Source organism: Notolepis coatsorum (assembly GCF_963971535.1).
Source record: "Notolepis coatsorum genome assembly, chromosome: 8".
In the NCBI taxonomy this organism is placed as follows: Eukaryota; Metazoa; Chordata; class Actinopteri; order Aulopiformes; family Paralepididae; genus Notolepis; species Notolepis coatsorum.
In genome coordinates this window covers 94,156,660-94,266,707 of record NC_140172.1, presented here as the reverse complement: position 1 = coordinate 94,266,707, position 110,048 = coordinate 94,156,660, and the positions used below count along the sequence as shown (strand labels likewise).

Below are 110,048 nucleotides of genomic sequence, written 5' to 3'. Positions count from 1 at the left end.
TGTACATGTCAAAATACTTCCCAAAGGTCAGTGAATACCACGATCACAATACAGAGGGAGCTCCACAAATCATGTTAAACCCAGATTCGGCTCAAACAAGGGACTAAACACGTTTCGCAATTATGCCACATATCAATGTGGAACGCCCTACCCAAATCTGTAAAGGAATGTGAATCACTACCCACTTTCAAAACCACTCTCAAACCCAACCCCCTCCAATGTACAGTAAATGACGAAGTATGGTTTTGTCAATATTCAAATGTACAGTTTTGCTTGTACAGTTGAACAGTGTCCCCCCCCCCACCCCTCCTACCCAACCCCTCCCCCCACCCCACCCACCCAACCACCTCCAATGTACAGTCCCCCCCCCCCCCCCCCCCCCAACCACCCAACCCCACCCCACCTATACCCAACCTCCTCCAATGTACAGTTTCTACGTCAAATGTATATACTCTCTTTTCTGGAATCTTTTTGTATCACAAACAGTACTGTATTTGCAAATCTGGTATGTCATAAATGTATAGATGTAGCAGTACTGTCTATCTGTATGTCGTGTATGTGTTATGATGAATTGAAAATGGGGGACCCTGATGTAAACAAGACGAAAGTCTTTCTCTGGTCTGCATCCCCTTAACAATTTTATGTATTGAGCTGTACTGTACTTTACCCATTCTGCAATCTGTTAATAAAGTTTTCAATCAATCAATCAATCAATCAATCAATCAATCCATCAATCCATGGTTGTTTCAATAACAGGAGATGCCGTGTGATACTGATAACTCTACTTTATTATTTGGAAGTTCGGATCAATCAATGCACTTAGCGCGTTTCTTCTTCTATTGTGAATTATGTGGCTAGGCGCGTTGAATTTAACGCATTGCTGCCTCTCTCGGGTTGGAATGAACACTACTCATTAAAACAATGTTTAGGACACTCCTGCTAGAAATTTGGCTGATTGATTGATTGATTGATTGATTGATTGATTGATTGATTGATTGATTGATTGATTGATTGATTGATTGATTGAAAACTTTATTAACAGATTGCAGAATGGTACAATACAGTACGGCTCAATACACACAATTGTTAAGGGGATGCAGACCAGAGAAAGACTTTCGTCTTGTTTACATCAGGGTTCCCCATTTTCAATTCATCATAACATTTTAAATATGCTGCTCCTTCATCCTGGAACAAGATACAGGAGGACCTAAAATGACCAGGACTGGTCACCCTCGGAGAATTCAAAGCCATTTTAAAATCCTACGAACTCAGTTCCCTCGGACAGTGCAACTGTGTTTGAACATTTGCCTGTTTGATAACTTGCCTGAAATTGGAGCTTGCTGTGAATGTTTTATCTGTATTTTATTGTGATGTTCTTTTTTATGTTGAAACTTTCTGCTGCCTTGCTTGGCCAGATCGCTCTTGAAAAAGATATTTTAATCTCAATGATCTGGTTAAATAAAGGATTTGATTGATTGATTTATGACATACATGACATACAGATACAGTGGCGGACTCAGGCTGTTTGAAGGGCAGGGGCGAAAAGAAAAAAAGGGACCCCATCAGTGAGCAAAAAGCTATGATGCGTCATTGCGTCATGTATGGTGAAATAGTCTTCATCCTTAATTAAGATTAACATTTTATTTTACCTTTATTTTACCAGGTAGTCACTTGAGATCAAAGATCTCTTTTTCGAGCAAGACCTGGCCAAAATGGCAGCAAAAACAAAAACAAACATACAAAATACACAAAACACAGACAGAGACATAAAAGGCAAAGTGGGGCAAGGGGATACATTTGAGCTGCAGCAAATTAGATTGAATGGGATTGGGGGAGATTGGAGGGTAGGGTAAAAAGGTAGAAAGAGGATGGAAGGTGAGGCTTTGCAGGAGGTTGCTGGGGAGAGAAGGTCAGGTTAAAAATATAAAATATAACACCACATTATGCAGTGAAGCAGCGACATTCTCCCATCTCATTCAGATATGGTAGTGAGGGCCTCCAGTTTCAACGTTTTTTGAATTCCATTCCAGGCAGAGGGAGCAGAGAACATGAAGGCCCTTTTCCCAAACTCTGTGCGGGTTCTGGGTACTGAGGCATATAAATAGTCCTGGGATCGTAAGCTGTAAAATGGGTTTGATGTGATGGTGAGGTATGAACCGAGGTAAAAAGGGAGCTGACCAATAACATAGACAAACCTGATTGATGTCTGACTCCTGCCGCTCTGTCTTTTTGTGTTATCTCATGCTGTCTTCCCTGTTCCCCCCATGGTCATTGAGAAGCACTATATCAATTAAATTAATTATTATTATTATTATTTATCCTAATTTCCTCTTGTGCCAATTCTCCCTCCCCTGTCCTGATCGTTGCTTGCATGTTCCCCCCACTGGCCGGTCGTAGGGAGGATAGAAGCCCATCACATGTCCCCTCCGATACATGTGGAGGCAGCCAGTCACTTTTTTTCACCTGCCAGCGCGGACTCTCATTGGCGAGGAGTAACGTGTAGGAGGCTCACACTGCCCCCACCATTTTCCTGTCTTTGCTGTGCAGGCGCCCTGACCGACCTGTAGGAGTCGCTGTTTTACAACGACCAGACTACCACCCTTCGACTCCCCTCTTGCTAACTCTGCCAATTGAGTCAGTATGACGGCCGGCCCAAGCCGGAGGCAACGCTGACAGCCGGATTCGAGACCGGTGTCTCTTGCGTTGGTGACGAGCGCAATGTCCGCTGCGCCACCCAGCCGCCTATGATTTATCATGGTGTTTGAAAAGTAAATGATCATGGTGTTTGAAAAGTAAATTATCATGGTGTTTGAAAGGTGGATTTATCATGGTGTTTGAAAAGTAAATTATCATGGTGTTTGAAAAGTAAATTATCATGGTGTTTGAAAAGTATAGATTATCATGGTGTTTGAAGGCCTAAACCATTGCTGCAGTGGTACATTTATCAATGCTTAAGATATCAGTGAGGAATATAAATATTTGGGAAACAGCATTTTAATATGGTCTGGGTTGAAAAATAGTGAACCCATTCTAAAAGCTATTTACAACATATATTTTACAGGATATAAAACAGTTTAACAGTTAAAGTTAATTCAAGATTCAAGTGCCGTTGAGCTTCTTCCTTTCTCTCTTCTAACTCTCCTTCTCTCCTCCTGTACTCCCCTTCTCTCCTCCTGTCCTCTCCTTCTCTCCTCTTGTACTCCCCTTCTCTCCTCCTGTCCTCTCCTTCTCTCCTCTATCTCTCCCTCTCTCCCCCTCTCTATCTTCCCTATTCTCTCCATTAAACTTAATATATTGTATCTGGATACTGGCTGGATCAGTGGGATATTTTAATGGCAACAAGAGAGCATTCAAGTTATTTGTTGTTGTGTCTTTGAATAATTTCTCTCCCTATCATCATTTTCATCCTCGCTTTCTTTAGCATCTCCATGACCGTCTTCATCATCATTTCTCTCCATAGCATCATCTGCATTCTCTTTCCTCAACTTCTTCATAATTTCTCTCCATTTTCTCTTTCAAATGGTCAAATTTAGACCATTGGAAGGGCACCAATGGGCACGTCCTCTCTCGTTTTTGCCACTCAAAAGGGCACTTTAGCGCAATATTTTCAACTGTGGGGGCACATGGTCAAGTTTAACCATTGGAAGGGCACCAATGGGCACATCCTCTCATTTTTGCCGCTCAAAAGGGCACTTTTAGGTTTAGCGTGATGTTTTCAACTGTGGGGGCACATGGTCAAGTTTAACCATTGGCCCCCCCCTGAGTCCGCCAGTGTACGGTTCTAGACCCTTTTTAGGGGGAAAGCCCCCCTAAATGTAATATTAGCCCCCCCTAAGATAAAATATATATATATATTTTTTTATTCTTGTTTTATTATTATTACAGACATGGATTGCCGGTAGTAACCTGTTGACTTCATTGGTTAACTATAAAAAATAAAGTAAAAAAAATCAAAGACGTTGGTAACGTCATGTCAAGTCCCAGTCCAACATTCAACACAAGACGTGGAAGCAGATGTAGCTAGCTACCTACTGTAACTAGTTTAGTAATATTGAATTTGCAGTGCTGATGGGCAACAAGACAAGTATGTTGAAACGTTAGTTAGCACTATATAAAATTACTGACTATTCTGACAGAGAACATGTCAAAATGGTCATTAGTTCCATGGTGTTGGTGTAGTAATAGTGTCAAAGAACATTAGCTAATGTTAGCTAGCTGATGCTATTCGCTAGTTAGCTATGAAGCTAATGTCAGTTCAGCTAATGTTAGCTAGCTAGCCCAGCTAATCTGCTTGCTACAAAGGCTTATTGCTGCCACGCAAAATGAAAAAAATATGTCGTGGCCTCAAAATAGTATTTTGTTACCTCAAAATGTATTTAGTTACCTTTGAGGCCTCAAAATAGTATTTTGTTCCGTCATGATTTGAACAAACCTTCACTCATTGGAAATGTCTTTTTCCCATAGATGGATAATATCTCTCTCCCTCTCTATCTCTCTCTCTCCCTCTCTCTCTCTCGAACGCAGTGAGCACTCCGTAATATGATCATGATCATTATGATCGACTGGAATAAAAAAAATTATAATAGGTTTACTACTTACATACTGTAGTTGTTTCCTTAATACTGTAGTTGTTCATTAATGTTACCTAAATGTCATAAGTGAATTGTATAGAAACAACTCACCAAACAACCCCCCTTTCACCCCCCCCCCCCCCCCCCCCACCCCCCACCCCCCCCCCGGCGGGCACCCTCCCTTGCCTGACCATGGCATTTAGTGAAATTATGCTACTGGTCATAGGGGCTGAGCCCCCCTAAAGGTCTGATGCTAGAACCGCCCCTGGTACAGAATGATATAATACAGTACTGTTGTTACATCCAGAAATTTATGACATACAATATACAGTACTGTATGTTTAATCTCCTTGATCAAATTGCTGAACCAGAATTAAAATCGAATTAGCGTGCAAGAGCTCACACAAATTTGTATGGCCTCACAAAGTCGAAGCCACGTTCATTGTCTATGGACAGCTCCAGATTTTACATCCCAGGCAGTTACATCACCGATTTGAGGGTTGCTGATTTATATCTTTAGAGTTGTAACTGAGGGGTACAATTCCCTGACTGTATTAATCAAGTATTAGTATCATTAAACTACTACCGTCTTATGTACATTACTGGCCAATACCGTACACAGGTATATGATGAGAACTTCTCCACAATAACACGGTTTCCACACAAATACTTGTTTAGAATATTTATTACATCAAAAGGTATTATTACATTTATCATTTGAATGCACTTGTAAGGCAAAGAATGTGCGTAGGCAAGTCAATACTGAATATTAGGAATTCTCTATTGTACTCTGGGAAGGGGTGTACTACCGGTTGTAAGCCAGCAGGGGGAGGCAATGCTCTATGAAAGTCAAGGGTCCACGGAGGCGATATCACCCCTGTGTCAGCGGGGAAAGCAGCAGCTGTAATCCTAGGGTGCGCGCCGCAGATGAAGCCGTGGAGTCTCTGCTCCGACAGAGACGGGCTCGAGTGATGTCCTCACGGGCAGGTGTAGATCTCACAGCAGTGGGGTAGACGGTTCTCTGCTCCAGCAGCTTGGTGAAGAATGAAGAATAATAATCCTGCCAGGTGGCTCTGCAATCACCGGTGTAGGTATCCTCCGTGGTGCGCGGTGGTGCGCGGTGGTTCACAATTGAACTTTACGTTACTATCCCATTAGCACGCGGCAATAAGTGCTCTATGTAGACACACAATTACCCACTTCATGTGGTCTTTGACTCGTAATGAAGGCCTTTACTAGCAAGGAGCGAACGATACGTTAAACAAACGTACTAGGATAACACGAGACTCTATCTTGGGGCAATACGAGCCCTACTCTGCCCACGTTGCGTAGTGGGGAGAGACGTCATTTGGATAACTGGAACTGAACGAGACTGAACGGGACAAGGGACTAAGAGGAATTCTACATTTCTTGCGCCCTATTTATATGCACGGTGGACAAATAGTACCATTCGTATTTCGGTAGCCGTATTCCTACGCGGAACCGGGGCTAGTTGGGACATGTTCGTCGGCACTATTGAACTTGACTCAAGGGGCCTGTCTGCTGGCGCCAGGTTCTTGTCCAATGAGAGAATGAACTATTATGGGCTGTAGTAGACTAAAGGGATATTCAGTGTATATGTACAAGGAATATACAAGGGATATCAAACGATATACAAATACTATTAAATATATATCCATAAATAAATATATATATTCGGTTTAATCTGACCCTTTGTAACAAGAGTGGTAAAAAATGAAAAAAAGTAGTAGTGCTGTAACCTCTGATACTATACATATTCATAAAAAATAGGGAAATAAGTCCAGGCATGTCCTGGAGTGCGTGTCTGGACTTGTTTCTGTATTTTTTCCCCCTTTTCTTTAGAGTGGTGCATTTTCACCATTTCTTTTCATTGTACTGTACTTGTGCTGTATAATGACAATACATTTTAATATAATCTAATCTATTTTTTTTACTGTACTATCTTTACTGTTCGTATGCTCGTATTGTTATTTGGATTGGTATTGTTGCTGCAAACTTGAGCCAAACCCCAAGAATGTTACTCTCTTAAGAGTCTTAGTTAACTTATCTGTATAATGAGATGTAACAATAAATCAATCTTGGTGCAGGTCGAAAATCAAATATGTTTACTGCCTCAAATTGAATTACTTCATCAGGAATGTTGTGCTATTATTATTTGAGGGAAATGTCGGTGCATGGTGTGGGGAATCATTTTGGTTTGAATGAATGGTGAAATGTTCAAAACCACAAGTTTCCGTGGTCCTGCAATTGTCACACAAACAGGACTTTTGTTTTGGTAGATGCTAGATCACACTGGTCACAAGCATAGGTCTCGTCACCAGACCTCAAGGGCGTGTAGCTTCGGTCCAGTATTATAGGAATTCTATTAGGTTTCAAACATTCAAATGAACAGAGACGTTTAGATCAGAGCCCTCCTCCTCTGTAACCTCGTGCTGGTTTCGAGGCATTCAATTGGCCGGATTGTGTTTCTCGCGACATTAAATCAGACCAATAGTGACTCGGCGGCGCCAAAGTCAAAACCCGCCGCTGTTGTTTAGATTCCAGCAGTTTCTCTCCCGGAGCTTCTGCATCTGCACGGACATCACTGACCACACAGGTACGGTTTTAAGTGTTTTAAGTTCAAACTTTTAACGTTTAATTTGCTGAACTACTAACTACGAGGACTAAACTACGATTGGACCCAGCAATACAAACAGAAATGTAACTAACATTGTGTTATGTTAGCGTTCGTATATCACGATTCTAACTACGTGTTTTCTCGGCCAGCTCTGTTCAGTGAGCGAGAGTCGTGTCTCCGGCTCTAGCAAAGGTTCTATCTACCATTGATTTAGCAGAAATGCTACAGCTACGGTTACTATACATTTATACTGTGTGATATATGGTGCATAGCGTTAGCTAACTCTTCAGGGGCAGCCACCAAACATGCCACTACTAGTCTCTAACTTACATGATCATAATTAAGTGATCATTCTCATATTAAATATATCTGATATAAATAGATGTTTTACATGTAATGCTAACGTTACCTAACTTGTTTTTCTGAATTAATCATAATGCAAGTGTGTATTGATCCATTGCCTTTCAGAAGAGTCTGCATTCATTTGATACCATAACATAAGGAAGAGACTGCGACAACATGGACGTTACTACGAGACGGAATCCCAGAAAAGTAAGCAAGTCGGCGACTAATCGCCACTAGTCATATTTCAGCACAATAACTGGCTCAACTCGTGTTTTCAGAGTATACTGTGTGCCGACAATCAAACAGTCGTCAGCACTCGCATATAAAGAATGTAATGTTTTTTTTTTAAAATTTAACTCAGCCCTAGGCTTTCCTGAGCGTGAGACATTTGTGGGTGTGACCCTTATTAAATATTAATCAGCCAGGTCCGTGATTAACAAACATCATCAAAATACCACCAAAATGATTATGATATTTGTTTGTGTTGATCATTGTCCAATGATTCATTTTTGTCTAACAGTCAATGGCCCTAATTTGGGTATTGCACAATTTCGTCAGGGTTAGAAATGTAAGAAAAATTTCCAGGGCTTTTTTTGCCCCCCTTAGTTGATTTTCGGGGGATTTTTTTTGTATTTCGGGGCCACAGAATTTTTATGATAAATTAACAAACTTTTTTACAGTCTTCGTCCCCATGTTTGATAACGTAATGTTAATGTCTCCATATATAGGGCTCTACGCTAACCTTTTTCCCAAGGAGCACATGTGCTCCTAAATAACATTTTAATAAATAAAATCTAAATAAAAATTTAGGAGCACACAAAGAAATTGTTCAAGTAACAAGAGTTTATTAACAAACTATTTATTACATGCATATTATACTGTGCCTGTGCATTCTAAGGGATAAACATCTGTGCAAATAGCACATACCACCAAAATCACAAATTGGCCCATGCCTAGATGCAAAGGATATCGGTTGTCAAGCTGCTTTTGTATGTTGTAGTCTTGTCACGATACGAACATTTTGACTTTGATACAGATAGGAAAGGCAATGGAATATATTATTAGATGACAGACCATGGAAAATTCTTTATACAATTCTTTAATTCATTATAATTGAAACTCTATTGATAATAGTTAATTAATAGTTAATACAATTATTCTGTTAACAGCTACAACTGAGCTATAATTTATACGTATAGCTACTGTCCATCAATGTCTTCCTTTTGAATGAAATAGGTTCAGGAGAGAGAGATGTGAGGGAGAGAGAGCGAGACACACACACAGATAGACACTAGGCTTGGGTGGTATAATTGTTTTCATACGTCATACCTTGCTGACATAATACCCCGGTATGGGTATTATGACGGTATGACTTTCATTTTCATCAGCGGGGGGGGGGGGGGGGGGGGGGGGCGGAGCTAACAATATACTTGTTACAATATACTCGTTATAACCCTGCAGTGTGTCATGCAAAGCATTCATAGTGATGCACGACTGTCATCCGTTTTGTCTAATGAGATAATGTTTTCAGTCTCTTCACCTCATTCCAATCGTTTTTATTGCAGTAAAATTGATTGTCAAGCAAAAAAATGTATAGATAAAATGTTTTTTATGGCCTCCTTTAGGTGTTTGTCTAGAATTTGGTGATTGCTTCACAAATTGCTCAAGTCCCCATGTCGCTCTATAAGTGGTATTTAAGTTTGTCTTGCCTCATGATCCTCTCACTTTTTATTTTAGGGAAACAAGGAGAATACTCAACCAGCATTTGGGAGCAAGTCCTTTGTCAAAAGAGAAGTTGCTAAAACTGTGGCTGGTTCAGTTGCCCCCTTCCACCTGAAAAGTAATGAGAAGGAGGGACTCTTGGCAAAAGATGCTTTGCAAAAAGTGAAGCCTGTAATGTCTAGAGAGGCTCTGAAGAAGGCCAAGACTGTGCAGAGGGATGGGAGAGGAGGCGCTGTGGCTGATGCCAAGAGACGGCAAACACTTAGCCAGGCTTTCCTCACTGAACAGGCTGTGAGGCAAAGAAAACTTGTTGCAGAGGCTCCACAGCCACCAGCTGTTGTACCACCATCTAAATCTGCAGCAGGCATGTACAAAGGCAGGGTTATAGAATCTAAAATTGGATCCATATGGAAGTCTAAATCTTCAGCTGAAGGGACGGATCAAAAAGCAATCTCAAAACCGTCTGCACCTGCGGCAGAGAGGCAAAAGGTTGGTAATGTGACAAAGGCCAGGTCTAAATCTGTCGTTGAGTTGCCCAAGCGTGGCATACAAAAGTCTCAGGCCACAAGATCCAAGTCGGTGTGCGATGGGCCCCTGCCGGTCTCCAAGCGCCCCGTCCCCAACCGTCCCATCACCAACCGTCCCACGACTGGCCTTCATGCCGCTGTTCCTCCTGCCAGAGCCATCTCAACACTGGCCCGTCCTAGCAGCTCCAGCACTTCTTCTTCTGTGGTGCCCAAGGGCAAAAGGGCACAGAACAAGCCTGCAATGCCAGTTGTTACAGACAAGATGGTCAACAAGCCTCCCGTTTCTAGCAACCTCAGACAATACCGAGCTTCCACGGAGACTAACGAGGAAAGGAAGTGTGTAACCTTTGATTTTTTTTCTCACACTCACAAGTCACAACACGTTTGTTTGCCTCATTGTTATGAAAGATGGAATTGCTCAAAACTGTATTCTCTCCACAGTACTAGGGATGTGCATCACTGAATTTTCGAATAGTCTACTGTTCTTAAGACTGAAAATTCGAACATTCAGTTATTCTTTCTAATAGAATGGATCATTAATGAAAGGGTATTGCACATAAATAGGCACGTCAGATAATCCTTCAGAACGTTGACCGGCTCAGCTGACAGACAATAAATCAAAATGACACCATTCACCATCGTAGCCTATAATATAACTAGGGATGTCCGATATTATCGGCCGATATTGGCATTAAAATGTGATATCGGAAAATATCGGTATTGTTTTTTGTTTTTTTTATACATTTCTATAACCTTTATTTACACAGGCAAGCAAGTAAGAACAAATTCTGATTTTATTTATTGTCAAAAGTATGCATAATGTTGTGTTAATTCCACAACAAGAGATATGTAATGTTAATTTACCTGAAATTATTTGTTTTTTTGGGGGGGAAACCCTGCATATATCGGTATCGGTTGATATCGGAAATGAAGAGTTAGACAATATCGGTATATCGGGGGGAAAAAGCCAATATCGAGCATCCCTAAATATAACACATAGAATAACACAACGGCCTATCAACCGGTTTTTATAAACAAAACGAACAGTGGCATGTACATCTTTTAGATCAATTAGGCTATGAAAATTAGGCTGTCTCTAAATATAAAAAATTATTAAATAAGAATAGTTTGCTTCACTTAACACATCCAGCGCCAAAAACGTGTTGTTGACCGCCAGGATCGCTGTACAGCGTTTGAGATCAATATACAAAAATTCGCCATGGCATTCATAATTCATATACCCATCCCCGGTCCTGCAGCTGGACCTTAGATGTGACTGCAACGACGGCTCAATACCGCCGCCTGGTGGATGGTCGGGCGAGTTACACTCGCCAACAGGATGTGCCATCAGTGCATCGATGAAAATCTTCCGGCAGTCACATCTCGTTACGGGACTCCCGACAGACACTATGTATATAATGGATCGCTTTCTAAACTTAATAATCGATATGATTTTGGCGTTTATTGCGCCATACAAACCGGAAATGGACCTAGGCGATCGGCGTCGTATAATTGGGATCTTTCACCGCCAGTCTCATTGGCCCACGGTAGGACCGATCATATACATTTGAGTTTTTTGGTGTAGCGTGTATGGGGGGGAAACGGCAATAGATAATCTATATAATGCGTTTGGGCCTATAACTAGCGTTTTTGGAATTACAGCAGAAAAGATTAAAAACATACTTATATTCTAGAAGGTATTAACACAACAATGTATGAATGAAAAAGTATAACGTTCCCACATCCTGAACGATAGATAATCGATGTTGAATGGGCCATAGTAATGTCAATATAGCAATACAATTTAAAAAGTTATAGCCCTGCAAAGAAGGTAGGCTTACAGCGATGGCAGAGAGGGGCATTAGATGGGCATAACCCCCGGCGGGCAATGTGTTCAAATATATATATATATATATATATCTTTATAAAAAAATATATCTTTTTCGACTGAAAAAGGTTGAGACTGGTACGACTTATTAGAACATTTTAAAATTCGAACTCATCCCCAATACATGTTTGTTTGCCTCATTGTTATGAAAGACAGAATCGCTCAAAACCGTTTTGTGTATTCTCTCCAGAGCAAAACTGGCAGAGTGGCTGGCATTGAAAGGGAAGACTCTGAAGAGACCAGCCATGGGAACAGCGCCCCCAAAAACCAAAGCAGTCGTGAAGCCTCACGTTCAGCTTAAACCCCAAACGGTTACTCGGGTTGAGCCTCGGCCTGCTCTCCGGTGTGCGGGTGGATCCAATTTGAATGCTGGTAAAAGGCCCGACCCTGTTGCTCAGCCTGAAGATTACCACCAGAAGCCTGAACCACAAGCAGCATGTGTCCCGACTCCACTGATCATGAACACGACTATCGAGCTGCTGGACAACTCGGACATGGACCTTCCTGAAGACCCAGAGACCAGGATGAACGACGTAAGAAATGGCCAGTATTTCCTCTCCCAGTGCAACTTCCCAGTGTTGTATGAAAACATTCCTTTGCAAGTTACAATGCACCCACTATTTTATTTTATTTTTATGACAGATTGTGGTAAACCTGTGTGATGCATTGGATGCCATGGTGACACCTTCTGCATGTGAGGATGATGGTAAGTTTAGTGCACATTGGATTATTTGAATCCTCCAGGATTTGTATTAGAGGAATGAGTAAAATCTAGTGGAACACAAATTAAATGGACTATTTTGCTTCAACAGAAATCAGTGGCAAAATAGTTGGAAGAGTCGTGTCCTTTATGCTCAGCTGAAATTGGGGAGACTTAACTATTTCTGTGTCAATGAGAAAACGTATTGTCTTAATCAGTAGTAATTTTACAGGTAGACATGCGTTGTCATGTGGGTGTTTTTGCATTCTATTTTAGTATGTTGGTGAATGTTTCATTATATCAACCTTTATTTATACTCAGACAATTGAGGTCACCCTCATTTTCAATGTTGTCGAGACTTTAGACATTTCAATTAACACATTTCTACAATATAACAATAAATATTAACTATCATAGTATAAAATTAACATAAAATAAGCAGATTGACAGAATAAAAAACTATTCATAAATTTCAGACATAATGGGTATAAAAGTAGTGCAATGTCAACGTGCAGACTTAATGGCATAAAATCCGCAACATTGTTCTAATTTCCATCTCGTCGTTTTGCCTAAAGAACCTCAGCAGACGAACGATGAGTCTAACGAGGAGGAGATGAAGGACAGCACACCAGAGGATGAAGGTCCAGATGAGGTGAAGAGTGAATTGCGTGACCCGGCAGATGTGAAAGTGGATGGTAAAGGAGAGGAAAGCTATTTACACAAAGTGGAGGAAGTTGAAAGCGATGACTCTGAAGATGACTGGCAGAAGCAAGACCTGATGCAGACACCAGAGATGCAGGGAGCATCAGTAGTGAAGTACAGTGTGAAGACTACTCCATATTTACAAAGGTGACTTATTTAAAGATTCTTATCTGTAATTATAATGGAATATATTATATCATAGAATGAGCTTCCTCTACACACCTCCCAAATGCCCCCTCTTGTCCCCTCATGTTGACTAAAGTAGAAATTAAATGTCAAGACTTCAGGTATTCTTAATCATGCTGGTCTCGAGAACTGACATCTATTTGTTTATTTTTTTTACAAATAAATTTATTATAAATGGCCTCTCTCCTGTAGTGTTAGGAAGACGATTGAATGTGAGTTGAGCGCTTCTGGATCAAAGAGGAAGAGCGCCATCAAGGATCTCAAGTTCCTGACTCCAGTGCGGCGTTCCTGTCGTATCCAGCGCAGTTCTTCCCAGCTGCCTGCCATGCTGGCTGATCACGACCCGTGTGTGTCTTCACTGGCCGAGCTGGTGCATTTGGACAATGATGCTAATGCCTACATCTACAGAAGAAACCCTGCCCTTCTAGGAGATCATCTCCCAGACGATCCAACCTATTGATTCTGACACATGTCAAATGGACTGATGGGCACTTTATATACTGGTTCTGCAAGATCTAAAAGGGTTATTATTTCAGAATTTTACCCCTAGCCCGACTTGCCAATGATGTTCAGTAGAGTCCTTTCTCAGCACAATCCATGCTGTTCTAACTACAGCCCCGGCTAGTTGGTGACAAACGTGTGTAAATATTTGACCCCACAACGATTCAACGCATCATGAAATCTCTTAATTTGACATTAGATACATTTTCGATCAGTTAATTCCCCCAAAAATGTTGAATACACAAATGTGGCTGGGGGAACTGATTCACTCAGCATGAATAGACTATGGTCAAAAAAGACACACAAATCTAACATTTTCAAATCGATGCAGTTGAATAGTCACCTTAGGATCGATGCATACCCCTATGACAAACTATTCTGGGTATCCAGTATGAAGCGCTGAGAAAGGACTCTTACCAATCAACATCATTGGCATGTAGGAAATGGGGCTAGGAGTCAAATCCTGTACTTGCCAGTTTTTATTTGCTAAATTCATTCAGTGAGGAACTGAAGTTTTTTAATGCACACTAACATTTGACCATCTTTCTGTTTCAAATATTATAGGCCTCAAGTTTACCTTAAATGGTTAAGTGAGTTTATATACGAATTGCTTTCTACTTTAACTCTGAACAGTGCATTTGTGTGAAGCAAAAGTTGCAATACATTCAATAGTTATATTTTATGGTGATAAGACTGTCTGAGGTTCCTTTTTTTTATTCACTTTCTCCCCATTTTCTATTTTTCTCCCATCCCAATTTCATATTATCCAATTCTTCCCTCCCTTGTCTTGAACATTGCTAGACTGCCTCCCACTGGTCGGTTGTAGTGAGGACAGAAGCCTTGCATCACGTGTCACCTCCGGTACACGAGGAGGCAGCCTGTCGCATCTGTTCACTGCAGCAGTTCGAACTCTGGTGAGGAGTAACGCGTGGGAGGCTCACGCTGCGCCCGCTACTTCCTGTCACCAAACCGACCTGTAGGAGTCGCTGTCCACAACGTCCAATCCCCACCCACAGGCTTTCCCACCATTTAACACTTGCCAATTGTTAGTATGAACGACCGGCCAGCCGGTAGCAATGCCGAGAGCTGGGCTCGAACCCAGCGTCTCCTGCGTTAGTGGCGAGCGCCTTGCCCACTGCGCCTCAGCCGCCCCACAGCCTCCATGTATTAAGTGCTTTTTCGGACGATACATACGAATAATGTGGAATAAGCTAAAAGAAAATGTAGGACCATGTAGATGTGCCCAAGTCTGGTTTAGAGGCAAATTTGTCCTTTTGCCAATAAACAGCTGGTACCTATGAATGTTATTTATTTTTAAACCAGCAAATCTATATGTCAATCTGTTCACGAATTTCCCCACCTGCTAGTGCCATGGGTTTCACTTTGAGCATGGAGGTCAAGTGTGTTCATGCAAATTAGCTAAGGAGTTGCTTATTGCAAAAAGGTCACTGCTATTGCAAATTCGTGCCAGTTTTGTTTTTGGCTTCCATGTTATTTGTATGTAGTCGAGTGTAAATGGTTCCAATTCTAAACTATTGAAAATAAGGTCAGCTGAAATGCATTTATACCGTTTCAGTTTGAGTTTACCAATAAATAGTTTGTAAAACATTTCATTTTTATTTTTTTTGAGAGACCCAGTCCTGAGTGAGGCGGTGTCACGCCAAGAGTGATTTAGTGACGTCTGGAAATTATGAAAATCAATATTAATCATGCAAACTATGAGCTGGTGATTTATTTGAATGGCCTTAGATCACACCGCCCCTTAATTTTTTACTGCTATAAAAGATATTTTGGGTATGCTTTAGCCATTTGCACTTTGGTGGAGGCTGAAATAATTAGTGTGGTCCACCGACGTGATCTGCAGGGGAAGCCCTGGACATGGAACCAACACATTAAGGTCACCCCCATTATCACTCCTACAAAGCAATTATATAGGGGGAACACTGCAGCACACATACACAACTGTGACCATGTCCATGCCTGCTGAGATTATAGTCTTACTACCTAAATAAAAAGGAAACATCAACCAAACAATGTTAAAAATATATATATTATATATACAAATCTAATAAGAATGACCGAAGCATTTTCACATTTATACCACCTTTATTGACCACGTATAAATCCAAAGCATTCTAAACAAAATGTGTCTTTTGGCCACTTAAAAATGCAGATATCACCTCTTTAGACATTAGTTTGGACGTTATGACATCAGCTCCCTCTGAACCCAGATGAGACACCTCACCGTAAAAAAAAAAAAAACCCACAAAACAAAATCTCCTTTCCTGCAATCACTTTCCCCCAACTAAAAGTATAAAAAAGTATTCATTTCAAACTCATCTGTTGCTCACAGGGGAAGGCGTTCAGTGCTGTGTGCTAAAAGGGGTGCATAACTGCTGATGATGGAAGGCTTCATGTCCTTGAAAGCCCTCGGTTGTCCAAGTCTTTCACCTGAGAAAATAGGCCATGATTAGAGCAAGGCTTAAAATACAGTTACCGGTATCCAGTTAACACTTTTAGCATTTGATGTGCACAAGGAAAACACATTTTTATCAGGACAGTTACGCTATAGGTTCAATGGGACTAAACACCATGCAGCTTCCAGAGAGCTGCTGAGCTAGAGGGGATTTAGAGCGGTTTCCGCATCGATACCAAGGGAGGGTAAATGGAGGTCACTGCCATCATTTCACATATCCTAACAATCTTATAGTTCAATATGCATGACGAGCAGCTACATGGATTCCAATAGGAGCTTTCTACTATCTTGGTCTAAACCACTACACTGCAGTCAGGGCCGGACTGGGGAAATAATTCATACCGGGAGATATAGCGCGAAATATATCCCCAGTCAGGCCACTTTTTAAGCGGGGGGTCTGGGGGTCCCCCACCTGGAACATTTTAGTTACAAATACTTAATTTCCTGCATTCTGGTGCATTTTAGTGCATGCAAATCACAAACTAATGAGCCAACAATTGCTTAGTACAATGTACTGTTATGAACCTCAAATAAAACCATTAAACCAAAGGTACATATCATTAAGGAGGGAGACGACACAAGGACTATAACGTTGTTGTACCCATGTACATGTCAAAATACTTCCCAACGGTCAGTGAATACCACGATCACAACACCAGAGGGAGCTCCACAAATCATGTTAAACCCAGATTCGGCTCAACCAAGGGACTAAACACGTTTCGCAATTATGCCACATCAATGTGGAACGCCCTACCCAAAGCTGTTTCAAAAACACTCCGAGACAGACTGCAATTCGAAACTGGCCCCTACAAATGTCCTAACCTAGTTGTACAGTAAATTACCAAGTATGGCTTTGTCAGTATTCCAATGTACAGTGTACAATGTGTGTCCCCCCCCCTACCCAACCCCCCCACCTCCAATGTAGAGCCCCCACTCACCCAACCTCCTCCAATGTACAGTTTCTACGTCAAATGTATATACACTCTTTTTCTGGACACTTTTGTATCACAAACAGTACTGTATTTGCAAATCTTGCAAGTCATAAATGTGGGGGACCCTGATGTAAACAAGACGAAAGTCTTTCTCTGGTCTGCATCCCCTTAACAATTGTATGTATTGAACTGTACTGTACCCATTCTGCAATCTGTTAATAAACTTTTCAATCAAGCTAACATCCACATGTTTATTTTTCTCACTGACTAACCTGCTGGTCCCTTGACTTTGGGCAAGAAAACATTTGATAAATGTTCCCGGATTTAGCAGCATCTCCTGATGCAAGGGCCTCTCTTTTGTTTGCTTTCTCCCTCTCTGATCCACCCTCTCTTTCTTCCACTGTCCATCTTGACATCAATGTTACTTTCGCTCTCTCCCGAGTCCCCACTTCACTACCTGGCTCAGTGTAACCTCGTTCCCAGCTTTATCTCGTGAGAGTGCCATCTCTGCCATTCCATTCGCCGTCTCCGCTGTCAATCAGTTGTATGGCCTGGTCCCGCCTCGACCAATCACATGCGGCAGCACGGCTCCATTTGTGTGTGTGTGAGAATGCTCCGCGAGAGGGAGAGAGTCAGACACTTCTCCAACTCTGTCGCAGACAGTGAAATCCTGGTTGTTCCCCACCCACCTATTATCTAACTATCGCACCGCCGCAACTAGAAACAATGGCGTCTAAGTTCAGTGGCCTGACTGTGGGCAAAAAATATTATAATAATAATTAATTTTTTTTCCCCCCGGTGCTCCCGATGGCCAGTCCGGGCCTGACTGCAGTAGTCACTTTAAAGTGAGTGATGTTCCCCTAGATTTATGAATCCCCAAATAAAAAATCCTAATGTAATTTCCATGGCCTAATCAATACTTGGCAAACATGAGCTACTCTCACAAAACCAGAAACGAAAGAAGTAAGGATCAAACTTGTGATGTCATCAAGTATGAAGTCTGGAGCTTCTCCATCTACGATGAATGGGGGACTGATTTTGTGGACCCACAGAACATTAGTTCCCTTTTATATAATCCAAATGACGGTCATTCTATAGTATTGATTGATTGAAAAGTTTATTAACAGATTGCAGAATGGGTACAGTACAGTACAGCTCAATACATACAATTGTTAAGGGGATGCAGACCAGAGAAAGACTTTCGTCTTGTTTACATCAGAACAAGAGAGCTGCTGATGTAGAGTAGTGATCTCGCTTCTGAAATGTACCCATGAACTCGGAACATTCCCCTGGATGCTCTGGAGCTGCTCCGTTGACAATATAAGATGTGTGTTTTATTATATATATATTCTTTTTTAATATCCAAATGAGGTCATGAGCTTCATTCTATATAATAGTGTTCCCAGTTCTGAAAGAGAATATGAACTTAAGACCTTTATACTTGATGACATCACAACACTAGTGTTAAGGCAGAATGACCTATTGCCTAAATCTCAGAGTGAAGGAATGCAGCAGCGCGATGGACACATATCACAGAGCTCGTACTCCACGCTCTGACTCTCTGTCTCAGTACACACATCACAGAGCTCATACTCCACTTCCACACTCTAACTCTCCTTCTCAGTACACATCATCAGTTTCCAAGATGATCCATAGGTGTGCATTTTTGTTTTGTTTGCACCCGTCACTGCAGGTAAAAGTAGAGGGGCTGGGCTTAACAGGAAAAACTTGTCCGGAGCTCGTAAATTCTCATTGAAAGACACAAGCTAGAAGGGGTATTTAGTATTCGTTAACCTGTCCCGTTCGTAGCCATGCAGACATTGTACCATCCTCGCTGTGCACAGTCATGAAGAAAGACTGGTAGCTTGCAACGCTAGTGAGTCAACTGCATCTCACAATTACTCCCGATGCCCATGTGCATCTATGCCAGATGATGTGTGAGATGGAGATACAGAGAAACACATGGACTTGTTTGGTGCGATCTGTTGTTGTGAATGTATAATGAAATTTAAAAAGTATAGACCCCGAAAATAAGACTACTCCTTTTCCGTTTTCTTTCTAGGTATAAACCCCTGTCTTATATTCAGCACCATATGGTATGGTAGTTTGTTTACAGGCAGAATATTTTTTTCCCCCCTTCCTGCAAAACGAGCTTTACCTTGTATATCCTGACCAGCCAGTGCTCTGTTGTATAGGCCTCTTCCAACACATCCAGTTCAAAGTCTTTGTTGCCAATCTCAGCATTTCTCACTCTGTCATAGCCAGGTGGGCGCTCTGGGAGAGAGAAATTACATTAGGATTAAAGCTGGTATGAAGAGTAAAAGAAACATGATTATGGCTGGTATAAAGAGTAGAAAACAGGATTACGGCTGGTATAAAGAGTAGAAAAACAGGATTAAGGCTGGTATAAAGAGTAGAAAACAGGATTACGGCTGGTATAAAGAGTAGAAAAACAGGATTAAGGCTGGTATAAAGAGTAGAAAAACAAGATTAAGGCTGGTATAAAGAGTAAAAGAAACAGGATTGCGGCTGGTATAAAGAGTATAAAACAGGATTACGGATGGTATAAAGAGTATAAAACAGGATTAAGGCTAGTATAAAGAGTATAAAACAGGATTAAGGCTAGTATAAAGAGTATAAAACAGGATTAAGGCTGGTATAAAGAGTAGAAAAACAGGATTAGGCTGGTATAAAGAGTAGAAAACAGGATTAAGGCAGGTATAAAGCGTAGAAAACAGGATTAAGGCTAGTATAAAGAGTATAAAACAGGATTAGGCTGGTATAAAGAGTAGAAAACAGGATTAAGGCAGGTATAAAGCGTAGAAAACAGGATTAAGGCTGGTATAAAGAGTAGAAAACAGGATTAAGGCAGGTATAAAGAGTAGAAAACAGGATTAAGGCTAGTTGGTATAAAGAGTAAAATAAATGGGATTAAGGCTGGTATAAAGAGTAGAAAACAAACAGGATTAAGGCTGGTATAAAGAGTAGAAAACAGGATTAAGGCTGGTATAAAGAGTAGAAAACAAACAAGATTAAGGCTGGTATAAAGAGTAGAAAACAAACAGGATTAAGGCTGGTATAAAGAGTAGAAAACAAACAGGATTAAGGCTGGTATAAAGAGTAGAAAACAAACAGGATTAAGGCTGGTATAAAGAGTAGAAAACAAACAGGATTAAGGCTGGTATAAAGAGTAGAAAACAAACAGGATTAAGGCTGGTATAAAGAGTAGAAAACAAACAGGATTAAGGCTGGTATAAAGAGTAGAAAACAGGATTAAGGCTGGTATAAAGAGTAGAAAACAAACAGGATTAAGGCTGGTATAAAGAGTAGAAAACAAACAGGATTAAGGCTGGTATAAAGAGTAGAAAACAAACAGGATTAAGGCTGGTATAAAGAGTAGAAAACAAACAGGATTAAGGCTGGTATAAAGAGTAGAAAACAGGATTAAGGCTGGTATAAAGAGTAGAAAACAAACAGGATTAAGGCTGGTATAAAGAGTAAGAAAGAGGATTAAGGCTGGTATAAAGAGTAGAAAACAGGATTAAGGCTGGTATAAAGAGTAGAAAACAGGATTAAGGCTAGTATAAAGAGTAAAAGTAACCGATTTAAGGGGCTAGAAAGTGCAGTTTTATAAACCATGAATATGTACAGTATTCTTTTTAATTCATTTCTATGATAAAGTAACTTGCGTCATCTTTGTTGACAATGATGGCCATTGTCATCTTCACAATCCATAGCCAAATAGTGATTATATAGATAAACGTAGAGGGGCTGGGCTTAACAGGAAAAATTCTCATTGAAACACACAAGCTAGAAGGGGTATTTAGTATTTGTTAACCTGTCCCGTTCGTAGCCATGCAGACATATTGTGCCATCCTCGCTGTGCGCAGTCATGAAGAAAGACGGTATCTTCTAGCAACGCTAGTGAGTCAACTGCATCTCGCAAATACTCACGATGCCCATGTGCATATATGCCAGATGATGTGCAGAATCGTGTCATCTTACTGTGGCAGTGTTATGGAGGGTACCGATACATACTTATTACAAGTCTGAGAACGGCTACAATTTCACTCTGTTTAAATATTTAAAAGTTTTTTTTGTTTTTTTTCAAGCACTACCACTTACTATTCTTAGGCCCCAAATTCTGTTTTACATTCAAATAATACTTTTAACCACAATGTTTGAAAAATGCACATTTTAATGTATTCCTACAAAAGGATCACCAAGTTCAAACTCATTAGATAAATAAATTAAAATGTGTTCATTCTGGTAAGTCCAGAACTGAACATGTGCATTTTCAGTTCTGAACTTACCAGAATGAATACATTTTCATTGAAAGTTATTTAAATCCTCCTCGCAAGTGGGATCCACTGGGGGTGGTTGTGGCCACGCTACCGTGTGAGACCTGACAAACAGGTTTGCAACTCAACTCACTGGCTTCCGTGTAGACTTGGCCAAAGCGGTAGTAGCACATCTTGTACATGAGGCAGTTGAGCAGGACGGGGGAGCCGTCGCGGTCCACCCTGAACTCTCCGGTGGGCGTGTAGTAGTCATGCTCCTTGATGTGTTTGCCCGTGTCCGTGCTGCCCCCGATACGCACCATCCAGAGGAACTTGTTGATGTCTAAAAGAAAGAGAAAACAGCATAGAGAAGTAATCAAAATAAAAATAAGAGCAAGAAAATGAGAGCCAGCGATTAAAAGGCATACAACTACTTACAGTACATTTCCTTTGTCAAATATATATATATATTTTTTTTGTATATATTTTTTATATATATATTTTAACATGATTATTTTAACTGATAACTTCTGTGTTGTACTATGGACAGGCTGTCTAGACAAAGGTCATGAGCCAGATTTAAACCCACAGCATCACAAGTTTGAGCTTCTTTTTATGAGGATGATGGAGGTAGGATTAGATGAAGGCTGGTTTGGTTTGTATGCAGCAGGGAAGTTGTTGATTATCTCAAAGTCGTTAATACCGAGGTGGTGCATCATTGATACCACCATTGTGTATGATAAGGGGTGTAAAGTACTTGAGTAATTGTACTTCGTTACAATACTTAAGTACTGTTTTTGGGGATTTGTACTTTACTCTAGTATTATTAGGTTTGTATACATGTACTTTTACTCAATTACATTTCAGAAAAACACACTTTTTACTCATTACAATTTAAAATGCAGACCTACAAAGTACAAATCTCGCAGGTCCAACCATATTAATTAGTATATTTGTTTCTCTGGTCGAACTAACGTTAACGTTATTAATCCTGCGGCCGCACTTTATTTAAAAACAGCCAATCAAACACCATCAATGGAAAATTAACCTGCCCATACCCATGCTGGTTGGTCCTTGTGCAAGACTAGAAAAAGGGGATCTTTGATTAAACACCTGCTATCAGAAGAATAGACAGTCAGAGTGACGAGCTACAGAAGATGGCCACAAATGATAGTACGAGTGATGACAAGGACGAAACGGAACATTTCATTCCCCCGGAATAACAAAACGTTTTTACTTTTACTTTCGTACTTAAGTACATTTAAAAATAGAACGTTTTTTACTTTTACTCAAGTGTGTTTTTAGCCAGATACTGACTTTTACTTGAGTACGATTTTGAGATGGTACCCATACTTTCACTTAAGTATCATTTCTGGGTACTTTTTACACCCCTGTATGTGATACACCCACTGGGTGATACCAGCTTGTGCTTGGTGATTGGCTGTAGTCGTTGCATCCGCATTCTCTGTTAGAGCCACACAGTATTGGAACACTATGCCTACAAATATCCGGACACGCTTGAACAATACAAAATAAAAAAACGGTCTCAAAGAACACCAGAGCTGCACCCACAGCTAAATTCATTAGCTGTGTGTGTATCACTTTAGGTTTGATGCCTTTTTTAAACATCTTGGCCAGGGACAGTCTACAGATGAAATCTAGCCTTCTGGCTAAATCTGGCGTATTTACATTTATTGTTGATTAATATGCACAGTCCCTTTTGCAAATAAACTTAAGCCGATCGGAGGCTCGACTCAGAGTAGGAGTTTAGGTCCACAAGGAGGATGCCAATGGACTGATATTTCTGACATACCGTCTGAGGAGTAGCCCGTCAGTCCCCCAAAGATGACCAAGACGTAGCTGACATCCAGCTCCCTCATGATCTCATAGGCCCTCTCCTCCGTGGACGCCATGGCCTACAGAAGAATGAAAGGACCCATTTTTTGTGAAAAAGGAAGGCGTGCATACTCGTCAACATTAGGTGCCATTAAGATTCTCTTGTTATTTTCTGCTCACCTGCCCCACTCTGGAGATGTGCGTGTTGTTCCACGTGTTGTTGTCCACTAGAATGGTTCGATTGGCCATGGCAGTTATTTGATACCCATAATCCCACCACGACATGACTTTAGCATCCTGGAAAAAACAACAAGTTGAACTCAGCTTATTGAAGCTTTTTCCACAATTCAAAAAGGTATGAACATGCCACCTGTGACAGAATATATATTGTAAAGTAATGACTTGTAATATAAAGTATAGGTCAGGTTTTATAGACAAAGTTACATTATAATATAAAAACATTCTATTTTACTCTTTTATTACAGGTTCTAAACAGTCAGGTATTGAACTGTGTGGTTATCAAGCAGGAAGAAAGACAGGTTTTAAAACCATGTGGGGGACCCAGGCCTAGAACTGCGCACTGAACTGCGCCCTGAGAGAGGGAACTGCGCCCGGAGAGGAAGGGTTTGTCCTGAGAGGGAGGTTTGCCCTGAGAGGGAGGTTTGAAGGGTCAAAGTGAGTATCAAACAGGAAGGAAGACTTCAGGGGTAACCCTGGGTTTTCAGTGTCACCACAGTGGTTCACTTTCACAGATGAAGATCGCCCTGGTAACTTACGCCAAACCTAACCTGCTCCAGATCACGTTATTCTAACAAAGATCAAAACATAGAAAAGAACCACCTATTGACCAATCATCTCTTGGAAATGAGAGAAATGGAATATCATTTAATTCAAAATCACATGGAACTAACTTAAGAGCTCACTTCACAGGGTAAATGTTTCGTGTTGGAATAATTATATGAAGACAGATTCTCATCGATTTGCCTCCGTAGTCTAATAATTCTCCTCCTGTTGCCTGCAAGCAATTTCAGGGATATCATTTCTCAGTATAATCATCCGGAGACTGATGAAAGCAAGCCTTTTGACTTTAGAATATGACATTTCAAGCTTACATCACCTTGAATTATGTCATTTGCACCCAAAAGGATTGCCTGCATCATGCCATCATTTGTCACAGAAGTCAATTATAATAATTTTACTCAACATAAAACATCATATGTAATTATTTTCTCTGTTTTACAGCAAGCCGTTTTGTTTATGTTGCAATCTTTAGCATTATGAATTTCTCCATTCAAGTGCTCCGTGTCCTTGTTATAATATAGGCAGTCTCTGGCTGAAGTGGGGAAACCCGGGTTGATGACCGACGATGTTGTGGAAACAGTTAAGACTGTAAAGACAGGCATGTTTACCTCGTTTCATCCTATAGGCCTCTTTTGGGCTAAAAGTACCATTGCTGTCATTTTCAACCTAGGCCCCATTTTTTTCTGTCAAATTACTTTTTACCGATTTGACATTTGGATGGAGGAGAAGATGGAGTGGACGGGCTGGAAGCTGACTAACACAAAACCTTCTTTACCCCTCATTAACTGGCTGTATCTGTATGTGTGTCTTTCCATATCTCCAATAATCTTCAGCCTGTTAACTCAATGGACGCCATACCCGAATAAAGTCAGGGTTAACTCGCCAACGCTTGTGCGCCAAACCCGAGAAAAGTCGGGTTTTCATCGTTATTTCTTTTATTCAATATTTCCATTCATTATCCATCCAGGGAGCCTGGTGTTATCATAGGGAATGAGTCCGAGATCGCAAAAGTGCAATACCGGCTGTATCCTACCAGGCGGCAGTATCGAGCACCCTTTGAAACATTGTGTCTTGGGCTGTGCGTCGATCTAAAGTCTCCGGTCTGATTTTTCCATGTCGGGCAAGGGGAGCGGTTGTCCCGATCGGCTTGAGGAGCGTCAAATGCTCCAGATGGATGATGTGTGGCGGATTATGTTGGCGACACGATCGACACCAATACTGGGACTCTCGATCAGATAATTGGAATATTCTTTTTGGGGCACATCCTAGTCAAGGTAAGGGCTATATGATATCAATATTGCGTTGATCAAAGCATGCCTTCATTGCGATCCGAGCGTATGTGTGTAACGCTAGTCCATAACGTATTCCGTTGGTGACGATCAAAGCATAAAAAAAAATACCCCCCCCACCCTTTCATGCATTCATGATGGAACATAATACCCATCATATGCATTTGATTTTTTAATTGTAGTCTGTGTAGGGACTGAACGCCAATGCATTTAGTATAATACCAGCCTCCCATGAATTACCCTAGACCGCTCTAAAACCATACTTATATTCACCACGGTATAAAACGGGAATGTATGGATGAAAGAATTATTTATTTTTCACATATTTTTTTTTTAGTCCACTTTTTCTCCCATTTTCTATTTTTCTCCCATCCCAATTTCGTATCATCCAATTCAACCCTCCCCTGTCTCGAACGCCGTTTCTTGCCTCCCACAAGCCGGCTGCAATGTGGCGCAATCTTTCAGCGTCAGGGGCCTGCGCTTTGGAGGGGCGCCGCCCCCATCGCTTCCTGATTCTACTGCGCAGGCGCACCAACCGACCTGTAGGAGTCGCTGTCCACAACGCCCGATCCCCACCCATCAGTTTCCCACCCCCTAATACTGCCAATGTGTATTAGTACGGACGACCAGCTAAACTGAAAGCAATGTGGAGCGCTGGGCTCGAACAGGCGAACCCAGCGTCTCCAGTATTAGTGGTGAGCGCCTTGCCCACTGCACCACGTAGCCACCCGTTATTTTTCACATATTGAATGATAGATACTCGATGTCAAAATGGGCCATAGTATTGTATCCATAGCTATAATATAGAATATAGTTATAGCCCTGCACACACCGCCACGTATTCCTATACTTTAGAACGCTGGCCTTTTAACCACACATTACACATATCCCTCTGGCACTGATTGAGTAAAAGTCACTTTGGCTGGCAAGAAAACCTCTTATCATACAGCAACAGGACCTTTAAATAGAGGTTGCTATTGGACAGAGTCTGACCTCAGGGGTTTAACCATAGACATAAAGGCTAGATGACTCACCCGCGCTGCTGGCCAATGGAGACAGACGTTGTCACATGGTGGCCATCTTGTCACAGGCAATGTCTGCATGTACTATCGAAATAACCATAGCTTGCTAAATTTTCAAACGGTTTGATTTATTATAAACGTCAGAGATGTAGTTATCATACTGCATACTTATAATAGATAGCCACTTATAATAGATAGCCATGTTAATAATGTTTGTAATAAATGAAAGTTTGTAAATCCGTCAAGATTTCAGCGAGTTAAGAGTATTTTGGTTTGTGCAGATCACTGACCGTCACTGACCGTTGACTGTGACAAGATGGCCGCCGGTGAACTACGCTAGAGACTCTGCCTCGCACCATCTAGTTATATAGATCTATGGTTTTTTAAACAGAGGTTGCTATTGGACAGAGTCTGACCTCAGGGGTGTTGTGGCGGAGCCAGTAGTAGGCCTCTCTGAAGTCGTCGAAGATGATGCGGCTGCCGTCACCGCCGCGGGCTGACAGCACGATGGAGGGGGAGGAGTAGGCCTCGCTGGTCACCCAGGTGGAGTGGAAGGTGTAAGTGATGAGGAAGAAGGTCATGACCAGAATCATCCCACTGGCAACCTATAGTTAAACGGACATGATACAGAATGTAATGACACCCAGACGATACACGCTAGATAAAATTCCTCTGGAGCCGCAAAACCAATTTACCCTTAAAATGAAGATAACAGTGTATAACATTTTATATATATAGTAATACTTAGTAATACTTTATATAAAGTAATTTGAGATTTATTATACTTTATACTTATAGCAGACAGTTTGTTGCATTAATGGAATTATAAAACAAAAATATTTTTTTTAAACTTTTTATTGCGGTTTTTACCCGTTATAACAAAGGAAAACCTCAAACTCTTATGAAGGAGAAAAAAGTGGCAGTGTAGACCTACTTTTAAATAAAACACAGAAGAGGAGACAAAACACTGGTGTCTGTAGATCGACTTTGAAATAAAACCCTGAACTATTCAGGTATATTTGAGTCCTTCCCTTATTTGTGGAACATTTATAAAATAAAAAGTAGTCTTACTTTGAAAAAAGACTACCATGTGTAGACCTACTTTGAAATAAAACACAGATGAGGAGAAAAAACACTGGCATCTGTAGACTTACTTTGAAATAAAACCCTGAACTATGCAGCTCTATTCGAGTCCTTCCCTTATTTGTGGAAAATCTATAAAATAAAAAGTGAATTCTTTGTTGTTCGCCAATTTCTCACCACATATCAGGCATACAGGTAAGCCTGCATCGTTAGTCGTGAAAGCAAATTAATCTGTCCACACCAAATTAAACACCATTTTCCTCAGACTTAGTGATGCACGATATATCGGCCGATATGGCAGTTTTTTTTACACATCGGTATCGGTCCGATATAAATATAGGGCCGATATGGGCCGTTATATATATATATAAAAAAAAAAAACCTTTACATGTTTTGGCCTTAAATAGTTTCAAAATATCAGTCATTTCTGAAAATATGTTACAAAAGTAAAAAATAAATGCGTTTTGGAAAATAGCTCTTTATTTGATTATCATAAAAAAGTGTTTTCTATACAGAGATATCGACATCGGTAAATATCGGCATCGGCCGCATGCGGCTCCGGACCTGCAGGTTGCCAATCCCTGCACTAGATAGATGTCACAATGGATCACATGTCAGGACACATGTCCCAACATTGACAGTTCACAAAATTCAAGATCAGGTTACTAATCTCTAAAGAATTTTTTTTTATAAAAAAAAAAGTTAATAAAATATTGGTTGAGTCTAAAATAAAGATATATCCAGCTCAATATTGTTTTACATAAGTGGCATCTTTATTGAATAGTCTAAATCAGGGGTTCTCAAAGTCTTTTTATACCACAACCCCATTTGATTTAGGATTTTATTTGGCGACCCGACACTTAATGTATCGCGTAATTTCAACGAGGACTAGGAATATCAAAATAAAAGCACACATTGAAAGCACACATTGTTGAACTTGATCATGCATATTTATTAGAAAATTTTATTACAGCACTATGTTATCAATACACATTTATAAAACGAGGCATATTTAGGCAAAATATGTTGCCAGAACATAAAAATAATTTAAAGCCAATGCGCGACCCCACATTGGGTCACGACCCGTAATTTTGAGAACCGCTGGTTGATCACCTAAATTCCTCAAAAAAAAGGATAAATGACAGACACTGTACTTCGTTCTTGATGGGGTAGGTAGATAAATGACACTACCTCGTCCTTGATGGGGTAGGTAGATAAATAAATGACACTGTACCTTGTAGGGGTGTAACGGTACGTGTATTCGTCCCGCGAATTTACGGTACGGCCGTCACGGTGCGGTACGCGCAACCATACGAAGAATACGTCTCATAATACCACTAGGTGAAAGTAGGGTTGCACATTTTACAATATGCTCTATGCTCAATATCTTTACTTTACACTGGCTTACATTGATCTTTAACGTTGAATATTAAGCTTGTATTGCCAAATGTAGATGAATAAAGTGTTGAAGCTTGCTTAGGAACGGTGACAAGTGGACAGAATTAACAACGCGCACTGACACTCTGCTCTCCCCTCCTCCTTTCCCGTTTTCTACAGCCTGTGTCCCTAAAACAAAACCATCCATGATGAATTAATTAAATGTTTGTAATACAGCAGGGTCATTACAATTTTGCAGTTTTCTTTAGTTTTCTTGTTCGCCCAATAATGGTAACCAAAGGAAAGACACAGCGCACGCACACGTCACAAGTTGAACACACGTCAACTTTGTCCCGCGGACCGCAAACTCTCACAGCTAAAAAAGCACTACATACTGGGGGTGGGGGGGAAAAAATCGATACGTAGTAGTATCACGATACTTTGTGGCGATACTGTATCGATACAGGGACGCCAAGTATCGATATTTAATTATTCATAAAAAAAAATCTTGGGGCGGCTAGGTGGTGCAGTGGGCAAGGCGCTCACCACCAATGCAGGAGACGCTGGGTTCGAGCCCAGCTCTCCGCATTGCTATCAGCTTGGCTGGTCGTTCATACTAATACAATTGGCAGTATTAGGGGGTGGGAAGCTGATGGGTGTATAAGGAAGTTGCATTGTTCATTTCAATACCTGTAATAGTACAGTAGTCCACACACACACATGTGCATTCAGTTAAGTTGGAATATGACTAATACAAACAGTTCAGTTTGTCAGGTACATGCAACTAAAGTTAGTTTAGGTTCGTGTTAACGTTAGATAATGTACAAAATAAACGTATTTCCGCTGCTATATACATCGCTCTTTTATTTTGGAACCCCCCGCGACCAGAAGTTATTACCCTCATTATCTGCTTGAGTGTCCGGTTGTTGGTTTTCGTTAGCTACAGTAGCAGCATATCAACACCAGCCATGGGAATACTGTTTTCTAAATTGGGGAGGCTTTTAATAGTCAAGGTAAGAGGATTTTAAGTCATGGTATCCATAAACTTCAATCGGTTCGGATCCTTTCGTGACTGTAGGGAACTTGATGGTACAAGTCTGACCCACTTCCAGTGATGAAGCTAAGCTAAGCTAACGGAGCGGGCGTTCCCTAAGCCTAACGCACGCACAGAGACAACAAAGGTATGCATCTTCTTGTCTAACTCCAGGGAAGATGGCAAATAAGCTAATTTCCCAAAATGTTGGCGTTTCCCTTTAAGTTAAATCCTCTCTACAAGTGAAACTGAAACTAAGTTGTTGCATAAATTGTTAAAGGGGCACTCAGGATGCCTAAACACAGAATGACACTAGTATCACTGACTACCACGGCAAGCCTATCGAATATTATTCCATTTAATAATAATAATAAATATATAATAATTATTATAAATATTGTTTTCCTGTTGTACCGAACCGTGACCGCAATACTGAGGTACCGAACCGTGGCTTCTGTGTACCGTTACACCCCTAGTACCTCGTTCTTGATGGGGTAGGTAGATAAATGACAGACACTGTACCTCGTTCTTGATGGGGTAGGTGGCGTCGTGCTGCTTCTTGGCCTTCTTGTCTGGCCGGCTGACATCCAGGTTCTTCATGTAGGTCGTCAGCACCTGGGAGACGCCGATGCCCGACAGGATGCACATGACGGGGGCCAGCACCAGCATCAGACGCACCTGGCGACCGGAACACATCAATGGAGCAGATTATTAATCTGGTCACAAAACCTTTAAGATTTTGATTGATTGATGTTTTCTATTTTTGTGTCTGACATAATGATGTATGCCCAGCCCATATGGGCTTACAAGACACAAACAATAAGTATATAGTATACTTAACAATAAGTATATAGACCAAGATGGACACAAAAAAGAACTAAATTAATACATAACAAGCTGTAAACAATACAGTACTTCAAAGAAACAAGAGGAATTCATATACAATTATATAGGATATAATGTGTTTTGTCTCAAGTGCCTTAATGCCTTCTCCAAAAACCCTGCAAAACTGAAAATCTCCACAAAAAAACTCAACATACAACTAGAGTTGTTCCGATACCAGTATCGGAAATGCCTCCGATACTGCCTAAAATGCTGGTATCGGCGAGTACCCTCTAATTCTGCGCTCCGATACCATATGACGACACTGCGGTCTGCTGAGTGAGCATTATAAAACAAACATGTTTTTAATCGACCGTGAATTAAAGTGTCAATGCCATTTGTCATTTTAACAGCAGATACTTTCTTAAATGCCATCGTCCCGACAGAGCGCTGTTGACTGGGAGCTCTGCATTAGCTGAACAGCTAACCGAAAGCTAGTTTTAACGTTACCTTGGCTAAAGTTGGGGCTATTCATAATCCAGCAATAATGGCTGCAGACCTGCAAGCAAAATACAGCGAGTTGGCACAGGAGTATTCCAAGGTAAATCACTTTTACACCAGTAACGTTAGATTTCCTTGTTTCCATCTAAAGTTAGCTCACGTTAACCTAGTTAACGTGGTCACTGATCTAAGTTACCTCTCGCACACAATTAATGACATGTTGCGGACAGCCATATCGGTGACAAATAATGTTTAGCTTTTAGTGCCAAATGATAAGAGTCTGAGGTAGAGTCTCAAAAGAGAATGTTGAATATTTATTTTGCATTAAAAATCACAACAGAGCCTCTACTAGCTAACTGAAGTTACCGGAGCCTTCTGGAGTGCAACAACTATAACGTCTGTGCGGAATCAATGTCCCAACAACCTTTCCGTGGGTGAACTCATTGAGATTGTATATGATACTAATCTATACAATCACCTGTTGAATGAATACCATTACTTTATAGTTATTACCGGTAGTAGAAAACAGTATATATAAAACCGTAGCTGTAAAAAAAGAAGTTTTATAATTTTATATAATATTGTTTATTATTATTGTTTTTTTTATGTATGCACTGGTATCGGATCAGTATTGGCTGATACCCAAAGCTTAGGTATCGCGGAATCGGATCGGGAAGGAAAAAATTGAATCTGAACATCTCTACATACAACTCTCAGACTGATTTACAAATAGAATTTTCTCAAAATAAAACCCTCCTCAAGTCGGTGTACAAGGGGCAGTGAAAAATTTCATTAAATTAAATTCATCCTCCACCACTCCCAGATCACAGAGAACACACAACCGCTCCTCCTCACACCACTGAGGATAAACGGGGCTACCGTGGACAGGGTGAGCAGCTTCAAGTACCTGGGGGTCCACATCTCAGAGGACCTGACATGGACAACACACATAGACTCAGACGTAAAGAAGGCGAAGCAGCGCCTCTACCACCTGAGACAGTTAAGGAAGTTCAGAGTATCGGGGAAGATACTCCAGTCCTTCTACTCCGGAGCTGTAGAGAGCATCTTGACTGGAAACATCACTTCCTGGTATGGAAACAGCACGGCACAGGACAAGAAGGCCCTACAGAGAGTGGTACGCTCAGCTGAGCGTACTACGGGTATTGCACTACCACCCCTGCAGGTCTTCTATAACAAGAGGTGCAAATCCAGAGCCTGCAGGATAATGAAAGACCCTCACCACCCCAACAACAGCCTGTTCAAGCTGCTGCGGTCAGGCAAACGCCTGCGAACACCAGCAACTAGGACAGAGAGACTTCGGCTCAGCTTCTTCCCCCAGGCCATCAGAGTCTTGAACACTGAACCTACTGCAGATCTACTGAGGACATACCATGAGGGCTGAGAAGTACCTACTGCAGATCTACTGAGGACATACCATGACGGCTGAGAAGTACCTACTGCAGATCTACTGAGGACATACCATGACAGCTGAGAAGTACATACTGCAGATCTACTGAGGACATACCATGACGGCTGAGAAGTACATGCTCGTGACTCCATACATGATGATGAAGATCCTGGCGTCAGACAGGTTGTTGAAGCAGTAGTACAGACCCACTGGCATGGAAGAGAAAACAATCAGTCAAAGAGCAAAGTTTTGGTAAAACTGAGAAACGTAGAATAATAAAGCGCTGACCTTTGTTGAAACATTGTCCTAATTGTCCAAACCATGATTATACAACATTGTAATGGTCATTTTGAGTGTTTTCCCATAAGTTGTTAAATTACATGTTTTCTCTTGTACATGTAAAGTCAAAGTAAAGGCTGCAGCACAAACCAAAAAAAGTAGACTACACAAATATTAAAGTAATGATCTTGAACATTTTTCATATGAATATTTTGCCGCTCTTATGAATATTTTGCCGCTCTTATCATTAACCAATGTAACACAATAGTGACTACAACACTTAGACCTACTCTAAGATGGAAAGAGTCAACGCAGTGCAAAAACACAACAGCAATAATCACTTATCACCAATAGATGCCGCCAGAAACTAAAAAAGGAGGATCTTGTAGATAACTATAATGAAATAATACCCATTACCAAGTGTGTATGTTAGGGGAATTTGTCTTCAATATCGCAAAGGCAAGGACAAATATAAAAAGTTGATGTCTGTTAACCCTATCAAAACAGCAGTCAAATTGTATATTTAAATTTTTACAGATGTTTTATAAGATTTACAGAAAATAAGAATGTATCGGAAAAATGCTAATTATATATCTCTTATATCGTAAAACCGTGAGGAAATGACTAAATCCAAATTTAACACTGCCATTGGAAAGAGGAGCCTTTTCCATATCCATAGGTGTATGATTTGGCCATAATAAGGTCAAGTTCAAATATGAATTTATAATTTATTACTGCATCTACAAATCCTTCTGTTTAATAATCTTCCCTTTATTCATTTGCTTAGATTTGTTTGTACACTTGATCTCATGAAGGTGCTGAATGAGCTCAGTGAGCGAAATCTCTAGCGCCACAATTGTAACATGGTGTTATTCACCGGCACAGATGCAAAATAAAATCATAATTTATATTCTCGTTTTTTTTATCATTTTATTATTATCTTTTTCCCCCTCCTTTTTCCCGTTTTTCTCCCATCCCAATGTTAGTCGTTATGCCAATTCCCAATCCCCTTCCTGGTCGTTGCGCACTCTACCCCCTACCGTCTGTCTGGGAGGGCGGAGACTATCACATGCTTCCTCCGACACATGTGTAGCCAGCCCACCGCTTCTTTTCACCTGGCAGCGCAGACTCTCACTGGGGGAGTGTAACGTGTGGAAGGGCCACACTACCTCCCCCAGAGCCTTCCCTCGCTGTGTGCAGGCGCCCCGACCGAACTGTAGGAGTCTCTGTTTACAACGACCAGGACCCACCCCACCGGCGTTCCCACCCGTTGACACTGCCAATTGTGTCAGTATGGACGGCCGACCAAGCTGGAGGTATTGCAGCTGGATTCGATCCCATTGTCTCTGCGGTGGTAGACAGACGCTTAGTCGGCTGCGCTACCCGGCCGCACCTTTTTTTTTTTTTTTTTTTTTTTACAATTTACTCAAGCCTAGTAACGGACACAATATTTCTGACACTGGGAATACATACCCCCAGGTCCCTAGATACCAAGAACATGCTAATTGACCTTGTAGAAGTGGAGCAATCTTCCATTTACTAAGGCCATGTCCAGACAAAAACTATTTCGTTCTTTTTCGTTTCCATTTCGTTTATTTAAAAAAAGGTTCTATTTTGAAAACCCGCGACGGGAAGTATTATCGTTGTTCTGTGCTGTGCCTTTGAGCTAACGTAATGTTAGTTTCCAGAGGAGTGGAGAGAGTAAGACCGCGGCTCAAACTACCTGTGTTGTATTAAAGTAATTGATTGATGTTTAACTTGTCCCGGTGTCCAGTCCTTTCGACTAGCAAACGTTGTCTGTATTTAACGTTACCTCAGGATACCTCTGTCTATTGTATTTAGTTGGTTAGCTATTTAGCTAATGTTGATATAATTTTGAATAGCATCAACACTAGCTGGCAGGCTACAGCTCAACACCAGCCATGGGAATATTATTTACTAAATTATGGAGGCTTTTTAATCGTCAAGGTAAGAGAGGATTTGTCATGATCAACTGAAGGCGTATGCTATGGAACAATATGTGCTTGGCTACTACTTGGGTTCAGAAAAAGGCCAGCTATGTGACACTAATCTCTAGCTAGTATCGTGTATTGCATCCTCCCCTCTCTCCAGTGTGTGTGTGTGTGTGTTTGTGTCAGTCTCAGAACAGGAGAAGTACAGTCTAGTATTAGTATTGGTGTTGCAGCACGCTGCCACTCAACTTATGCACTCTGTACGATGCCATTGTTGTTGTGATGTGAGAGTTTGCACACGCGGGGTAAGGGAGAGGTGGGCTATCGCGTCAACGGTTGAGGAAAATACTCGTATCGCTTGTAAAGACGGCGATGCAAGGGGAGCGTCTTCAGAATTGCGCATTCTGGGAGCCGGTTTCAGAAAATAGCGTCTTCAGGCTGCCAGAACGCAGTTCCGTGTGGATGAAAGGTGCATACGATAAAATACTTTGACTGATACGACCGAAATCGGTTTCGTCTGGACATGGCCTTAGGCATGTACCTTTAGGCAAAATTTCTGAAAATAGGGCTACAGCTTAACACTTTGAATGCCCATCACAAGATTTCTCGGGTTATCAGCCCGCCCCCTGAATGCCCATCACGAGAATTCTCGTTTTATTTTTTTTATTAGCAATCTGAATTCATATTTCATCAACCGAGTCTACCGTTGGTAAACCTGCCCCGCCAGGCGCCCAGATGTGAAAAAAGCACCCCCTATCGTCTACCAGATGGTAATGCACCCTTTTGGATTGGACTCAATGAAAATGGATGAGAAAAAAAAAACTCCGGAATCCACATTTTACTTCTCACTCATGTAACCGGAGCCGATCAGATTCATTCTGGACCCTCAGCACAGCGTGTAATATGTGTTTTACAGTATACGCGTTGGATCAATAAAAGGATAGATTTTTGGAATGGCGATCAGGAATTGGAATAATCCATTTGGATACCATCTGATCTCAGGTAAGGAATCTATTTTACCAGTCTTAGGATAATCAGACCTGTTTTCACAGAGATATAAGCGTTCCCCTATTATGTGATATGGCTGTTTGACTGCAAGAGCAATCAGGAACTGAGAGAATCGATTTTCAGCTAGCGGCACCAGCGTGCACACGTACACATATACTATCGATAATCTAGCGTTTATTTGAAAACGATTCATAAATAGGCCAAAAAATTACAACGTTCTAGAATATTACAGTACAGGGCGATCATCATGGAATCTTTTTTTCCCCCTTGAAAACGAGGGCTTTTCAAAATGCTATAAAACGGAAATGAACCGATAAAAAAACAATCCGCTTCGACAATGTTGACTGGAAATGAGTCATTGATAAGCGACGGGCAGATTAGATACATAGCCATAATTTAAAACATAGATTAGGCGATATGAATGCTAACATTGAAGTGGATGGTGGGCATTCAAGCACTAAATGTGCACCCCCTGCTGGGCACTGAAATTGTTAATGGGGTAAAACTATGGAATAACTGTGACAAAGAAGTAAAAATGTGTAGTTCGATACATAAATGTAAGAAATTATTCAAATATAAGGCGATACATAAATATAAAACCTTATTATCCTAATAACATAACTATTAAAATCGTGACAAATAAATATATAAAAACATAAATAAATGTGTATATGTTTTGTATATAAAACTATGAACATTTTGTAACCTTTTGTTTTTGCAAAATTATGTAGTGAATTATGTTTTTTTTGTAAATTTAATGTAAAAAGGGTAGGCAATTATAAGCCTCGGCTTCAGCCTACACCTTTTCGGTCATTTTCTTTCTTTTATAAATGTTCTACTACTGTACATTGCTTTGTAAAAGAAGACCTGAAATAAAAATCATTCATAATTGGGTACATCATCTACCTGGGAACATGAAGACCAGCAACTGTAGGTCAAAGTAATAGGATGACCAAGTGGTGGGCTGGTGCTCCGAGACGGAGGCAATGATGGGGATGTTGTTCTTGGCATAGGAGGGGTCCAGCAGGGAGTAGAAACGACCCGTCCATGGAGAGATCTTACCTACGGTAGACATGGAGGTCAGGCTTAGCACAGGGCACTAATGACCCTCAACCAACACCACCACTCCAAAACAGCCCTTGTGGGTATACAGTTATCTTTGAGCATGCAAGAGGCTTCATCAAGTCAAAAGGTTTGATATAGAACAGTGAGGATTATTTAACACAAAACTAGATTTTCTATGGGTGCAGCCTTGGAACCTCATCAGTAAGATTGGGGTTTTAAAGTATTTTATAGAGTCTGAATCCAGTATAGAGTTTGGGGGGGGGGGGGGGGGGGGGACAAAGAAAATGTATTGCTTTTATTGCACTAACAACATATTCATCAGCAATGTAATGCAACAAAATCCTAAATACCTTAAAGAGGAACTAATTTCAGAATGAATGAGTTACTCCTCTGGTCTAACACAGTACAAAGATACTTGTGAAAATGAGAAACTCTCCCAAATCCAAAAACTAGAGTGCTAAAACTCTAAACTTGTGATGTCATCAAGTATAAAGTCTGAAGTTGCTCCATAGACAATGAATTGGGAAAGATTTGATATATGACACAGAGCACCCAGGGGAATGTTCTGAGTTCATGGGTAAATTTTCTGCTTCAGAAGTGAGAACACTACTATAGAATGACATTTAGATATAAAAATTCAAACTTAATGTTCTGTGGGTCCACAAAATCAGTCTCCCATTCATTGTCAATGGAGAGAATCCAGACTTTATACTTGATGACATCACAAGTTTGATTCTTACTTCTCTGGTTTCTGGCTTTGTGAGAGTAGCTCATGTTTACAAATATTGAACAGTCTTAGGTCATGGAAATAGCATATTCAAATGGTGTTCCCCGTTGATAGTAAATGACTGGGGTTGTGGTCGAGGGCAGTTGTAGAACAGGGGGGGGGGGTTAGACTCTTTAGCTGAACAAATCCAGGTATTTTACCAGCTTGGAACCGGTTTGAAAGCGAAACCGGATAACGGGAAGCCAACCCAGCTTACCGGTCACACTGAGAACAGCTCCCACAGAGAGCATGAGGAAACCCACGAGGGAGATGACGCTCTTGAAGAGCACCTCAAACTGCTGGGGGTTGAGCTTGCTGCGCAGGTAGTCCACAAAGGCATGGATCTGGCACAAGCCAAACACGCCGAAGGCAGCCATGTGTTCAGATGACTGCACCGGCTGGTGTGAAGAGAGGAAAGGTAAGCAGCGATTCACACAACAAAGCCCAGTTTAACCACCAGGACTTTGGCGGTTAGCAAGTTTGCACACATTAATTTAGTTAATTACAGCTCCATGAAATGATGTAGATGAAAATATAGCAATACCTTGTCTCATTAGGGGCCGAGACCTTATAATTTAATTTAGCTATAATTAACACAACTCAAGGATGCAATGTATCAATGACATCCCTGGTGGCCATATTAGAATTAATTTACTCTCAAACTAAATTAATACATTTTTGGATGTGTGTGAGATTATGTGCAAAATAAAATCAGCATTGTTTTGTGGTGAAGTGCCCCTTTAACATGCACTTCACCAACCATGGTTTTCTAAAACATGGGTGTAAGACGCCAATGTAAAACACTGGGGTCCTGGAAATATACCATTATACATTTATCAAAGTAAGCTCAAAGGTTAATATATTATAGGTGAAAATATGCTGGGAAAAATGAAGGGCCAATTAAATTTAGTTTAGTGATGCATTGGATCAAATAAAAGTTGATATTTTGCACGTATATAAAGCAAATATAGGCTATACAGCAAGTTCAGAAGTGCCTCACATTTGTGCTAAACAGACGCTTTAGGTGTAGCGGTTATTACTTGATAAGTCTGAGGAACAGTACACTAGACAATCATATTTCATCAGACGTAAAATATAAAATAAGCTTTACCTTAACTTAACTACTAAGCCCTGCGCGGCCTCTAGCACAATGTGCATTATGACGATAGTATACATAGTCCCTCGTCTGTACCTAATACATTCTAGTTTACCTTTATTCATATTCAAATTTATTTTATTACCTATATTTATCGTCTTTCCATTACCCTGCCCCTTTCCATACCTGTACCTCCCCTCCCCATGTGTTGCTATGACAGCTGAACCTCCCCAAGGGGATCAATAAGAGGAATACGTTATGTTACCTGGAAGCCAACAAATGAGATCTGCATGGAGAGGATGGTGCCTAGGCAGTAGACAGTGCAGTAGGCCACATAGATGCGGTGAGAGAAGCGGCCCGTCAGCATCAGGACCAGCACGTGGAGAGGGATGAGGTTGATCAGGAACACATAGCCACCCCAGGAGGACACCTACAGACACCATAGGAAAAAGGCCATTGTAACCTCCGAATAAGTTACTTTTATCGTGTGGGTCATAGGCATAGAACTTTAATATCTAAATCTACATTCATGAAGGTAATTTGAAGAACAAAATTTGAATTGCATTGAAGTTGAAAAATACATAACTTAATGCATCTTAACATGAACATAAACAGGAAACACATATTTCGGCCATCCTATATAACAAAATAACTAAATAAATAGGCCTAACAATGATAGCTAACACAACTAGGCTACACTCATTCACTATCAGAGTTACAGTGATGGCAAATGTAGGGTCTGGGCACTCCAACTAAGCAGAGCTTGGTGAAGAAACGGTCCATGTTGTGCTCATTAAAAGCACAGTCATGTGCTTGACATAGTGATGCACGATATATCGGCCGCCGATATAATATCGGCCGATATGGCCGTTTTTTTACACATCGGTATCGGACCGATATCAAGATAGGGCCGATATTAAAAAAAAAAAAAAAAAAAAAAAAAAAAAAAATGTATTATTATCTTTTTTTTTTTTTTTTTTTTTACATGTTTTGGCCTTAAATAGTTTCAAAATATCAGTCATTTCTGAAAATAAGTTACAAACGTAAAAAAATTATGCGTTTTGGAAAATAGCTCTTTATTTGATTATCATAAAAAAGTGTTTTCTATACAGAGATATCGACATCGGTAAATATCGGTATCGACCAGAACAGCAATATTAATATCGGTTATCGGTATCGGGCCACAATTTTCACATCGGTGCATCACTAGCTTGACACATGCGACAACCAACCCCAAAGAGAATGTGACGACCAACCCCAACTGGAATGTCTTGCTAGTATCAAGACTAACAACCATCTAAAAATGAGTTAGCCAACAACAATCTAAACTATAGCTTTCCCTTCACACTTTTTAAATGGTAAGAATTGTTTCATTAGAAGAAAAATACTGAGGAGCTGAATATTTACAATTTCACGTGAAAAACACAAAAAGTCCTCTCACCTCAAGTTCAGCTGTCTAACTCCAAAGAAGACTATGTAGGTGAGCTCTGATCCCAATTCTGGACATTCCCATACCAAAATATGGGAGACAGCGCCTTTTGGTAGCGAAATATAATGAATGTGACAACCAACCCCGTTCTCCCCTATGCTATTCAAAACAGGAGCTGAGTCCAAGACAAGTGTGCATAAGTGAAAGAAAGGGTTTTGCCATAGAAAATAGTTTTCCTCCAACACTGTAGCATGATACTCAATCCATCACATATTGTGGAGAAGTAAAAACCACCAAGATGGATTCAGAATTTCTGTTTTTAAGGTATAAATTACCCATCTATGACACATCAAAATGCCTGCTGTGAAAAGGGTACTAGTATCCACACATGAAACAACGCTCATTTCAATAACAACAATCAACCATCTTAGGTGTACCAACATATATTAATACGACACCGGAAAGGCCCCTTCTATCCAATTCACGTTATTTGGCCATAGGACTTACTCCCATTCCTATTTGGACAAATTTCTTACCATGTAAAAGTAGGCCAGGGCGCATATGGACGACCAGTAGACTGAGCCCGTCTTGACAGCCTTGATCCACATGTAGTAGGTCAACAGCATGCAGAATATTGCAATACCTGGGTAGAGAGCATGGGAGTAGAACTAGCTCATCCAAGAACAGACATTTTGTATGGAGGATATGGATTTATTCATTAATTCAAACCTTTATTTATTCTCGAAAAGACAATTGAGGTCACCCTCATTTTCAATGTCGTCGAGACTTTACAGACATTTCAATGCACACATTTCTACAGTATAACAATAATAAATATGAACTATCTATAGTACTTTTTTTCAGACATGAACTGCAGTCCAGAGTGCCCCACAGCAATTAGTATAAATGAACATAGGCATAAAATCAGCACACAATTAATAGAATAAAAAACGCTTAAATTGCAGACAAGGTGCAGAATAGGTATAAAAGTAGTGCAATGTAAACGTGCACTTAAGAATAGGCATAAAATAAGTACAATGTCGCTCGAAGGCATGTGCACCCCCCCGGAAAAGTCAGTCCCTCATAGATTATAGATCAGGCCTTTACCTTCATTGTCATACGAGCCAGCGACAGAACGAGAGATGTAACCAGGCACCACTGCAATCATGGCTGCTGCCAAGAGCCCAGCACCTGCATCCTGAAGATAGACACGTTGATGGGTTGCAGGGTTCCCACAGGCATTGCAAAATGAAATTCAAGGACTTTTAAGTACTTTTCCAAGCACCATTTATATTTACTATTTTCAAGGATGTCACTTGAAGGATACAATTCACTTTTAAATGCCGTTTCTTTAAGCATCTTCTTGGCCTGCTTGCCAGCGAGTACAAGCTAGAGCATCACACGCGAAGAAATGAGGAAAAGCAGTTAAGAGCGCGTGAGACAGCGACTCGTCAGATTTGATTAACCCTTTGGGTGCCGTTAACGTAGAACTACGTTTCTGTCGCCCGACGGTTGAATGCCGGAAACGTAGATCTACGTTTTTCTCACTGTATTTCTTTTATTCACTATTGCCATTCATAATTCAGCGGGGCACCTTGTGCATGCTGTACTGAATGTGTCTGAGCTGGCAGACGGTCTTATACCGCCATAGGCCGCTATTGCACTCCATTAGAAACAATGTAGTTTATTTTCTCTACCTAACACGCACTTGTAGGGATGGCTTGGACAACTGACCCCGCCCGCCCGTTCATGCCCAATAACGTCGGAGACAGGATCGCTGTGGATAACTGGAATGGCAATCAGATAATTGGATTATTTTTTTTGCATTACATCAGAGACCAGGTAAGGACTCTATATATCCAATCTTGCGCTGATCGGATATTTCTTTCTCCCGCGATTGAAGCTAACTGTGTGTGGCCGTTTACCGTTGGGTGCAGGAGGGGGGGGGGGGGGGGGGGCGCCGCACTCCAGGGCCCATTTCATGTATGCACGAGGAGATATAATAATGATAATCTAGCATTGATTTCAGGAAGATTCGATAATCAGGCGAAAAATTACAACGTGATAAGTGGATTCCACTAAAACGCTATTTTACTGGCAATACTGGTATCGGAACAACTCTAGCGTTTACATGGGGTTAATGGGCGGCAAGGCCAGATGCACTTCACGGAAGGGGCGTGGCACTCAATGTGTTAAAAACGGAACAAAAAAAATATTTCTTGATTCAGAAAAAATTTATCATGCAAACAATAGATAGCTGGAACCATATTCTCTATCAAGTTTCAAGTTTCAAGTTTCTTTAATAGTTGTCATACAGAAGTACAGAATACTTTCATACAAAATGCTTCTTACTGTTACGCTCCAGAGACTGTGCTAGACAAGATAGTATCAAATAACATAGTATAGCATGTAATTTAGAAGAAGAAAATGAGGTCACAGTGTTCGGTATAGACATATGTACAATGTTCTGAGTTACCATATAATATACAATACTATGCAGTGTACTAATGTACAGTACTATATAGTGCAAAGCAGAAATGGGATGAGGTACAATTTAGGTACAATTTACAGTAAGGTGTACGAGTTGTAGTGCAATCCTTCATCAATAAATATAAAGTGTGGGGAGTGGGTGCTACAGTGTGTTTGTTTAAAGTGGGTGTGTGCTATAAAGTGTGTGGAGTGGGTGCTACAGTGTGTTTGTTTAAAGTGAGTGTGTGCGTGTGGATGTGTGTGCTATGTGCGTTTGGTGGTTGTTGTTGTGTAGTGTTCATTGTTCGTTTAGCAGCCTGATGGCCTGGGGATAGAAGCTTCTTCTGAGTCTTTCTGTGCTCCGGTATCGCTTGCCTGACCGCAGCAGTTCAAAGAGGCAGTTGTTCGGGTGACTGGAGTCTTTAATGATTCTCTTAGCCTTGCCCTTGCAACGCTTGTTGTAAATGTTCTGGAGGGTGGGGAGCCCCCCTCCAATTGTGCGTTCGGCTGAACGTGTCACTCTTTGTAGTCTGCTTCGGTCTTGTGCAGTGCTATTCCCAAACCAGGAGGTGATGTTGCCGGTCAAGATGCTCTCTATTGTACATGAGTAGAAGTTCTTAAGGATCTTCTGACTGACTTGGAACTTCCTTAAGCGCCTGAGGAAGTAGAGGCGTTGTCGTGCCTTCTTCACAACACTGTCAATGTGTGTGGTCCATGTCAAGTCCTCGGATATGTAGGCTCCGAGGTACTTAAAGCTGTTGACTCTCTCAACCGGTGCCCCGTCGATGCTGAGGGGGCTGTAGTCCTTGACCCCCGACCTCCTGAAGTCCACAATCATCTCCTTTGTTTTGCTGACGTTCAGGGAGAGGCTGTTTTCCTGGCACCATCCCGCCAGGACCTTGACCTCTTCCAGGTAGGCCCTCTCGTCGTTGGCAGAGATCAGGCCCACCACCACTGTGTCGTCAGCAAATTTGATGATTGTATTGCTACTCCGCTGAGCCACACAGTCGTGTGTGTACAGGGAGTAGAGGAGGGGACTCAGAACACAGCCCTGGGGGGCCCCTATGTTGAGGGTGATGGATGAGGAGGTGCAGTTGCCTGCTCTCACCACCTGGGGTCTGCCAGTCAGGAAGTCCAAGACCCACTGGCAGAGGTCATAGTTCAAGCCCAGGTCCCTGAGCTTGGCTATGAGTATGGAGGGGACTATGGTATTGAATGCCGAGCTGTAGTCGATGAATAGCATTCTCACATAGTTCCCCTGCCTCTTGTCCAGGTGTGATGCTGCTGTGTGCAGCACATGGGCTATGGCATCCTCCGTGGACCTGTTGGGGCGGTATGCAAATTGCAGGGGGTCCATGTTGATGGGGAGGGAGGAGCAGATGTAGCCCTTTACTAGCTTCTCAAAGCACTTCATGGCTATGGAGGTGAGAGCTACAGGGCGGTAGTCGTTGAGGCAAGCAGGCTTGGATTTTTTGGGTACAGGGATAATAGTGGACTTCTTCAGGCAGGTGGGGATGACAGCCTGTTCTAAGGACAGGTTAAATATGTCAGTGAATACTGGGGCCAGTTGGTCGGCACAGACTTTTAGGACGCGGCCGGGGATGCCGTCCGGACCTGCTGCCTTCCTGATATTCACTTTTTTAAAGGTCCGCCTCACCTCATGCTCTGTTACCCTGAACACTGCGCCTCCATCAGCAGCCGACCCCCCCCCCCCCATTGCCGTGGCTTGTGAGCTGGTGTTATTACCAGCATCAAACCTCGCATAGAAGGTATTGAGGTCATTTGCTAAGGAGATGTCACTGTTCAGTTTGAGGGAGGCGCCTTTGTAGTCTGTCATCGTTTTGAGCCCCTGCCACATAGCTCTAGAGTCAGCTTGTTCAAACTGGAGTTCAATTTTATCCCTGTAGCGCCGTTTGGCCTCTGACACTGTCCTCCTTACGTTGTATCGCGCCACCTTGTGGTCATTCATGTTGCCTGCCACTAGGCCGTCGTTGTATGCTTTGGTGCGCTCTCTCAGAGCTTCACGGACGGATTTGTCTACCCAGGGTTTTTGATTTGGGTAAACTCTCATTTTGGTAGTGGGGATTGTTTCTTCCACCAAAGTACAAACATAGTCCAGCACTGTCTCCGTGTAGACATTAATGTTATCTGTGTCGCGGAACACATTCCAGTCTGTGCAGTCAAACGCAGACTGGAGCGTCTCCTCTGACGTCAAATCCCATTTCTGCACCTCTCGCGAGACTACAGGAGTACTTTTGATTCTCTGTTTGTACATTGGTGAAAGAAAGATGGACGCGTGATCTGATTTACCAAAGCCACTATCAGAATGAGCCTTGTAGCCACCTTTAAATTGCATGTAACAGTGATCTAGGATGTTACATAAGTTAGGACCTTCACTATATAGCTAGCAGAACATAACTAATATCTGTATAATTCCTTTTAATTTTAATTTTCTTGGTCTTTGTTGACATTTTTGTTCAATTAATTTTCTTCTCAGGCCTATGACGGGGTGGGTTGGGGGGGGGGGGTTACTATTATTATTATATTTATTTTTTGTCAACGGTGGTTGGTGCAGGGGTTAGGGGGTAGGAGTTTTTTTATTTTAAATGAGGCAAGGGGCAAGCCAATGCATGTAATTGGCAAATAATTTAAATGTATGTTTTATGTGCATTGTATGTGCATTGTATGTCCTGCCTTTTCTTCCAAAAAATGATAAAAAAAAAAGAAAAAAACATGGATGAACAAAACATTCAATGCGAATGGTTTTGAATTTTAAGGACTTTAACGCAATATTAGCATCTTATAGCTCTGACGCCACCGCTGTAAGCCTATGGAGTCGCTCACCTTCTTTGCAGGGCTATAACTATTTAAATAGTATAGCTATATCTGCATTACTATGGCCCATTCGACATCGGGTATCCATCTTTCAGGATGTGGGAACGTTATATTTTTCCATTCATACATTGTCGTTTAATACCGTCGTGAATATAAGTATGTTTTTAGAGTTCATTCCTAGAACGCGAGTTAGAGGCCCTGATGCATATTATACTTAATAGATGGCATTTCGTCCCTATACAAGCTACAATTCAAATGCATATGATCGGTATATATTATGCTCCATCATGCATGAAGGAAATGGGGGGGGGGGGGGGGGGTTTCGGATTAATTGATTGTCAATAACGGCTTTCTTTAGTACAACATCATACATTGATCAGATGGATTGCAATGAAGGAAATGGACAATGGAGCTGAAATTAACGTTAAATTCCTCTTACCTCTGGCCGATGATACTGGAGGAAAAATATTCCAATTATTTGATTGCCATCTGCTAGAGCGTGTGTCCATTTGGCCGACACCATAAACTCCAAAAGCATAATGATTCTTGCGTCTAGAAGGCGATTCAATGCACTCGACTGTTCATCTGGATTCACGGTACAAGAAAACTGCGCTGGGACGACATTCACCGATGCACAGAATCATACTTCCTGTAGAAAGTAAGTGCAACATCGGCCGAAATCCACCAGGCGGCGGTATCGGGCCATTGCAATCGCAGACAGTTTCCCAGAGCCTTGGTGGATGAATTATGAATGGAAATAGCGAATAAAAGAAATAACGATGGCGTTATTCGATTGGCGGGCAATATCGAGTTAACTCGTTCTTGGCGCAGAATGTGTTAAGCACCTTATTAAAATGGGCTGTTCAAGGAATTCCAGGCCTTTACTTTTTTTTTTTTTTTTATATATCAGCACATTGAGTGCCGACGACGAGATTAGTCATGCTAACTCGCCATGCGTTGAGTGCCAATGACGAGTTCTCGTCTTTTAATCGTTATTTCTTTTATTAGCGATATCCATTCATTCTTCATCCATCCAGCCTGATGTTATCATTGTGAATGGGTCTGAGCTCGAAAAGGGCAAATACCGCCGCCTATCGTCTCCCGGATGGTAATGCACATCATTTGATTGGATTGGGTGGGCATGTGCATCAGAAAAAACGTCCGGTCCGGGGTTTTCCCTTCTCTGGCATGCAGTATCGTATTACCAGATAGACTGAGGACCCTCAGAGCAGCGTCGATTATGTGTTTCGGACTATAACGTTGGATCAATAAACGTGATCAATATTTGGAATGGCGATCAGGAATTGGATTAATCTTTTTGCAGAACATCTGATGTGAGGTAAGGACTCTATTTTACCAGTATTGGGTTAGTTAATCAGATGTTTTTTTCTCAGCCATCGCAGCTTGTCTGTGTGTGTATGACGTTAGCGCTGACCAGGTCATGGATAATAGATTTTTAAGCCCGCTTCTCTAGCGTACATAAGTACACATATACTATCGATAATCTAGCGTTTATTTGAAAACTATTAATAAATCAGCCGGAAAATTACAACGCGTTGTGTATTCCACTAAAGAGCTATTATCATGGAATTTCTCTGGAATTACTAGAACTCTCCAAAACTATACTCTTATTCAAAACGGTATAAAACGGAAATGTACCAATGAAAAAACAATCCATTTTGTACATGTTGACTGCAAGCAAGTCATTGATACGCGAGGGGTGTTTTAGACCCATAGCCATAATTTAAGATATAGTTTAAGCCTTCGCAAATTTCCCCGACCTCCCATTGACTTCAGTGCTGGCACTCTAGCCCATATATGGTCAAAGGGGCGTGGCACTCAATGTGTTAAGGACCTTGTGGGAACCCTGTGGAAATGAGTACTATACCAATGCTAATAAAAAGACAGAGCGGTGTCGTTTATATATCCGGCATACCTTGAGCTCCTTGGTGAAGTGGTAGGTCACTACGGTAGTGAAGGAGGAGAAGAGCGGAGCCAGGAAGACGCACACGTTACGAATGTCGATGGTGATGTGGAAGAAATGCAGCGTGTGGTACAGAGCAGCAGAGGTGACCATCAGTCCTGGAGAGAGAGGAGGAGGACACACAACAACGCTTCATATGAGCTCGCTATAGGGAGGTGTAGTGGTTACGTCATTGCTGTTTCCGCAAAATTGCAACGTATTTCCCCATTGCTTGCTAAATAGTCTCATTTAAAACAAATAAAGCATGAACATTTGCATGGTGTACCTTTCGGTGGGTATTCATCCACAATCTATAGCTCAACATGAAAATATTCGCAATTAAAATCGTATTTCGTATTTTTTGCTTAACACTTTGACTGCCAGAAAACGCTTAAAAGCGGCATTCCCGGCCATGCTCAAGTTGCCGGAGGACGCTTTACAGCGTCCTTATATCAATATTTCAAAAATCTGCGATCGGATTCATATTTCCCCTCCGCTGGCCTGAGATCCACCAGGAGGAGGACCCACTGAGCTCTCTGGCGGTTCAGGAGCGCCATCTGGTGGCCGATCGGCGCAATCGCTTAACAGGAAGTGCTATGGAGGTTGTGCTGGTTGGCCGTATTACTTCCGGGCACTCTGTTTGGCTACCGGGACTCGATCTCGACACAATACATAGCGATCGATTGCCAATAACTCGATAAACAACATGATTTGGACGTATATACCATTATACAAGCTGGAAATGGACCGGGTAAATCTACATCCCATAATGATAACATTTCTACTCTACGATGATCGCCCAACGGCGCGCGGAGACTGGGGTGAGTTTTAGCGTGTAAAATTAACGTCTTCGATACTAACTGCTATGATCAACATTTGACCCACATTAGATGATTGGTATAACGCTGCCCACAGAATTATAAACGCCCCCTAGCCCATCCGGTCAACATCAGATGATGTGTAGTAACTTCTAGAAGTACGTCTAGTTGGAATTTTTTATATCGCGCTGATTGCCATAAAACTGTATTGCATCATCAATATAATGCATTTGGGGCTATAGATCACGTTCTGGAGAAAGCTGCAGAAAGAGATGAAAACATACTTATACATTAGACCATACTTTACTATGAATATGTGAATGAAAAAGTTTAACGTTGCTACACAATGAACAATACATATAGGACTTTGAATGGGCCCTAATAATGGCAATGTAGCAATAGAATTTAAAAAGTTATAGCCATGCAAAGAAGGGGTACTTCTCCATAGACAAATAGAGCCGGCAACCTATGGTATATCATGAATTTAACCCATGGCAACCAAAGTGTTAAACAATAATAGTGATAGAAGGGAACTCATTTTGTGCAAAAATGGAAAGCTTTCCAATGTTCATGAGGCAGAATTGTTACAATAGCCGATAATCCATTTTCCCAATGATGAATCCCTATACGGGTGGACCTCACGGGCGGTCCAAAGTGATGTCAGACTACACCTCACTATTGGTACAGGTGGCAATATCAGTGGCGGATAGGGTTGGGTGACGTTCACATTTGAACTGATAACGGTACCTGTGAATCGATACCGGTGCCCAATGGTACCTTTTTTCTGTACCGTTAAGTCTCTAAAAATGTCCCGTACTTTTCGGACTATAAGCCGCGGCTTTTCCCCCAATTTTTCGACCCTGCGGCTTATATAACGGTGCGGCTTATATGTGACTCGACGTGACCAAACCCGAAAATGTAAAAATCTAAATATTGCTTTTTTGACTGCATTGAAATGTTATTTATCTGTTCCCTTATTTGCTAAACTTAATACAACTTGTAAATTAGTTAATTCTTGTTATTTGTCCGACAGTATTGTGTCCCAATGCTAATTTTATGGTAATTAAACATTAAAACACCTGCGGTTTATAGTCCAGTGCGGCTTATATATGTACACATCATCCAATTTAGCTGCTGCGGCTTATAGTCAGGTGCGGCTTATAGTGCGAAAAGTACGGTAATCTACCTACCTCAGTTGTCTAATTATTATTTATTTAGAACAATTTGTTAATATATATATTAGGGCTGACCCCTATTAGTCGACTAATCGGTCGAAAGGAGCCGTAGTCGACTGCCAACCTCTTAGTCGAATACAAAAAAAATTAAAATATTATAAAAAATATATATATATACATTTAATTTTTTTATCATTCTTTCCAAAAGAAAGAGGCCTAGCTAGACTCGTGGCTAACGCTAATGGCACGCATACCAGAGGCTAACTGCCTAACTTTTTTTTAAGTCTACCAATAGTCAACTAACGACAAATTTTGGCCAATCATAGTCGACCATCCAAATCCTTAGTCGGGGACAGCCCTAATATATATATATATAATATTGCAGGGGGCGTTGTCTGCATCTAGCTTTGTAAAGTGTAACCACACTTGCGACAGTTTTCGGCTTGCCATTGCCCCGACTGCTTTGTTGTTGAATCAAGTCAAATCCTAGGTAAGCGTATATTGTGTGCGTGAACGTTGACGTGAACGTGCGGCACACTTCATAGGTTTTGTGGTGAACGAAACGTTGACGGCATCAGTCGGACTAAAAAAATGTATATGTTTTTTTTGCATTACCGAATTGTGGCACCGGTGGATCTCACGTGAATCGGTACTCTGTAGTACCGACGTGATTCGGTCAATACCCATCCCTAGTGGCTGAACATTGATATTGCTTGGACGAACGTTGTACAAACACCCAAGACCTGGTATCACTTGGAATAACCTTGTACAAACACCTAAGATCTGGTATCGCTTGGACTAACCTTATACAAACACCCAATACATGGTATCACTCGGACTAATCTTGTACAAACACCCAAAACCTGGTATCACTCGGACTAATCTTGTGCAAACACCCAAGACCTGGGCCCTATTCCTCATACCTGGTTCAACTAAGTCGATCAAAAGTCCCATTATCCAGATTCAATTAACCCGATGTTTGAATCCGTGCTTTCCCTGTTCCTCGAACGCTGATTCTGTCTTGTTAATTCGAACCAGACTTGATACTCAGGATAATTGTGCGCGGCCGCCTCACCTGAAAAGACAGCAGGTGTCGATCGCAGAAATCCTGATTTTCTAACGGCATTGATTGATAACTTTATTAACAGATTGCAGAATGGGTACAATACAGTACAGCTCAATAGCCTCACAGACAAGTTAAATGCATAATCTATAGGCTAATTTTAAATCCCTCATTACCCCCAATCAATTAGATTATATTTCTTTAAATGTGCCTGCTGGCAGTAGGCTTAATGGAATGAATAATCAAATGAGATCTATTGCTAGCGAAAATAATTAGTTCAACTCTTTCAGAATAAGTAGATACAAACAAGCCCAAAGAGTATCTAATTGATACGAATTAATAGATACTTATGAGGATATCTGTACTGTATGCGCTCGGCTTAGGTATCATGTACTTTATATATAAATACATGGTTCCCAACATTTTCAAGGCGCGACCCGAAATAACGTGTCCGAGAGGCTTGGAGGGAGGCTATACAGTTTCACTATTCATCAGGTTTCAATCTGTTTCGGACATCATCCATACATGCATTTAATTGATTAACCTTTGGTTTATACCAGTGACACCTCACGTTCATCATCAGACAACACTAACAGTGCTTGAACAGATAGATGCATTTTCTCAAATTCATTAATGTCAACGGCTCATTCAATTTCTCAAATCCGTCAAACAGCGCATCTCAGACATTTTAATCCCAGTTACAATATCACAATAACGTGCGAGTGACAGTGATACAATTAAACAATCCACAGATTCCACGTAATTCATAATCCACAGTCTAGACGCTTCAATTTATGCTTGAATGAAAACAATCCGGGCGCTCCGTTAAGCAAATACATCCACAGCCGAGAATATGCAACTAATCAGAGCCAAACGCCCAATAGGTTTAATTCATTAAAAATATCCCCGCAGGATTCACATTTGCAATGCTCCGCGTTATTAAAATAACCACTTGTGTGTCGCGACGCGCCATATCCGTATAAATATGACGTGCATTATTTAGGACAAAGTAAATCTATAGGCTGAATGATTTATTATCAGCATTTTAAGTCTATTATTTTACATTTCAAAAGCCCCCTCTGGTATAATGGGATCTAGACTGAGAATTATTTCAGGAAGCGAGCTGCATTTCTTTGCGAGGGTGAGGCCATGGTTTATCGAGCTAACTGAACTAAACCCTGCTCTGGAGCAGGTTCAAACTTTCGGATCTGTTACCATAGCGATTTAGAAAATCCGACATCGGGGAACGGAAAGGTCTGCCTTAAGTCAAGCTATGCTGAGAATTATCCGGCTAACTCAGTTAGCCAGGTACGAGGAACAGGGCCCTGGTATCACTCGGACTGATCTTGTGCAAACACCCAAGACCTGGTATCACTCGGACTAATCTTGTGCAAACACCCAAGACCTGGTATCACTCTGACTGATCTTGTGCAAACACCCAAGATCTGGTATCACTCGGACTAATCTTGTACAAACACCCAACACCTGGTATCACTCTGACTAATCTTGTGCAAACACCCAAGACCTGGTATCACTCGGACTAATCTTGTGCAAACACCCAAGACCTGGTATCACTCGGACTAATCTTGTGCAAACACCCAAGATCTGGTATCACTCGGACTAATCTTGTACAAACACCCAACACCTGGTAAAGCTTGGAATAACCTTGTACAAACTAGGGATGGGCGTGAGTAATCGATTACTCGTAGCTATGATTTTTTTTTTTTTTTTTTTTAACATATCTTTTCACATGTATGTGTAAGATTATAACGGTTTGTTGGTTTCCTTAAACATAATATACGTGAATGAACGAAAATAAGTAACACGTTTTATATATATATATATTTTTTTTCTTCTTTTTTTCCTTTTCGAGTAATACACGATCAATCGAGTATAGCATGCGATCAATCGATCTGGATTTCTCTTTAAAATGCCCATCCCTAGTACAAACACCCAAGACGTGGTATCACTTGGCATAACCTTGTACAAACACCCAAGACCTGGTATCGCTTGGACTAACCTTATACAAACACCTAAGCTGTTTTTTAATACCCAAATCGGCCAATATACACAGAGTACCTGCAGATACATTAGTAAATTAGTGCATATCTAATTGACTCATCTTAAAAGGAAAACTCCAACATTTTGGGAAATTAGCTTATTTAACATCTTCCCTGGAGTTAGACAAGAAGATGCATACCTTTTTTGTCTCTGTGCATGCATTAGGCTTAGGGAACAGTCGCTCCGTTAGCATAGCTTAGCTTCATCACTGGAAGTGAGGCGGGCCGGAGCCTGACGTTCCCTAACAGTGTATAGTTTGATTGATTGAAAAGATTGAAAAGTTTATTAACACGTTTATTTCGTGTTAACGTTAGATAATGTACAAAATAAACGTTTTCCGCTGCTATAAACGTTGCACTTTTATTTTGACAACCCCAGAAAGGAAGTCATTATATATGCTTTACCATCCTGATCTGTGTTAGCTCCGGTTAGCTCAGAGCCTCCGGTATAACAATACCAGCCATTGGATTACTGTTTTCTAAATTGGGGAGGCTTTTAATAGTCAAGGTAAGAGGATTTCAAGTCATGGTATCCATAAACTTCAATCGGTTCGGATCCTTTGAATGAATGAGAATGTCAACAATCACGACGACACGTTGAAATCACTGGCTGCGATCAGAGAGGAGTGGTTAGGCAAAAAATAGTTCAGAGTATATTTGCTTATAAAACGTAATTGTCTAATTCAATTATTTTTTATTTCTCCACGTGGTGAATACACAGGTCACAACATGTTTACATGAACGTTTGAGTTGTATTTGGAGTGTATTCTGCAATCCGTTAATAAACTTTTCAATCAATCAAACTATACACTGTTAGGGAACGTCAGGCTCCGGCCCGCCTCACTTCCAGTGATGAAGCTAAGCTATGCTAACGGAGCGACTGTTCCCTAAGCCTAATGTGCATGCACAGAGACAAAAAAGGTATGGATCTTCTTGTCTAACTCCAGGGAAGATGTTAAATAAGCTAATTTCCCAAAATGTTGGAGTTTTCCTTTAAGCTCCATCCTTTTTTCTTGATCCTCAAATCACAACTTCCCTCAGACAAAAATAAGCAACAGTTGTGATTGGAGGATCAAGGAAAGAGGGTGGAGCTTGAGATTGGCAAATGTCATCCCATTCTTACCTGGGTAGATGGTGCCACCAATGATTCTTCCCAGGGGGTACCAGGCCCGGTCATCAAACCAGTTGTGGAATTTGTAGAAACCCTCCTCTGTCAGGAAGCGTGTGGTGCGGTAGTTGAAGTACCTGAGTATGAGATGGTATATTAACAAATAAAGACATTTAAAAAATATTATGTTATGAGAATAATTGTAAAAATAAATATTGGGACTTACGGATCAAATTCATGGATGACACTTTCAAACCTCAACACAGAAAAGAGTCTGGTCGAAAATGCTGCGGATGAGAAGTAAAAAATAAACAGAAGAAAAAAACATGGAACAACATGAAGGCAGTCCATTTAAATCCAAATGACATTGTATGAACCAGAATGTTCTGAATCTCAGAGTGCAATACAAAACTGAGGGGTAGAAAAAGAGGTTTATATAGTGTCGTGCAAAGTGTGGGTTTGATTGATTGAAAACTTTTATTAACAGATTGCAGAATGGGGACAATACAGTACGGCTCAATACAAACAATTGTTAAAGGAAAACTCCAACATTTTGGGAAATTAGCTTATTTGCCATCTACCCTGGAGTTAGACAAGAAGATACATACCTTTTTCTTCTCCGTGCATCTAGTAGGAGTAGGAAGACGTTGGGAACTAGGCTAATGGAGGAACCTACTTCCAGTGACTGACGCCAAGCTAGGCTAACGGTGCACGTCTTCCTACTCCTACTGCATGCACAGAGAAGAAAAAGGTATGCATCTTAACACTCCAACATTTTGGGAACCCTGGAGTTAGACAAGAAGATGCATACCTTTTTCTTCTCTGTGCATGCAGTAGGAGTAGGAAGACGTTGGGAACTAGGCTAATGGAGGAACCTACTTCCAGTGACTGACGCTAAGCTAGGCTAACGGTGCGCGTCTTCCTACTCCTACTGCATGCACAGAGAAGAAAAGGGTATGCATCTTCTTGTCTAACTCCAGAAGTTGCCTTTGAGAACCAATGGTTCTCGAGCCGTAACAGCACATGGGGCAGGAGCCTCTCTCCTGTTTCCGTAGCGTGAGGCAGCTTGATGTACAAGTACACCCCTTGGACATGGCGCTAGTATGTCGCAAGGACTTCCCCCCCAAACCAACCCTTGATGCTGAGTGTCAAGCAGGGAGGCTATGGGTAATTTTTTTTTTAACTAGTCTTTGGTATGACTCGGCCGGGGCTTGAACTCCCAGCCTCCCGAACTCAGAGTGGACACTCTACCCATGAGGCCACTGAGCTAACTCCAGGGTAGATGGCAAATAAGCTAATTTCCCAAAATGTTGGAGTTTTCCTTTAAGGGGATGCAGACCAGAAAAAGACTTCGTCTTGTTTACATCAGGGTCCCCCATTTTCAATTTATCAAGAAATGTATGAGATACACGACATACAGATATACAGTACCGTTTCATCAAGAACATTTATGACATACAAGACATATACACAATATACAGTACTGTTTAAGAGAAAGAGATATTAAAAAAAATATATATACATTCGCAGGGGAAGAAACTGTACATTGGAGGGGGTTGGACATTTAGCGGGGCCAGTTTCTAATTATGTGTTGAGTGTTTAGGTTTAGGAAGACTCACAGAGGATAGCGGCCATAGACAGGATGAGCAGCTTCAGCAGCGTGTCCTCTTTCTCATAGGACAGACGCAAGAAGCCCATCTTAGTCATCTTTACAAGGTTAGTGACAAGCTAACCTTATTGCCTAGTGGAAAGAAAAACAAAACAAGGACATAATCAGAGTACAAAACACTGCAGGAGCATCTTGTTAATTACAGTATCAGTTTAAGTGTGAAGAAAATACAGCCAGACAACAAGTCTAAAGCACAGGTTGGAATTTTGAGAAGAATCTGTGGCTGTGAGTTTTATGGGGATGTTCCATGTAGCTGACGTCATTGATTGATTGATTGAAAAGTTTATTAACAGATTGCAGAATGGGTACAGTACAGTACAGCTCAATACATACAATTGTTAAGAGGATGCAGACCTGAGAAAGACTTTCGTCTTGTTTCCATCAGGGTCCCCCATTTTCAATTCATCATCACGTCGCAAGAAGAGTTTAAGAAGAATGCACCTCATAAAACAACGGGAAGGGGGAAGGAAGTTAAATAATTTAAACGCGTCCTGTTTTATAAGCCAGAGACGTAAAACATAAGACAATAGTTAGTCTTCAGATAGAGTCATCATGTGTGCAGCCCAACCAGATAGTGACACGCACAGGTTGGAACCCGGAAGTGCCTACACTGGAATGCTAGTCTGCAGGCAGTTTCCCTTGAATTTACTCTCAACGCAGATGTTCTTCAACCAACTAAATTGTGACACAATGTAGAGGGAAAATAAAGCAAAACATCAAGCTCGGACGCTAACGTTAGTCCAACTTCCACAGTAGAGTGCCACTGTAACGTTAGCACCTAACGTCAGCCACCCAACCATTCAAAGTTAGCCAACAACACACTTTGTTTGTCCACATCCAGAATGAATGCAATCGCTGTGCTTTGCAAGTAAGCGTGCATACATAATTTTATATTGATAACGTTAGCAAACAAGGCACCATCAGCCGGCGTTTTTAGTCAGTGACAGTGTTGCTAGTGCTACTACTAGTCCATTCAATGATGTTAGCTAGCTAACGTTAGCTTTCCTGCTAGCTAGTTACCGTCTCTATGAACAGGGAGTCCCCGATCCCTTTTCCCTGAAAGGATCCTGAGAAATCTGAATAACTCGTGTCACTGCACCAAGGTAGAAACGAGGTTATAGTCTATAGACCAAACTAGTATTAGTCTTCTTCAGTTTGCAGTACTCTCACTCACCCAATCCGTTCCCGTTAACCACTTTCCACCACACTCTCACACACAACCTTTAGTGTAAAACCCCGCCCATTCTGGCTACAACGAGTGTTTATTGGCTACGCGTCCGTTAACAATATTCCTGCATATTCCTGATTGGATAATCAGCTATCATTCAGACTCCAAGCTCCAAACCTGCCGTAGTTTCCTTCCCTTTGGCGCTGTAGTGACGTGTCCTTAGCTCTCGAGATAAAGCTGGGAACGAGGTTAGCTCAAGACAAGAGTGAGAAGCAACTTCAGAGATACATTTAATCTTAGTTACTGCCCCCTCCCAATTAAATTACATTATAGGCTCGACTTTTGCTTGATCTTGAATACTTGTACCAGAGACTGCATGTTTATAAAACAACAAAGATGAATTGAAAATGGGGGACCCTGATGTAAACAAGACGAAAGTCTTTCTCTGGTCTGCATCCCCTTAACAATTGTGTGTATTGAGCTGTACTGTATTGTACCCATTCTGCAATCTGTTAATAAAGTTTTCAATCAATCAATCAATCAAAAGGAAGCTTGGTGAATTTGATTAGAAAATAAAATGCTTACTTTTGTAGACCAATGTCAGTACATTTAGTTGGAATTACCCTTTAAAATAAATGTGATTGATTGATGATTGAAAAATGTATTAACATATTGCAGAATGGATACAAAACATTACAGCTCAATACAAACAACTGCTAAGAGGATGAAGACCAGAAAAATACATTCTTCTTGTTTACATAAAGGTCCTCCATTTTCAATTCATCACATTTAGACATACTATGTACCGTATATGTGGTATGCATGCCATAACTACGAGCGATAGGTTTAATATTGTAGTAGGACAATATTAAAGAGTTAAATTCGATTAGTTAAATTTATATGGTCCAAGAGCTAATTTGAGTGCCAAATTCTGTAACTTGCTACCATGTTTGCATAATATTACTACTACTACAAGTAACTACTGCTAGTACTACTACTTCTACTACCATTACTGTTAATATTAATTCCAACAGGTTTGAAATCATGACAATTTATTAAAATCACATAATCCAGAGTCGCTGGTACAAATTATGACCATTTCACTAGTCAAAAATGTTGAATACTGACCAATTTTATTGAAATTAGACGTATTACTTTTACAAAACCTCACTCAACAGAATACCTGCACAAACACTATGCACTTCTTACAATAATTACATACCGTTTCAGAGACATGGCCCCTTCCCATGCCCCCATCATGAGCAAGATGAGTGAGAGAAAGGTTGGGTGATAAATAATGTTACCTCATGGTGTGCGACTCTGGTTGAACATTCAGAGTGTAGTGACATGATATATGCAGCACAAACGACAAGTGGCCGATGGGCTGTGTGGACTGGGTGAATCTCCTTTTGAAGGCTAGAATAAGCAGGTCAAGGCGCTTTCCCCAATTCATATGCATCGTCCTTCAAGAGAACACATGAGGGAGCCGACCCATGGGACTCCTCGCTCTATAACAGATCTTTCTTTCCTGTATTGTATTGTACTTAAGTATTGGACTAAGTAGTGAATTAAAACACAATGCAGATGAAGCAATTTGGCAGTGTCATTTGACCCTGCAACAGAGTCATGTATAGCTTCACCTGCCTACACACACACCAACTGAAAAAAGAAAAACAGCAGCTTAAATCGCTAGCTGTTCTTTGCCTGTAACCAGCTCCCTGAATTGCATGTTAGCCGTGACACTTTAATAAAAAAAAACAAAAAAAAAACAAACAAAGAAAATCTGTTCACGACGTAAAAGCTAAATGCTAATTCAGAACGAATATCAAACAAAGCTTTTCTCCTCACCACACCAAAACATGATTTTACTATGTGTATTCAATTAGTAAGGTTACGCTTCCTCTTTATGGGACACATACTGTACCAACTCCCTTGCTGATATTCAAAATTCCACAAAGCACTTTTAGGATAAAAAAAAAAACAGCCTCCCATTTTAACTGCATAAGGTTATTTGTGGATCTTAAGACTGAAAGAATAGCAATGATGTCCCGGTTTGACAGAACAGCTAATCATAAGCAAGAAAGCATTCATTCTACGAGAAAGGAGTGTCATTTGCAACACAGTAAAATGTAAATGACAAAAACAATGTCTGTGCTTTGCTTCTGAATGCAAACAAGCCCCTTCAACATAGAGTGACAACCTCCTTCTTTTCAGTCACATAAACTAATAATAATAATAATAATAATAATAATAATAATAATAATAATAATAATAATAATAATAATAATAATAATAATAATAATAATAATAATAATAAAAAAAAGTATATGATTCTTGTGCTGGATTTGATTACTTGGGGGACACTCAAATGGCACGGCATACAAAAAAAATACAATTCAAGAAAAATGTAAATGAGAAAAGAAGAGTATATAAAGTGAGTGTTTTTGAGTGTCAGGCACAGGGCAGTCAATCATAAATATGTCATTCACATTAAAAGCGCATCAGATGGGCCCTTGAAATGATGTAAAGGTTTGTTAAAACGAATAATAGTTTTGTAAACAAAAACAAAAAAAAGAGAAGAATTAACAAAAAAAAGAACAACACATGAACTCCTTCTTCTCCCTAACCACTCAAAGATTATCTTCCTTTATGGTAAATCCTTCTCACAGAATCACTTTTCCACATTGTGTGAAGCAGCGAATGCCAGAGGGACATCATCACTGTGTGGGCATGGGTCTCTGGCGGACTGGGGAAGCGTGAGGAGATGGCAGCTTCTCCGTGGACGAGGAGGAGGTCAGGGAGGACTGCAGGTGCACCGTCTTATGAAACAGTTTGTTGCTGATCAGTACAACCAAGGAGAAGAGGCGCAGCTGGAAGTGGCTGAAAGAGTGTGAGGGAAAGTGGTCAATCAATGGCTCAGGTTATTATGGTCTGCCATCCACTTCCCAGCAGCAGAATTCACATATCGTTAGCCTCATACGATAATTGAATAAGTATTTGGCAAATTTTTGGCCAAAGCTGCATCGCCCTGGCTTAGTGCCTGTCCTCAGCCAATCAGAACGCTTGTTACGTTAAAAAATACCCATCTGCTTAAAGGGGACATGCATTGCTATTCCTAGCACTATTTGGGCAACTTTACACAATTCCTGTAAGTCTATGGAACACCTCTGTAAGGTTTTATTCCAAAAAATTCATTGTTTTATATTTCTAATCAAGTACTCAAAAGCCACATTTTTCTCACTTTGGATTTCAGGCTGTGTTGGCCTGGCTCCACCCATAAGCACTTTGAGTGACAGTCATCCACACAGTCTGCGACTGGCAGACAGAGAGATAGAGAGAGACTGAGGGGGATACTAATTAATTTCGCCGCGCGCGCGCGGGGGGGGGGGGGGGGGGGCATAATCCCATGGGACAATGCATTGGTAACTTGTTTCAAATTACAATATATACATCTGTGATTATTATTGTACGGATCTGAATACGGGCGTGTGCATGGGAGCATGCACAAAGATATTACAGTGATATAGAGTGCTCCCGACTCGAGGGAGGGAGAGAGAGAGAGAGAGAGAGAGAGAGAGAGAGAGAGAGAGAGGGAGAGAGAGGGAGAGACGGATAGATAGAGAGGGAGAGAGAGAGGCTCATACGGAGCGATCTCTCCTCTGTCTCTCGCCGAGTCCCCCTGCATCGCGACTCGAAGCGCGCAATCTTATTCTTTCTTCCTGCAATTTTTCTCTATACCCAAAATCGTATGGCATGGGTACCTGCTTCGGTGTCATCCCTTTGTGGATTGTATTGGATTCAAAAAAAACGTATGATTGAGCCATATTTGTTTGTGTATTAGGTTCACTTTGACGTTAGTAGAGGAGTATGGGCGGAGCTACAGGTGGGGGTCTGTCACTCAAACTTGAAAATCTTGAAGTGGAAAAATGCTGGTTTAGAGTACTTGATTAGAAATACAAAACAATGCATTTTTTAAAGAAAACCTTACAGATGTGTTCCATAGACTCTCAGGAATTGTGTAAAATTGCCCAAATAGTGAAAGAAACGGTAAGATAGTTCCCCTTTAAAGCTTTTTTATATATGAAGAGTGCCTGGAACTTCTTTGTATTTTCAACTGGCTCCCCAAAATCCAAAGAGCACCTTCTAAACACTGGATTCACACTACAAGAATGCTGCAGCCCTCCTTCTTGTTCAAGACAAATAAACTCACTTTGTTTGTTTCATGTTATTATTAGTGTTGTCAGGCGATTAAAAAAATTAATCTAATTAATTACAGGATTTGTAATTAATTAATCTAATTAATCGCATTTTAATCGCATAACCATTTTATGCATGATATTCTATATTCTATAATCATATTTCAAATTGCATGTGTCCGGATGGCAGAATTCAGTACTGTATCTACAAAACCTTCTGTTTAATCATCTTCCATCTATTAATTTGCTTAGATTTTTCAGGTCTGGTCAATTTGAGCATAGTGTTATTCACAGTCAAAGATTAAAATTTTTTTTTATTGATATTCTCATTTGGTTCATTACAATTTACTCAAGCCTAGTAACAGACACAGTATTTCTGACACTGGGAATACATTCCCTGAGATCCATAGATGTCCCTAGAATCAGATACCAAGAACATGCAAATGGACCATATAAAAAAAAGTCTGTAATGTGTATTCTACGTTCTTATGGAATGAATGAGATAAAAAAAAAAAAATTATAAAAAAAAAAAAAATGTAATTAATTTTGAGTTAATTTTCATAACGCGATAATTTGCTGTGTAATTAATTAATCTAATTAACGCGATAAACTGACAGCCCTAGTTATTATATATTATACACTCACTAGAGCTTTGTTGGGGTCTTGGCCTCATTAGCACTGATGATGAAGAGAGGGAAGAGGATGGAGAACAAGCAGCCACTGTGTGGAAAAAGAAGGAACATGAGGGCAGAACATCAGGGTAAAACACTGTGCAACTTCATTAAGGCGAGACAGTACCCCCAAAATCGCCTTTTTCCCTTTTTTGTTATATTTTGGTTCCTAAAGATGTCTTCTATGAAACTAGTGACAATAAAACATCAACAACACACATAAAAAAAAAATATATATATATATTTTGCCTGATTGCATCCGTAAATTCTTCATAAATTCGCCAAAGGTTACTACTTTTACACTCAACTGTTCTGAAGCGGCTACTGCGTGCACCATGGCAACCTTGGTATCATTGGAAACCTCTATTTATGACGTACAATCTTATCACAACCAAACTTGACAACATCATTTGTATCAGCAGCCAATCACTAAAATAGATAGGTAAGTTGTTTGCATGGCATTTTACAATACAAAACTTTGAGGTTGTTTTTATGCATTTTACTTACACACAAAGAAATAGAACTCCATTTCACTAGTACCTACACACACCAAACTTTTCACATTTCTTCCTATCCATATTCTGCTTCTAATTACAGAAGGGTTTGTTGATATATTCATAGCAGGGTTTATAGTACATTTTATACCAAAACTAGGTGAAAATCGATTTTTTTTATGATGGTAGACATTATTTCCTGATGTATGGGCTGATAAGAGGACATAGCCACAATCCTGTATCAACAAAATTAAACCAAGTTTTTGAATCTGGCATTATCCATGTTGGTGATTTGTGTCTTGGCGATATATGCAAATGTGAGCATATTTAACACATTGGCCGCCAATGACGATTATATATGTGTTTGTCCGACAACCGTTGAACGCCAACCACGTATACGTTATTTGATCATTATTTCTTTTATTCGATATTTCTATTCATTACAGGCGCACAGACTCGGGGTTAACATGGGGAATCCTCATTAGATTGTAAAAGTGCAATACCGACCACATCACGCTAAACGGCGGTATCGAGCACCCTTTCTACCCTTGTATCTTTCTCTGTGGGACGGCCCCAGGTCTCCGGTTTCACTTTTCCTTGTCGGCCGAGTGGAGCGGTTCTCCCGGTTCCATTGAAGCGGGTCAAATATCTCCGATCCATATGTTGTGGTGAATTATGCTGTAGACTAAATGACATTGGATATACTAGATGGCGATCAAACAATTGGAATATTATTTTTGGAATACTCCCGGCCACAGGTAAGGGCGATTTGACGTACATTTTAGCTTGATCCTGCAATGCTTTCATACCGATTGGGCTGATAACCGTTTTTAGTGTTCAATGTGAATGCCGTTACTGACAATCAAATAATCAAAAACGACCCCCCCCCCCCCCCCCTTTCATGCATTCATGATGGAACATAATAGCTATGATGTAGATTTTATTTCGGGATAATAGCGTATACAAGAAGCAAGACATGGCAACGTCTATAGTGAAATCGACGTATAGGGCTTTAACTCAGGATTTCATGAATTACCCTAGACCGCTCTAAAACCATACTTATATTCACCACGGTATAACACGGGAACGTATGGATGGAAAAATGTATTCTTTCTCACATACTGAACGATAGATAGTTGATGTCAAATGGGCCATAGTATTGTATCGATAGCTATAATATAGAATATAGTTACAGCTCTACAAACAAGGTGACTCAGTCCTATATTTTAACGTGTGGCAATGCGACCACAGGGCCCCGACTAATCCCCGGCGACCGGCGTCCAATGAGTTAATGAGGAAGTGCCTCATTTGCATATATAAACATACAATTCAGAAAACTTGCAATACATTTTTTCTTAGCTTTTATGTACATGACAAACTGGGAAAGTGTCATAGTGATATCTATTAAAATATTTGTTTTGCCTATTAGGGGGTACTGTCTCGCCTTAAATCACATTCACACCAAATCCATTCACTGGCACTGTGAAAACAGGTAGAGAAAATTTCACAACAGGTTGATTAAATGTCACTACAAAGAGCAGAGAATGCGAATGTGTTTGAATGTGTTCTGCAGTTTAACCATACATTACCTGATAATATATGAAGAGGGGAGGGCAGTCAACAGCGCCATGGGCAGACCAAAGCCAAAGTAGTAAGGCCAGTTTCTCTCAATATTGGACAGCCGTTGGTGCATCTCAATGCCTGTTGATTAAATACGGCAATTACATTTTTTTTTACATCACAATCTTCTTTGAGTAAAATACTTTGTTACAGTAAACATTCTTTGTATAGAAACAGATGGGGTATCTCACCATGATTGAACCAGCGATACTCAAAGCAGTACAGGGAGTACAGCAAAGACATGTGGAGAAGGCTAACCATCTGTCCAATGGCATCGATGGGGAAGAGGCTAACAATCATACCCTGGAGGACCACAAAGAAAACAAGAACATAAACGACTATGATAATGGAAAGGTGTTTCCTTTCCATCAAATCTTTCACATATAGATGACAGTCGTGACAAAACAAGGGGGGCGACCAAGGCTCAGGAGGTAAGAGCGACCATCTGGTAATTGGAAGGTACCGGGTTCGATTCCAGCTCCTCACGGCAACATGTCACAGTGTATTTGAGCAAAACAAGACCCCTAACTGCTCCCGAAGAGCAGGTTGGCACCTGCATGGTCGCCTCCACCGTCGGTGTGTGAATGTGTGAGTGAAGGGGCGAATGTGAGGTATAAGTTGCAGACGGTCTGAGGTGTGGTAGTAAAAGGGTTAACCTTCTGTAGTGTGGTTGTGAAAGGGTTAATCTTCTGTAGTATGGTTGTTGTAAATTCCCCACTATTTGTTATACAGTGTATTATTATTTCCATTCAGGCATCTCTCTGGACAGCCCAAGGGTCCTTAGTCAGTTAATTAAATACAGGTGGTGAATTGCCGGCACCTGTGTTTCCATTGTAGACTGAGAGTGCGTTCCTGAGGAAGTAAGTTACCAACAGCCTCCAAATGTAGTGGCTGTGGTTTATGTTAGATGAATGTCATATGTAGCCTGCATTGTGTGTTGTTGGGATGCTGTGACTTATGTGTATGATTATGACTTGGGGTTTGCTGCTTTGTGTTGTGTTTGGTTCGTGCTGCTAATTGAGCTAATGCTAGCCAGCTAGTTATGCTATATTTCCATTGGCATGTTAGCACTCCGAACATGGCACGGGGTAGCGACTAGTCGTGGTCGTGCATATGGGTCACCTAGCGGCCTAATGCAGGCAGTGTATAGTGCATGATACATATGACCTTTCAGTGTTTCCCCTGAAAAAATATTCAACAGCGGTGCTGTGCACACTCTGCCGGAATCCATATTTGTGCATGCGCACGTGCCACAGCACAAAAAATAAAATAAAAAGCTCCAGGGCTCTTTGGTAGGGGAATTCACAGGTAGGGGGCTCATTGATGCTGAGACGCATACAAGCGGCCAGATGGTCTTCCTGCATCCTTTTCCTCAGGTCAGTCTTTTACATTAACACTTTAAGGACCAGCCACGAGTTTATACGTGTTACGGTGCCATGCGTTGTGGACCAGAGCCACGAGTTAACTCGTGGCGAGTTGTTATTGTTTTATTCCATATTAATAACGCTATTAACATCCCCAATCGACTTGCAGGACCTACCCGCATATTTGATTTTCGAAACATGCAATACCGGCCAGATCCGCTTAGGGGCGCCATCGTTCCACTGCAGTATCATTGAGGGCAATTGAAATTTTTTTTTTTACTGTCTGTGGGCGTTTCATATGAGCCTCGATCCCAGCCGAACATACTCCATCTTTGATCCCGTTACCGAACGCAGATTTCAGCCTGGAATAATGGGATTTATGATCAGCCAATGGACATATCGATCTACCAGATTCCGATGACTAATGATGAAATGCTGCCGGCAATCACATGGGCTGATGGTAGGATACTATTCCCCAAAATTACAGCTGGATTGGACATTGTTTTAAAACGCAACGTGATCAATCAGTGAAAATGGCTACTTGAACGCACTGTATTGCTAATCAATAATAGTAATCGGCGTCCCCCGCCGCCCCCATTTCAGTCATAGATGCTCTGTAATAGTCCGGATGCTACGCAGTTTGTTTTATTTCATTCGTATATATACAGCAGAAATGGCGTTTGATATAACGTGACTAGCCTTTAGCCTATTATCTAGCTCCCCAGAAAAAAGACTAGGCGAAAACGGCGATAAACCTTATATTCACGGCGCTATAAAATGACAACCAACCGATGGATTTTTATTTTCTTTAAGCCATTATAAAGGCACGGTTTATGCACTCAAGTGACAATGAGAATGGACAGATAGCAATACTATAAAGTATATATATAGCTGTTAGAAAGTACATCGGTTTGTTGACAAAGCGTTGTCCTCCAGCCATATATTACACTGCAAGCCATGGTCGTCAATGTGTTAAGCACCCCCCACAGCCCAAATGAAATGATAAATAGTTTTCTTTTTTTATACTTTTTTTGTAATGGTCTAGTTCAGTGGTGCCCAACCAGTAGATCTTGATTAATAAAATTTGATTATTATTATTATTTTTATTTTTTTTGAAAATCAACTCTGCCTCTCTTTGTTAACTACAACATGCAATGCTGTTTGTTATTTAAGATGAGGTCGGACTCGGCACTGACAGATTTGTGTTCATTATGCTGCTTTTATAAAGCCTCAAATGATGGCTTACAATATACAATTTTGGCTGGTAGCTCTCGGCTAGGTGGTAAATTAAAAAGTAGATCTTGGTTCAAAAACGGTTGGGCACCCCTGGTCTAGTTCATAGTAGCGGCGGTCCTAATTCAGCAGCGGTGCAGCGCCTGTTGCAGAATACCACTCACTCAATCTCTCACTATTTCATCCAGCCTTACAACCTGGATGGAAATCACTCACTCTGAAACAATCAATCACTCTGAGATCACCCTCATTCAACAACATATCCTAATTAAACCACAAAGGACTGTTCTGTGTCTGTGTCCGCTCTCTGACCGGGGTTTTGCCGTTTTGGATAAAGTGGCTCCAGCAAACAACATTACAAAACATTATATCTACAATAGTGGTAGTGAAAGGGTTAACCTTCTGTAGTGTGGTTGTGAAAGGGTTAACATTCTGTAGTGTGGTTGTGAAAGGGTTAACCTTATTTTGACATTTATTTGAAGGATAAACCCCTTGAGATATGCCATCTCGTTTTCGAGGGGGTCCTTAACATAAAATACAAAACATACAATACAATACATAACCTTATGTAGTGTGGTTGTGAAAGGGTTAACCCTTTGTCGTGTGGCAGTGAAAGGGTTAACTAAGTGGGCATACCGGTCTTGTAGATCAGTGGTCTTGTCATACTGGTCTTGTAGATCAGTGGTCTTGTCATACCGGTCTTGTAGATCAGTGGTCTTGTCATACTGGTCTTGTAGATCAGTGGTCTTGTCATACTGGTCTTGTAGATCAGTGGTCTTGTCATACCGGTCTTGTAGATCAGTGGTCTTGTCATACTGGTCTTGTAGATCAGTGGTCTTGTCATACTGGTCTTGTAGATCAGTAGTCTTGTCATACCAGTCTTGTAGATCAGTGGTCTCGTCATACTGGTCTTGTAGATCAGTGGTCTTGTCATACTGGTCTTGTAGATCAGTGGTCTTGTCATACTGGTCTTGTAGATCAGTGGTCTTGTCATACCGGTCTTGTAGATCAGTGGTCTCGTCATACTGGTCTTGTAGATCAGTGGTCTTGTCATACTGGTCTTGTAGATCAGTGGTCTTGTCATACTGGTCTTGTAGATCAGTGGTCTTGTCATACTGGTCTTGTAGATCAGTGGTCTTGTCATACTGGTCTTGTAGATCAGTGGTCTTGTCATACTGGTCTTGTAGATCAGTGGTCTTGTCATACTGGTCTTGTAGATCAGTGGTCTCGTCATACTGGTCTTGTAGATCAGTGGTCTTGTCATACCGGTCTTGTAGATCAGTGGTCTCGTCATACTGGTCTTGTAGATCAGTGGTCCTGTCATACCGGTCTTGTAAACCTCCTCTAGAACCAGAGGGGGCAGATGCTGCAGAGCTCTATGGCCACAGAGGAACCTCCTCTAGAACCAGAGAGGGGGCAGACCACCTTCTTACCACTACTCGATTATGGTGAATTACTTTACATGTATGCACCTGATCAGTACCTTAGAAAGCTGGATACTGTGTACCATTCTGCCTTGCACTTTGTCACGGGATGTGGAAATCGAGTGCACCATTGCACCGTATATACCATTGCAAGTTACCCATCTCTACAAATACGGCGATTTTCTCGATGGCTCTCTCTTGTGCACAAAGCTCTGCTTAAACTGGTTCTGTAACTGAGGGGTTACAAAACCCTGACTGTATTAAAGATTGTGATAGATTAAACCACTACTAAATATTATTATTACTTGCCAGACAGTACAGTTAAATATGGCAGACACTCAATAGACGGCACGGTGACAAAGAGATAACGTTTACAGTATTTTATTAGCAATGTAAAATATACAACTGAGAATTAGTACGTTGCTTTTTATGGCGAATGATAGTAGAATGTCAGAGTATCAAAGTCAGTGGGAATGAATAATTCCTAGGCTAATAATACTAGACCGGAACGCTGCATGGCGTGAGATGGCGATATAGGGGCAAACGAGGGTATAGCTGGAGACTGGTGATTTCCCCCACGGAGTGGTAAGCTCCAGAGGAATTGAAGAATAGGCGGATACTCCGGCTGGTCACTGAAGAAAGGGGGTCTCATACGGATCCAGTCCTTGTAATCCAAGTGCTCGATAGCAGGGTAATAGCTCTTAATCCAATGCCCGACGGCAGTGATGATAGCTAGCTAGCTTCGTCCTCGAAGCTAGCCCGATGCAGATCTTCAGGTGTAGTTAAATCCAAACGACAATGGTATTAACGATGCTCTTCTCCACGTTACTACGTTTACACAATTCACTATAATCCACCAACAATGGTTCTACAATATCAAGGTCGTATCTAAGGAGCTACTAGTTATCCGTAACGATACACCGCGGTAGGTTCCACTGCTCACATGTCCAATAGTTCTGCTGCTAGGTTCACCTCGTGTTCTGATACTAATTACGTTAAGTCCACACACACTTGCTAAGGTTCACACTAGTTACTGGGTTCACTTCGCACTTCACTTCACAAACTCTAAGGACGAACTGCACACTACGTTAGGTTCACACTTCACGTGTTTAGTTTTCACTGCTGATGCTTGCGCCTTCTACATTATATACTTAGAGTGGTTTCTAGGGCGCAACCGAATCTCTTGTCCGGAATCAATGCGCTGGCCAAGGGCATGTCTCAACTTGTCCGGACTCGTCTTTGAACTTGTCTGGGGGGCGCGACTGTTGGCGCCGTTAATGCCAAGGGCGTTGTCCAATGAGGAAAGCGAATAATGCTATGATTCAAACGGAGGCTTAAAGGTATATAGCTTATATATATAAATAATATACAAGTTATATAAAATAATAAACGTAGATTCTCAGTGTTAATCTGGCCCTTCACAACAGGTTCCCTTGTACCTAAGTGTGCTTCTGTGCATGAAGCAATATAAGTATGCCCTTCGTTCTCAAGCTGCTCTAACACTGGAAGTTCCCCATATGAGAACTAAATTAGGAAAAAGGGCTTTTAAATATGCCGCTCCTTCATCCTGGAACAAGATACAGGAGGACCTAAAATTACCAGGTCTGGTCACCCTCTGAGAATTCAAAGCCATTTTAAAATCCTACGAACTCAGTTCCCTTGGACAGTGCAACTGTGTTTGAACATTTGCCTGTTTGCTAACTTGCCTGAAATTGGAGCTTGCTGTGAATGTTTTATCTGTATTTTATTGTGATGTTCTTTTTTATGTTGAAACTTTCTGCTGCCTTGCTTGGCCAGATCGCTCTTGAAAAAGATATTTTAATCTCAATGATGCTTATCTGGTTAAATAAAGGATTTGATTGAGATGCTGCAGAGCTCTATGGAGATACAGAGAAATGTTTCTAGACCTCAAATCAGCCGTGATTGGAGGATCAAGAAAAGAGGGCAGGGCTCGAAATAGGTCAACCATTTTAATGTGCATGGCCACTCACACAGTGGGCAGAGGGCAGCTTCATAAAAGACCAGTTGTAATGGACAGCATTGGTTAACCCTTTCACTACCAAATGGTTAACCCTTGCACTGCGACAATACAGAAGGTTAACCCTTTCACAATCACTACAGAAGGTTAACCCTTTCACTACCACACTACAGACGGTTAACCCTTTCACTACCACACTGTGGTAGTGAATGAGGTTACCCTTCTGTAGTGTGCTAGTGAAAGGGTTAAACAGAGAACACAAATAATGGCATCGATTTCAATGTGATTCTAGTAAAAAATACCTGAATGAGGAACAGGGCCTGGAGGAGGAGGTTGAAGAGCATGTCTGCGATCATCTTGCTGACGCTGGGGAACGTCTGAGCCTTACGGCCAGATACCTCAAACGCCAAGTCAGCTATGTCCTGAACAAGAGAATAACACATAGCCCTTTTACACCAGCCAGGCTCCGTGCTGGAGCCGGTTCCCGAACGTAATCTCGCACCGGCCGGCGCGTTCAGACCGGGATTAATTGGTTCAGAACGTGACAAATCGGTGCTCAGCTGGCACCGAAAAATTGTTGTTTTTTCCTCGCGAACCGTGACATCATCAGTGGGCGTGTCATATTCTAGGCTGTCAAGACGAGTAAACTGGGGAAAGTAGCGAGTCAGCGCACGAGCGCACACACAAAAGAATACACGCACACACACGCTGTATACGTTTGAAATGAATCGTTCCAGCAAAGTAGGCTTCTATTATTCGAATGACTTGTTTTAATGGGTATCATAGTAGTAAGTCCTACTGTAGAACATGACATATTAGCATAACATCTGATTTATTAATGCCAATAATGGACGACAACCGCAATTGGCACTTGAAAAGTGTAAATGATGGATTAGTCAGTAGCAATTCATGACGGCCCGTTTAGCTCAGCTGGTTAGTGCGCTGCCTGTGGAGCGTATGGTCCCGGGTTCAAATCTTGGTAACCGTTTTGCTTTTTTGTAACGTTAATTAATTTATCCAATTGATAAGATAAGATATTCCTTTATTGATCCCCTTGGGGAAATTCAGGAATCATAGCAGCATGGGGGATGGGGGGGGTACAGGTAGTAAAAACTACACAAGCGGTGTAAACAAATAAATCAATATAATTTACTATCTAACTAACTGAAATATACAGTATTCACATAAGGTGCAGTATGCATAGTGGTATTGTCCTTTTTGGGACACCAGAGTGGATAAATTAATTAACGTTACAAAAAAAAAAAAGGGTTACCAAGATTTGAACCCGGGAGCTAAACGGGCCATCATGAATTGCTACTGACTAATCCATCATTTACACTTTTCAAGTGCCAATTGCGGTTGTCGTCCATTATTGGCATTAATAAATCAGATGTCATGCTAATATGTCATGTTCTACAGTAGGACTTACTACTATGATACCCATTAAAACAAGTCATTCGAATAATAGAAGCCTACTTTGCTGGAACGATTAATTTCAAATGTATACAGTGTGGGTGTGTGCTTTTGTGTGTGCGCTCGCGCATTGAGGCTCGCTTTTCTCCACGCATTCTTTTTTACCTCTGCCTGAGTAACGTCCCTGTTGATGACGGAGACTGGAATGTTGGTTCTGCTTAAAGGATAACTCCAACATTTTGGGAAATTAGCTTATTTAACATCTTCCCTGGAGTTAGACAAGAAGATACATACTTTTTTTTTTTTTTTTTTTTTTTTTTTTACTTTTGGCCATTCCGCTGGCTCTTTTTTGCGTTTATCGCATTTTCTCTGGTCAAGAATGACCGACAGAAACAGGTTTGAATGGGTACAGATGGGGGGAAGACACTCTGAGAAAGATACGGCTGCAGTCCGGGAATCGAACTCGCTAACCCCAGATCCGTGACGAGCACGGTTGTCCCCGGCGCCGAAATAGCGCTCGAGGTACGCGGTGAGCTACTGGAGCTCCCCCGATACATACCTTTTTTGTCTCTGTGCATGCATTTAGCTTAGGGAACAGACGCTCCGTTAGCATAGCTTAGCTTCATCACTGGAAGTGAGGCGGGACAGTACCCAGACGTTCCCTACAGGTTTGTTGATATTCTCATTCCTTCAAAGGATCTGAACCGATTGAAGTTTATGGATACCATGACTTAAAATCCTCTTACCTTGACGATTAAAAGCCTCCCCAATTTAGAAAACAGTAATCCAATGGCTGGTATTGATATACTGCACACTAACGGAGCTAACCAGCAACCGGACACTCAAGCAGATAACGAGAGGAATGACTTCCTTTCTGGGGGGTTTCAAAATAAAAGAGCGAAGTCTATAGCAGCGGAAAACGTTTATTTTGTACATTATCTAACACGAACCTAAACTAACGTTACAACTAACCTAAGGTTAGTTTAGGTTCGTGTTAACGTTAGATAATGTACAAAATAAACGTTTTCCGCTGCTATAAACGTCTCACTTTTATTTTGAAAACCCCAGAAAGGAAGTCATTATATTTGCTTTACACATCCTGTTCTGCATTAGCTCCGGTTAGCTCCGAGCGTCCACTAGTTAGTAGTATATTATCAATACCAGCCATTGGATTACTGTTTTCTAAATTGGGGAGGCTTTTAATCGTCAAGGTAAGAGGATTTTAAGTCATGGTATCCATAAACTTCAATCGGTTCGGATCCTTTGAAGGAATGAGAATATCAACAAACCTGTAGGGAACGTCTGGGTACTGTCCCGCCTCACTTCCAGTGATGAAGCTAAGCTATGCTAACGGAGCGTCTGTTCCCTAAGCTAAATGCATGCACAGAGACAAAAAAGGTATGTATCTTCTTGTCTAACTCCAGGGAAGATGTTAAATAAGCTAATTTCCCAAAATGTTGGAGTTATCCTTTAAATGGGTGTAAACGCGGGCTGGTTCGCCAGAGAGCACCAAGGTTCAGAGGGTTCAGAACGGAGCTGGAGCTTGAACCGGAGCCCGGGCGGCGTGTATCGCTTCCGCAACGGAATTCGGTTTCCGGGTTCCTCTGATTGGCCGCGACCCCCACGTGACCCGCCCCCCCTATCCACCGCTGCCGCGCACGGCAGAGAGCCGCCGCGGACTCGCTCGCTTCCTCAATTTATACGCATGGAAGTATTGACTGAATGAATGAATGAATGAATGAAAACTTTATTTAACAGATTGCAGAATGGGTACAATACAGTACGGCTCAATACACACAATTGTTAAGGGGATGCAGACCTGAGAAAGACGTTTGTCTTGTTTACATCAGGGTCCCCCATTTTCAATTCATATAGAACGACTACGCCATAACAAATCATTAAAAAAATATACCGTCATGGGCGGTTAGGTGGCCGAGCGGAGATTGCGTTCGTCACCAGCCCCGGAGCTGTGAGCTGGATTCGCCTGTTCGAATCCAGCTCACAGCTCCGGGGTTGTCACCAGCTTGGCTGGCCGTCTGCACTAATACAATTGGCTGTATTAGAGGGTGGGAGAAGCTGGCGGGGTGGGTCCGGGTCGTTGTAAACAGCGACTCCTACAGTTCGGTCGGGGCGCCTGCTAAGCGCGGATAGGACTCGAGGGGGATAGTGTGGTCCTCCCACACGCTACGCCCTCTCGATGAGAATCCGCGCTGCCAGGTGAAAAGAAGCGGTGATTGGCTGGACGTGTGTCGGAGGAAGCACGTGGTAGCCTCCACTCTCCCAGATGATCTGACTGTGGGGGGTAAGTGCGCAGCGACCAGGAAGGGACTGGGAATTGGCATACGACTAACATTGGGATGGGAGAAAATCGGAGGAAAATGGAGGGGGAAAAAGACCAAAAAAAAAAAAATATATACCGTTAACTGGAATATGTTGTGCCTTTACACATATGTTGGATTATGTAATTGGTTTGTCATGACAAACAAATAAAAAAATCGCGATGTAGTCACTGTGTGTTGATGTTGTAGCCACCTCCTCCGCGGCAGGCGTACTAAACTCCCCCTTAAGCTCCAGGAGAGAGGGGAGAGGCTGAAAACCTGCAGTTCTTGCCCGCCTGATGGGAGCCGAATCCCCGCATCCGATTTGTCTGATGAATACCCCCAAACATGGAGGTCCCGAATGCATGGAAGTATTGATTGCGCCGTAACAAATCATTAAAAAAAGATACCGTTAACTGGAATATGTTGTGCCTTTACACATATGTTGGATTATGTAATTGGTTTGTCATGACAAACAAATAAAATATCGCGTCGTTCTATATGAATTGAAAATGGGGGACCCTGATGTAAACAAGACAAACGTCTTTCTCAGGTCTGCATCCCCTTAACAATTGTGTGTATTGAGCCGTACTGTATTGTACTCATTCTGCAATCTGTTAAATAAAGTTTTCATTCATTCAGTCAATACTTCCACGCGTATAAATTGGGGAAGCGAGCGAGTCTGCGGCCGCTCGCTCTGCCGCGCGCGGCATCGGCAGAGCGGGCGATAGGGGGGCGGGTCACGTGGGGGTCGCGGCCAATCAGAGGAACCCGGAAACCGAATTCCGTTGCGGAAGCGATACACGCGCTCGGGCGGTCTAAAAGTGATGTCTCCTTGAGGTGTTACCCTGTTTAAGTCTTGTGAAAACCTCTGGACAATATCTGCATCCTTTGATCTTATTCTATTTTATGCTATTTTTATTTTAGTTTATTTATATTATATTGGATGCTGCTATGGTCGAGGTCTAACCACAACAACGTGAATTTCACTCTTTTTATGCTGTAAGGTACTGAATGATGTGACAATAAAGGTATCTGAATCTGAGTCATATGTCATTCGAAATGAGTGAAATGTTATAAATATTTTAATTATCCAACCGCACACAGCGACACAGACTTCACACACAGCCTCCGCTCAGAAAGAGGACAGTCAGGAACCTACCTGGAACCAGATGGCATTGACTATCTTGCTGAGTACAAACAGAGGGAGCACCCAGAGAGCGCTGAACACTGAGGTCAGGATGAACTCTAGCCAGGACCACACGCTGCCATGGAGGGAGGGGTCACCTGGTAGAAAAAAAAACACAGCTCTTTTTGAGTGAAAGGTTTTTAACACTGGCCTCAGCCAATTATGACGCATGTGATGAAGAAAATAACGAAAGGTTATCCTATAACCTAGTTATATGAATACTGGCTGAGCGTCTCGCTCTCGCCATTATGAGAACTCTTATCTCCTAGCACTTAATGTGCTCACGAAACAAACAAATGCACTCACATGCACGTGATCAGGCCACGCCCCTGCGTCCCCCTATATGACGCCGGACATGGTCACAATCCACCTTCCTCAGAATGATTTCCATACACGGAAAAACCATCCAAGGGACCTGAGGGCACTAAGAGCGAGACGCTCAGCCAGTATTCATATAACTAGGTTATAGGATAACCTTTCGTTATATTATCATACTGGCAATCGCGTCTCGCTCTCGCCATTATGAGATATGGGGCAGAGCAGACGCGTGGCCCAACAAGTGTACCCCCTGAGGGCCCGTAAGCCCCAGCCAGGGAGGAGGGGAGTCCCGTCCACCCGCCCGTCCTAACAAAGGGGGGGAGGCAGTCAACTCCACCAAAGTGCGAAAAAGGGGGAACCAGGCACCCCTGAAAACGCACAGCACAGGCGGGACCACGTGTGATACAGCACCCCGTGGCACACACCCACACACCCCTGCTAGCCCACCAATGGCGGGACGCAGGAGAGGCCCCGGACCTCAGAACCGCCTGGGAGACAGAACCCCCAGTCATGTCCATGAGGTAAAACTTAACGAAGGGACCCGAGGAGGACCAGGAGGCCGCAGCACAGATGTCCTCCACCGAGGCCCCCCCTAACAGGTCAGCAGCCCGAGGGGGGACCTGTCCAGCCAACATGTAGCAAAGGGCAACGCCCTCACACAACCAATGTGACGGGTGCTGCTTGGACAGCGCCTCACCCGCGCGAGGGCCACCGTAACAAACAAACAGTTGAACGGAAGCCCTGAGAGCCCGAGTCCAACCCCCAGTGCACGGACAGGACACGACAGGTGAAGGCCCGCCTCCAACTCACTAGCGCGAGGAGGCGGACGAACGCCTGAACCACAATATCCCTGGAGCGAAAAGAGCTCCGGATATTCTTTGGCACGAAGACTGGATTAGGCCTCAGAGTCGCACCGCTATCGGCCGAATAGACAGGCCGCACCGAGAGAGCACACAGCTCACCCACGCGCTTAGCGGAGGTGATGGCCAAAAAGAATGCGGTCTTAAAGACAGCTGATCCAATGGCGCCTGCTCAAGAGGCTCAAACGGGGCCTCCGACAACCGGCCCAGGACCAGTTGGAGGTCCCACTCTGAGACAGAGAACGTTCCACAGGCTTGAGACGCCGAGCGCCAAGCAGGAAATGTCTCACGAGAGGGTGGCTGAACAATGTTCTGCCCCCACACTCGACCATACGCCACTCCCCAGCGTAAGCCGCGGTAGTGGATGGAGTGTGCGCGTTCCGGATAGCGTTAACCACAGAAGAGTCAAGACGCATCCCCACCAGATTCACACTTTCAGCAGCCAAGCCTAGAGGCTGCCCCAGAACAGGAGCAGAACAGAGTTCCACGTGCCTGAGAGAGGGCCCGCGGTGACCACGGAACAGGCCACGGCGGGGCCACCAAGAGCTGAATCAGGGCCGGGGACCACACAGCTGAGCCCCGGCCCGGCGCGACCAGGATCAAGTCCCGCGCTCCCGACGTACCCGCCCCAACAGCTGAGCTATCAGGTGTATGGGGGGGAATGCGTACAGAATCGGTCCCAGACCTGTCCGACTATGTCTGGACGTAGTCCCCACTCGTCAGGGTGAGGACCGCCCTGCGACATTACATCTGCACCCACATTCTCCCTGCCGGGGATGTGGAGAGCCCTCAGGCTGCGCAGATGGAGAACGCCCATAGCCAGAGCCAGACCGCCGCCCGGTGCAGACGGGGGGAGCGCACTCCTCCCTGTCTGTCAATATACGACGCTGACGTCGTGTTGTCCGTCCTGACCAAAACATGCTTGCCCACCACAAGGTGGCCGAGCCGTTTGAGGACCAGAAGGACTGCCTTCAATTCCAACACATTGAATGTAGCGCAGACCGGGCAGCATGGTCTTGCCAGCTGCCCCCTACTGCGTTGGTCTGACACGTCCCCCCCCCATCCCATGAGGGAGGTGTTGGTGAAGACCGTGACGTGTGACAGCCTGCAGCCGCTTCCACTTGTCTCACACCGGGTCCATTTCCATACTGGAAAAAATAAACCACCTCTGTATCCTCCTCATGAAGAGGAGGCCAAGAGGGACCACAGAGTGAGCAGATGCCATCATACCGAGCAGGCGCATCACGGACTCAGAAGAAGCTTCTATCCCCAGGCCATCAGGCTGCTCAACGAACAATAAACACTATGCAACAACCATCAAATGCACACAGCACACACATCCACACGCACACTCACTTTAAACAAACACACTGGAGCACCCACTCTCCACACTTTAGAACACCTAAACACACTTTATATTTATTGGTAAGGGATTTGCACTACCTCATCCCATTCCTGCTTTGCACTATATAGTATTGTATATTAGTACATTGCATAGTATATTGTATTGTATGGTAACTCCGTTACTTCTATTCTGCATCGAACATTGTACATATGTCTATACTGAACACTGACTTCTATTTTTACTTCTATTTTTAACATGCTATACTATTTTATTTCATACTTATCTTGTCTAGCACAGTCTCTGGAGCGTAACAGTAAGAAGCATTTTGTATGGCGGTTAGGTGGCCGAGCGGAGATTGCGTTCGTCACCAACCCCGGAGCTGTGAGCTGGATTCGCCTGTTCGAATCCAGCTCACAGCTCCGGGGTTGTCACCAGCTTGGCTGGCCGTCTGCACTAATACAATTGGCTGTATTAGAGGGTGGGAGAAGCTGGCGGGGTGGGTCCGGGTCGTTGTAAACAGCGACTCCTACAGTTCGGTCGGGGCGCCTGCTAAGCGCGGATAGGACTTGAGGGGGATAGTGTGATCCTCCCACACGCTACGCCCTCTCGATGAGAATCCGCGCTGCCAGGTGAAAAGAAGCGGTGATTGGCTGGACGTGTGTCGGAGGAAGCACGTGGTAGCCTCCACTCTCCCAGATGATCTGACTGTGGGGGGTAAGTGCGCAGCGACCAGGAAGGGACTGGGAATTGGCATACGACTAACATTGGGATGGGAGAAAATCGGAGGAAAATGGAGGGGGAAAAAGATCAAAAAAAAAAAAAAAAAAAAAAAGCATTTTGTATAAAAGTATTCTGTATAGGGGAGCTCCAGTAGCTCACCACGTACCGCGAGTGCTATTTCAGCGCCGTGGACAACCGTGCTCGTCACGGATCTGGGGCTGAGCGCGTTCGAATCCCGGACGGCAGCCGTGCCTTTCCCAGAGTGTCTTCCCCCCCATCTGAACCCTTTCAGCCTGCTTCTGTCGGTCGAACTTGACCAAGTATGAATGCGATGAAAAAGCGATAAACGCTAAAAGAACCAGCTGACTGGTCAAAGTAAAAAAAAAAAAAAAGTATTCTGTATTTCTGTATGACAACTATTAAAGAAACTTGAACTTGAACCGTCCTAGGACGGAACCTCCCGAGCGCGCCGAGAACCACCCACTCGCCGCTGCTCTGAGAGGGATGCCCATATAGACCTTGAGCTTAGAAATAAGCCCAAGTACTCCACCCGTTGACTGGGAAGAGGAGCACTCCACTTCCAGTCTACAGCAAAACCCAGGCTGGTGAGGAATTCCACCACCTGCCTGGTATGAGACCTGGCGACCTTCCCTGACCGGCCGAGGACCAGAACGTCGTCCAGGGTAGAATAAAATTCGTAACCCCCGACGACGCAGAGGCCCCAGCGCGGTCTCCACGCACTTGGTGAAGATGCGGGGAGCCAGAGAGCAGCCGAACGGCAGCCTCTGGTACCCGTACGCTAAGCCCTGCAAAGGAAGCGTAGGTATGCCCTAGGATGGAAGATCGGGATGCGAATACGCATCCTACAGGTCTATGGAGGTGAACCAGTCCCCCACCCGACAGTGCCTAACAGGTGGGGGACGGTCAACATTCTGAACCTTCCATGGGACAGGTCCAGTATGGGTCTGACACGCCCCCCCCCCCCCCCCGATTTCTCGGGCACCAGAGAATACCAGGAGGAAACGCCGCTCACCGCTTCCTCTCATGGGACCACGACGCCAGCCTGCTTCGCCAACAGAGATTGGATCTCGTCGGCCAGAGCTGTCACTGCTGAAGACCCTGACAAAAAAGGGTCTGTACCAAACCCAAAAACGGAGGGTGGGATTGTGCAAACTGCAACACAAGCCCCCGCCTCAACGTTCTCCCCATCCACCTCGACATATGGCACTGCTGTAGCCATACCTGATGATAATCCCAAAGCTCACCCCCGCCAACTGGCGCTGGTCCGCCAGGAACTGTAGATAGGAGGCCCGGTCCCACCCGCTGTGCGTTGCCAACCCTGGATTCGCCAACCGCACGAGCAGGGCGTCTCGCGGAGCCGGGATATCGCACCCCGACACTACCAACGAGGCACTACCAACGATCGCACCCAAGGGGGGACCCCGACAGAAAGGGCCGGTCTGATACGGGGAGAGCGGCCATCACACTTGGTGACATAAGCTCCCCCACTGAACATCTTCCCGGCATGGACTGCTGAGGATAGCCTGCTCTGCAGCTGGACATGCAAGGCGTGTGGTCCCCACACTGCCCGATAGGGTGGGTTCCTACACACCGTAGCCCTGCAGTGATATTACTACCACCCAAACCACGCATGCCTGACTACCGCCGGTCTTCCGGTCGGGGGAGGCACTAACATGATACCCGGCCTGGCGAGGGCGGGGCTGTGGGAACTCACGCTGCAACCTCCTGGGCCTCGAGTTCCCCCGCTGACAACCTTTTCCGTCGACAGATACAACACCAGGCTCACCAAACACAAACGCAGAACGTGTGGCGTGGGAGCCGCTTGACAGCACAGCATTCTCACAGGCAGACCCAGGCCTAGCTAGCAACTGGGTGTCAGCCCCTGTCCCCATGAGAAGCGAAAACGTAGGGCCGCTTGCGCTTCACTGAAGGCACGCGACCCGCAGCCAAAGGGAACAAATCAGAGCCTGTATCCCGCTGGTGTTGGGGGGGGGAGTGACCGGAGAGCGTACTAGACACAGCTAGACGGCGATGGTTTTTTAGGGCGTGCTCATCTAATGTAGCCGATCCCTCTGCCGCCAAGGCTGTTGGCCTTGTGATCACCTGTTGTCTTTGTGCCCAGGGTACCTCAGGCGGGGGAAACATGGCCGCTGGTCGGGGGCCTCGCCACAGCCGCTGGCGAGGCCGCGCCCTCACCTCTGGCTGCGCGGTGTGAGGCGCTGTTGGGCCTAGGTCAAATACCGCCTGCGCTCCTGCGGAAAGACCAAAAGTCCCTCTGCGGAGAGGGGAGCCCTGAGGAGGGGAAGCCTTCTCTCCTCCTCAAGGGGAGACTGTTCCAACCAAAGATGTCTGTGAACGAGCGTTGACAGCATCCTAGCCCTCCCTGCGGTTATAGCTTGCGGCTAGGTCAAAAGCTGAATAACCTCAACCTCACGCGATGCTTTGACGTCGGCTGACCCTAAGGCCCCACCACAGACACCATTTTTGACAGAAAAAACTGAACAATGTTGCCAGTCGCTGCTACTTCTATACCATGGCGGTATAGGCTTCATCAGCCCACCAGGCACCTGCCGGGCCGACTCGCCTCATGGCGTCGGCCTGGGGCGAGGACACCGTTCCACCATGTCAGAGGCAAAGGACTGATGCCACCTGCTTCACTAAGCACGGAACACCAGTGGTGGCTGCAGACCAAAGTCTACTACTAGTGAAGCACTGCCTCACTAGTAGGCATGCAGCAACCTCCACTGTGGTGTGCACCCATGAAGGGATAAATGAATAAATGAACGAAAACTCTATTAACATATTGCAGAATGGGCTAGCCCATACACACAATTGTTAAGGGGATGCAGACCAGAGAAAAACACCAGTCCTGTCCACACCAAGGACCCCCATTTTCAATTAATAGATTCACAAAAAGCACACCTGCCCTGAGCCTCAGCCCATCCACCCATGTAAATGGTAAACAAGCCCCCGTTAAACCCCCAACATTAGAGACCGATTGACCGTCAGCATGAATGGTTAAGAGGAGGGAAGACCTTTTAGTAAAGACAGCCGCGCGCTCTAGGATAGTTGGAAAAACACCCAAAAAAGAGTCATGACGACCATGTTTTCCCAAATATCCTGCCCCTCGCGCCAATACATCACTCGGTTGTCTCACAGGACAACGAGCAGTATTACTCATGCTAGTATCAATGCCTGATAGCGCAGGCCTTACCTGTGCACGACTTAGATCGACTGCTAACCGTCGCGTGACGTCCCTCGGTCCGCTGTCACGAGACGAGGAAAACCCAGGACAGGCCCGTTGCGCTGTTTAGGATGTGCCGAGAAGATTCCAGGGGCTGGTGAACTTCTGGCGAATACCCAACATTGTGTAATTTCTCCCTGCGTTTCATAACAACTAGTTCACGGAGTGCACTGCTACTTCCGTGTTGGAAACAAAAAGAGGAAGGTGGAGTGTGACCATGTCCGGCGTCATATAGGGGGACGCGGGGGCGTGGCCTAGTCACGTGCATGTGAGTGCATTTGTTTGTTTCGTGAGCACATTAAGTGCTAGGAGATAAGATGGCGAGAGTGAGACACGATTGCCAGTATGATAATATAACCCCATTCCCCAGAGTTGCTGGTGGTACATACCAATGATTCTTGCTGTGAGAGTCTGCAGCAGTGGAATAAACACCCGGTAGAAGAGAAACAGACTAAGCTGGAGAGAGAAAAATGTAAATGCACCATCAGTTTCTTAGCAGCCATGAGATGATCAATCGGCCAGATGGTGGCGCTACAATCAAAGGTGAACAATGTAAAACTTTTAAAATACGTAAATTGTGAGTCTGATGGTCTTTGTACAAATATCCAGTTATCCGCAATTTACAACTATGCCAAAAACTATGCAGACTCAGGGCTCTACGCTAACCTTTTTCACTAGGGGCACAGGTGCTCCTAAATGAAAAAATTTAGGAGCACACAAAGAAATTTAGGAGCACCCAAAAATATTTAGGAGCACAGTGAAAATATTTCAAGTAACAGAGTTTATTTTTATTTTTTTTAAATAAATGTATATTTGTACTGTGCGTGCATGTGTGTAAATTAGCTCTTGCTACAACCCTGCATGTTTACATTTTGTATTTTGCACTTGATGTTCATTAACATGTGCTGTCCCTATCAAATAAACTATCAAATCAAACTACTGCTACAAAAGGTTCAGTCACTTAACTTTAGCCCCTTTTATGCATACAATGCTTATGTTTTGGCTGTGTTGCTCTTCTAGAAAAATAATCCTTTCAGGGTTGCCTATTGAAATACTGTACACTTTCCTACTGTACACTTTCCTGATTAATTGAAAATGGGGGACCCTGATGTAAACAAGACGAAAGTCTTTCTCTGGTCTGCATCCCCTTAACAATTGTGTGTATTGAGCTGTACTGTATTGTACCCATTCTGCAATCTGTTAATAAAGTTTTCAATCAATCACACCTCCAGTACAGAAACATTGTTTGAGTTTGCGTGTCAGGTAGACCATTGATTGACAGTCGAGTCTGCCAATTACATCACATCGCTTGCACTCCGGCGCTGCAGCTGGACCCATTGCCCACCTCTGCTGTTGATAACGCTAGCCAAGTTATTATACACACAGATACACAGTGGGCCAGTGACTTTGGTGTAGGGGTGTAACAATGCATCGATCCTAAGGGGGAAATTCAACTGCATCGATTTGAAAATGTTAGAATAGATTATCGCAATTTTAATGTGTACACGTTAAGATGTTATTGTCATGTCCGTTACAGCCAACACACCGACATACGCTACTGCATCAACGTTATGATTAACAAAGCAAGGCATTCGTTTTGTTGCATTAACGTTATATTACTATTGCTATCGATAAATCTAGGTGTTCTAAAATCTATTGCTATTGGTAAGAGAGAGACTATAATAAGTTGGTGTCTCGGAAAACGAGAGCCCTGATCGCGGAGTTTCAGGAAGTAAACAAGCAAAACGAGAGCTTCCGAATCTTGGTCATTTGCTTTATTTCCCATGAAACCAGTCACTTCACTCTACTGTGATTGGACCGTTGGCTTGAGTGCAATGTGGGACTTGTAGTTTTTTAACGATCTCGCAGCGGAGGAAAAAAAAGACGAGAGAGGCTATAATCTGTATTCGCACAGCGTGCGCGTAATTGATTTTTACGGTTCGCATACAAATATTTTTAGGGGCATATGCGAGCAATTTGGTCGCACTGTAGAGCCCTGAGACTAGAAATCATGGTACAATTATTTATGATTTTATTAGGATCCCCGTTAGCCAATGCAGAACATTAGCAATTCTTCCTGGGTTCCACACATAACATATAAACATGACAATAGATAAGACATTTACAGACAAACAAACAACCAAGTGGTATTAAAATCAGAGAGTGACAATATCCTTTCTCTCAAACATATTACTATACATACCATATTCTTAATCATATGGAATAATACATAGTACAATATATATTACATAATACAGTATAATTATTATGCACTAAATTCACAAGCAGTGAGAAACCATAAACATACATATAATATATACACTACAGTATTTTACCCTGATTCATAGACACTGCATATACATACAAACAAAGTAAACAAACATACATACATATACTACAGTATTTTACAGTCATAAAAACTGAATATACATACAAAGGAAACATATACATATACTACAGTATTTTACCCTGAGTCATAGACACTGAATATACATACTAGGGCTGACCCCTATTAATCGATTAGTCGACTAATCGGTCGAAAGGAGCCGTGGTCGACTGGCAAACCTCTTAGTCGAATATAATAAAAAAATATATATACATTTTTAATTTTTATTTCTTTTATCATTCTTTCCAAAAGAAAGAGGCCTAGAAGCGTGGCTAACGCTAATGGCACTCATACCAGAGGCTATCTGCCTACGAAAACAGGCACAGAGGCACTGAAAGAGGATTTCACCCATCTAATGAACACACTAGACTAGACATATCAAGATGTATCCATCAGTGGACCAATTGCATGCTTTTGCAGAGGACAAGAAGCCTTCAGTCGACTCATTCAGACATTAAGCACCCCCCACAGCCCAAATGGAATGATAAAAAATTTAAAAAGTTAAAAAAAAGTCGACCATCCAAATCCTTAGTCGGGGACAGCCCTAATACTACATACAAATTACAAAGTAAACATACATACATATTAGGGCTGTCAAAGTTAATGCTTTAATTTGAGATTAATTTAAATTATTTAAAGCATTAAAATAAATTATTCTAGATGAATCTATGGAGTGAAAAATCTTCAATCTTAGCGCCGCGGATATAAAAAAGAGGTCTAGCTGAGTCAATGTTGATGGTTTTATTGAACATTTGTATTTCACAGGAGAGAAACTGTATTCAAAGAAAGCTATTAAAATAGTCTTTGAATCTAAATATACTTTCTTTGTGTTGATTTTACATTAATTCCATGATTTTACTCAAGTAAATATCCGTTACAAGCTTCGGTCTTAAGTAGAAAAATGCTATTTTTAATCTAGATTAATTACAAAAAATTGTGAGATTAGGGCGGCTAGGTGGTGTAGTGGGCAAGGCACTCGCCACCAGTGTGGAGACGCTAGGATTCGCGTGTTCGAATCCAGCTCTCCACATTGTTTTCAGTTTAGCTGGTCGTCCGCAGTAATACACATTGGCCGTATTACGGGGAGGGAAAACTGAAGGGTGGGGATCGAACGTTGTGAACAAGCGACTCCTACAAGTCGGTTGGTGCGCCTGCGCAGTAGAATCAGGAAGTGTCGGGGGCAGCGTGAGCCTCCCACGCGTTACTCCTCGACACTGAGAGATCGAGCTGCGCAGGTGAAAAGATGCGACTGCTGTTACCTCAAGTACCGGAGGGGACTTGTGCTATGTATGACTTAGTCCACATTGCAGCCGGCTTGTGGGAGGCAAGAAACAGCGTTCGTGACAGGGGAGGGTTGAATTGGATGATACGAAATTGGGATGGGAGAAAATATAGAAAAATGGGAGAAAAAGTGGATAAAAAAAAAAAAAATTGTGAGATTAATTAGTTAATTTCTTTTAATCTATTGACAGCACTAATACATATACTACAGTATTTTACCCTGAGTCATAGACACTGGATATACATACAAAGTAAACATACATACATATACTACAGTATTTTACCCCGAGTCTTAGACACTGAATATACATACAAAGTAAACATACATACATATACTACAGTATTTTACCCTGAGTCATAGACACTGAATATACATACAAAGTAAACATACATACATACTACAGTAATTTACCCTGAGTCATAGACACTGAATATACATACAAACAAAGTAAACATACATACATATACTACAGTATTTCACAGTCACATACACTGGATATACAGTACATACAAAGTAAACATACGTACATGTACTACAGTATTTTACCCTGAGTCATAGACACTGAATATACATACAAAGTAAACATACATCCAGTAAACATACATTCCTATCATTAAAATAAAGCGTAGGGGCTGTTAAATGTTGTTTCAGTTGTCTTTTAAAGCTTGTTTTAGTGTGTGCTTTAGCAATCTGTTCTGGAAGTGAGTTCCATCATGCAACCATGGCTACCATGGTGTGCATGTATATTAGAGCAAAGTGTTAGCTTATATAAACAATTAGGATATTTCAATAGATTCATATTTCTAACAAAAACAAGCAATACTGTCAGCCTTGCTCATGTGTGAGTGACATGGAGTTGCTGTAAAAGCACAATGTAGTATTGCATCTTACCCAGAACACTCCCCCATTCCAGGCACAACACTGAAAAATCCTACTAGCTAGTTTGGGTTCGCTGTGGAGAAAAAGGAACAACCAATTATACTCAATGACCACCACCATAGAATATAGTATGCAAGTCATCAGCATACATGAGTTTCCTGTTGGGAATGTGTTAAGTCATGATGCCAGTCAGTCTTCTATTGTGCGATAATTATTTTCTAGTGTAAGTAGGCTATTGGTACGTATGCTAGTACTGTACACAGGGTTCCCACAGACATTGCAAAATGAAATTCAAGGACTTTCAATGACTTTCCCAAGCACAATTTTTCATTTTAAAAGGGCATTTAAAAGGATACAATTCACTTTTAAATGCTGTTTTTTTATAGGAAATAAATCGGATCCAATATTTATGGCTTAAAACCAATTTCCAACAATTAGTTACTTTAGATTAAAACAATTCAATTTCTTGATTCAGAACAATTGTATCATGGATGAACAAAACATTCAATGCAAATGGTTGATTTGAATTTCAAGGACTTTTTAAGCACCTTGTTAAAAAATAGGCCGTTTAAGGAATTACAGGCCTGGACTTTTTTTGGTAAATAATCAAGCACTTTAAGCACTTCAAGTACCTTGTGCGAACCCTGTTTACAGGATAACATTACATAACCAATGGCAAGTAAACAGGCTACACCTCTCGTCATCAAGAACCTTCTCTGAGCTTGTGATTCAGTAGACAAATTATCTAAGCAAACCACCAAACAAAGAATGTATTATACATTTTCTAGTTTCAATGTGTATGTCAGAAAAACAACATTCTGAAGTTCAAGCTTAATTCAGAGGATGACTATAAAAGATTACAACAGCACCAATTAAGCTGTGTCCATATTTTTTAAATGTTTATGAGGGGTTTATCTCTGATAGTATATATTTACAAAGGTTATAGGGGTATAATTACCTGATACCTCTATTATTTCCTATACTGTTTCTTCATTTGCCTCATACATTTACAATGAGTTATAAGGTTATATTATGTTATATATATTTACAAAGGTTATAGGGGTATAATTACCTGATACATCTGTATTATTTTCTATACTGTTTCTTCAGTTACCTCACTCATTTACAATTATTTTCATGTACTAATGTACTAATGGATGTGACCAGGTTATAGAGGTATAATTACCTGATACATCTGTATTATTTTCTTTATTTAATTGAGATATCTATACCAAAAGAGTTGAATTCAGATGTCTTTCAATAAACGGATTCTGTGACAGGAAGCCAATGGAACCAGCCTAACTATCTTCTGTCTCCTTATCTGATCTGTTCACAAACAGAATCCTATCTGTTCAGGTCTCACACCCAAGACCTGTAACATTAGCAATCAACAAATCATGGTTTTAGCGTGGGAAAAACACCACTGTCATTGCGTGTGTGCGTGGTCTCAACTGTGCAAGTGTAACAACATGCAACCTTTCATGTCCCCTACTTGTCAGGCTTGTGTTCCTCACTCTGGGCCCGTCTCTGTGCCAGGGCCCCGCTGGCTCTCCTCCTCCTCTGCTCTTCTCTTTTCTGCTGGATGCGGGCATCCAGCTTAGAGATCGTTCCAATCCCCAAAATGGAGTCCTTGATCCCCTAAAGAGCACACACGCATAACAAATTTCACTATCGCTCATAGAGATCGTTCCAATCCCCAAAATGGAGTCCTTGATCCCCTAAAGAGCACACACACACATAACATTATTTCACTCATCGCAATTTTTATTTTTTTTTGTTGCAGTGTGTTTACTCTGCTACACACACACTATCCATCAAAGAGTTTAATATAAAGTCTTGCTGTATTTATTTCTATTTACTGACATGCTCACTTTTGTGAGGGGTTCATATTCCAACTGGGCAACGAACTGGGCAATACACTAAATTAGGATTATCAATATAAATAACATTTGCAATACATAATGTGTTATGTGTGGGTTGAGTAGTCAACTGTCTGGCTGTACAGGTGTTGCATGTTCAAAATCTGTAAAAACATAGGCGGCTGGGTGGCACAGCGGACATTGCGCTCGTCACCAACGCAAGAGACACCGGTATCGAATTCGGCTGTCAGTGTTGCCTCCGACTTGGGCCGGCCGTCATACTGACTCAATTGGCAGTCAGCGGGAGGGAAGTCGATGGGTGGTAATCTGGTCGTTGTAAACAGCGACTCCTACAGGTCGGTCAGGGCGCCTGCACAGCAAAGACAGGAGATGGCGGGGGCAGTGTGAGCCACCCACGAGAGTCCGCGCTGGCAGGTGAAAAGAAGTGGCTGGCTGCCTCCACATGTATCGGAGGGGACATGTGATGGGCCGCTACCCTCCCTACAACCGGCCAGTGGGGGGCACATGCAAGCAACGATCAGGACAGGGGAGGGAGAATTGGCACGAGAGGAAAATTGGGATGGGAGAAAAATCACAGAAAAAATGGAGAAAAAGTAGGTCAAAAATTAAATCTGTAAAAACATGTCTTTTTGGTTATTTTTCTAGTTTTAAAGATCCCGTGTCTTATAAATGGCCTTTTCCAATCAATCAATCAATCAGATTTATTTATATAGCACATTTAACATGACACGTGTCAACCAAAGTGCTGTATAAAGGGTAGATACATAGATACATATAGACAACAATCACAACTCCGTTTTTTTATGGGAGGGCACACAGGCAAGCACACAGGAAAACAGGGCATGAGTCAGTGAACGAGAGGCTAGTAGGTAGAAGTGGGTTTTGAGCCTAGATTTGAAGGCATCTATCGAGGGGGCAAGCCTAATGGAGGTGGGGATGCTGTTCCACAGTGCAGGGGCTGCGACAGCAAAGGCAAGGCCCCCCCTGAGCTTGAGGTTAGACCTCCGGACTGTCAGGAGCCTCTGATCGGCTGACCTGAGGGACCTGGTGTTGGAATAGGGGGATAGGAGGTCTGAGATGTAGGAGGGGGGCTGACCATTAACACATTGGGCACCGGGGGTTGTGCCCATCAAAGTACCCAGTCTGCCACCGTTGAAAGCCTATGGAGATGTTTACCTTCTTTGCAGGGCTATAACTTTTTAAATTGTATTGCTATATTGACATTACTATGGCCCATTCAACATCGATTATCTATCGTTCAGAATGTGGGAACGTTATATTTTTTCATTCATACATTGTTGTGTTAATAGTGTCGAGAATATAAGTATGTTTTTAATATTTTCTGCTGTAATTCCAAAAACAGTAGTTATAGGCCCTGAAGCATATGATAGATTATCGATTGGCGTTTCTTTCCTATACACGCTATATTAAAAAATTCAAATGTATATGATCGGTATACATTATGCTTCATCATGCGTGAAGGAAGGGGGGGGGGGGGGGGGGGGTTGTTTATAATTCCTTGATTTATTTAGTATGGGTTGATATATTGATCAGATGGTTTGCAGTGAAATGAATAAACAATCGGGCTGAAAATAAAGTTACTGTCCTCTTACCGTTCGCCGATGAGACTGGAGGAAAAATATCCCAATTATTTGACGCCGATCTCCTAGATCCATTTCCGGTTTGTATGGCGCAATAAACGCCGAAATAATATCGATTATTAAGTTTAGAAAGCGATCCAAATGCACTATAGTGTTTGTCTGGAGCCACGTAGCAAGATATCACTGGCGGAGGGATTTCCTCGACGCACCGATCGGCACTTCTGGTTTTGGCGAGAGTGTAACTCGCCTGACCATCCACCAGGCGGCGGTATTGAGGCGTTGCAATCTCATACAGGGTCCCACTGCAGTCCGGAGGTTGGCTGGATGAATTATGAATGCCATGGCGAAAAAATGAAATATTGATCCCAAAAACGGTCGTTCTTGGCGTTCAACGCATGGCGGGCAAAAACGGTGTAACTCGTTCTTGGCGACCAATGTGTTAACACATCCTGCGCCAAAAACGTTGTACAGCGTGTTTTAAGGTCATGTTAATTCTGCCATTCCACGGCGTACGACGTTATTGAGATCATATTTAATTTTTTCGCCATGGTATTCAGAATGCCCCCACGGAGCCTGGTCTGATGCAGTGGGAGCCTGCACAACTCTGCAACGCTTCAATACTGCCGCCTGGTGGATGATCGGCGAGTTACAACCGGAAATCGATCTCTGGTGATCTCGGCACACCGGGCAAATGCGTCCGGCACTCACATATTGTTGCGGGACTCTAGACACACGTCGTGTATATGGATCGCTGCCATAACTCAATAATCGATATGATTTCGGCGTTTATTATTATTATACAAACCGGAAATGGGTCGAGTAGATCACCGTCAAATAAGTGGGATCTGTTCCTCCAGTCTCATCGGCGACCGGTAAGAGGACACTGATGTCATTTTCAGCGTGAGTGTTCATTATTAATAATGCAAACTGCTCTGATCAATATATCACCCATACTACATAAAGCATTTACTGACGATCACGGAATTATAAACGACCCCCCCCCGTTCATCCGTGCATGATCAGTCATAACGTTTAGGATCATGTACAGTTGAAATTTTTAATATAACGTGTATCGGCAACAAACGGCAGTTGATAATCTATATATGCGTTTATGCCTATACCTCACGTTCTAGGAATTATGATAAAAACATAACGATAAAAACATATTTATATTCTAGACGGTATTTTCGTATGAATCAGTGAATGAAAAAGTATAACGTTCCTACATCCTGAACGATAGATAATCGATGTTGTGGGCCATAGTAATGTCAATTTAGCAATACAATTTAAAAAGTTATAGCCCTGCAAAGAAGGTGAACATCTCCATAGGCTTAGAGTGGTGGCAGAGAGTGGTATGAGACGGGCAAACTGCGTGGCAGTTAATGTGTTAAGGGCTTTAAAAACAAATAGGAGAACCTTAAAATCTATCCTGTAGCGTACTGGAAGCCAATGAAGGGAGGCAAGGACAGGAGAGAGGGACAGGAGTTTCTCTCGAAACACACGCATTTACACACACTCGCACACACAACCTCCCGACTGGCGCGCCTCAGGGATGGGGCTTCTCCACTGGGATTATGCCCTCCGTGGCGAAATTAATTAGTATCCCCCTCCTCTATCTCTCTATGTCTCTCTCTGTCAGTGTCTGCCAGTGCAGACTGTGGGTGACTGTCACTCAAAGCGCTTATGGGCGGAGCCAAGCCCAAAACGGCTTGAAATGTTGAAGTGGAAAAATGCTGCTTTAGAGTACTTGATTAGAAATACAGAACAATGAATTTATTTGAATTTATTTTTACAGATGTGTTCCATAGACGCACAGGAATTGTGTAAAGTTGCTTAAATAGTGAAAGGAATAGCAAGACATGTCCCCTGTTAAGCCTTAAGGTCCCCCTATAGGGGACTTTTTTTTTCTTTATCATAAATCGATCAATAGAGACCGTATTAGATCCCCAATTATCATATCATGGGACGACTCAGCCCTACTGGTCTCTGACAAGAACAAATTACAGGTTGAAAAAACCCTCAGCTCAGAACTAAGCAAAATCTGCATATGGCTCGCTGATAACAAACTATCATTACACATGGGCAAAACAGAGTCCATTCTCTTCGGTTCAAATAACAAACTCAGCAAGACCGACGGCTTCTCAGTTACAGTGGGTGACAATATTGTCACAAGGAAAGAAGATATTACCTACCTGGGTTCCATCCTAGAGGCAAATCTTTCCTGTGACAAAATGGCATCCAATGTAATAAAAAAAGTCAACCAACGAACTTGTTTCTTGTACCGGATCTCCTCACTGGTAAACAAGAATACCCTGAAGACTCTAGCAGGAGCACTCATTCAAGGGTACTACGACTATGCTTGCACCTCATGGTACCAAAGCACCTCAAAGGCGCTAAAAACAAAATTACAAACATCTCAAAACAAACTGGTCAGACTACTGCTTGACCTTACTCCTAGAACCCACCTCACCCCTGCCCACTTTGACAACCTAGGATGGCTTAGAGTAGACGACAGAGTACAGCAACTTGCAATGGGCCTGGTCTACAAGATACACTACACGACCAAGGTACCCATGTACATGACTAAATACTTCCCAAAGGTCAGTGAATACCACGATCACAACACCAGAGGGAGCTCCACAAATCATGTTAAACCCAGATTCGGCTCAAACAAGGGACTAAACACGTTTCGCAATTATGCCACATCAATGTGGAACGCCCTACCCAAAGCTGTAAAGGAATGTGAATCACTACCCACTTTCAAAAACACTCTCAAAAAACACCTAAGGGAGACTGCAACTCGAAACTGGCCCCTGTAAATGTCCGAACACAACCCCCGCCAATGTACAGTAAATTACCAAGTATGGTCTTGTCAATAATCCAATGTACAGTGTTGTTTTGTACAGTTGTACAGTGTCCCCCACCCACCCCTCCTACCCACCCCCCCCCCACCCACCCAACCACCTCCAATGTACAGTCCCCACCCACCCCTCCTACCCAACCCCCCCCCCCCCCCCCCACTCCTACCCAACCCCCCCCCCCCCCCAACCACCTCCAATGTACAGTCCCACCCCCACCTACCCAATCCAATGTACAGTTTCTACGCCTAATGTATATACTCTTTTCTTTCTGGACTCTTTTTGTATCACAAATACAGTACTGTAATTGCAAATCTGGTATGTCATAAATGTATAGATGTAGCAGTACTGTCTATCTGTATGTCATGTATGTCATATATGTTACGATGAATTGGAAATGGGGGACCCTGGTGTAAACAAGACGAAAGTCTTTCTCTGGTCTGCATCCCCTTAACAATTGTATGTATTGAGCTGTACTGCACTGTACCCATTCTGCAATCTGTTAATAAAGTTTTCATTCATTCATTCATTCATATCATTGGAAAGCCACCCTCATTGGCTACAACCCTGTGCAAAGATTTTCGAGATCGCCAAATTATTGACGGAGCTAGAGCCCCGGGAGTTGGGGGTGGTACTGGTAATGTGTACTTTTGCGTACTTTGGGGCACGCCTCACATATCGGCATGTAACTCGAGAACCGCTGAACGGATTTTGTCACCTGAAAGGGCAATCAACAGGCTACAAATAGGGCTTTAATTCTACCTATGTATTGTATTAAAAGAAATGCACACCCGAGCCACTAGAGGTCGGCAAAGAATCGTCCACATGTGGGCCCTTGGATGTTAAGAGGTTAATGTTTAAAAAAAAAAAATTGTAGCCAAGAGTAAATAACATAACCCTATCAAAAACAGTAGGCAAAGTGTATATTTTCATTTTTACCGATGTTTTATCGGAAATACAAATTTTTCGGAAAATGCAAGAAATTACTAAATCCAGATTCAACCCTGCCATTGGAAAGAGGAGCATTTTCCCTATCCATAGATGTATGATTTGGCCATAATAAGGTCAAGGTCAAGTTCAAGGTCAAATATGAATTTATAATTAAAGTCGATTATCATTAATTACTGTATCTACAGATCCTTCTGTTTAATCATCTTCCCGCGGTTCATTTGCTTAGATTTTTTGTACACATGATCTCAATAAGGTGGTGAATGAGCTCAGTGAGCATTTTTCAGAAAATTTTTAAAAATGTTGATCATCAAAATCATAAATCATCATAATTAATGTATTCATTACAATTTACTCAGCCTAGTAACTAGATACCAAGAACATGCTAATTGACCTTGCAGAAGTGGAGCAATCTTCCATTTACTTAGGCATGTACCTTTAGGCGAAAACGGTCTACAAATTAACAGGTTAAGCTAATGACCACAATTGTCCGTGAAGTCATTCAAAATCATCATCCCCGATATTATTAGAAAACACACAAGGAAGCACAACTGAACAACACATTTCAGCAGTTCAGCAACATTTAGGCCTCAGCAGCTCCAATAACTTAACCCTTTCACAACCACACTACAGAAGGTTCACCTTTCAGTTCACTACCACACTACAAAGGGTTAACCTTCTGTAGTGTGGTCGTGAAAGGGTTAACCTCCTGTAGCGTGGTTGTGAACTGGTTAACCCTTTGTCGTGTGGTAGTGAAAGGGTTAAGACACTGTTCCGGTCTGGTCTGTGTATTTGCTGACATTATTATTCCCTTCTTCCACACGCCTCTCTTCAGTCTAGTCGGGTCACAGCAACCTGTGTGTTGTCTGAGAGAGGGCAGAGGTGCATTATACTCACTGTCGCAACATTGCGTAGGAAGGCCCTGGCACTGTCTGTCATCTCTGGACCAGCTGCAGGTCCATCAACTGCAGAAGGTGGGGCTGGTGAACTGGTAGTCAGTTCTCATGGCAGGGAAGGGGTCACCCAGCGGCCTGACGCAACACAGAGACAAACAGGCAAACAACATGAGAGCCAACAGGTTCAACTGGGGGCAGGTTCACATGCCTTCGAGTGACATTGTACTTTTGTACTTATTTTATGCCATTAAGTCTGCACGTTTACATTGCACTACTTTTATTGTCTTTTATACCTATTATTGCGTCTGCAATTTATGCATTTTTTATTCTGTCAATTGTGTGCTGATTTTATGCCTACGTTCATTTTATACTATATAGATAGTTATTAATATTTATTATTGTTATATTGTAGAAATGTCAAATGTGTGCATTGAAATGTATGTAAAGTCTCAACAACATTGAAAATGAGGGTGACCTCAATTGACTTTTCAAGAATAAATAAAGGTTGATGATGATGAACTGGATCACTTTCAAAAGTAACCCCCGAAGTGCCAAGGCTAGAATTTCAGAACCAAGACTCTGTGACATCACAAAGAGACTCTAGAGCTGCTCCGTTGATAACGCCGACTTTGATTACTCAGTATATTTGTAGCTTAAACACCTATATGGCATAATTTAATGAGAAAATATAGGACACAGGTTATTCCTACAATAAATCATCTTGGGCGCGCTGTCACAATGTACACAAATGGAGAAGTGTTGCCTGATGACATCACAGTCTGTAGTCTTGGATTCCTTCATTTCCACCTTTGGGTGTTTTATTTGTGTACTGCTTAAAGGGGAGTGCCACTCGTTTAAAAAATTCACATGTGTTCTTCCTGTGCTCCAGGACAGTTTCAGTCAGTATTTGTGAACACACACCACTCTCTCCTAATAAGATATAAATGAGAGAGAATCCTCCAATCTGTGATGTCAAATCTGGGGCTGCTCCATAGATAATGATTTAGTGGTCGACCGATATAGGTTTTTCAATGGTCAATGGCGGTATTTAGAGAGCAGGGCGGTCGATATATAATGCCAATGTTTTATTTGCAGCTGATATTTTATATGATAAAAATACAACAATTTTATAATAATGATAAATTAGACCATTTCTGAATTTAAATTAAAATATTATTTAACACTAATGTTATTGTCTGTCTGCATTGTCTCCATTTCAAGTTGTTTTATTTGCTTAAGTAGATCTGCACTCCGTCTCTGCGGTGCACTGATTTTAAATTGTTCACTCATTGCACACAGCCTGCTCATATCATGACATCTACAAAGTGACTAATGTTAGAGGTGACACCAAGGTTGATAGAGCGGAGATTTTGTCCCGCAAATCCACTTCTATCTCTCATTAAACACTGTGCCAAGTTATCTTGGTGTATTGAAGCACACACACACACACACACACACACACACACACACACACACACACACACACACACACACACACACACACACACACACACACACACACACACACACACACACACACACACACACACACACACACACACACACACACACACACACACACACACACACACACACACACACACACACACACACACACACACACACACACACACACACACACACACACACACACACACACACACACACACAATAGGCTCAGGAATAGGCTCAGGAATAGGCTCAGGAATAGGCCAATGCGGATTATCTTAAAATGTCAAATATCGGCCAAACGATTAATCGCAAACTCTTACACCCAAATGAGCTTTATATCCTAGCACTGCTCACACAAAGATTTTCTCATAAAGTCAGAGCGCCTTTCATTGTCTATGGAGCAGCCTCAGATTTTACATCACATGTGAGAGTGTGTGTACTCACTGTTTACACATACTGTCTGAACTGTCAAAACGTGTGGCATTCCCCTTTAAAGGCCAAACCAGTGTTTTTGATCATTCTTTCTTTGATAAGGGTTAATACCTCAGACTGTTCCTAATTTATGCAAATGAAATTACATGTCATCACTCAGCTTGTGACTGCAACTTGTTCCTGTTCGCGGACGACTCAGCCCTGCTGGTCTCTGACAAGAACAAGTTACAGGTTGAACAAACCCTCAGCTCAGAACTCGGCAGAATCTGCACCTGGCTCGCTGATAACAAACTATTACACCTGGGTAAAACAGAGTCCATTCTCTTCGGATCAAATAACAAACTCAGCAAGACCAACGGCTTCTCTGTTACAGTGGGTGACAATATTGTCACAAGGAAAGATGAAATTACATACCTGGGTTCCATCCTAGAGACTAATCTTTCCTGTGACAAGATGGCAGGCATCCAATGTAATAAAAAAAGTCAACCAACGAACAAGATTCTTGTACCGGAACTCCTCTCTGGTAAACAAAAATATAAAATACCCTGAAGACTCTAACAGGAGCACTCATTCAAGGGTACTAGTACGACTATGCTTGCACCTCATGGTACCAAAGCCCCTCAAAGGCACTAAAAACAAGATACAAACATCACAAAACAAACTGGTCAGACTACTGGTCAGTGAATACCACGACCACAACACCAGAGGGAGTTCCACAAATTATGTCCAACCCAGATTCGGCTCAAACAAGGGACTAAACACGTTCCGTAATTATGCCACATCAATGTGGAACGCCCTACCCACAGCCGTAAAAAAAATTGAATCACTACCCACCTTCAAAACTGCTCTCAAAGAGCACCTACGGGAGGCTGCAATTCGAAACTGGCCCCCGTAAATGTCTGAACCACCCCCTCCTATGTCTGTTAGGATTGTTAGGATCTGTTTAACAGTACTGTATATTTGCATATCTTGTATGTCACAAATGTGTATATCTGTATGTCATGTATGTCATAAATGTCATGATTAGATGATTAGATTAGATTATTATATCTGTATATCTGTATGTTGTGTATGTCATAAATGTCATTATACATTGAAAATGGGGGACCCTGATGTAAACAAGATGAAAGTCTTTCTCTGGTCTGCACCCCATTAACAATTGTGACTGTACCCATTCTGCAATCTGTTAAAGTTTTCAATCAATCAATCAGACCCTTGCCTTGCATCTATCAATGTAGGACCTCAGGCGGTTGTTAGGTGGCTTTGTCTGTAATGTTACTCTGTTTTGCCATAACAACACACACACACAGCAGCTGGTGTGCTGTTCAGTCCCACCTCCCCATTCTCTTCTAGTCTACTAGATAGCACCAGCTCTAAGCAAATTACTTAGCTACACAGTTTTTTAATTTTTTTAAACTATGGGTGGGGAGTGGACCCCAAATGAGTCATGGGCCTGTTTTATTTTACTTTTTTATCAATTGACTATAACCTGATAAACAAGAACCCTAGACAGATAGGCTTACTTGATGATATAATCTAAATTAAGGTTATCTTCCTCTCATCGATCTATTAAGAACAGACATAAATAAATTAAGAAATACAGAGGGTCCTACCGATGGGGTCATCAACAATGTCTAACCACAGGATATTTTTACTTTGGTTTGAGGCTGAGCACCAGGGAGAACACGACTTCTGTTTTGTGTCCCACTGTCTGGCTAGCGCATTGCCTACCAGCCTATATATATGTTGGCTATGTAAGGCTATACTGTTCCTAGCTGTGTAACTAGCTATGTTTTTCATCAAGACAATAGATAACCAAGCCAGTAATGTCAAAGATCGGGCAGAAATGTAAGAATAATCGACTTGTCTTACCTCATGCGACAAGATCAATGTATTATTCACTGCAAATTCTTAGTTTTCCACCTTTATGTCACAACAACAAAACCAAACAACGCTAACAAACAGGCCCGTGGATAATCTATTGCGCAAGCTCCAACCTCTCTAAGGATCATGGGATGTGTAGTGGAATCCACACCAGTCATCTCAATAAACATTCCGTTAGGTGGCAGCAAAGACACAAATAAAAGAAAATAAATAAATAAAAATCCATTCAGCCAGGACACCGAATTAAGGGTTTCCGGGTCATCTTTTGTCTTGTCAAGTTAGCTTAAAAAAAGCTTAAATAAGACTTAATTTGCATTGGTTTCATTTGAATGTCCAAATGATACAGCAAGCTCTCTTCTCGCATAAAAACAACAAGTTTAAACCGATATAGCAGAGTAAAATACAACCCTGGTAGATGCAGTAAAAAGGGTTAACAGACCTTTGTGGTGCTGAGAGAAGGGAGTCGGAGGCAGTGTTACAAAGCTGAATATTCATCAGCACAACTACACGATACAGTACGTTACTGGAAAGAATGGCAGGAAGTGCCACCGCCTAAATCAAAATGTTCGATGTTCTAGAATGTTCGGCTATGACATCATCACAAACGTTCCAGAATGTTCGGGCGGAACTAATGTTCCTAACAATAGTTCCGTGGGTGAATTATGTACCATTACAATCACTACACAAGCCCCCCCAGAATTCACCCATAGTCAAAATCCCCCCGGCGGGGGGGAACAACTGTCCGGCCTCGGAGCGTGCGGAAAACCGGGGGCGGGGAGGGAGGAGCGGCGTAAGTGCTCTCGCCCTCCATGACACCCGGGGGCACTGACATCGGTGAGGTCGCCGGTGACTCTGTGGGAGGCGGATCCCGGCGTAACGGCGGATGGCCTCTGCGGGGGGGGGGGGGTAGGGCCAACTCTAAGGGTTGGGACATGTCCACGTGGGCGGGCTTGATCCTGTCTACTGACACGGTCTCCTTCTTACCGCCCATGTCGACCATAAGGTCCTTATCACCGTGCTGCACGAGGACTGCAGGTCTTCCTTGGGGGCACTCCTAAGTCCGAGCATGACCCACGGCAGTTTGTCCACCCAGTTGCTGTCCGTCAGGCCTGCGAGCAGTGCTGTCTTCATGGACCGGTGGAAGCGTTCGCATAGCCCGTTGGCCTGAGGGTGGTACGGTACGCGGTGGTACAGTGCAGCTTAACCCCCAGGCCGCTGGCGACCGCGTTCCAGAGCTCCGATCCCCATGTCGCAGCATGGTACCCCTGTTTCCCGGGTGCCGCGCGGCCTGCACACGGCGGAGTACGTTTGTGTTCGCCACGACGCCCCCCCTTACGATGGCCCGTTTAGGGTCCTGCAGCACGGTGATAAGGACCTTATGGTCGACATGGGCGGTAGGAAGGAGACCTTGTCAGTAGACAGGATCTTTGATTGGTTTACCGTCTTCCGGTCTGACTTCCTGTGCTAACGTTCTAATCTACACTGCTGCCACCTGTCGTCACAGAGGGGAATTGCAGCCATTTTGTATAAATAAAAAAAATACGGGAAAATATTTTAACAGGAGGTCGGCGGGAGAGAAGGTTGAAATACGGAGAATCCCGGTAAAAACGAGAGGGTTGACATCTCAGCTTTGAAGCAGAGAATATTATGTACAAGGCGGAAGAGACCCTTCGGCGCTAAACCAATCAGAAAGGGTCTTCGCTGTATGCGGCTAGCCAATCAGAGAGCCTCTTCGCACACAGACACAGACTATGGAAAAAAATCATGTCAGGGTCACCAGTGTGGTGCTGAGAGACAGGAGTCGGAGGCGGTGTTACAAAGCTGAATGTAACTCCTTTAATATTCATCAGCACAACTACACGATACAGTACGTTACTGGAAAGCTAGAAAGAATGCTGGTGGCAGGAAGTGCTACCGCCTAAATAATGTTCAATGTTCTAGAATGTTCGGCTATGACATCATCACAAACGTTCCAGAATGTTCGGGCGGAACTAATGAATTATGTACCATTACAATCACTACACTTTTCACGATTCATTGTGAAGGTGACCTTTACTTTGAAATATTTCGTCAATTTCTAACCGGAAGTGAATATCTTATTTAATATGGCGTGACACTGGTTTTATATTTTATTAGATACGAGACTGACTGTGGGGCTAAATAGCAGTAGCTGTACTAACGTAATATAAAACAGTAGTTATATACATCGATATATAATATAACTATTTGACGAGATCAACGAGCACAATTCTCCACTTGCACAAATTGAAAGTAGGCACTTCCGGCTGACTTCCGGTTGCCAATAGTACTTCCTGTCCCATCCAAATACATTGGTTTTAGCTACTTTTCTCCCCTTATTTAAACAACTTTGTCGGCACAGAGAGGCAATGAAACGTTTGTATTATTATAGTATAGAATGTATTTAATAAGCAAACGTTTGTCAGCAGGGTTTTTGGGCTGTATTTCATGTAAAAACGTTTACTGTTAGTTTCCTTGCTTAGCCAGCATTAGCCTTCATTAGCTAACAGAAGCTAGTGGTTAAACAGGCCGGATTAGCTTTGAGCTAACTATCTTTCCCGACCCATGTATTCATTCCATTCTAAACATAACGTTAGTTTACAAAACATGACCTGTCTATATAACGTTGAGGAACAAATTATAAGTGTGTGGGTGTGTGTTTTGGTGAACATTGGACTGCAAACAGAAAATGCATCACAGTTAGACAGTAGCTACTGTTAGCTGCCCTTCCGGATTAGCTTTGAGCTAACTATCTTTCCCGACCCATGTATTCATTCCATTCTAAACATAACGTCAGTTTACAAAACATGACCTGTCTATATAACGTTGAGGAACAAATTATAAGTGTGTGGGTGTGTGTTTTGGTGAACATTGGACTGCAAACAGAAAATGCATCACAGTTAGACAGTAGCTACTGTTAGCTGCCCTTCCGGATTAGCTTTGAGCTAACTATCTTTCCCGACCCATGTATTCATTCCATTCTAAACATAACGTCAGTTTACAAAACATGACCTGTCTATATAATGTTGAGGAACAAATTATAAGTGTGTGGGTGTGTGTTTTGGTGAACATTGGACTGCAAACAGAAAATGCATCACAGTTAGACAGTAGCTACTGTTAGCTGCCCTTCCGGATTAGCTTTGAGCTAACTATCTTTCCCGACCCATGTATTCATTCCATTCTAAACATAACGTCAGTTTACAAAACATGACCTGTCTATATAACGTTGAGGAACGTTATCTCCCGGGACGAGTAGCCACGTTAGTTAGCCAACAACCAGCCAGGCAGCGCCGTTATCTCCCGGGACGAGTAGCCACGTTAGTTAGCCAGCAACCAGTCAAGCTAACGTTAGCTGGCTCCAGCAGCTTGTCGATGTCGTCGGGAGCATTTAGCCTGCTGGCTTCCTAGCTCCACTTCAACCAGCATCGGGAGCTCCAGCAGCTTGTCGATGTGCTAATAGCCTCAGCAACCTAACGTTAGCTGGCTCCAGCAGATCGACAAGCTGCTGGAGCCAGCTACCGTTAGCTGCTGGCTACCTAGCTCCACTTCAACCAGCATCGGGAGCTCCAGCAGCTTGTCGATGTGCTAATAGCCTCAGCAAGCTAACGTTAGCTGGCTCCAGCAGCTTGTCGATCTGCTGGAGCCAGCTAACGTTAGATTGGCTCCAGCAGCTTGTCGATCTGCTGGAGCCAGCTAACGTTAGGTTGACTGGTTGCTGGCTAACTAACGTGGCTACTCGTCCCGGGAGATAACGGCGCTGCCTGGCTGGTTGTTGGCTAACTAACGTGGCTACTCGTCCCGGGAGATAATGTTCCTCAACGTTATATAGACCGGTCATGTTTTGTAAACTGACGTTATGTTTAGAATGGAATGAATACATGGGTCGGGAAAGATAGTTAGCTCAAAGCTAATCCGGAAGGGCAGCTAACAGTAGCTACTGTCTAACTGTGATGCATTTTCTGTTTGCAGTCCAATGTTCACCAAAACACACACCCACACACTTATAATTTGTTCCTCAACGTTATATAGACAGGTCATGTTTTGTAAACTGACGTTATGTTTAGAATGGAATGAATACATGGGTCGGGAAAGATAGTTAGCTCAAAGCTAATCCGGAAGGGCAGCTAACAGTAGCTACTGTCTAACTGTGATGCATTTTCTGTTTGCAGTCCAATGTTCACCAAAACACACACCCACACACTTATAATTTGTTCCTCAACGTTATATAGACAGGTCATGTTTTGTAAACTGACGTTATGTTTAGAATGGAATGAATACATGGGTCGGGAAAGATAGTTAGCTCAAAGCTAATCCGGAAGGGCAGCTAACAGTAGCTACTGTCTAACTGTGATGCATTTTCTGTTTGCAGTCCAATGTTCACCAAAACACACACCCACACACTTATAATTTGTTCCTCAACGTTATATAGACAGGTCATGTTTTGTAAACTGACGTTATGTTTAGAATGGAATGAATACATGGGTCGGAAAGATAGTTAGCTCAAAGCTAATCCGGAAGGGCAGCTAACAGTAGCTACTGTCTAACTGTGATGCATTTTCTGTTTGCAATCCAATGTTCACCAAAACACACACCCACACACTTATAATTTGTTCCTCAACGTTATATAGACAGGTCATGTTTTGTAAACTGACGTTATGTTTAGAATGGAATGAATACATGGGTCGGGAAAGATAGTTAGCTCAAAGCTAATCCGGAAGGGCAGCTAACAGTAGCTACTGTCTAACTGTGATGCATTTTCTGTTTGCAGTCCAATGTTCACCAAAACACACACCCACACACTTATAATTTGTTCCTCAACGTTATATAGACAGGTCATGTTTTGTAAACTAACGTTATGTTTAGAATGGAATGAATACATGGGTCGCAGCAGGACACAGCCATGAGCGGTCGCAAATTCCTGAGCTCCCGGAGCCCTCGTCAATACAGCAAGCAAAAGAGATTTTGCGCACATTTTCTCCTCGTTATGTTTTGGATAACGGATTCGTACCTCTACTCAACGATGAAGCATAACCAGACAGAAGAGGAGAGAAGAGCAAAAATAGAAAAGGAGGTACACAGCGACTTTTATTTCCAAAACGGCACGGAGCATAAGCACCTGGCCGTGGGGACAGCGACCGTTCACGCAACATTAACGGCCAATCCTGAAAGAAAGAACAGACCCCCGAATGGCAGAATGGACCGAAAGACCTTTTTGTCCCTTATCCTGCTACTCTCGGGAGACATTCATCTAAACCCAGGCCCGGTCTGGGTTTAGATGAATGTCTCCCGAGAGTAGCAGGATAAGGGACAAAAAGGTCTTTCGGTCCATTCTGCCATTCGGGGGTCTGTTCTTTCTTTCAGGATTGAACTCAGGCGAGAAGACTTGGTCTGGCAGCGCAAGAAGCGAGGGACGTTACCATCGCAACCAACATCAACAACTCAACCTGTGGCTACATCCACTGCGCGGACGGCAACTCTTCCCCAATGACGCCGCAGCAGACGAGCACACGTGAGGCAGAGACGAGAGGAGGTGAACCGAGGGTCGAAACCATGACGACCATCCCGACGCGGGATTTAAACATCTCAACGCCCGATAGCCGGCTAGCCAGCGGAGCTAACGGCGAAAACATCCAGGAACAAAGGACTCTGGACCGAGTCCTTTGTTGTACCAGCACGGCGCGGGTCCCGACCACCCCCTCCCCCCTTCCCACCCACGACAACAAAGCCCCCCCAACCGGCAACCCCACTGACAAATCGGCTGATAAATTAGCCAACCTAGCCAGGCTGGCTGTGTTTACCAGCCCAGGAGAACAAAGGGTTGCCGCCAGAAAAAACAGGACAAAGGACCCCCCCTCCCCACACACCAACACACAGACCTCACGGAGACAACAACAAAGCCCCCCCCCTCCCTCCCCCACAGCAGCACCAGAAGACCACTACCTGGAACTTGAAGACATCAATAACACAGCTAATAAAAACGGACTACACATCTTTCACCTTAATGTAAACAGCATTAAGCATAAGCTGGACGAAATAAGAAACCTGTTTATGAGCGGTAAGGTAGACTTAATATGCTTTACTGAAACTAAACTTGATCCATCTGTAACAGACCCTGAAATAGAAATAGAGAACTATACTATAGTCCGTAATGACAGAAACCAGTATGGAGGTGGTGTTTGTATGTACATACATAAGGACACCAAATTCATTACCCGTACTGACCTTCATCATGAGACAATTGAAACCGTATGGGTGGAAATTTTATTTGAAAGGGCAAAATCTGTTCTAGTCGGCACAATATACAGACCGCCAGATCAAACTGGCTTTTATGATACTCTGGATGTGTGCTTAGCTGGAGCTGAGGATGCGGAAAAAATTCTTATTGGGGATTGGAACACGGATATGCAACAAAAAGATGCACCCGTCTTCAAATCCTTCAATAGGTTTTGTGATCTGCACGGCGTCAGCCAACTAATCACCCAACCCACAAGGATATGTGAATCAACTCAGACTACCATTGACCTCATACTGACCTCTGACAAGTCCAAGATCTCCAACAAAGGGGTTATAGCATGCGGGTTAAGTGATCATTATATGATATTCTGTACCCGCAAAAAGCTAAAACTAAAGGCTGGCTGTCACAAAACAGTCACATCTAGAGACCTCAAAACCTACTCTAGCGAGGCCTTTAACCTTGAACTGGAGAGTCTGGACTGGTCAGATGAACTCAATGGTACACTGGTTGAAGAAACTTGGCTTGGCTTCAAAACCAAATTTTCATCAATACTAAACAACATGGCCCCCCTAAGAACCACCAGGGTAAAAAATCGCGCTGAGCCATGGATGCACACTGAAATACTGACCGCTATGAAAGCCAGAGACAAAAAATGCTCTGAGTTTCGTAAAGGTCAGTCAAAGCTTACCAAAAGCACGAGCAGTGAACTCCAAGACCACGTGACTGAACTCAAACTAGAAAGAAACAGACTAAGAAATGACGTAAACTCCATGATCAAAACTGCTAAAAAAAATTTCATCAATGACAAAACCGAGGAAAACAAAAATAAACCACGTGAACTTTGGAAATTACTCAACAATCAACTAGGCTGCAGTAAAAAACTCAAAACCAGGTTCTCAAACATAAACATAAAGACGGACAACACGCTCATCACAGACAAGCTGGATGTAGCCAATTACTTAAACACTTTCTTCACAAACATAGCCACAACACTGGTAAACAAACTACCCTCCCACTCAGGGCAGTATGGGGTAGAACACATAGTAGCATACTACAAGAACCTAGGCGTCCACAAAGACGACTTCAAACTGGAAATAGTAACTACAGATGAGGTACTCAAAAAACTGAGCGCCCTCCAACCAAACAAGGCCACTGGCCATGACAACATCCCCTCCAAATTCCTCAGAGACTCAGCAGCAGCCATCACCCCAGTCATCACACACATAATAAACCTCTCCATAAAACAGGGACACGTCCCCAAGGACTTCAAAATTGCGAGAGTAACACCCCTGCACAAAAAGGGCAGCAAATTAGACCCGGGTAACTACCGCCCTGTTTCTATCCTTACATCCATCTCGAAAGTCATGGAAAAAATAGTATACGAACAGATCGAAAAGTACCTCGCGGAAAAAAATCTAATCTACGAATTCCAATCTGGCTTCAGAACATCCCACTCCACTGACACATGCCTTCTCTACTTGAACGACCACATCAAACAAGAGGTGGACGCGGGCAAATACTGCGGCATGGTCATGCTGGACCTACAAAAGGCCTTCGACACTGTCAATCACACCATTCTGATTGACAAGCTAAAAGCAATTGGTTTTGATAGTTTATCAGTGAGCTGGATACAATCCTACCTGGAGGGGAGGGAACAGATGGTGGAAGTAAACGGTACCCTATCCCCCCCCCTCACAGTGAGCTGTGGTGTTCCACAAGGAAGCATACTAGGACCGCTACTATTCCTAATTTATGCAAATGACATGTCGTCAGCTTGTGACTGCAACTTGTTCCTGTTTGCGGACGACTCAGCCCTGCTGGTCTCTGACAAGAACAAGTTACAGGTTGAAAAAGCCCTCAGCTCGGAACTAGGCAAAATCTGCATATGGCTCGCCGACAACAAACTATCATTACACATGGGCAAAACAGAGTCCATTCTCTTCGGTTCAAATAACAAACTCAGCAAGACCGACGGCTTCTCGGTTACAGTGGGTGACAATATTATCACAAGGAAAGATGAAATTACCTACCTGGGTTCCATCCTAGAGGCTAATCTTTCCTGTGACAAAATGGCATCCAATGTAATAAAAAAAGTCAACCAACGAACGCGATTCTTGTACCGGATCTCCTCTCTGGTAAACAAGAATACCCTGAAGACTCTAGCAGGAGCACTCATTCAAGGGTACTACGACTATGCTTGCACCTCATGGTACCAAAGCACCTCAAAGGCACTAAAAAACAAGTTACAAACATCTCAAAACAAGCTAGTCAGACTACTACTTGACCTGACTCTTGGAACCCACCTCACCCCTGCCCACTTTGACAACCTAGGATGGCTTAGAGTAGACGACAGAGTACAGCAACTTGCAATGGGCCTGGTCTACAAGATACACTACGTGACCAAGGTACCCATGTACATGTCAAAATACTTCCCAAAGGTCAGTGAATACCACGATCACAACACCAGAGGGAGCTCCACAAATCATGTAAAACCCAGATTCGGCTCAAACAAGGGACTAAACACGTTTCGCAATTATGCTACATCAATGTGGAACGCCCTACCCAAAGCTGTAAAGGAATGTGAATCACTACCCACCTTCAAAAACACTCTCAAAAAACACCTACGTGAGACTGCAATTCGAAACTGGCCCCTACAAATGTCCTAACCTAGTTGTACAGTAAATGACCAAGTAAGGCTTTGTCAATATTCCAATGTACAGTGTAAAATGTGTGTGTGTCCCCTTCCCAACCCCCCCCCCCCCCCCCCACCTCCAATGTACAGCCCTCACCCAACCCACCCAACCCCACCCCACCCAACCAACCTCCTCCAATGTACAGTTTCTATGCCAAATGTATATACACTCCTTTTCTGGACACTTTTGTATCACAAACAGTACTGTATTTGCAAATCTGATATGTCATAAATGTATAGATGTAGCAGTACTGTCTATCTGTATGTCATGTATGTCATATATGTTATGATGAATTGAAAATGGGGGACCCTGATGTAAACAAGACGAAAGTCTTTCTCTGGTCTGCATCCCCTTAACAATTGTATGTATTGAGCTGTACTGTACTGTACCCATTCTGCAATCTGTTAATAAACTTTTCAATCAATCAATCAATCAATCAATCGGGAAAGATAGTTAGCTCAAAGCTAATCCGGCCTGTTTAACCACTAGCTTCTGTTAGCTAATGAAGGCTAATGCTGGCTGAGCAAGGAAACTAACAGTAAACGTTTTTACATGAAATACAGCCCAAAAACCCTGCTGACAAACGTTTGCTTATTAAATACATGCTATACTATAATAATACAAACGTTTCATTGCCTCTCTGTGCCGACAAAGTTGTTTAAATAAGGGGAGAAAAGTAGCTAAAACCAATGTATTTGGATGGGACAGGAAGTACTATTGGCAACCGGAAGTCAGCCGGAAGTGCCTACTTTCAATTTGTGCAAGTGGAGAATGGTAGTATGCCATATTAGAACTCCTTGCCTTGGTAATGGTAACGTTACGCAAAGTTACGTTAGCGCACATTATTGATCTGCAGAAAGGAGCATCTCTGAGCTTGTCAAAATGTCTGAGGTAATGTTCTCCATTAAAATACCAAGCAATGTAAAACACCAATCCAGTTTTTTGTGTCTATTTGTTTGTTGAATGAGCATAACGTCGTTATGTTGCAATCAAATTCTGCGACCCTTAATTATGTGGTCATTAGTTAAACTATTATAAGAATACTTAAACACAGTATGGGTGACTGTTAGTTGGCTTATGCTAATTTGTCCAGTGCCTGAGGGTTCAGATACAATATTAATCATCACCCTCCTGTCACCATAGATGAAAGTACAGATAAGTGCAATTTCAGTGACCTTTTTGTGTCAATTTGACTATGGAAGTCATGAAATCGTAGCCTAAAGCTAAATACACATCTGGATCCTGGATTTGGCCTGGCTGTGTGGATGCAACACTATGAACTGACTTTCTTTTAGGCGCAATCAGTGATCAGTGAACGTAAAACAAACTGATAGCCCCACTAAAAATAAGAAATCACAATTGCCCTTTTTCACAGCAAAAAAGCTTGGTAAACACATCATAACTAATAAATCGTATTAGGTCTGCTCCATTTGGAATGGACCTGATGGTTTACCTATATATCTGATGTCTGCTTTGAAAATGATCCATTGCTGTTTCTTATTTTTGGTGGTTAGGGGTATACAGTTGTGTTTATCCATCTATGACATGTCAAAAGGCCTGCTGTCAAAATGGTCCATACAGACACTGTTTCATTAGGTGATCAAAAAATGTATCTTGATCTTGATACAGTAAAATTGGGGCTTTAATGGTGAAATATCCTATTTGCTGTTCAATATGTACGTACAAAACAGGTAAAAGTACTAAATGTTACTAGATATATTAATATTATGTTACTATATTCTGTTTAGTTCCACAGTACAATTACACGCAAGGGTGAAGTACTACCACCACTGGAGAGATGCTTACTGCACTGCCAGCTGTACCACTGTCCATTCTGCTGTCCCGCCATATTCAAGCCGACCACCAGATAAAGTGCGCGGGCATCTGGATGCACATTTCTCCAAAGCCGTCGAGTATCAAGGTTTGTGTGTGTTATCTTATGCAGATGACAACATCACAGCTAGTGTTGGTGAGAATCAACCATGTGCATGTTTAGCCTAGTCCAAAGAGTAGGTTATTGAACAGGAGAGGAATAGCCCCATGGAAGGAATATCATCTGCTTTTCTTACTTATGGAGGCTGACAGAATAATTGTAACGTCAGGTGACAGACGAGGGTCCCCGGCTTCCTCCAGTGGTCCCCTATCACCTACAGGCGCCTCCACCTGCCTCTCACAGGGTCGATTCTCATGCTGGAAAACCACCTCTGTATTTTCCTCATAAAGAGGAGGCCAGCAGGATCACAGAGTGGGCAGAGGATATGTCCCCGGCGCCGCTCCGAGAGAGTTGCCCTCATAGACTCCTCATAGAGTTTAGGAGTAAATCCAAATATTCCACCTGCTGGCTGGGAAGAGGGGTACTCTTCTTCCAGTTCACAGCGAAACCCAGACCGGACAGGTGTTCCACCCCCCACCTGGTCTGGGACCTGGCGGCCTCCTCCCACTGGCTGAGGACAGTGAGGACCAGTATGTCGTCTAGGTAGAATAAAATCCTTATTCCCTGATGACTTAGAGGTCCTAGTCTCCAAGAACTTGGTGAAAGTGCGAGGGGCCAGAGAATAGCCAAACGGCATCCTCTGGTATTTGTACACTACTCCACGAAAGAGAAAGCGCGCCCACCGGTCTAAAGCCCCCACATCCAGCCTCACACCTGTGCCTATTAAGGACAGGTAGGGCTCTTTTCAGTTTACATTTTTAGTTAAAAACTCCTCATCTCATCTCATGGCGACATGAGGGTAAATGCACAGTAGCACCTGATCAGGGCGCATATTCTCCCTAGGGGGCTCAATATCACAGGCTGTGGCTGCAACCGTGACAACCCTGGGGGAGAGCTGCAGAAATAATTTACCACACCCCCTCCACCAGGGATACATGCTGTGCGGTTGGGGTGGTTTTTTAACCTTAACGTTGATGTTGCATATTTTGTCATAGCCTGCATCAGCTATGACACATGATAAGGCCAGTGTATTTCTGTGAAGTGTAAATACAAAATATGTGCTTCGTGTCAGAGTGCCGACTCCTCTTATTGCTTGAAAATGAACTTGATTGATGAAATTGTTTAACAGTTTTGCACACATTAATTTAGTTATTGAGAGTTTGAATATGGCCACTAATGATGTAATCGGCACATTGAATCCTTAATGTTAAAATATCCATGGAATGATGTAGATGAAAAATAGTAATACCTCTTCTTATAGGGACTGCTACCTTGTCATTTCATTGAGCTATAATTAATACAACACAAAGTGTTGTGAAGGGCCAGATTAAAGCTGAGAATCTACATTTATTGTTTTATATACCTTGTATATTATTTATATATACACGGTATATCCCTTTAAGCCTGCGTTTGAATCATAGTAATATTCGCTTTCCTTATTGGATAACGCCATCGGCGCCAGACCGCAAGCCCCCAAAGTCAGGTTCAAAGGCGAGTCCGGGCATGTTGCGACAGCGCATTGATTCGAGACGAGAACTGAGGTTCGGCACTAGATAGCCACTTAAGTATATATACAGCGGAGGGCGGCTAGGTGGTGTAGTGGGCAAGGCACTCGCCACCAGTGTGGAGACGCTAGGATTTGCGTGTTCGAATCCAGCTCTCCACATTGTTTTCAGTTTAGCTGGTCGTCCGCAGTAATA

At 42.5% G+C, this 110,048-nt stretch overlaps 3 protein-coding genes across 5 annotated transcripts; 1 reads left to right on the top strand and 2 right to left on the bottom strand.

Moving 5' to 3' along the window:
* Nucleotides 1–7,141: 7,141 nt before the first annotated feature.
* On the top strand, nt 7,142–16,091 carry LOC311232783 (uncharacterized protein). 2 transcript variants are annotated; one of them, XM_084319581.1, is made up of 7 exons: nt 7,142–7,188; nt 7,678–7,761; nt 9,292–10,139; nt 11,882–12,224; nt 12,334–12,397; nt 12,967–13,240; nt 13,472–16,091. In XM_084319581.1, the coding sequence occupies exons 2-7, from the start codon at nt 7,729–7,731 to the stop codon at nt 13,737–13,739; spliced, it is 1,830 nt and encodes a 609-aa protein (XP_084175707.1). In that variant the 5' UTR covers nt 7,142–7,188; nt 7,678–7,728; the 3' UTR covers nt 13,740–16,091. The 2 variants fall into 2 exon arrangements, with proteins under 2 accessions (XP_084175707.1, XP_084175708.1); XM_084319582.1 differs by having other exon boundaries at nt 7,146–7,188; nt 7,681–7,761.
* On the bottom strand, nt 15,867–56,688 carry stt3a (STT3 oligosaccharyltransferase complex catalytic subunit A). 2 transcript variants are annotated; one of them, XM_084319579.1, is made up of 18 exons: nt 56,570–56,688; nt 55,346–55,467; nt 53,953–54,013; nt 53,742–53,863; nt 47,476–47,621; nt 41,343–41,433; nt 40,772–40,878; nt 39,072–39,236; nt 37,928–38,108; nt 36,786–36,941; nt 32,758–32,849; nt 30,432–30,587; nt 26,833–27,021; nt 23,485–23,601; nt 23,282–23,384; nt 21,623–21,811; nt 19,347–19,462; nt 15,867–16,231 (listed from the first exon to the last, which is right to left on the bottom strand). In XM_084319579.1, exons 2-18 carry the CDS (start codon nt 55,431–55,433, stop codon nt 16,193–16,195), a joined length of 2,118 nt encoding a protein of 705 aa, XP_084175705.1. In that variant the 5' UTR covers nt 55,434–55,467; nt 56,570–56,688; the 3' UTR covers nt 15,867–16,192. The 2 variants fall into 2 exon arrangements, with proteins under 2 accessions (XP_084175705.1, XP_084175706.1); XM_084319580.1 differs by lacking the exon at nt 56,570–56,688 and adding an exon at nt 56,416–56,561.
* A 1,026-nt stretch (nt 56,689–57,714) lies between these two features.
* On the bottom strand, nt 57,715–97,583 carry ei24 (EI24 autophagy associated transmembrane protein). The gene is made up of 11 exons (XM_084320044.1): nt 97,458–97,583; nt 93,703–93,836; nt 87,011–87,156; nt 85,531–85,591; nt 81,361–81,427; nt 74,437–74,561; nt 69,846–69,965; nt 63,736–63,847; nt 63,514–63,625; nt 61,405–61,479; nt 57,715–59,443 (listed from the first exon to the last, which is right to left on the bottom strand). Exons 2-11 carry the CDS (start codon nt 93,742–93,744, stop codon nt 59,281–59,283), a joined length of 1,023 nt encoding a protein of 340 aa, XP_084176170.1. The 5' UTR covers nt 93,745–93,836; nt 97,458–97,583; the 3' UTR covers nt 57,715–59,280.
* Nucleotides 97,584–110,048: the final 12,465 nt, after the last annotated feature.

What these genes read in the sequence shown, in the direction of transcription:
- LOC311232783 (XM_084319581.1), top strand. Translation starts at nt 7,729, where the DNA reads ATGGACGTTACTACGAGACGGAATCCCAGAAAA. An exon ending in CGAGACGGAATCCCAGAAAA is followed by an intron (nt 7,762 to 9,291) that starts GTAAGCAAGTCG and finishes TTTTTATTTTAG; the next exon opens with GGAAACAAGGAGAATACTCA. An exon ending in CAGAGACCAGGATGAACGAC is followed by an intron (nt 12,225 to 12,333) that starts GTAAGAAATGGC and finishes TTTTTATGACAG; the next exon opens with ATTGTGGTAAACCTGTGTGA.
- stt3a (XM_084319579.1), bottom strand. Translation starts at nt 55,433, where the DNA reads ATGACTAAGATGGGCTTCTTGCGTCTGTCCTATGAGAAAGAGGACACG. An exon ending in CCTACCCCATCAAGAACGAG is followed by an intron (nt 27,022 to 30,431) that starts GTACAGTGTCTG and finishes GTTTAACTATAG; the next exon opens with GTTGCCAGTGGGATGATTCT. An exon ending in CCAAGTCTACACGGAAGCCA is followed by an intron (nt 19,463 to 21,622) that starts GTGAGTTGAGTT and finishes TCTCTCTCCCAG; the next exon opens with AGCGCCCACCTGGCTATGAC.
- ei24 (XM_084320044.1), bottom strand. Translation starts at nt 93,744, where the DNA reads ATGACAGACAGTGCCAGGGCCTTCCTACGCAATGTTGCGACA. An exon ending in TCAATGCCATCTGGTTCCAG is followed by an intron (nt 69,966 to 74,436) that starts GTAGGTTCCTGA and finishes TCTCTTGTTCAG; the next exon opens with GACATAGCTGACTTGGCGTT. An exon ending in AAGACCCCAACAAAGCTCTA is followed by an intron (nt 59,444 to 61,404) that starts GTGAGTGTATAA and finishes ACACTCTTTCAG; the next exon opens with CCACTTCCAGCTGCGCCTCT.